Genomic DNA, 136,615 nt, shown 5'->3' on the forward strand with positions numbered 1-136,615 from the left:
AGATGTTTACAGAAAACTTTGGTTGGGCGCACCAGTCTGGCAAGGAACCGCTGTGATTGTGAAATCTATATTGTTTTGCCTTTACGGTCCCCACTTCCCTCTTGTTTCTCTGTATGGTTTCTGGCTGGTTCTGTGACTGTTTCTAGCTGTTGTAGAACTCATTGGGGGAGATTGTTCCTGTCTCCTTTTGGAAGGTTTAGAGCCACTAGGTGGGTGGGGTGGGATTGGCTGAAGAATTGTTTCGCCATCTGTTAGGATTGGTCACAGAATTATTTTGGAACATTTTAGTAAAACGCTTGGTTATGGTCTAGCGAAGCAGGACTCAAGTTTAACAATAGAAACCAGGGGTCCAAAAGAAGTTCTTTGGAACCAACTCCAGGACCCAGCCCAGGATCCGAGCTGCCAGACCTCAACGCCCTGCCAATGACACCATGCAGAAGCTGGAGTCCCCAGACGAGCTGATTGTGACTGGCCACCGGGAAAAGTTCGTCTGCCTCGTTGGGAGTGGTGAGCAGTGTATCAGCAGTGGTGCCTTCTGGTTTGGTGATTGTTACTAAACAGAGGTGTGGTTTTCATCCAGGAAACACATGGGGTTGAATTTACCTGGGGTTTTAAACTCCTTGGAGTCGAGGCGCAGAACCTGCTGGAAAGGCAGCAGAGCGGAGACGGGGAGTAATTCGGAGTAGACGTACTACTGCTTGGGAGTGACTGCCTAGGACCAAACAAACTTCTGCTCCACGCTGTACTTAGCGAGCAAGGCGCAGCTGGGCCCGCTCCGGGACGGCAGCTGTGAGTGAGCGTAACGCCCGCTGGAAATGAGCTACAATGAGTAGCAAATAGCGAGCTGCAATTGGCAAGTATTGATTAACAATGACTGCTAATTACAAATAAAGCACATTGTAGGCATGTGGGAAATGAGTCAGTACGGACGGTTGAAAATCAATACACAATTAGCAATTAGCTTGTGTTCACAATTAATAAATGCACACACTACTAATTCAGCACATGGGGAATGAATAATTATGGATTGTTAAAAATCAGTAATTAATGATTAGCAATTAGCAAGTATGAATTAGTCATTAGCACTTAATCGACCCAGTTATTAACAGTTAGCAATGTATTGACAATGAAGGCCAGTAACGTCACGCGTCAGCAATGAATAGTAGCAGGTTAGGATTAGGACTAAATGAGTGTAAAGCTTTGTTAACAGCAGGCAATGAATATAGAATGGTACCAAGGAACACTAATTGAGAATAAATCTGAGCAAAGCCCATAGAACGTCACTCGCACTCGGTTCTCTTTGCCCACGGCAGGTCCAGAGGCCCCTGTGGGTCTAGCTCCAGTCGTCTGATCAGCCAGCGCACCGCTGGACGCGCTGGGGCCAGACCCTGCGCCGGTGTCAATCAGCCGTAGCTCCATGGGCGTGAGCGGGGCCAGACCCCCAAGCTGGTGCGCATAGCTCCACTGAAGCCATGGATGGGGCAGACCCTTGGCGGGTGTCCCACTGAACCAATGGAGCGAGGCTGATTTACACTCACGGAGGCTTTGGCCCCGGGATCTGCAGTGGCTGGAGTTGTACTGATCCCTCTGTTGCCCTGGCCAGCTGGCGGGAAGCCCCTGCTGCCGACGCACTCGGCCCTGCCGGACTAGTCGCCGCAGCTGCATGGCACCACCTGCCACCAGGAACGCCGGCCCGTACGCCGCACTCAGCCGCGGAGACGCAAGCGCCGGGGCAGGAACAGGGTGAGGGAGAGACCCTGAGCAGCGGGAGCATCTCCTCTGCCCAGGGGTTGGCTGGCCAGAGCAACGAGGCTGGGTTTGATGGCATCGAATCCAAACCCAGACCTGCAGTGTACCTCAGAGAGGAGCCCCAAACCTGAGCTGTAAACATATCTGATTGCAGCTCAGAATCCATCCATCCATTGTATCCTTCCATCCCCATACACAGCCATCTATCGACCCCATTCACACCCAGCCATCTGTCCCCATTCACACCCAGCTGTCGACCCCATTCACACCCATCACCCAGCCATCTGTCCCCATTCACATCCAGCTATCTACCCCCATTCACACCCATCATCCAGCCATCTGTCCCCATTTACACCCAGCTATCTACCCCATTCACACCCATCACCCAGCCATCTGTCCCCATTCACAGCCAGCTATCTACCCCATTCACACCCATCATCCAGCCATGTGTCCCCATTCACATCCAGCTATCTACCCCCATTCACACCCATCATCCAGCCATCTGTCCCCATTCACATCCAGCTATCTACCCCATTCACACCCATCACCCAGCCATCTGTCCCCATTCACATCCAGCTATCTACCCCCATTCACACCCATCATCCAGCTATCTGTCCCCATTCACATCCAGCTATCTACCCCATTCACACCCATCATCCAGCCATCTGTCCCCATTCACATCCAGCTATCTACCCCATTCACACCCATCATCCAGCCATCTGTCCCCATTCACATCCAGCTATCTACCCCATTCACACCCATCATCCAGCCATCTGTCCCCATTCACATCCAGCTATCTACCCCATTCACACCCATCATCCAGCCATCTGTCCCCATTCACATCCAGCTATCTACCCCATTCACACCCATCATCCAGCCATCTGTCCCCATTCACACCCAGCTATCTACCCCCATTCACACCCATCATCCAGCCATCTGTCCCCATTCACATCCAGCTATCTACCCCCATTCACACCCATCATCCAGCCATCTGTCCCCATTCACATCCAGCTATCTACCCCATTCACACCCATCATCCAGCCATCTGTCCCCATTCACATCCAGCTATCTACCCCATTCACACCCATCATCCAGCCATCTGTCCCCATTCACACCCATCATCCATCCATCCATCTATACAGAGCCAGCATCCATCCACCCATCCTCCTACACCCCCAGCCATCCCCACACACATCTCTCTCTCTCTCTCTCGCTCGGGAACAGCACCACTCTAGTGCAGTGTGTTCAGAGAATTAAGCTCTGTGGGTAGGGTGACCATATTTTCCCAAAGGGTAAACGGGATGCCACGTGGGGCTGGCCCAAGACCCCCTGCCACTCCTGAGCGGTTCTCCCAAGTCCTCCCTCTCACGCAGGACCAGCATTGCCGCTGGCCCCCTCTGCCCCCACCCCGCACGTCCCTCCGTGCCCTGCCCTGATCAGCACTTGGCAAGAGCGAGTGGGACAAATGCCCAGTTTTGCCCCAAAAATGGCTTAAAAGGACTTACGCAAAGGACTGTCCCAGCCCACCCACTATCTATGAAACTTGTTAATAAAAAGCCCCGTAGAGCCTGGCTCGGCTCTGTGGCTCCCTGCTCCGTGTGTTTGACTTTATGCCTGAGGCTACAGCCCAGGGACTGAAGTTAACGCCAAGCCTGTGCTGGGTGGAATAGGGGGAGGCTAGGCCCTGGCGGGACCAGGGCCTGGGCTGAGCTCCCAGCCAGCAGTGGGGGAGAAACCCTTTCCCTGTACTTTGTGGAGCGGTTTGGACCCGTTCCTAGCCTTCAGCTGCAGCAAATTCCCTATGGTGGGGAACGGAGCAGGGCTGGCTGGGCTGGTCCCACTCCGGTGCATTCCCCTCTGTGCAGACAAGATGAGCAGGCGGTAGATGCAGATGTCCAGGAAAACCCTCCTGGTCCCTAGCTCCCTTGTGGGGGTTCCTGTGCTAATCGGGGCTGCGCCAGGAATGCATGTGGCCCTGCAGGGTAAACAGGCACGGACGGGGTTTTAAACGCAACATGGCTGGTGCTCCCGTAACTCACGCCCTGCACCACCCACACGCACAACTCCCCCTCGCTGTGAGACGGGAACAACGGATCAGCCCGTCTCGCTCGCCTCCCGGGCTTACTGGAGGTTCTTCGGGGAGCCAGGTGCCGACGGGGCCCTCAGATGTGTCGTCTGGAATGTTTTCCAAAGGTCCGATCCAGGAAAGACCCCTATTTCAGAGCGCTGAACGGGTTGTTACAAGGAGGAGGGAGGTTGTTCTCATTAACCTCTGAGGATAGGACAAGGAGCAATGGACTTAAATTGCAGCGACCGCGGCTTAGCTTGGACATTAGGAAAAACTTCCTGACTGTCAGGGTGGTTAAGCACTGGAATAAATTGCCTAGGGAGGTTGTGGAATCTCCATTATTGGGATTTTTAAGCGCAGGTTGGACAAACCCCTGTCAGGGGTGGTCTAGATAATCCTGAGTCCTGCCTTGAGTGGAGGGGACTGGACTAGATGCCGCTCGAGGTCCCTGCCTGTCCTACGATTCTCTGATTCTCTGTGCTCAAGGGCTGTCCCGAGTAGCGATGGGTTCAAGCACATGCTTAAATGCTTTCCTGAATTGGGACCAAAGGCTTGTGACCTGCTCATGCCCCACATAAGCCTTTGACATGGAGTTTAACTGGTGCCCCCAGAACTGACCCCACTGCACAGAGTTAATTCTGCCCTTCTGATCACCTGCTGGTGGTGCCACATGGGATGAGGGTTAATGGTTGTTGAAGGTGCACAGATAAGAAAGACAATGGCCCTTGGGTCATTCCCCAGACCGAGATCAGGGCCCATCGGGCTGGACGCTGCCCAGATCCCAGCCAAGATCTGGGCCCCGTTGTGCCAGGAGCTGCCCAGACCCAAAGTGAGAGACAGTCCCTGTCCCAAAGAGCTCCCAATCAAACCAGACAAAGGATTCTCTTATGACATTTTCACTTTTTTCTTGGTTTGGAATTGCTCCTACTTGGTAATTCAGGTCACAGTCTGAGCCAATGGGCCTGTGTGACGATGCGGGACTGTTCTTAATGTTTCCTCTGAATATTGTGGGGGTGCCTCAGTTTCCCCTAGGCAGTTCTTAAGTCTCCAGGGGGTGGGGTAAGGGTATATAATCATTGCAGAGCCCTAGAGGGCAGGTGTGTGCAGGGGTCTGGACACAGAGAATGGCCGACACCCTGTTTCCTGGCAACTGATGGCCTGGGCCCTTCCCCCCTGCAAGGTGAGAGCTAAAGGGTTGGAGAACAAAGGAATCCGGTGACCTCCTGGCCCGGGAAAGGGACAAAGCCCAGAGGAGGAGGGACTGGAGAGAGTTTCAATTTGGGGCTGGCTGGAGACATGGAGTGAAGGGCAGACGTGGTTGTCTGGCTCACTGCCCCCCAAAATGGATCCAGCTGAGGGGTCCTGTTCTCTGCACCTGCAAGCTCTGTTTTAGACCATGTTCCTGTCGTCTAATAAACCTTCTGTTTTACTGGCTGGCTGAGAGTCACGTCTGTCTGCGGAGTTGTGGGGCAGGACCCTCTGGCTTCCCCAGGACCCCGCCTGAGCGGACTGGCTGTGGGAGGCACACGGAGGGGCAGAGGATGCTGAATACTCCGAGGTCAGACCCAGGAAGGTGGAAGCCGGGTGAACTTTTTGCTCCTGCCCCAGCTGCTGGGATGGGGTAAGTGTGAATGAGGCCATGGTCTTGAGGGGGTTTCATTGTGACACAGCAGCAGCAACACCGGACCTTTTGCCCTACGTCAGTGGTTTTCAACCTGTGGGCCGCAGCCCCCTGGGGGTCCGCAGCCTATGTCTGAGATTTGACAGGGTCCCCACCTCCCATCGAAATTTTTCAGGGGTCTGCAAATGAAAAAAGGTTAAAAACCCCTGGCCTAGGGCCATGCAAAAAGCACACGATTTCGGCATCACAAATCCTCATGTTTTCTGGGTCTCCGCTCGCTCATGTTGATCACACCAACTATCCGTCCAGGCTGGCCAAAGGCCGGGGCCGCCTGCTGCCAACCCGTGGCGGGAGAGTGGCCTGTCCCTGGGAGCTGGTTTCCGGGAATGTTCGTTGCCTCTCAACCGCTTGACCCTTTGCTAACGTGTCCATGGAGCAGTCAGAGGCCCCGGCTCAACGTGTGTTCCTTGCTTGTGACCCGATCCATGGGAGACTTTCTGGTGCTGATTTCCCCCGCTTTGTGCCTGTGGTCGGCTCGAGAGCTCAGGGATATTTTTGCAGCGAATAGTGAATTTGCCCCAGAAATGCAGAGTTGGGGGAAGCTAAACTGACCATGAACTTCGGTCAAATTCAGTAACTAGTTTGGTCTGGAAAAAAAATTGACCCCTCCCCTTTCCCCTCCTGCCCCCCCCCCCCCGACAAAACAGCTGTTGACCCTTTCAAAACAGAGTTTTGCCTTTTCATTCAGTTTGGCAGCTGAGCTCTAGATGTTTAAAGGAAGCTGACGAACCAAAAGGGTAAAAGCCGCCCAAAGTGGAACAGTGGAAAACGTTCATTTTGGATCAAAAGGCACCTCGAAAAAATAAATGACACCCCCCCCCCCGCCCATTTCATTTCTTTTTTTTTTTTTTCATTTTGGGTGGTTTTTTCCTTGGTTTTTCATTCTGGTGAAACAGGTTCACTTTCAGATTGAAACGAACTGATATTCCCCCCGGCCCTCAGCTCTCGGCACCAGGGACAAAGTGAGTGTGAAGCTTGACCCATCTGTAGCGTGTTACATTCCCCTTTCCACTGCTGAAAGTGACCACAGCCCCCGACCGGGATCAGGGCCCTCTTGTGCCGGGCTTGGGTGAGACAGGGTGAGAGCCTGTCCCTGCCCCAAAGAGCTCCTGGTCTGAAGAGAGACATGCACAAGGCCACTGAGCAGGTCGGTAGCAGAATCAGGATTAAAGCCCAGGTCTCTGGACACTCAAGACAGCGCTCTAGCCTCTAGGCCACACTGCCACCATTTCTAGATGGTGAATTTAAACAGACCTGGGGGGGAGGGATAGCTCCGTGGTTTGAGCATTGGCCTGCTAAACCCAGGGTTGTGAGTTCAATCCTTGAGGGGGGCCATTTAGGGATCTGGGGCAAAAATTGGGGATTGGTCCTGCTTTGAGCAGGGGGTTGGACTAGATACCTCCTGAGGTCCCTTCCAACCTTGAGATTCTATGATTCTATGAAAGAGCGATGCATGCGGGCTGAGCCCTCACAACTGAAGGCAATGAAGAGCGACATTGTGATGCAGTGAGCTGTAGCCCACGAAAGCTTATCCTCAAATAAATTTGAGAGTCTCTAAGGGGCCACAAGTCCTCCTGTTCTTTTCATGCAAAAGGTCTCTTGGAAGGTATCGTTACAAAGCTTATCATCTCCTGAGTGTGGGCATCCTATTTGTATAAATGTATCACTCTTGTGTCTGAAACTAGGAATATGAAACATAACTCTGAGGGCCTATTGTAATTACGCAAAGTGTGGGCCACTAATGGTGGTCTGGAATCTTGATGGCTCCCATTGACCAGGACAATTGACTGTAGATGGCTGTTTACTGCCCATTCCCCGCCCACCTGCTCTGGGGAGAGGCTCGTTGGCAATCAATAATCAAGGCTCGGCATAATTAGTGGGGGTCTGACCCACTCCAATTTATTAGCTAATTCAAAGAGTGCAGCTAAACCAGCTTCTGTGGGTGTTAGCATGGGAGTTACCTGAACAGTGACCAAACCTATGAAACCCTGAAACTGGGCCCTGCAGCCATGAGGTTCAGAGAACCTGCCTGCAGCCTGGCCCAGCTCCACCCCAGACTGCTGTGACCGATTTCCCACTGCACAGTCCGGGCTTTGCTGCTTATTCAGCATCTCCCGGTTGCATGTGGTTTGCACATGGCTTACTCCATCAAGAGAACAGCGCGCTGGCTTAAAAGACTGTCTCCTAGTGCGAGCAGCAAGCCATTATTAAGCATCGTGCTACTCTGGCTAACGGACTAGCTACGAGGCCTAGCAACAGACTGACCCATCAGTAAATAGACTCTTGGAGCAGCCATGGCCAAGTGCGGGAGAGGGGTGGGTGTGTGTGTGTGTGTGCAAAGCAAAGGTGTCAGGGAGCTGTGATTCCCTTGCCCAGTGGGGAAATACAAGCTATCCTCTACCCTAAGTGGGACTTTCACACAGCCAGATCCCCCACTGGCTCCTTTTTCGGATAGGGCCAGTTCTCCATCTAATGCAGGTCTGGTTCCTTTGTGTTTCTCCCTCCCCCAGGCTGCCCCGAGAAGTCCCGTCTGTTTCCGTGGGGCGGCTAGCGCGGGACCAGACAGATCTCGTAGCTGCAGGGCAGGGTGGCGAACCCGATCAGCTTCGGGGAGATGTCGATGTCTTTGGGCACGACGGGGGAGCGGAAGCGGAAGTTCTGCAGGATGCTGGTGAGGAAGAGGAAGAGTTCCATACGCGCCAGCATCTCCCCGAAACAATACCGTTTCCCTAGGAGAGAAGACAGAGGAGGCGTCATGGGCTGGCCAGAGCAGGGTTCCGGGGGCAGGTGAGAATCTGGGAGGGGGTCTCACCCCTTGTCCAAACTCTGCCCCAGCCTGGAGCAATGGGGATTGTTGGGGAGATTGGGCACCATTCGTTTGAAGATCTAAAGAGGGGAGGCCGCATTACTTTGCTGTGCTGGGAGGGGTTAATGAGGCAGATCTTTGAGCTATAGACAGTCACTGACTTCGGGAAAGCGGCCGGACGCTCTGAGCACTGCAGCTGGGCAAATAACAGGGGAGAAAAGTCCCCCTGCTCTGTTCAGTGATCCTGACCTGGGACGGACTGCGAGGACCCAGGAGGATGGAGAAATAGCACACTCGGGATGGAGATATTACCATCTGAATGGATCACTGTGATCATCTCGCCTAACCTCAGCAAAGCACATACAGGAGAATCTCATTCAGTTACTTCCGCTACTGAGCCCAGTAACCTGTGTTCAGCTAAAGCATCTCTTCCGGAAAGGCAGCCAGCCTGGATCTGCAGCATCCAAGCGATGGAGAACGGCCCCCCCGCCCGACTCCTGGGAAGCTGTTCCGGGGCTAATTCCCCCCAGTGTTAAAAATTTGCACTTTAATTCGAGTTGGAATTTACCACCAAGCTTCAGCTTTTGGTCTTTGGCTCCCATTCTGCCTTTGCTAGATTAGGGACCCCGCTGCTGTCAGAACCCAGTTCTCCTCCCAGGCGGTGCTGATAGACTGGGATCAAGCCACCCCTTAACCTCCTCTCCACTCAGCTCCTGGAGTCTTTCTGTTCAGCAGCTTTTCCAGACCTCCAATGCTGCCTGCTGCTCTCCTCTGAACCCTTTCCAGTTTGTCAGCACCTTGTGTGAGGCGTGGATACCAGAACTGGACACGGTGTCCCAGTCCCGGTCTCACCAATGCTGCATTCAGAGGTAACGTCACCGGTCTACTCCTGGGCCATGTTCCCCATGGCTCCCTGGGCAGGAACACGCCCGATCGCACCATTGGGAGACTTGTATTCACTGGTGTGAGGAGCAAACGATCGAGCCAAAACGAGAAAAAGAACCAAGCTACTCCTGTGGGGTGGCCCACAGATGATAATGACCCCAGGTGTGTCTGTCGGCCTCACCCGAGTTCAGGGCACCATTGTGCTAGGCTCTGGACAGACCCACAGGGAGAGACAGTCCCTGCCCCAAAGAGCTCACAAGGCCCTGCTTCCCCACGGGACTTCAGTGCACACTAACCCCTGCGTGTGAGTGAACAGCCCCCTTGACCGCAATGGAGTGACATTGATTTACACCAGCTGAGGATCTTGCCCCACTGACTCCAATGGAGTGGCACTGATTTACACCGCCTGAGGATCTGGCCTCACAATTCTCCGTACACAAATTCAGCTCAGCAGGTTGAGATCTAGCAGCCGGGGGGCTGAGCCAGGCCTAGATCTCGCTGCTTGGGACGCTCGGAACCGAGCTCTGCTAAGGGATTCGTACCTATTGAGAAGGGCACGAAGGCGTCGCTCTTCTTAAACTGGCCGTCCCCATCCAGGAAATGGCTGGGGTCGAAGGTGTCGGGGCTGCTGAATTGCGAGGGGTCATACAGCACGGATCCCAGCACCGGGTACACCTCCGTCCCCTGGGGAAAGAGACGGTGACAAACAGCAACGATTAAACGCCGATAACCCACAGCACTGGATGCTGGGGCACAATTCAGGGTCGTTCTAACCATGGGAGGAATTTGCAATACAAGCCGATATCAAAATTCAAGTGGCCAGGAGAGGCCAGCATCCAAGGTTCATATCTTGTGTCTCCAATGCCCTCTGCTCTGGGGACTGCACGCTGCTCCTCCCAGAGTGGGAATACCAACAGTAAGTACAAGACACACTGGGCCAGATCCCCAGCTGATGAACCGAAACTGATCAGCACTAGCTGCGCAGACCCCAACCGAGATCAGGGCCCGGTCGTGCCGGGTACTGCACCGACATAGTGAGAGACTCTCCTTGCCCCAAAGAGCTCCCAGTGTAAATAGACAAACAAAAGCTCATTAACTGCATGCAAGTTAATTTAACAGATGGGGGAAACTGAGGCACAGAGTGATGTCCAAGGTCACATAATGAGTCAGTGGCAGAGCTGGGAATTGGACGCAGACAATGAGTAGGAGGGAAAGTGAGTCGCCCGAGGTCCTGTAGCAGAGCTGGGAACAGACACCAGGTCTCATAAGCCCCAGTCCGGTGCCCAGCCAACTAGACCACACGACTTCCCAGAGGCTGGCAGAGAACCCAGGCATCCTGAGCTCCAGACCACCACGCTGCCTGATGTACCACCTTGCTTCTGTGCGGAAAGCAGACACTGGGGCAATGCTGAGCCCGACCCAGCCATGGGGCGGGGCGGGGGACAGACGCCCCAGGGGCCTACCTTGGGAAGAGTGTATCCCCGGAACTGGGTGTCCCGGGTCACCCGGCGCGCCAGGCCCATGGGGATGACGTCACAGAACCTCTGGAACTCGTGGATGACGGCGTCGGTGTAGGGCATCCGGCTCCGGTCCTCCATGCTCGGGGCGCGGTTCCGCCCGATCACCCGGTCGATCTCCTCGTGGATCCTCTCTGCAGAGACGGCAGCACGGCTCAAAGGGGGGCCCTGTGTGAATCCGGATTGACCCCTGGGGAACCGAGATCAGAATCTGGCCCTGCCCCCCCCTGCAGTCAGGGAGTGACTCTGGATTGATCCCATGGGAGCTGAGATCAGGATCGGGCCCTGACCCCATTGCAGTCAGGGAGTGACTCTGGATTGGCCCTGGGGGAACCGAGATCAGAATCTGGCCCTGCTCCCACTGCAGTCAGGGAGTGACTCTGGATTGATCCCATGGGAGCTGAGATCAGGATCTGGCCCTGCTCCCACTGCAGTCAGGAGATGACTCTGGATCAGCCCCAGAGGAACCGAGATCTGAATCCAGCCCCTGGAATTGGAATCGGAAATAGCCACAGTGACCCGGCGTTCCCTGACTGTCGGCTTCCTTTCAATCACGATGGAGTGACACACACAGGACCCTGCTCCCATGTCAAACTCGCTGCCGAGCTGTGACTGTCCGGCCCCATCCGGAGCTGGTGTAAATGGAGGAACCGCCGCTGCCCTCAGCAGAGCCCGGCCGATTTACACCGGCTGAGGATCTGGTCCTTTGTGTTTCCTTTGTCCCCCCTTTCCAGTTACCTTCGATCTCCGGGTGTTTCAGCAGCAGGAGGAATCCATAGCGCAGGGTGGTGCTGACGGTCTCTGTCCCAGCGAAGAAGACATTGAACACCGTCAGAACAATGTTCTTCAGGGAAAACTCAGAGGAAGGATTTTGCTTTTCCTTTGAAAGACCAAGAAAAAAAATGCCAGGATGCTTGTGAGACCTCTGGGCTGGGAACAGAATCTGGCCGGGACTCCCTTACACTGTATAGACGCCAGGTCAGCACCCATGAGTGCGAGGAGCTGCACGGATCCCAGCCGAAATCAGGGCCCCCGTTGGGGCGGGAGATAGAGTGAGGGACAATCCCTGCTCCAAGGAGCTTACAGTCTCAGAGGATGGCCCTCCATCCCCATTGTATAGATTGGGAAACCGAGGCACAATGCAATGCTGTGATTCGACTAAGGCCACATGGCGGTCAGTGACAGAGCCCCGATTTCCTGAGTTCCAGCCCAGTGCTTTCACCAAAGCCCGTTGTTCCTAGCCATTTATGGGGCTCGATTTCTCTGCCCCAGGGGGTTTGAGGCCTGAACCGACCCCGTTACAAATTGAACCCCTGGTTATAATCAGGCCGTTTGGTCTCTCAGGCCTGATGCTGACCCCACTGAGTCGTCCCCTCCGGCTACTGCCGGTACCTGCTGCATTTTGACCAGGAAGCAGTCGATGAAATCCCGAGGAGCGCTGGGGTCCAGGGTCTCCTGGTTCGCCTTCACCTTCCTCTCGATGAACTTTTCCAGCCCTGCCAGCTGCTTGAATGCTTCGCGCTGGGGGCCGGGCAGGTAGCGCATGGTGTCCGAGAACATCTCGTAGAGCTGGGGGGCACAGAGAGCAAAGACCCCACTGAACTCAGGGTGGGTTGAGACCTGATCTATCTCTCTATATCTATCCCCATCTCCATCCCCATTCCACCAACCTATCTATCTATCTATCCCCATCCACTCTATCTATCTATCTATCTATCTATCTATCTATCTATCTATCTATTCCCATCCACCCCATCTATCTATCTATCTATCTATCTATCTATCTATCTATCTATCTATCTATCTATCTATCTATCTATCTATCTATCTATCCCCATCCACCCCATCTATCTATCTATCTATCCCCAGACACCCCTGTATCTAATCTATCTATCTACCTCCATACCCCCACCTCTATCTAATCTATATCTATCTATCCCCAGACATCCCCTCTATCTATCCATCCCCAGACACCCCCATCTATCTATCTATCTATCTATCTATCTATCTATCTATCTATCTATCTATCTATCTATCTATCTATCTATCTTTAACACCATTATAAATGTTGGGGGCAAAGCGGGGTTTGGGGGAGAGGCTGGCAGCTCGCGACCCCCGCCCCCATGAAGTAACCTCACAACCCCCTGAGGGGTCCCGACCCCCAGTTTGAGAACCCCTGTTCTATCCTCACCCCACTCCTCAATCTATCTACCCATCCCCATACATGCCCCCTCCCTTTCCCCATTCACACTGTCCATCCCCCGACATTCCCCTTTATCTATTTCACACCCATCACTGCAGATCCCAGGTTTTCCTCTTCGCTGCCCCCCCAGCATTCTTGCATCCCCCTCCGCTCCCCTAGCTAACCGGCGCCTCCCCTGCTCCCCGCAGCCCGGGGCAGGCAGGTCTCGGAGCTGTGGGATGTGGCCTGGGGCGCTCTCCTCCCCACCCCCCCAGCGTACCTGCCCCCAGGCCGTGGCGGTGAAGCGGAAGCTCTCGGTGATCATGTAGAGCAGGGAGAGGAACTCCTTGTCCTCGTAGTCGAACCGGTCCCCGAAGACCACGGAGCTGATGACGTTGGAGACCGTGCGGCTCAGGAAGTAGGTGGGGTCAAAGGGCAAACCTAGCAGGGGTACAGCCAGCGTTGGGTGGGGCACAGGTGAGCCGGGGGGCTGTGCCACGGACCTATCTGCTGCTACAGCCCCCGTGGTCCCCAGGGACCCCCCTCTCCATGATCTCGCAGCCGCCACCTGCCATGCAGACACATGCCTGTAAGCTCCGCCCTGGGCAAAGGGGCCACGAAGCCTAGAGGTGAACACCGGACAAGTGCCCCGAGACAACAATGGCGTCGGTGCCCCACTCCGGTTCCCAGGACCGTGGCATCTCAGCACTGCACCATCTTCACCCGACTCCCGACCCCCATCTCAGCAGGACCGGGGGTCTGTCCTAAGTGAACAGAGATCTCCTGAACACCTTGCTCGAGCCCTGCTGGGATGACCTGTGCCTCAGTTTCCCCACCCACCTGATGGGATAATGCTCCCAACCTCCTTTGTAAGCCGCTTTGGGAGTGATGGACAAACCCTGCTCTGAGGTTAATTGGTGTGGGGTGGAGACACGGCTGATTAACTGCCGCTGGGGGGCCGGCCTCATTGACCCCAGTGGAGCTGCGGCCAGTTCACACCAGCTGGGGGTCTGGAGCCCCCCGACTCACGTGGCCCCGGCACCGGAGGAACAGGACACTGACAAACCTTTCGTGCCCCGCAAGGCTTCCAGCAGGAAACGAGTCTCCTCCAGGATCCGCTCCTCGATGCCTCGCTTCCCCACCCCGAAGTTCCTCAGTGTGGTGATGGAGAATCGGCGCAGCTGCTTCGCTCTCTCCCCGTTGCTGAAGGCCACTCCTGGGGCAGATGAAAGAGCAGAAGGAACCAAATGACTGGAGGGTACCTAGCATGACGCCAGTTTTTTAAAAGGGCTCCAGAGGTGATCCCGGCAATTACAGGCCTGTAAGCCTGACTTCAGTACCGGGCAAACTGAACAAAATCTTCAGACACAGAGATGAACATAAATTGTTGGGGAAAAGTCAACATGGTTTTAGTAAAGGGAAATCATGCCTCACCAATCTACTAGAATTCTTTGGGGGATCAACAAGCATGTGGACCAAGGAGATCCAGTGGAGATAATGTACTTAGATTTCCAGAAAGCCTTTGACAAGGTCCCTCACCAAAGGCTCTTAGGCAAAGTGAGCTGCCATGGGATAAGAGGGAAGGTGCTCTCATGGATCGGTAACTGGTTGGAAGATAGGAAACAAAGGGTAGGAATAAATGGTCATTTTTTAGAATGGAGAGAGGTAAATAGTGGTGTCCCCCAGGGGTCTGCCCTGGGCCCAGTCCTATTTAACATATTCAAAAATGATCTAGAAAAAGAGGTAAACCGAGAGGTGGCAAAATTTGCAGATGATACAAAACTACTCAAGATAGTTAAGTCCCAGGCAGGCTGTGAAGAGCTCCAAAAGGATCTCACAAAACTGGGGGACTGGGCAACAACATGGCAGATGAAATTCAGCGTTGATAAGTGCAAAGTAATGCACATTGGAAAGCATAATCCCAACTGTACATATACAAGGATGGGGTCTGAATTAGCTGTTACCACTCCAGAGAGATCTTGGAGTCACTGCGGAGAGTTCTCTGAAAACATCCACTCCACGGGCAGCGGCAGCCAAAAAAGCCAACAGGATGCTGGGAATAGTCGAAGAAAGTGACAGATAATAAGACAGAAAATATCACGTTGCCTCTATATCCATCCATGGGACGCCCACAGCTTGAATCCTGCGTGCGGATGTGTTCGCCCCATCTCGAAAAAGATAGATTGGAATTGGAAAAGGTTCAGAAAAGGGCAACAACAATGATTAGCAAAAAGAAAAGGAGGACTTGTGGCACCTTAGAGACTAACCAATTTATTTGAGCATGAGCTTTCGTGAGCTACAGCTCACTTCATCTGTAGCTCACGAAAGCTCATGCTCAAATAAATGGGTTAGTCTCTAAGGTGCCACAAGTCCTCCTTTTCTTTTTGCGAATACAGACTAACACGGCTGCTACTCTGAAACAATGATTAGGGGTATGGAACGGCTGCCGCATGAGGAGAGATTAAGAAGACGGGGACTTGTCAGCTTGGAAAAGAAACAACTCAGGGGGGGGATAAAATACGGGTCCATAAAATCATTAGGGGTGTGGAGAAAGTAGATAAGGACGTGTTGTTTACTCCTTCTCATAACACAAGAACTAGGGGTCAGCCAATGAAATGAATAGGCAGCAGGTTTAAAACGAACCAAAGGCAGTATTTTTTCACACAACGCACAGTCAACCTGTGGAACTCCTTGCCAGAGGATGTTGTGAAGGCCAAGACCATAACAGGGTTCAAAAAAGAACTAGAGCAGTTCATGGCGGATACGTCCATCAATGGCTATTAGCCAGGATGGGCAGGGATGGTGTCCCTAGCCTCTGTTTGCCAGGAGCTGGGAATGGACAACAGGATGGATCACTTAGTGATTCCCTGTTCTGTTCATTCCCTCTGGGGCACCTGGCACTGGCTACTGTCGGAAGACAGGACACTGGGCTGGATGGACCTTTGGTCTGACCCGGTCTGGCTGTTCTTGTGAGGACTCAAAAGTTGACCACCCCTGAGTTTTGAAAGTTTACTGAGGTTTTTTCCTTTGCGCGGTGGGGGTGGGTGGAGAGAGAAAGCAAGTGCAAAAGGCCAAATGAAATGGGGGGGGGGGGGATTTTTTAAAATGGTTTCCCCCCCCCCCCCCGAAATGAGAATCCCTCCCCACATTGCTTTTGGACCTGCTCCCCGGATCGACGCCTGAGCTGAGACGCTCCCTATCCGCAGCCTGGCGGAGCGGAGCGGTGGATCCGTCTCCCAGGAGCTAACGGGAGGGAGGCTGCTCCCTGCCTCGATCGGTGGTTGCATAAAGCCAGATACTGCCAGGATTTCTGGGAACAGCCCAGCCAGCCCCGCCTCCGCTCTGCCCCAAGCTATTGGGCACGTCCCCAGACGGAGCGGGTCGGGACTGAGCGACTCTGCCCCGGCCGGGAGCTGCCCCCTCTGCGCCCCCCGGCTGGCTCCCCTCCCGCGCACGCGACTGACCGTAGCCCTGGGCGATCCAGTCGAAGGTGGCTTGTTTCCCGCGCCCGCTGAAGTCCTCGGCCTGGTCCAGCAGGGCCTCCTTCACCGCCTGGTAGCCGCACAGCACCACCACCCGCCGGGGGCCCAGCTGGAGGGTGTAGACGGGGCCGTAGCACTCGCTCAGCTGAGACGGAGACGCCGTGTGGGACGGGGGCACGGAGCGTCGGGGACACCCAGACACGCGCCCTGCCCCCCCCGCACCCCCCACAGGCGCCTGCCTGTCCCCCACTCCCCGCCTCTCCCCTCCCTGCCACCCCCCCCATGATCCTCCGCCCCCCGGACACACCAATCCCTGCACCTCTGCTCTCACACAGCAAAGCCCCTCTGCCCCCCCTCCAGCCCTAGTGCCCCCGCCCCAACACACCAGCCCCAGAGATACCCGGGGTCGAGCTCCTCACAGAACTTAATAAAGCTCCTGCAGGCTGAGCAGGTCGGCGGCTCTGAGGGGGCATCGGTGGGCACTGGAGAGCCCCTCGTGGGGTCAGGCCACCCGGGACGTCCCGGGAAAAGCCCACCTACCTTCATGAGCGACTTGCGCATGTTGCTGAGGTCGACCTGCAGCAGGTTCCCGAGGAGGGGCAGCGGGGTGGGCCCCGGGGGCATTTCCCCCCGGCCCTGCAGTTGCCGCCAGGTGGAGAGGAGCAGGAGGCAGGAGAGGCAGATGACCAGGAACAGGCTGATGGCTCCCAGGGGATCCATGGCTGGCTGGGAGCCTCCCCCGCTCCGCTGCCCTTCTCCCGTGGTCCAGCGCTGCGGGCGGTTATATAGCCGGCCAGCAGGGACCCTGGCATCGGTGCCTCTCTTGCGTAAGCCACTTGTGCAACTGAGGCCTGGCTTCCCTCCAACCCCGGGGTAGGGCTGGTAGAATGAGGGATTCAGGATTCCCGGGGCACAGAGGCTGGAGCAAGGTCAGTTTGTTTGTCTGTCCTCCCACCGGGCCACCCCCATCTTGACCAAACACCAGTGCTCGGTCGGGGGGCAGATGAGGGCGGGGGGCGGGGGGTTTGATATTGGACACCCGAGTCTGGAAACGCTTCAGACAAAGACATTGGGCTGGAAGGAGCAACCAGTCCCCCCGGAGCCTTCCATTTTCCTGGGCTAAACTGGCCCAGCTCTTGGAGGCCTCTTCTGCACCAGGAGCTACGCGGGCTTTGCTTCGTGGCTGAGCTCTGGGCTGCGGGAGGCGTAGGGGAAGCCGGTGGAATTCGATCCAAGAAGGCAGAGGGCAGACAGGCAAGATAGACTGTGAAGTTATTCCCCAAGATAGACGGAGAGGGGGACGGAGGGATGGAGGGGGGGACGGATGGGGATGGGACGGACGGGGGGACAGGCGCAGATGGACGGGGGGACGGACGGGTGCAGGGGTGCGGAGATGGGGTGGGTGGATAGACGGAGAGGCGGACGGAGGGATGGAGGGGGGGGACGGATGGGGATGGGACGGACGGGGGGACAGGTGCAGATGGACGGGGGGACGGACGGGTGCAGGGGTGCGGAGATGGGGTGGGTGGATAGACGGAGAGGTGGACGGAGGGATGGAGGGGTGGACGGATGGGTGCAGGGGTGCGGAGATGGGGTGGGTGGATAGACGGAGAGGGGGACGGAGGGATGGAGGGGGGGACGGATGGGGATGGGACGGACGGGGGGACAGGCGCAGATGGACGGGGGGACGGACGGGTGCAGGGGTGCGGAGATGGGGTGGGTGGATAGACGGAGAGGGGGACGGAGGGATGGAGGGGGGGACGGATGGGGATGGGACGGACGGGGGGACAGGCGCAGATGGACGGGGGGATGGACGGGTGCAGGGGTGCGGAGATGGGGTGGGTGGATAGACGGAGAGGGGGACGGAGGGATGGACGGGGGGACGGACGGGCGCAGGGGTGCGGAGATGGGGTGGGTGGATAGACGGAGAGGGGGACGGAGGGATGGAGGGGGGGACGGATGGGGATGGGACGGACGGGGGGACAGGCGCAGATGGACGGGGGGACGGACGGGTGCAGGGGTGCGGAGATGGGGTGGGTGGATAGACGGAGAGGGGGACGGAGGGATGGAGGGGGGGACGGATGGGGATGGGACGGACGGGGGGACAGGCGCAGATGGACGGGGGGACGGACGGGTGCAGGGGTGCGGAGATGGGGTGGGTGGATAGACGGAGAGGGGGACGGAGGGATGGACGGGGGGACGGACGGGCGCAGGGGTGCGGAGATGGGGTGGGTGGATAGACGGAGAGGGGGACGGAGGGATGGAGGGATGGACGGATGGGGATGGGACGGACGGGGGGACAGGCGCAGATGGACGGAAGGACGGACGGGCGCAGGGGTGCGGAGATGGGGTGGGTGGATAGACGGAGAGGGGGACGGAGGGATGGAGGGGGGGACGGATGGGGATGGGATGGACGGGGGGACAGGTGCAGATGGACGGGGGGACGGACGGGTGCAGAGGTGCGGAGATGGGGTGGGTGGATAGACGGAGAGGGGGACGGAGGGATGGAGGGGGGGACGGATGGGGATGGGACGGACGGGGGGACAGGCGCAGATGGACGGGGGGACGGACGGGTGCAGGGGTGCGGAGATGGGGTGGGTGGATAGACGGAGAGGGGGACGGAGGGATGGACGGGGGGACGGACGGGCGCAGGGGTGCGGAGATGGGGTGGGTGGATAGACGGAGAGGGGGACGGAGGGATGGAGGGATGGACGGATGGGGATGGGACGGACGGGGGGACAGGCGCAGATGGACGGAAGGACGGACGGGCGCAGGGGTGCGGAGATGGGGTGGGTGGATAGACGGAGAGGGGGACGGAGGGATGGAGGGGGGGACGGATGGGGATGGGATGGACGGGGGGACAGGTGCAGATGGACGGGGGGACGGACGGGTGCAGGGGTGCGGAGATGGGGTGGGTGGATAGACGGAGAGGGGGACGGAGGGATGGAGGGGGGGACGGATGGGGATGGGACGGACGGGGGGACAGGCGCAGATGGACGGGGGGACGGACGGGTGCAGGGGTACGGAGATGGGGTGGGTGGATAGACGGAGAGGCGGACGGAGGGATGGAGGGGGGGATGGATGGGGATGGGACGGACGGGGGGACAGGCGCAGATGGACGGAAGGACGGATGGGCGCAGGGGTGCGGAGATGGGGTGGGTGGATAGACGGAGAGGGGGACGGAGGGATGGAGGGGGGGACGGATGGGGATGGGACGGACGGGGGGACAGGCGCAGATGGACGGAAGGACGGATGGGCGCAGGGGTGCGGAGATGGGGTGGGTGGATAGACGGAGAGGGGGACGGAGGGATGGAGGGGGGGACGGATGGGGATGGGACGGTGTGACGATGTGACGCAGCAGGGAGGGGGGAGTGTTGACCTGGGAATGTGCCCTGGGGATGGGAGACCTGAGAACCTGTCACCTGAGCCAGGAGGGGGAGGTGACACCTCGGCCAGGAATGTGAACAGGGGCTGCAGCAGGGAACCTGCTGGGTGGGTTTAGTTTCAGTTTGGGGCTGGACTGAACTGAGCGGGGTCACGCTGACCAGTGACCTGGGAAGTTCGGGGCCCCCTCTCCGGGACAGCGCATCCGCTATCAGGTTGGCCCTTCCCTTCACGTGGACCACGTCCATGTCGTAATCCTGCAGGAGCAGGCTCCATCTCAGGAGTTTGGCGTTGGCTCCTTTCATCTGGTGCAGCCAGGTCAGGGGAGAGTGGTTGGTGTAGACGGTGAAGTGTCGCCCGAAGAGATAGGGCTCTAGTTTCTTGAGGGCCCACACCATGGCCAGGCACTCCTTCTCGATGGCCGCGTAGTGTTGCTCCCGGGGTAGGAACTTCTTGCTCAGGTACACGATGGGGTGTCTCTCCCCCTTTTCATCCTCCTGCATTAACACCGCCCCCAGTCCCGTGTCGGAGGCGTTGGTGAACACCACAAAGGGCTTGTCAAAGTCTGGGTTTGCCAGAACTGGGCCACTGACCAGAGCCTTCTTCAGCGCCCGGAAAGCCACCTGGCACTGCTCGGTCCAGACCACCTTGTCTGGCTTCCCCTTCTTGCATAGCTCCGTGATGGGGGTGGCGATGGCGCTAAAGTGGGGCACAAATCTTCGGTAGTATCCTGCCATCCCAATAAAGGCTTGGACCTGCTTTTTGGTGTGGGGAGCGGGCCAGTCTCTGATCACCTCCACCTTGGCTGGTTCCGGCTTTAGGCGGCCGCTCCCCACCCGATGGCCCAGGTAAGATACTTCAGCCATCCCCACCTTGCACTTCTCCGCTTTTACAGTCAGCCCAGCCCCCTGGAGTCGGTCCAGCACTTGTCTAACCTGGGACACATGGTCCTCCCAGGTCTGGCTAAAGACACAGATGTCATCAATATACGCCACGGCAAAACTCTCCATCCCCCTCAGGAGCTGGTCCACTAGGCGCTGGAAGGTGGCCGGCGCTCCCTTGAGGCCGAAAGGCAGGGTCAGGAACTCATAGAGCCCCAGAGGGGTGATAAAGGCCGATTTCAGCCGGGCATCTGCATCTAGCGGCACTTGCCAGTAGCCCTTTGTAAGGTCCATGGTGGTAAGGTACCGAGCTCCTCCCAGCTTGTCTAGGAGCTCGTCCGGCCTGGGCATGGGGTAGGCATCAGATACAGTGATGGCATTGAGCTTCCGATAGTCCACACAGAACCGGACCGACCTGTCCTTTTTGGGGACCAGCACCACCGGCGAGGCCCAAGGGCTGGCAGATGGCTGGATCACCCCCAAAGCCAGCATATCCCTGACCTCTCTTTCCAGGTCCTGAGCAGTTTTCCCTGTGACTCGGAAGGGGGAGCATCTTATCGGCGGGTGCGACCCTGTCTGCACCCGGTGGACAGTCAGATTAGTGCGTCCAGGCTGGTTGGAAAACAGCTGTCGGTACGGATGCAGCACCTCCCTGACCTCAGCTTGCTGGGCAGGGGTTAGCTGATCCGAGAGGGGAATTGTTTCCAGGGGGAAACCAGCTCTGGTCCCAGGGAATAGATCTACTAAAGGGTCATCTCCCTGCTCTTCCCACTGTCCACACACGGCCAACACCACATTCCCCCTGGCATAATATGGCTTCATCATATTCACATGGTACACCCGGCGGTGGTGCGCCCGGTTTGACAGCTCCACCACATAGTTTACCTCATTGAGCTGCTTGACGACCTTGAAAGGGCCCTCCCAGGTGACCTGTAGTTTGTTCTTTCTCACTGGGATGAGAACCATCACCGGATCCCCGGTGGCGTAGGCACGGGCCCGTGCCGTGCGGTCATACCAGACCGTCTGCTTCTTCTGGGCTCTGGCCAGATTCTCCCTGGCCAGGCCCATGAGTTCAGCCAGTCTCTCTCGGAAGATCAGGACATACTCCACCACTGACTCTCCATCGGGAGTGGTCTTCCCCTCTCACTCGTCTCTCATCAGGTCCAGGGGGCCCCTCACCCTCCTTCCATATAACAGTTCGAAAGGCGAAAATCCGGTAGACTCCTGGGGCACCTCCCTGTATGCGAACAGCAGGTGAGGTAAGTACTTGTCCCAGTCCTGCGGGTGCTGGTTCATAAAGGTTTTCAGCATCATCTTTAGCGTCCCGTTAAACCTCTCCACCAGCCCGTTGGACTGGGGGTGATAAGCTGAGGCCCAGTCGTGCCGGACCCCACATTTCTCCCACAAGCACCGGAGCAGGGCCGACATGAAGTTGGAGCCTTGGTCTGTCAAGACTTCCTTGGGGAACCCCACTCGGCTGAAAATGGTCAGGAGCGCATCGGCCACGGTGTCTGCTTCAATGGAAGCTAAGGGCACTGCCTCGGGGTAGCGGGTGGCAAAATCTACCACCACCAGAATGTATTTCTTCCCCGACCGGGTCGTCTTGCTGAGAGGCCCCACGATGTCCATGGCCACCTTCTGGAAAGGCTCCTCTGTGATGGGCAAAGGTCTCAAAGCCGCTTTCCCCTTGTCCCGGGCCTTCCCCACCCTCTGACAGGGGTCGCAGGATCGGCAATACTGCCGGACCGTGGTAAAGACCCCGGGCCAGTAAAAGTTCTGTAGCAACCTCTGCCGGGTGCGCCGGATTCCCTGGTGCCCTGCGAGGGGGATGTCATGGGCCAGGTACAGGAGCCTGCAGCAATACTTCTGGGGGACGACCAGCTGCCTCCTGATCCCACAGGACTCTACTTCCCTTGTGGGAGCCCATTCTCGGTACAGGAACCCCTTCTCCCACAGGAACCTCTCCTGGCAGCCTCTCCTCATGGTCCGTCCCACACCAAGGTCGGCCAGGTCCCTGAGCTTCCGCAAGGAGGGATCTTTCCTCAACTCGGCCTGGAACTCAGCGGCTGGGGAAGGGATGGGGCCCGGTTCCCTCTCGCTGGCCAGGTCTGAGGCCTCCGCCTCTCTGAGCCGTGCCCCTCGGCCCTCCCTCCCCACCAGGGTAGGGTCCTGCGCCTCCGGTGTGATACCCTCCCCGAGGTCAGGGCGCAGGGCCCCTCGCCGGCTCTGGCTACGCGTCACAACCAGGGCGGCCTGGGGCTTGCTTGGCCAGTCCTCTAGGTCTCCCCCCATCAAAACTTCAGTGGGCAAATGGTGGTGTACCCCCACATCCTTGGGGCCCTCCTTGGCCCCCCATTTCAGGTGTACCCTTGCCACGGGCACCTTAAATGGGGTCCCGCCCACCCCTGTCAGGGTCAGATAGGTGTTGGGCACCACCCGATCTGGGGCCACCACCTCGGGCCGGGCCAGCGTCACCTCCGCGCCCGTATCCCAGTATCCATTGACCTTCCTCCCATCCACCTCCAGGGGAACAAGGCACTCTCCGGAGGGACAGCCCCGCGCCCACCCTGTAAACTGAGCACCCTGAGTCCAGAGCCTCCAGCCCTCTGGTGGAGCTGGCCTGGGGTACTCTTCCCTCCGGGGCAGGTGGTAAACTGGTAGGCCCCCTTTCCTGGGTCGTCTGCCCCTCGTCCAGCTGGGTCCCTACCCAGTTAACCCTGGGTAGGTTGGGTCTGCTCAGTTTGTCCCTGAGCCCTGGGCACTGGGACCGTACGTGGCCTCTCTGGCCACAGTGATAGCAGCTCAGGTCATGTTGGTCCCCTCGAGCGGGTCGGAGGGGCCCGACGCCAGGCGTTCCCCGTGGGAGGGGGTTCTCCCTATTTCCCCGCTGGGAGGCCCCCTGGTGACTCTCTCTCTGCATCGGGGGGGCCTGTTCTTTTGGGGCTCCTCCCGGCTACCCCCTGACCGACTGTTCACAAACTCGTCGGCCAGCTGCCCTGCGTGCTGGGGGTTCTCGAGCTTTTTGTCCACCAACCACAGCCTCAGGTCGGATGGGCACTGATCATACAGTTGCTCCAGTACGATTAGGTCAAGCAGGTCCTCTTTAGCTCGGGCCCCAGCTGTCCACTTGCGGGCATACCCCTGCATCCGGTTGGCCAGTTGTAGGTAGGTGACCTCAGGCGTTTTACGCTGACTCCGGAACCTTCTCCGGTACATCTCGGGGGTCAGCCCAAACTCACGGAGCAGGGCCTGCTTGAACAGTTCATAGTCCCCTGCCTCCGCCCCTGTCATTCGGCTGTACACCTCCACGGCTTTGGGGTCCAGTAAGGGGGTGAGGAACTGGAGCCTGTCTGCAGGGTCAACCCTGTGCAGCTCACAGGCATTCTCAAAGGCCGTCAGGAAGCTATCCATGTCCTTCCCCTCCTTACGCTGGGCCAGGAAGCACTTATCAAAGCTCCTTGCAGTCTTGGGTCCCCCCGCACTCACCGCAGTCGGGGCCCCACTGCTCCTCAGCCTGGCCAGCTCCAGTTCATGCTGTCTTTGTTTCTCCTTCTCCTGACGCTCCCTCTCCTTCTCCTGACGCTCCCTCTCCTTCTCCTCCTGCTCATGTTGACGTTGTTTCTCCTCATGTTGACGTTGTTTTTCATGATCCTCCAGCTCCCTCATTTTCATCTCCCTCTCCCATTCCAGCCGCCTCCGCTCCAGGGATGGGGAGCTCCGCCGGGAGGATCCCCTGCTGGGTGCCGGGGTCAGGGTGCCCTCGGTATTCGCCGGGCTTCCCCCAACCCCTCCCCCGGACATAGGTAGGAAGGGTCTCGGGATGTCCTCAGCAGCAGTCTGACCCCTCCCAGCCCGGTCAGGCCCCAGGGCCCACGCTGCGTCCCCCGGGCAGCTTCCCTCAGGGACAGGGATCGGGTCATCCAAGCGATCCCTCTCCTCCAGCTGGGCAATCAGCTGTTCCTTGGTGGACCTCCCGATGCGCAGCCCCCTCTGCCTGCACAGCTCCACCAGGTCGCTCTTAAGGCGTTTAGCGTACATCTCCCTGCTGGCCACTCGCAGGCCGGGCAGCTTCCCACGGTTTCCAGGAAAAGCCCCTCGTGTGCCGGTCCTTCTTGAGGTCACCGACTCTTTGCCAGGGTTGAGCTGCAGATTCCTCCGCCCCTGGGACCGCTCGCTGCAATCCCCCGGGGGACCCTGTTACTGCAAAAGTCTTTCTCTCTGGTCACACATTCCCAGGGGTTAACTGCCCCCCGAAACCGTCTCTCTCTGAATCTTCAGCACGCCTGGTCCCTGTCAATTCCCCTTCGTTTTACTGCTCCCCAGTCACTTACTGCAGGAAGCGCCGTTCACGGGGTGCAGTAGATCCCACCGCTGCCACCAGTTGTCACGGAGTGTGGGGGAGTCCAGGCCCTGCACCCCTCTTCCTGGGATCCACTGAGACTCTCAGCCAGCCAGTAAAACAGAAGGTTTATTGGACAACTGGAACACAGTCCAAAACAGAGCTTGTGGGTACAACCAGGACCCCTCAATCACGTCCTTCTGGGGGAGCAGGGAGCTTAGACCCCAGCCCTGGGGTTCCCTGTGTTCCTCTCCCCAGCCCCAAACTGAAACTAAACCCACCCAGCAGGTTCCCTGCTGCAGCCTCCGTCCACATTGCTGGGCAGAGGTGTCACCTCCCCCTCCCCCTCCTGGCTCAGGTGACAGGCTCTCAGGTCTCCCATCCCCAGGGCACATTCCCAGGTCAACACTCCCCCCTCCCTGCTGCGTCACATCGTCACACACAGACATAACGGAGAGCAGAATTTTCCCCAGGAGCATATTCCTCCAGGCTGTCAACAACGGCGGCTGTGAATACCGGGCAACAAAGGAGAAAGAGGGAGTTGCATTGCAGGCTTTATTTAAAAGGATGACCAGTGGAGGTTGCCCTGACAGTAACTGAGTGACGGGCGCACACTCCAGTGAGAGACAGCGGCATGGTCAGATTCATCCCAGTGCAGAGAGCAAGCCCAAGTCCTGTCACCCCCACGTGAATGATCGCCACCCCATCTGAAGTCATATGCCAGTCGGATGGTAAAGCTATGGGAAAAGGTTTCTGTTTAAAAGGGAAGCTGTCGAGTTTGGGGCCTAGCACAAACATTCACCTCCAAATTCACCATTAAAGCTGTGGGATTTCAACACAACTCATTTCCCCCACCCCTCCCGAAACAGCCTGAACTGATAAGCCCCAAAATTGGACTTTGGAAAGATACTGTGAATTTTGAAATTTGGCTGGCAACAGATTTGTCTGCCCTGAAATTCCACCTGTTTGTAAATCACTCCCCCCCCCACCCCGCAATCTTCACAAAATCGAAAGATCCCCAAAGTTTCACACAATCTGCAAGATGCTTGGAATGGAATTGTAATCACAAGAGAGTCATAGAATCATAGAATATCAGGGTTGGAAGGGACCTCAGGAGGTCATCTAGTCCAACCCCCTGCTCAAAGCAGGACCAATCCCCAACTAAACCATCCCAGCCAGGGCTTTGTCACGCCTGACCTTGAAAACTTCTAAGGATGGAGATTCCCCCGCCACCCTAGGGAACCCATTCCAGTGCTTCACCACCCTCCTCGTGAAATAGTTTTCCCTAATATCCTACCTAGACTCCCCCACTGCAACTTGAGACCATTACTCCTTGTCCTGTCATCTGCCACCACTGAGAACAGTCCAGATCCATCCTCTCTGGAACCCCCTTTCAGGCAGTTGAAAGCAGCTATCAAATCCCCCCTCATTCTTCTCTTCTGCAGAGTGTGTGTGTGTGTGTGAGAGACTGAGCCCTGGTCTACCCCACACCGTTAGGTCGACATAAGGCAGCTTATGTCGGTCTCGTTATGTCAGCGTCCACACTACAGCCTGGTCCCACAGATGTAAGTGCCCTCCTACGCCCACAGACACGGCATCCTTTACATCAGCTGTCTTGTCAAGTTCATGGCAGGAGCAGTGAAATTGACAAGAAGGTCCCTCCCCTCCAACCCCGCTCCTCTGCAGAGCTGGGTGGCTGGACACTGCTTCCAGCTGGGAGCCGGGGTGAGAAGCCCAAGCGGCCCCTGCGGGAGCCGGGCAGCCTTGTGAGCTGTGAAATGGACAAGGCTGCCTGGCTCCCGGCGGGGAGTGGGCTGGGGGAGGCCGAGAAGCCCCAGGAGGCTTGCTCCTGCTCCTGACGGGGAACGGGGAGCAGAGCAGGGGAACAGCCCGTCGGCAGCCTGAGGGGCAGCTGGGCTCCTGGCAGGGAGCTGCCAGCAGAGCAGACAGACCGGGCTCTCAGCCCCCCCAGCCACTGCCCCTCTTAGGCGGGGGGAAGCGCCCCTGGTGAGGGTCGGGTGGACATGACCATGGCTGTAAGTCGGCCTACTATAGGTTGAGTTAGGAGTGTCGTGTAGATGTACCCTCAGAGACAGTGTCTCATAGGGGAGATCTCATTCCCTTGTGCAGCTGGAAAACAGCAGCCAGATTCCCCCAGGAGATTCACCCTCTTGGCTCCTTCTCCTGATGGGCGCAGTTCTCAACATGATACATGGCCAGGTCTTTCCTTCCCCATCACCAGATTTGGCCCTTTCCCTCCCTCCCCCAGGCTGCCCCGAGAAGTCCCATCTGTTTCCGCGGGGCGGCTAGCGCGGGACCAGGCAGATCTCGTAGCTGCGGGGCAGGGCGGCGAACCCGATCAGCTTCGGGGAGATGTCGATGTCTTTGGGCTCGACGGGGGAGCGGAAGCGGAAGTTTTGCAGGATGCTGGTGAGGAAGAGGAAGAGTTCCATGATAGCCAGCATCTCCCCGAAACAATACCGTTTCCCTAGGAGAGAAGACAGAGGAGGCATCATGGCCCGGCCAGAGGGTTTTGGCTCGTTTCTTTCCGACACAAACAATTTAGCGACATCGTGGTCACATTTCGCCGATAAAGGTGCCAGTGAAGAATTACCCCTTCCACTCTGTTTAATGATACTGAGCTCAGATGGACTGCGAGGACCCAGGAGAACAGAGAAATAACACGCTCGGGTCCCAGATTCTCTGGCCAGAAGGGCCTATTGGGATCATCTAGCCTGATCTCTGCCCAGCACACGCCATTCAGTTTCACCCAGTTACTCATGCAGTTTGCCCAGCAACTTGTGTTTAATTAAAGCATCTCTTCCGGAAAGGCAGCGAGCCTGGATCTGCAGCGTCCAAGCGATGGAGAACGGCCCCCCCGACTCCTGGGAAGCTGTTCCAGGGCTAATTCCCCCAGTGTTAAAAATTTGCCCTTTATTTCGAGTTGGAATTTATCACCAAGCTTCAGCTTTCGGTCTTTGGCTCCCATTCTGCCTTTGCTAGATTAGGGACCCCGCTGCTGTCAGAACCCAGTTCTCCTCCCAGGCGGTGCTGATAGACCGGGATCAAACCACCCCTTAACCTCCTCTCCACTCAGCTCCTGGAGTCTTTCTGTTTGGCAGCTTTTCCAGACCTCCAATGCTGCCTGCTGCTCTCCTCTGAACCCTTTCCAGTTTGTCAGCACCTTGTGTGAGGCGTGGATACCAGAACTGGACACGGTGTCCCAGTCCCGGTCTCACCAATGCTGCATTCAGAGGTAACGTCACCGGTCTACTCCTGGGCCATGTTCCCCATGGCTCCCTGGGCAGGAACACGCCCAATCGCACCATTGGGAGACTTGTATTCACTGGTGTGAGGAGCAAACGATCGAGCCAAAACGAGAAAAAGAACCAAGCTACTCCTGTGGGGTGGCCCACAGATGATAATGACCCCAGGTGTGTCTGTCGGCCTCACCCGAGTTCAGGGCACCATTGTGCTAGGCTCTGGACAGACCCACAGGGAGAGACAGTCCCTGCCCCAAAGAGCTCACAAGGTCCTGCTTCCCCATGGGACTTCAGTGCACACTGACCCCTGCGTGTGAGTGAACAGCCCCCTTGACCGCAATGGAGTGACATTGATTTACACCAGCTGAGGATCTTGCCCCACTGACTCCAATGGAGTGGCACTGATTTACACCGCCTGAGGATCTGGCCTCACAATTCTCTGTACACAAATTCAGCTCAGCAGGGTGAGATCTAGCAGCCGGGGGGCTGAGCCAGGCCTAGATCTCGCTGCTTGGGACGCTCGGAACCGAGCTCTGCTAAGGGATTCGTACCTATTGAGAAGGGCACGAAGGCGTCGTTCTTCTTAAACTGGCCGTCCCCATCCAGGAAATGGCTGGGGTCGAAGGTGTCGGGGCTGCTGAATTGCGAGGGGTCATACAGCACGGATCCCAGCACCGGGTACACCTCCGTCCCCTGGGGAAAGAGACGGTGACAAACAGCAACGATTAAACGCCGATAACCCACAGCACTGGATGCTGGGGCACAATTCAGGGTCGGTTTTTAGCCATTGGAGGAATTTGCAGCAAACGCAAATATTAAATTGCAGGAGCCTGGTCAGGCAAAAATCCAAAGTTCACATCTTGGCACGTGTCTCCCAATGCCCTCTGCTCCTCCCGGAACGGGGAAGGGAACCCAGGAGTCCAGACTCCCCGTTCTCACCACTGAACCAGGCTGCTCCTGCAGATTAATACTTAAAATTTAAGCTCTGTGGGGTGGTGTCTTTTGTGGCTATTTGTACAGCACCGAGCGCGGGGGGTTGGGGGGGTCCTGGTCCGTGACTGGGGCTCCTCGGCATGATGGGAATACAAAATGTAAATGTGAATAATACTGGGCCAGGTCCTCAGAGGCTGTGCCTATGCTCATGTACACCAGCCGCGGCGCTGGCCTATACACTATACCCAGCGTGAACCTCCTGGCTTTCCGCACCCACAGTGTGGATTTTAAGGTGGCACTGGAAGTCAGGCTCAGAGTATTTACCCACATCTATGAATGTTATTATTAGGTGTATTACGGTACCGCCCCAGACTCCCCAGCTGCCATCAGAGCCCCGTCGTGCTGGGCACTGGACAAAGGGAGCGATATTCCCTCTACCAAAGAGCTTTGGTGTAAATAGAAAAACGGTGGGGAACCATTAACACCATTCGTTAATTTAACATGTGGGGGAAACTGAGGCAGAGGGCGATACCCTAGATCACACGCCGAGTTAGTAGTCGAGCAGCGAATAGAAACAAGGTCTCCGGTGCCGTGCCCACTAGATCACACGACTTCCCAGAGGCAGCATCGGGCCTGGTCCACCGCCTTGTCTGTGGCACTGTGCCGGAATCCAGAGAGAGCGACAATGCTGAGCCCGACCCAGCCATGGGGCGGGGCGGGGGACAGACGCCCCAGGGGCCTACCTTGGGAAGAGTGTATCCCCGGAACTGGGTGTCCCGGGTCACCCGGCGCGCCAGGCCCATGGGGATGACGTCACAGAACCTCTGGAACTCGTGGATGACGGCGTTGGTGTAGGGCATCCGGATCCGGTCCTCCATGCTCGGGGCGCGGTTCCGCCCGATCACCCGGTCGATCTCCTCGTGGATCCTCTCTGCAGAGACGGCAGCACGGCTCAAAGGGGGGCCCTGTGCGAATCCGGATTGACCCCCGGGGAGCTGAGATCAGGATCCGGCCCTGCCCCCCCTGCAGGCAGGGAGTGACTCTGGATTGATGCCGGGTGAACAGAGCTCAGAATACAATCCCGGGCATTTCAGTTTGCCATAGCCACACTGACCCGGCATTCCCTGACCGTCGGCTTCCTTTCATTCACACAGGACCCTGCTCCCATGTCAAACTCGCTGCCGAGCTGTGACTGTCCGGCCCTATCCAGAGCTGGTGTAAATGGAGGAACCGCCGCTGCCCTCAGCAGAGCCTGGCTGATTTACACCGGCTGAGGATCTGGCCCTTTGTGTTTCCTTTGTCCCCCGTTTCCAGTTACCTTCGATCTCTGGGTGTTTCAGCAGCAGGAGGAATCCATAGCGCAGGGTGGTGCTGATGGTCTCCGTCCCAGCGAAGAACAAGGTGAGCGCCGTCAGAACAATGTTCTTCAGGGAAAACTCAGAGGAAGGATTTTGCTTTTCCTTTGAAAGACCAAAGGGGAAGAAAGGGACTTTTGAGAGAACTCTGGGGATGTGACTGAGGGCGCAGTACAAAAATGGAGCAAAAGACAATCCCTGCTCCTAGGCGCTTACAGTCTCAGAGGAGGGCTCTCCATCCCCATGTACAGGTGGGGAAAGTGATTTGACTAAGGCCACATGGTGGGTCAGAGCCCAGATCTCCTGAGTTCCAGCCTGGTTCCTTCTCCCAAGCCTGTTGTTCCTAGCTATCTATGGGGCTCCATTTCTCTGCCCCAGAGGGTTTGAGGCCTGAACCGACCCCATTACAAGTTGAACCCCTGGTTATAATCAGGCCGTTTGGTCTCTCAGGCCTGATGCTGACCCCACTAGGCCATCCCTTCCGGCTACTGCCGGTACCTGCTGCATTTTGACCAGGAAGCAGTCGATGAAATCCCGAGGAGCGCTGGGGTCCAGGGTCTCCTGGTTCGCCTTCACCTTCCTCTTGATGAACTTTTCCAGCCCTGCCAGCTCCTTGAACGCTTTGTGCTGGGGGCCGGGCAGGTAGCGCATGGTGTCCGAGAACATCTCGTAGAGCTGGGGGGCACAGAGAGCAAAGACCCCACTGAATATGGGGTGGGTTGAGAGCTGATCTGTCCATCCCCGGACACACCCCTCTGTCTGTTCAACTCTGCCCATTCCCACTGTCCATCCCCCGACATTCCCCTTTATCTATTTCACACCCATCACTGCAGATCCCAGGTTTTCCTCTTCGCTGCCCCCCCAGCATTCTCGCATCTCCCTCCGCTCCCCTAGCTAACCAGCACGCCCCCCCCCGCTCCCCGGGGCAGGCAGGTCTCGGTGCCGTGGGACGTGGCCTGGGCCCCCCCTCCTGCCTCCTGTACCTGCCCCCAGGCCGTGGCGGTGAAGCGGAAGCTCTCGGTGATCATGTAGAGCAGGGAGAGGAACTCCTTGTCCTCGTAGTCGAACCGGTCCCCGAAGACCACGGAGCTGATGATGTTGGAGACCGTGCGGCTCAGGAAGTAGGTGGGGTCAAAGGGCAAACCTAGGGGGGTACAGCCAGCGTTGGGTGGGGCACAGGTGAGCCGGGGGGCTGTGCCACGGACCGTCTCCCCTCCACGGATCCCACAGCCTGCCGAGTCACTCCCGTCCCGCCGCCTGCCGTCTTCACACGTGTCAGTGGGGGAACGGTCCTGCTATGGTGGGGAACTTTTCTGGCACACGTGCTGCCCCGGGGGAATGGGCTGGCCACAGGATCCGGGTTCCCGCTCCCACTTCTTTCACCCTCCCACGCAGCAGAGTCCTCGTAACCCCGACAGGGCTGGGCCCCGGATTCTGGGGGGGCTGCACCCTGACTCTGATCGTGGTCACTTCGGAGAGGGGCCAGGGTGTCCCCACTGCGGGGTCCTCGCTCCGCACCAGCCGCTTCCCCGACCCACGGAGCCGTGCATTACGTTCAAACCAAATACAAACCGAATTCAACACCTGGAAAGAGCTCACGCGCCGGCCGGCTGTGGGATGTGAGACCCGTTCACCGCCTTTTCCTCTCCTATCCCGGCCCTGGCCCCGTGGCTCCCCCTCGGCATGGCTGCTCCAGCTCCCCAGCTCTGCCTTTCCCCTTAGCTCTGCCCTCCTCTGGTTCAGACAGCTCCCGCTCACACGGAGGATGGACTCCTGGGCTCTTGACTCCCTCATTGGCTGGCCTGCCCCGTCAATCAGGCTGACCTTGAGCAGTGGCCTCTCCCCACTGGCCCGGGGGACTGTCAGTCTCAGGATCTTGATTTCTCATTGGACCTACCCCTTTATTTTTGTACCAGGAGAGAGCCACCAAAAAATGCACTGCGTGCCAGTGGGGGGGGCCGATGGTGCCCCGGCACCTGGCTGAAGGGTACCTGGAGGCCCAGCCCCACGGCACCGTGCAGAGGCAGCGAGGTGGCGTGGGGGAGAATGAGCCCAGCCCCTCACCCGCTTCCCCGTCACCCAGAACACAGCGGATCCCAGAGCAACCCCAAGCCGCGTGCGGTTTACGGGAGTGTCCACGAGAGATCAGCCCACCGATGTGCAAGCCTTAAACACGCAGTTACAAAGTTCTTCATTCGATAGCCACAAACACTTTTTCTGCCTCGCACTGAGATTCGTTTGCTGGCCCAGTTGTTTACCTGGGTGTTCCCCTTCCCTGCCAGACACGCAGGCAGCTTTACACATGTCCTGACACCTCAAATACACCGTCTATGTAATACATCCTATAGTGGGGTCCTGCGAATCGGGGCAGAGCAGGGAGTTGAGCCCATGCCTCCTAGGCGAGAACCCCACTCGCTGGCCTGCGGGGTGAGCACTTCCCCGCTCTGTGACTCAGTTTCCCCACCTGCACAATGGGCGTTATGACACTGACCATCTTTACAAAGGTCCACAGGTAAGAACCTCGGCTGGTGTAAACTGGTGTCAAGGTCAACGGAGTGATGACAATTCACAGCAGCTGGGGGTTTGGCCCCACTGACTGTCACGGAGCTATGGGCAGTTCGCACCAGCTGGGGGTCTGGCCCCATTGACTGTCACGGAGCTATGGGGGGTTCGCACCAGCTGGGGGTCTGGCCCCCGACTCACGTGGCCCCGGCACCGGAGGAACAGGACACTGACCAACCTTTCGTGCCCCGCAAGGCTTCCAGCAGGAAACGAGTCTCCTCCAGGATCCGCTCCTCGATGCCTCGCTTCCCCACCCCGAAGTTCCTCAGCGTGGTGATGGAGAATCGGCGCAGCTGCTTCGCTCTCTCCCCGTTGCTGAAGGCCACTCCTGGGGGGAAGGAAGCAGACCATGGTGCAGGGGGCCCAGGCGGGGTACTGCCAACGGCGGCACAATGCAATCAACCACGAGGGGACGCTAACGAGAACCCGTTCCCCAGGCCGGTCCTGCCCCGAGTTGGCCTGCGGATTTATTTTATTCGCTGTATCGTGGGGGCAGCTGGCGGCCGGGACCCCACGGCATTAGGTGCTGAACAAACATAGAACACCAAGAGCCAGTTCGCGCCCTGGGGGGGGATGGTGCAGAATTTCCTGGAAACCCCGTGTCCCTTGCTCCCCCCGTCCCCCTCCCCCACCGCACTTTCATATGTCTCTGCGGTCTCCACTTTTTCATTTTTTATCCCCTCGTTCCTTAACTTCCAGGCGGGTTTCTCTGGAAACAAATGGAAACAACACCAAATGAAATAGAGAAGGGGAGGGAATTTTATTGATTTCCCCCCCAAAGGAGAGCTTTTGCCCCTAAAAAATTGCCTTTGGACCCGCTCTACAGTTGGGCAACTGAGCTGAGACGCTTCCCTTGCGCGGCCTGGCGAAGCGGAGCGGTGGATCCGTCTCCCAGGACGTAACAGGAGGGAGGCTGCTCCCTGCATCGATCGGTGGTTGCATAAAGCCAGGAACTATTTCCGGGATTGCGGGGAACGGCCCAGCCAGCCCCCTGCTCTGCCCTGCCCCAGGTTTTGGGCACGTCCCCCGATGGAGCAGGTCGGGACGAAGTGACTCTGCCCCGGCCAGGAGCTGCCCTCTCTGTGCCCCCCAGCTGGCTCCCCTCCCACGGACCGTAGCCACGGAAGATCCAGTCGAAGGTGGCTTGTTTCCCGCGCCCGCCGAAGTCCTCGGCCTGGTCCAGCAGGGCCTCCTTCAACGCCTGGTAGCCGCACAGCACCACCACCCGCCGGGGGCCCAGGTGGAGGGTGTAGACGGGGCCGTAGCGCTCGCTGATCTGCCAAGGACACGGAGATGCCATGAGACGCGGGGACAGAGCGTTGGGGACACGCAGAGAAGCTCCCTGCCCCTCCTCGCCCCCCACAGAGCAACCCCAAGCCCCAGGCTTCACCTCTCCCCCCTCCTATACACCAACCCCTCCCCATCCACCCACCATCCCCTCCCCTTCTACAACCCCGTCCCATCCCATCACCTTTCCCTTCCCACGCCCCCCCACCCCATGATCCCCCTCTCCTCACACCCCTAACCCTTGCCCCTCCCCCCCACAGCCTGCCCTTCCTCCCTGCCCCACCTCTGCCCCCCCCCACTATCCCCTGCGCTTCCCCCCTGCACAGGTCCCCCTCTCCATGCAGCGATACCCGGGGTCAAGCTTGTCACCGAGAATTAATAAAAGTTCCTAAAGACTGAGCAGGTCGGAGGCTCTGAGGTAGGGTTGCCAATTTTGGTTGGACGCATTCCTACAGATTTCATCACATGGCATAATCTTTAATGAAAGATTAATCTTTAATTCCTGGAGACTCTGGGCCAATCCTGGGGGGTTGGCCACATTATCTGTGGCGCTGTTGAGGGCTCAGGCCGCCCGGGTGCCCCGGGGACGTCCCGGGAAAAGCCCACCTACCTTCATGAGCGACTTGCGCATGTTGCTGAGGTCGACCTGCAGCAGGTTCCCGAGGAGGGGCAGCGGGGTGGGCCCCGGGGGCATTTCCCCCCGGCCCTGCAGTTGCCGCCAGGTGGAGAGGAGCAGGAGGCAGGAGAGGCAGATGACCAGGAACAGGCTGATGGCTCCCAGGGGATCCATGGCTGGCTGGGAGCCTCCCCCGCTCCGCTGCCCTTCTCCCGTGGTCCAGCGCTGCGGGCGGTTATATAGCCGGCCAGCAGGGACCCTGGCATCGGTGCCTCTCTTGCGTAAGCCACTTGTGCAACTGAGGCCTGGCTTCCCTCCAACCCCGGGGTAGGGCTGGTAGAATGAGGGATTCAGGATTCCCGGGGCACAGAGGCTGGAGCAAGGTCAGTTTGTTTGTCTGTCCTCCCACCGGGCCACCCCCAGTTTACAGCAGGGAAGTTTTTCCAGTGGTTACCAGATGTGCCCGTTCCTTTGGGGTACGCTGTGGGGGGGAGGTTCTGTAATTCTGTTAACATACTGCTTGTGTCACTTGTGTGTTCCTATGGAGCGCCCCTCCGTCCTTCTGCAAGTCCCCTCCCAATGGAGCTATCCTGCAGGACCTCGGTTCCCCCGGACCGCGTCAATCAGCCCTCTCAAGCTGACCCCCTTCTATGTCCCTGTACTCAATGGGCTGGATCAAGCACCGCTTTTAGCTGATCCCCTCCCTTATATGCCGCAGGTTTAACACGTCCCTGTCCTCACTTTCACGTCACAATTGTACTGGCCGTAACCCACCTGATGAGCAAACCCACAGGATTTTTGGCACTACAGGGATCTTCAGCTTCGGTACAAGGAGCGCTGCTGCAGAGTAAATGGGGGAAGCTAAAAACCCAAAAAAGTAAAGTTCAGAGAGAGAGAGGGAAGCAACCAGCTTAACCATAAAAGTTATTCATTGAATAATAGTGATAACTACACAAGGAGGGCTAAACCAACATAACAGTTACATTATGAAAGGTTAATACCTGAGGTAGAAAAGAAAACAGAGAAAGAGAAGAGAGAGGGGGATCTCACCCACTCCATGGAGCTTGAACAGGTCGGGGTTCCCAGTTGATGGAGGTAGCTCAGGGTCCTGAGTGCTGGAGACAGGCAGAGCCCCCACCACGATCACTCAGGAGATGGAATCCCAGTGCAGCTGAGACAGAGTTTGGGTCCATGCGTCAGAACGCTTACAGGAACATGGGTCGGGGTTTTTGTAGAGAAACAACAATGGTTCAAGGGAGAACACTAGATAAGTTTATAGGTAAACAGATGACTCAAGGGTTTTCTTTAGGCTAGACAATAGGAGCTGATCACTCTTGGCTCTGGGTGGTGTTTTCTTGCAGGGAGCTCACAATGCAACTGGGCTGCTTCAGTATTTTGGATACCAATAAAGGATTTATTACTCGAATTGGTCTGATAACTGCTGAGCTGGGTGTGTGCAGGTGTGGGTTCATTAACATCTGGAGCAGAGATCCCCCAGGATGCAGTGCTTTCCAGCTTTTCTGGTCCCAGAGTTCAGTGCAGTTCTCTGCTCTCCATTCTGTATGCAAATTGAGATGTCTCCTTGTCCCATCTTTCAGATGAGGCATGGGGAGTTGTCTCTGTTTTCCGTTCAGTATGCTAATGGAGATCTCTTAATCTTGTCACCCTTGTCAGGAGGGGTCAAGGTGTGTCTCCCATCTGCCCTTCATTGCTCTCTGCAAGTTTTTTCTCTGATGGGTTTTGGTTTAAGGAGAGGCTGGGGGGGGGGGGTGTCTTTCATGAGTCAGACAGGCTGGATACTGCACCCTGGTTCCCCAAGAACACAGAGCTGACTGGTATCATAGTTGACTAAACATCGGTGCGGGGGGGGGGGTTATTGGATACCTGAGGCTGGAAAAGTTTCAGCCGAAGACATTGGACTGGAAGGAGCCTCCTGACCCAGTCCCTGGTGTAAGGGGTTAAGAAGCTCAAGTAACCTGGTTGGCACCTGACCAAAGGAACCAATGGAGACAAAAGATACTTTCAAATCTTGCGGGGGAGAGGCTTTATTTGGGTTCTTTGTTTGTGTGTTTGTTTGCTCTTGGGACTAAGAGGGACTGGAAATGAATCCATGTTCTCCAAATCTTTCTAAACAAGTCTCTCATGTTTCAAACTTGTAAGTAACAGCCAGGCAAGGTGGATTAGTTTATCTTTGTTTTCTCACCTTGTGAATTTTCCCTTTGCTAGAGGGAGGTTTATCCCTGTTTTGTTGTAACTTTGAGACTAAAGTGAGAGGGGGTTCCCCTGGGCTCTTTGAATTTTCTGCCACTCTGTAAGATTAACTACCAGGCCAAGTTTACAGAGGGGATTCTTTTACCTTTTTCTCTTTAAATAAAATCCTTCTTTTTAGGAACTGGAGTGATTTTTCCATTGTTCCAAGACCCAGGGGGTTGGGTCTGATCATTTTGTAACCAGTTGGTTAGGGTATTCTTCTAAGCCTCCCCAGGAAAGGGGGTGGAAGGGCTTGGGGAAATATTTTGGGGGAATAGGACTCCAAGTGGTCCTTTCCCTGAGTGTTGGTTAAATCACTTGGTGGTGGCAGCGATCCCAAGGCAAGAAAGGAATCTGTGCCTTGGGGATGTTTTAACCTAAGTTGGTAAGAATAAGCTCAGGGGGTCTTTCATGCGGGTCCCCACATCTGTACCCCAGAGTTCAGAGTGGGGGCGGAACCCTAACAGGCCCTAAATCACAAACAACAATTTAAACCTTGAAAATTACTTTTTAAAGACCCATTTTTAACCCCCCCGCCACATTTAAAAGCCAATTGCAGAAAGTTCCCTTCCACCACAGGGTAAAGGGAGGCTGGCACAGGGTTATTCTCTCTTCCCCCCACGTGTATTTGGGCCTTTGGGTTAAAGAACAAGCAGCAGTTTAGTTAATATTATTCCCTCAGTACATCAAGCCCCTGTACAAGCTGGGTAAGACCAGGGTTTTCTTGCTGCTGTTGTTTCCTAAACATATTAAGCAACACGATACTTAACATGGGGTTTTACCTGCCTGGGGGGAAATAGCCAGGCTAAACAGACCACACAGCAATAAAGACATCTCTCATTATTTGCAAGAAGGGCACGGACAAAGAGTGACATTATCGAATATACATTTTCAGAGTTCAAAAAGCAAGAAACCCAGCTCGTCTTGCAGTCCTGCAGCAGCCATTCTGGTCAAGATAGTTTCTGTTATAAGGAGACAGTCTCCCCCTCCCAAAAAAACCCTCTGGTTTTCATACCATCCTAACTCTTTGTTTCAAACCAGCGTAACGTCCAAGTCTGTAGCCAGCAGGCTGAGCTGATCACTACAACTCGGCACTAATAGTGACATGAGGAATTTACGCAGCCTCTCCCCAAACCTTCCCTTTTGTGATCTGCGGGTGAAAATTAAATTGTCTGCACAACTGGGATGCTTTGGGCTAACTTTCAGTGAAAAGACATTTCCTTCTTTCCAGTGACAAAGCAGAGCACTGCAGGGCCTTCTCACAGGATGAAATCACCACTCACAGCGCTCCTTGGTGTCCGTGTTCCCTCTCCGGCCGGGGGGCCTTGCAGGTGTCAGGGAACCAACGACTTAGGGTGTTTTTTTCATTTTAAACATGTTTCTTTCCTGCTCAAAGTTCAGGTCTTGTTTTTAAATAAAAATGGAGCTGGTGCAACCATGGTAACCACCTTACGAATCCTCATCACTCACCAATGTCTGAGCATTCGTGCCGCACGTTCTGATTTGATACAAGGATGGGTGAACCCTGCAGCCTGACCCTTGACTGGTTTTGAAGCTATCTTATTTTTAAACTTTTAAGGACTTTGAGTTACTAGGAAGCCTGAACCCTAGCGGTTTATTTCATTTAATACAATAATCAGAGCTCACCATCCCCCCCCCCCCCCGTTGCTGCGGGTCAACGCCCAGCAAACCTCATCACTGATAACTAATGTCATCAACCTTGGTGGACATAATGACATCTAGACTGAGGTCTATGGACTCAGTGAAGGCAATAGTCACCAGGCTATTTCAGAAGGAGGTGCTTAAATCAAATCAGCTCAAAAGGGTTGAGTAAGCTCCATTGTATTTAAACACACGTCTCAAACATCCTGGATTCATACTGAATCTAGGAGTCCTTTTTCCCCTTTATTTTAAACATGTTTTGTGTCCTGAACCCCCTGCCCCAGGATTCCACTACCCACATTTCAGCTCTTTGCTGTAAATCGCTCTCTTTTCTCCAAGGCCCAACCAGTGTTTTCCCCAGGAATTGAAATTAGGGGGGGGTGTTGGAATATTCGGGGGGGTGGGGTGAGGGCTGATGAGAGTTGAGACTGTGAGGGCGAACGTGGGATGTGTGGCACCATAGTAAAAACTGAAAAATGTTTCACGACCATTTTCTTAGATTTCACTCATGTTTTAAAACCATCACAAAAATTAAAGCTGGCTACTTAAGCCTACTATGAAGCACGACATCTACATCCCTCTTGGTTTCGTGTTGCAATTTTGCACTCTTTGGTGTCTTCTTGTGTGTCTGGTACTTCCAGTCCTTCATGACATGCTCCTGACCAGGCCAGAGGTGACTTCTTTCAGAACACAAAATTCTATTCAATGAGGGAAAAATATGCTCAGCTGTAGCCGTTGTGACTGGGAGAAGCAAGAGATGAAATTCCGACTTTCATCCCAGGAAACAGGGCGTAAAGATCGGATCGAGCCACTAGTGATGATAAAGAAGCTGAAGTTAAATCTTCATTCGATCATCCTATGATATTCCACTCTGTGTTCAAATTCTCTATTCTGCCCTGAGCACATGGCAGCCCCATGGCTGGTCGTGCCTCACTCCATGCACCTGTCGGTGTTTTATAAGACAGGCATCTGTAAAAGCTACATGGAGGTTGAATAGAACCCAGAAATCTCTATTGTAGATTTGTAAGAATCAAGTCTTTGTACTTTTTCAGCTGGCTTAACAAACACTTCTTGTCCTCTTCGCTTATGGAGTCAATATAAGTACCTTCATTAGTCAGCTTCTGGACTGAAGTCTTTGCTTCTTCCAGCACTTTTCCAATGGATAGCTCTCGGATTGATCCAAGGGTAGCTTCTATTTCTGGACAAAGATCGACTCCTGTTGTAGCAGATGCCTGGATGACATTGTTTAATGATCCAAGTGGTTTCAACAGTAGACTTACAAGAGAGAGGAAGGCGACAGTCTTCTCTGAACTTGGTAACAAAAGGAGTCCACCAGCCTCACTACTTAGATCTGTCCTATCTCAGTGGATACTTTCTAAAGCCAGTAATAACGGTTGCAGTAATTTTAAGACAACTGCCAAGAATCACTCATGAGAAAGCCAGCGGGCTTTCCCAGATTGGACTCATTTGACCCTCAGTCCCAGTGTATCTTCTATTTGTTTCCAAAATGTTCAGTCCTTTTGGACTCTTGCTGAATAAAAAGAGTATAACAACGCCATTCAGTTTGTGGCTTTTTAAATGTCTTTTGAAGACTCTGCAGCTGGTACTAGTGCTAGCTGGAGTGGGTGGCCTCTGCAGGGTGCATGGGAGAGACCAGGGTTACACTTTTCTCTGAGCAAAGCTTGTGCTCCACTGTGTCTTCCAGAGAGGTTTGTAGCTCCACCAAACGCACAAGCAGCCGTCTCTTCGGGGTCCCACTGACAAGCATTTAACTCTTCTAAGATGTCACAGATGCAGCTGATGTGTCTTCTCGTACCTGAACACCTAGAGTGCATCTACTGGCCGACCACGGACAGCAAGATAACGTACGCAACGACTTAATACTTGATGCCTATTCGCATTGGTGCATTTGTCGGCCATGTATGCTCATAGTTTGAATATAGTGAGAGAATTCTTCTCTTTTTCAACTCCCGAGTCTTTCACTGTTGCACCACGTTTCAAGAGAGTCAGCTGAGTTTTTTGCAGAAAGACAGTGAGCATTTGCCGGTCTTGTTTGGAACCAGTGTCCCACTTCAGGATGAACAAGTGACCATGCACTTAACATTGGCCTCCAGTTTGCAGTGTGTGGTATCTCTTGCTTAAATAGAAAGTAGGATGCCACAGCCATGTTGGTTCACAGAAACCGAGTTGTGTCTCCAGCATTCTTAACAGCCTCATTAAGTTCTTCTAAAATTGGCTTTGACGGTGACTGGCGAGTAGGTCTGGTCACACCATCTCAAAAAGGATAGACTGGAATCGAAAAAGGTACAGAGAAGAGCAACAAAAATCATTAGGGGTCTGGAACAGATTCCGTATGCGGAGAGAAGACTGGGCCTTTTCAGCTTGGAAAAGAGACGACTAAGAGTGGATATGAAAGAGTCTTATCAAATCTCCCCACTGCAGTCAGGGAGTGACTCTGGATTGATCCCATGGGAGCTGAGATCAGGATCCGGCCCTGCCCCCCCCTGCAGGCAGGGAGTGACTCTGGATTGATCCCATGGGAGCTGAGATCAGGATCCGGCCCTGCCCCCCCTGCAGGCAGGGAGTGACTCTGGATTGACGCCGGGTGAACAGAACTCAGAATACAATCCCGGGCATTTGAGTTTGCCATAGCCACACTGACCCGGCATTCCCTGACCGTCGGCTTCCTTTGAATCACGATGGAGCGACACACACAGGACCCTGCTCCCATGTCAAACTCGCTGCCGAGCTGTGACTGAGTGTACCCCACAAGCTTTATTTTGGGCTGTGTCCCTGTTGTCCAATAAACCTTCTGTTTTACTGGCTGGCTGAGAGTCTCCGTGAATGCCTGGACCGGGGGTGCAGGGCCTGGACTCCCCCACACTCCGCGACACATGGAGAGCAGGGAGGGGAACTCCTTGTCCTCGTAGTCAAACCGGTCCCCGAAGACCACGGAGCTGATGACGTTGGAGACCGTGCGGCTCAGGAAGTAGGTGGGGTCAAAGGGCAAACCTAGGGGGGTACAACCAGAGTTGGGTGGTGTGACGAAGCGGGACTGTTCTTAATGTTTCCTCTGAATAGTGTGGGGGTGCCTCAGTTTCCCCTAGGCAGTTCTTAAGTATCTAGGTGGTGGGATAAGGGTGTATGATGGTTGCAGAGTCCTAGAGGGCAGGTGCGTGCAGGGGTCTGGACACAGAGAATGGCCGACACCCTGTTTCCTGGCCACTGAGGGCCTGGCCCTTCCCACCTGCAAGGTGAGAGCTAAAGGGTTGGAGAACAAAGGAATCAGGTGAGAAGTTTTCAGTTTGGGGCTGGCTGGGGACGTGGAGTGAAGGGCAGACGTGGTTGTCTGGCTCACTGCCCCCCCAAGATGGACCCGGCTGAGGGATCCTGTTCTCTGCACCTGCAAGCTCTGTGTTAGACCATGTTCCTGTCGTTTAATAAACCTCTGTTTTACTGGCTGGCTGAGAGTCACGTCTGACTGCGGAGTTGGGGGGCAGGACCCTCTGGCTTCCCCAGGACCCTGCCTGGGTGGACTCGCTGTGGGAAGCGCACGGAGGGGCAGAGGATGCTGAATGCTCCGAGGTCAGACCCAGGAAGGTGGAAGCCGGGTGAGCTGTGTGTCCTGCAGACAGGCTGCTCCCAGAGAGGAGACTCCCCAGAGTCCTGACTGGCTTCACGGGGAGCAGTTCCAGAGCATCGCCCAGGGACTCCGTGACAGGTGGGGCACATGTGAGCTGGGGGGCTGTGCCACGGACCGTCTCCCCTCCATGGATCCCATAGCCCCCCGAGTCACTCCTGTCCTGATCCTGCAGCTGCTACCTGCCGTGTTCACACCTGGCTACATTGCACCTGGAGACTCAGCGTCGTGCAGTGGGAGCAGGGGGGTAGAACTGTCCCCGCCCTCGTGAGCCGCCAGCTCTGTTCCTGGCTCTGCTGCGGTCTGTCCCCCTGGCTGCCGCAGCACCTCCCCTCCCAGCCACCCAGACTAAGACAGGCAATCTTCGGGGGAGCAGGGAATTGAGCCCACATCTTAAGTCCTAGGCTAGAACCCCACTCACTGGCCTTGGGTAGGGTCCCTCCCCGCTCTGTGACTCAGTTTCCCCATTGGCGCAGTGGATGTTATGACACTGACCATCTTTGCAAAGGTCCACAGGTAAGAACCTCTGTGTGTAACTGGTGTCGAGGTCAATGGAACGGTGACAATTCGCACCAGCTGGGGGTCTGGCCCCATTGACTGTCACGGAGCTATGGGCGGTTCGCACCAGCTGGGGGTCTGGCCCCCGACTCACGTGGCCCCGGCACCGGAGGAACAGGACACTGACCAACCTTTCATGCCCCGCAAGGCTTCCAGCAGGAAACGAGTCTCCTCCAGGATCCGCTCCTCGATGCCTCGCTTCCCCACCCCGAAGTTCCTCAGCGTGGTGATGGAGAATCGGCGCAGCTGCTTCGCTCTCTCCCCGTCGCGGAAGGATGCTCCTGGGGGGGAGGGCGCAAGGCATGTTTCCTACCCAGAACATGATGCAGGCGAGGGGGTGGGTTAGCAGAGACAGAACGCAATCAGCCAGAAGGGGCTGCTAATGAGAACCTTTTCCCCGGGTGGATTCTGCCCAGAGCTGGGCTGGGACTTTATGTATTAACTGGTTTCAGAGCAGCAGCCGTGTTAGTCTGTATTCGCAAAAAGAAAAGGAGGACTCGTGGCACCTTAGAGACTAACCAATTTAGTTGAGCATGAGCTTTCGTGAGCTACAGCCCACTTCATCGGATGCTCATGCTCAAATAAATTGGTTAGTCTCTGAGGTGCCCCAAGTCCTCCTGTTCTTTTTATGTATTAACTGTACCGTGGGAGCAGCTAGAAGCCAGGATCCCATTACGCTGGGTGCTGTAGAAGCATATCACCTTAACAAACAATTCGTGCCCCCCCAAATGTGGGGGGGGGGCGTGCGTGCACCTGGGCACACACACACACGTGCGTGGTGGGGAATTGTGGAGCAATATCCCCGGTCATATTGCCACTATTTTTCCCCCTCCAACTTTCCATGAGTTCCCCAGCTCTGAGAATCAAGCAGGTAGGAGGCTGCTCCCTGCTTCGATCGGCGGCTGCATGAAGACAGCAAATAATTTCGCAGATGCTGGGAACGGCCCAGCCAGACACCCCCCCCCACCCGACCTTGCGACGCGGGCAAAGCAGATGCCAGCTCATGCCAAGGACCCCAGGCCTCGGTGGATCCCTGACAACTGCCTGGCTGGAACCAGGCTGGCTCAGCTGTGGGCGAGTATTGTTAAAATAGGGATTAGAATCCAAAAAATGGGTTTGGTGATTCGACTTTATTCCACCCAGGGGTGAAAGTAACTTAAAGGACTGACCAGTACGCCGGAGTCCTGCGCAGGGGGTGGGGCCTCAACCGGAAGAGGCGGGGCCATAAATCCCCGGGCCCTTTAAATCATCACTGGAGCTACCAGCTGCTGCCCCAGGGCTCTGGTGGAGATTTAAAAGGCCCAGGGCTTGCAGTGGCCACGAGCCCCTGGCCCTTTAAATCACCACGGGAGCCCCATTGCCGCTACCCCAGGGGTCCTGCAGCGGGGCTCTGGTGGGAATTTAAAGGGCCGAGGGCTCCGCTTGCTGCCCGGAGCCCCTGGCCCTTTGAATCCCTGGCCTGGGGAAGCCGGTCCGGTCCGGCATGGCGCACCGGCTCTGTTCCGGTTCAGGGACTGTTCCGGCTTACTTTCCCCTCTGATTCCACAGCTGTAGACTGCTGGCTGCATTCGTCTCACCTGGAACGTGTGTGTCCCATGGTGTACGGCCCTATTTAAGCATTTGTATTGTGAGCCGCTGTGACGGTGTAGCTCTCCAGACAGGAGAGAGACAGTAACCACAGTGCCGATCTCCCGCAGAAGGTCTGTCATGTCCTGCCCTGCCTGCAAGGCCCATCTACAAAAAGACAAACTTGGGCAGAACATCAAAGAGGACCAGAGACTTTCCCCACTCCACGCCGCCGATGAGTCAAGCAGGGGAATTCCTTCCGCCACCTGAGTTTGCAGCTCCCAGTGCAGAGGGGGAAAGGAATAAAAAGCCCTAACCAGGAAGAGCTGGCTCTTTATGCTGGTTGAATTCAGAGGGGCAAGGATCACGCGGCATAAACAAACGATCCCCACTGCTTAGTCTGGGTTAGCCTTAAAGGACGGAGAGATTTTGCTTCCAGTGGCTCTCGACCTTTCCAAACGACTGTCCCCCTTTCAGGAGCCTGGTCTGTCTTGCATACCCCAAGTTTCAGCTCCTTTAAAAACGACTTGCTGACAAAATCAGACACAGAAATACAAAAAAGGGTCCCAGCCGCACTGTTACTGACAAGTGGCCGACTTTCTCGTTTTTATTATGTAATTATGGAATAAATCAGTTGGAATATAAATATGGCACTGAAGTCTCAGTGGATAGTCCATAGAGCAATATAAACCGGCCGTCTGACATTTTAGTTTGTATGGACCTCGCGAGCGCTTTTTATGTAGCCCGTTGTAAAACGAGGCCAGGCTCTAGAAGACAGACCCCTGGCAGAGCTGGGGTACCTCTGTGTCCCCCGGGCTGAGGACCCCTAGACATTGCTGTTACTCTTTGAAACTTATGATTGGAACGCACTTGTGTGTCTCTGCATTTACCTGCTTTAACCTTGTAAGCGTCTCTCTCGTTTCCTTTCCCTAGTTAATAACTCTTCCGACCTGGCTACAAGCGTCAGCCCTGGGGAGAGACCTAATGTGAAACAGGCAAGGGGTGCGGGATGGTCCCTTGGGAGTAACCTGAGCAGTGCTGTGATTCTTGGCGTAAGGGACCATCTGTCACACAGGCGGGCTCACCTGGGCGGCGAGACAGCGGAGTAGGGCAGCCCATTGTGGTTGGACGTATTCCTGGAGGTTTCGGCATGTGGCTCGTTAAAGACAGTCCTGGAGGGGTTGCAGCCCTAGATCGGAGGAGCCCAGGGGACTGCCTGTGACCCCACATTAAGGCTGCGTGGTGCGAGAGGACGATCCGGGGTGAACGCTAAGCAGAGAGCTCCGTCTGCCCTGCGGCGGGACTCGCACTCCTGAGCTGTGGCAGGACGGCTTGGCACCCCCCAGCTGGAGCAGCTCAGCACCGAGCCCACGCAGCCCCGGCCGGGAGCTGCCCCCTCTGCGCCCCCACCCCCGGCTCACTCCCCTCCCGCGCACGCGACTGACCGTAGCCCTCGAAGAGCCAGCTGAAGGCGGCTTGTTCCCCGCGTCCGCTGAACTCCTCGGCCTGGTCCGGCAGGGCCTCCTTCACCGCCTGGTAGCCGCACAGCACCCCCCCCCCGGGGGCCCAGGTGGAGGGTGTGGACGGGGCCGTAGCACTCGCTGATCTGAGACGGGGACGGAGCGTCGGGGAGGCAGACGTCTGCCCTCTCCTCACTCCCATCTACCAGCCCCGGCCTCTTCCCCACCCCAGCCCCCCAAACACAGGGCACCTGCTGTCCCTCCCCCTCCTCATGCATCCCCGTCCCCTTCCCCTAATTCAGCAGCCTCCCCCACATACTCCCCCGCGGGCCACGCCTGTGGTTTTCCAGCTGGGAGGCTGCAAGCTGCATTTTTGGCCTTTGCCGGTCTCTTCTGGCCCCTTTTGTGTGGGTTTGTCTTGTGTTGTTTCCTAGAAAACAGCATCAGAGTCCAACAATGGCAGCACCGGCTGCAGTCAGAGTCAAAGCCCCTCTCGTTCGCAGAGTCACAGACAAAGGAGACCCTGTTACCCCCCATAAAACTACCAAAGACCAAGGGTCAGGGTTTAAACAGGTTAATTCAACCCTTTACACTCCAGAGGCTTTCGCTGGGTTTTTTTTTCTTTTCTTTCTTTCCTGCAGCGTTAATAGAAGTTTAAAGGCTTGTTAATGACATTTGCCGGGGGGCTAGGCAGGCTGAGGTCCCTGCGTCTCAAACCCCAAACCTGGGTTAATGGACGTTGACAGTGTCAGGGTCATCTTAGCACCTTTGACCCTTGAGGCTGCTTTATTCCAGCTGAACAAATGCAAGTCACCCTCGTGTCTGTCTGTCCATCCCTCAAGCCCCTCTCTCACTCACACACTCTCTCTTTCCCCTGGCACCCCGTCCACGCGGGACACCTCCCGCTAGCTAACCAGGCCCTCCCTTCCTCGCTCGGGCAGTGGGACCGCCCTCGCTCTGCAGCCGCCTCCATCCCCCTGGGACTCAGCAGAAGGGTTCTGTTCCCGCGGTGGCCAAGTGAACGGCTGGTGCAGCCCGGCGAAAGGAAGCCGTGGCCGTCCTTGTTCCCCAGCCAAGCCCGGGAAATGTCCCCGCCAGAGTCCTGCCGATGCATCGCAAATGGCGCAGAGTGCTGTGGCTAGCAGAGAGCCAGGGGCTGCCCAGAACAGCCTGCACACGGATGTTGGTGATTGTCTGGCCCCCTGGCACCCTGTCATGGGCTCTGAATGCAGCCAGACGGGACCCTCTGGTCGTGTGACACCCCTCGGGGCATCTGTCACCAGGGCAAGCCTCCCTGGCTTCAGTGCCTCCTGGGTCTGCCCTCAACGCATTCAGCACCCCCCGCTCCACGCCCTGAACTCCCCGCAGGGAGGCCACCTGGATGGGCCACTTGGGGAAGCTTCCACCCCCTCCCCCCAGAGGAGCCCTGCACCCCAACTCCACGGTCAGCAGTGACTCTCAGCCAGCGTGTAAAACAGGTTTATGAGTTCCCCTCCTCCTTCCTTTGCCTCTTTCCAGGCCAAACCGGTCGCCTGGCCTCCACCTCTCTCTTTGTTCTCCGACGGATGGGCCCCGGCCATCAGTTCCCAGACTCCGGAGTGTCCGGCCATTGTCTGGGTCCAGAGAGCCAGCCGGCAGTCACACGCACCTGCCCTCCAGGGCTTTCTGCAATGCTCACATGCCCTTGTCCTGCCACCTGTACTTGTGCCACACATAGGGGAAACTGAGGCACACACACTCGTCCTAGAGAACATTCAGGAAATTTCCACTTCTTCACAACCACTGACAGACATGCCGTCACGCACCAGTGAGGACCCACCCACCCGCTAGTATATTATGTGATTTATGGACAGCCGCAAACACCTGACCCCTTCTTTAATCATGATCAACAAGTGGGATTGGTCTCTGGGCTGGAGGGACTCCAGAGACACCCAAGTGTGACCTATGCTGGCCTCAAACCCCCGGGGTTTTGGCTCAGTTCACAAAACTCAAAGCTCTTTCAAAGTCTTTGCTGGAAATCCAATCCCTGATTAAATCCGCCTCCTTCCCCCTTGTCTCCAGGATCTAATATGGCTTTTTGAACGTGGAAATTGCATGTCAAATCTCCCTTGACTGACAGCTCCATGTAGTGGATAACAACTTACTACTGCTACTGGTTGATGGGAGTTGCTCCTGGGACTCCAATCTACGCTGGGATGCTGAGAGGTAAACCCTGCTGGCCAACGATGGCTGGCACTTTAATAAAAGAAGATCATTTGTACCACAGCTTCTCCTAGACCCAAGCTCAGGGTCGCCATTGGGCCGGGGAGCGAGAACAGCTTTGGACCCGGCTTTGTTCGCACTCCTGAATTAAACAAAGTGTCTGAGCAGGAATCCCCTGCTGCCTCAGAAAGGGAAGGGGTCCTGCCGTGAAGAAACAATGACCAGCCCTCACAGCCGTCCTGTGCCTTGTCGGACCTTGGTCGCACTGTGTGCTCAGTGCAGGTCATTTCACATCGAGCTGCTGGCTGGCCCATTTGTTCAGCCCGTCTTCCACCCCGCCGGTCCCGGAGCTGCTGAGACCTGGGCCCAGCAACGGCCAGGTCGGAGCCGCTTGTTCTGCAGGGGAAGCGCAGGCCTCCTCTCCCCAGGGGTTTCAAACTGGATCAAACTGAGTTAATCGGGGTGAAAATGCTTGTGTACACGCGGTGTAACCCATCCCTGCGCACTCGTTCCGCGCCCTTGCAACGTGGATGCGGTTTGCTTCGGATTGGAATCGCTGGGGCTTGGAAGTAACTTGAGCAAAAATTGTTTCAGAGGGTAAATTCTGCTGCCTGGTAAATAGGTGTAAAGCAGGAGCAGCGGTACTGAAGTCAGTGCCCATGTAAACCTGGTGCAAACCAGTTCAGGATCAGGCCCAGTGGAGTTACGCTGGGATAAATCACAGGCAGAATCCAGCTCAGTGCTATGAGACAGTGTCAGTTACTGTTAAGGCATGACTACACATCGCTGCCCCGCTCCGCTTTCAAAGAGCCCCGCAGAACCCCCCAGTATGGAGCCCGGGTTGCTCTCGGAGCCGGTACCCTGCCACCTCATCTAGAAAATATGGCCTGAGCCTTCTAAAGACGAGAGTGAAGTAAACGCTCTTTGGCATATAAGGCAGTGTTTCAAGCAGAATGCAAGTCTCCTGTTTAATCACGCAGGGGCTCGTTTATTTAAATTAATTGCAAAATTAAGCTCCCTAAATGTCCCAGATAAAGAATAACCAGACCGGGATGGGAGTCTGCCACGGGCAGTCAGAGGCGATGGAAAGAAGAAACTGGACTCTCCTTTGCACCAGGGCAGGTCAAAGCTGTACTGAAAATGATCCCTTTTTGAATTATGTTGGTAAACTTCTACCTAAAATATCCTTTGTCATTTTTGCCTTCTGTCTTTGTGCCCCTTCCCTCCCGTCATTTGACTTTTTTTCAGGTGAAGAAAAGGAGGGAAAAGATCAAAGACTGACAGAGAAGCCAATGAAAAAAAAGAAAGTGAAAAATGTTGGCAAAAAATATTTAAATGTCTCTAATAATTTTAGGGTTGGGGGGGGAGAACAATGGTCTGTTTCCAACCTTGAAAAATTGAAATGGCTCCAAAATTTCCAGCAAAATTGTGTCCCCGTACTTTGGCCGGCTCCAGTCTACACTAGAGAAATTGCACCCCTGAATGGCTAACATGAATCAAGTTAATATCCTGTGGATCTGAGTCTCCTGCTGCATTCACACCTTAGAGGGTCTTGCTTTTAGGCCCACAGACCCTGCCTTCAAACCCCATGGAATAACCCACCCACGGGACCATCCAGTCACGTCAGGTCAGCCCCCAAGGTGGTAGCTGGGGACTCCAGCGGGACAAAAATGGCAAGCAGGGTATCATCAAACCCGGCTTCCCATCAGCCTACCCCACCCGGTCGATTCTTCACGGCTTGGAGACTTTACTTTGCAATTGGGTGTTTCTTCCTGCGCTCTAGCTAAACCACAAGATATGGGCTGGGTGCGGGAACCATGCGGGGAGATTCTCTAGCTTTCCTACCTAGGAATCTAGTCTCAGTGGAACCCTCTGAAGAGCACCCCAGTTTTTGTGCTGTGAAGAAATGCCCTTCGAAGCCCCCCTACCCCTAGATGGCTGCTAAGCTGAATTGCTCTGAGCTTCTGACAGATCTGCCCAGGACTGAAGATTAAGTAATGCAGGGTGTGACGATCTTCCCTCTAGTTCCTACAAGGCTCAGCAACTGCTTGCTATCCTCCCCCGCGGCCTCCCCACTTGATCGCTCAGGTTCTTCAGCGAGGGACCAGGCACATCTCGTACGTGGGGGGCACGTTCCCGAACCCACTCACTTTCCGGCTGACGTCGATGTCCTCTGGGGGCAGGAGGGGTTTCAGCGAGAAGCTCTGCAGGATCGTGGTGAAGTACAGGAAGAGCTCCATGCGGGCCATGGCCTCGCCCAGGCACACCCGCTTCCCTGGGAATACACAGACATGGGGGGGCTGGATGGATAGTGTGCTTCACCCCCACATGCCAAGGTGGGGAAACTGAGGCATGGAGCAGGGAAGGGGATTTGCCCAAGGGCGGTGGCACAGCTGGAAATGGAACCCATGAATCCTGACTCCTGGCCCTCCCCACCCTGCTCTAACTACCAGGCCCCACTCCCCTCCCAGAGCCGGGGAGAGAAACCGGGAGTCCTGGCTCCCAGCCCTCCCTGCCTGAACAACTAAACCCCACTCCCCTCCCAGAGCCGGGGAGAGAAACCGGGAGTCCTGGCTCCCAGTCCTCCCTGCTCGAACAACTAAACCCCACTCCCCTCCCAGAGCCGGGGAGAGAACCCAGGAGTCCTGGCTCCCAGTCCTCCCTGCTCGAACAACTAAACCCCACTCCCCTCCCAGAGCCGGGGAGAGAAACCGGGAGTCCTGGCTCTCAGCCCTCCCTGCTCGAACAACTAAACCCCACTCCCCTCCCAGAGCCGGGGAGAGAACCCAGGAGTCCTGGCTCCCAGCCCTCCCTGCTCGAACAACTAAACCCCACTCCCCTCCCAGAGCCGGGGAGAGAACCCAGGAGTCCTGGTTCCCAGTCTAACCAATAGACCTCACACCTTGAAGAATCAGGAATAGAACCTAGGTCTCCTGAATGTTATTCCAGTCCTTATGGGTGGGTCCACACAGCTACGTGTGGACCATAGACCGGAGTCACTAGGTCAGACTTTGTGGTGGAACTGCTGCTTTGCTAGGGCTGGTCAGAGAGAGAGGGCCTGCGGCTCCCCTCTGGTAAGGAAGCCCACGGGATGCTCCTTAGCCCAGCCCCAGGGCGACAAGCTCCAGAGAGCATCCGATGCAGCGAGCTGTAGCTCACGAAAGCTCATGCTCAAATAAATGGGTTAGTCTCTAAGGTGCCCCAAGTCCTCCTGTTCTTTTTGTGAATACAGACTAACACGGCTGCTACTCTGAAAAGAGAGCAACGGGTGAGCATTAAAGGCCAGGAGGCAGGTTTCGTACCTGAGGAGAACGGCACGAAAGCCTTGTTCTTCTTAAAACGGCCATTCTCATCCAGGAAATGCCCCGGGTTGAATTCTTCTGGGTTGCTGAAGTATTTCGCGTCCCGTAGGACAGAGCCCAGTAAGGGGAACACGTCAGTGCCCTGGGGAAATGGAGAAGAGGGGGCAAGAATTAAATACACCTGTACCTCTTCTGACCTCAACCTTCCACTCACCCACAGGAGATATCCCTAGAGTGCCCAGAAGAGCCGCTATTCCGGGGATCACGACGGGGCAGATCATTTTATCTCTGTCAATGGGAAATAAAGACAGTCTGGGATTCCCCTGACCCTGGTGTCCTGCGTCTCTGTAATCGTCACAGTGGTGTGAGCGGTGGGATACATACCCACACCTCCTTTGGCAAGACTGGGGGGTTCTGTAAAATCTTGACCCACGGCTGACGGTTGGGGCAGTTGGCCCCTTCCTCCGTAGGGCTGTTTATTCTCGGTTTGGGCGGATCATTTATTCCTGTCATGCCGTTCTTGGAGGAAGTTTATGTTGCCAGAAAGGGGGACGGATGTTTGCACCCACTGAAACTTTCTATCCCCTACGAACATCTGGGGTGGTTTGGACAAATGGGGCTCAGCCCCAAACCACCTTTCCCTTTGCAAAAGCAACCCCTAAACCCGGGAGGTTTCGCTATTTCAAATCTGCCCGTTTGCCCCCCGGCCCCGCACCTTGGGGAGGGTGTACCCCCGGAACTGGGTGTCCCGGATCACGGTGTGCGGCACCCCCATGGGCACGATATCCGTCACCCTCTGGATCTCGTGGATCACCGCGTCCGTGTAGGGCATCTTCATCCGGTCCTCGCTGGCGGGAACGCGGTCCCGGCCGATGACCTGGTCTATTTCCTGGTGCACCTTTTCTGCGGAGAGGCGGGCAGAGCTCTGTGGGAGCCGCGGGAGCACCACGGCCCCCAGGCCACGTGGGAGAGCGGCAGGGGCTCACGGCACTAGAGCCCCACCAACCCCGCTGTGCGGGGGGGCTGACCTGTGGGGCTGGCCGCTGAAGCAATTAACAGTTTCGAGTAAGAGCCGAGCGCCGGGGAGGGAGCCGGGGAGGGAGTTGCCACCAGTGGAAATTCTGGGGCAGCACAGAGCAGCGGTTGCCGATTTCGGTGGGGCTAGCTGGGTGCGGGTCAGGGGGGTGTATTTGGGGCGGCAGCAGCCGACCCTGGCTGACGGAGCCCCGACCTGCGGGCTTATCGGCCATGTCCACGGGTCGGGCGCTGGCAGTCACTGGAATCCCATTGCAAAGGGCTCAGGAATCCCAACGCCGGCTGGAACGGGGGCCTGCGAGTTTGCATGTGACCCACACCAACCCATCGAGTGGCTGGTCCTTTAGCAGAGGCAGCTTTCAGAGAGGAGGTCTAGGGTTCAGTTCTACACGGAGAGAACCCACCAAGGGCCTCATTAGACGCACGTTAGGGGGTCTAAACGCCGCTGCCCTCAGAAGGGTGGGAATGAACTGCCTAACTATGTGCCAGAGCCCCTACACTGCAGTTAATGGAGATTCTCTTTATCAAGTGAGAGGGCCCTGGGCAGAAGCATCTGGGATCCATCCCTGCTGCTGTCGCGGCTGGTGCAGCCAATCACAAAAGCTCTAGGTAGCCCCCAATTTCTTACCATGGAAGCTCGCATCCCACTCACTAAACCATCCAGCCTTGTCCTTCCTTTACCTTCGACGCCCGGGTGTTTCATGAGGAGCAGGAACCCGTATCTCAGGGTGGAGCTGACGGTCTCCGTGCCAGCGAAGAACAAGTTGAGCGTGGTCAGCACCAAGTTCTTGGTGTTGAATTCGCTGTTGGGGTTTTGCTTTTCCTGGGGGAGCCGGACACAGGAAGGGGCGGTGGATAACCGTCCCTGCAGGGGTCTGTCGGACACCTGTGCGCTGCCTCCTGACACGGACACTGCGGCAGCCCACCAGAGACGCGTCATGACAAGGAGCCGGGGCGGGCCGGCGGGTCTGTGGAACGCTTCCCGGGGGTCGGCAGAGAGCGGGCTGGGGCATCGGGTCACCACAGAGTCAGCCTGCTACTGAACGAGCCTTTTTGAGTGTTATGGAATAACCAGAGCTCGCTTTTAGAGCTCTCCGAGGGCTTTACGAAGGCGGTAGGCGTCATCAGCCCCATTTTACAAACGGGGAAACTGAGGCACGGACTTACCCACGGGAGAGCCGGGACTTGAACCTAGGTATCCTGCGTGCTATCTGCTAGGGAACACTGCCTGGCATCTATGCTCTGCTGTTATGGTACCAGAGAAGCACCTCTGGCAGGGCCCCATAGCACAGGGCCCTGCACAGACACAGCACGAGAGAGGCTCCCTGCCCCCCAGAGCTCAGTCTGACTAGCCAGAGGAAGGAGCAGGAGCCCCAGACGACAGCTGGGTCTGCTGAGGCCCACAGAGAGGCAGGGACTCACCCAGGCTCACGCAGGGAGCCTGTGGCTGAGCTGGGATTTGAACCCATCTCCTGAGTCCCTGCCCAGGGCCACAAGCTCCCTGTGTTATTGGCAGTATTTATTATTATCTGCTTGACTGCAGCACCAAGGAACCCCAGTCACGGAAAAGGCCCCCTTGGTGCCAGGTGCTGTATGTTTTACTGCTATTAGGTGTATTACAGTAGCACCGCCCCAGTCCCAGACCAGGACATCATGGTGTCAGGTGCTGTACGTCCTTATTGCTATTAGGTGGATTACAGTAGCACCGCCCCAGTCCCAGACCAGGACGTCATGGTGTCAGGTGCTGTACGTCCTTACTGCTATGAGGTGGATTACAGTAGCACCGCCCCAGTCCCAGACCAGGACGTCATGGTGTCAGGTGCTGTACGTCCTTACTGCTATGAGGTGGATTACAGTAGCACCGCCCCAGTCCCAGACCAGGACGTCATGGTGTCAGGTGCTGTACGTCCTTACTGCTATGAGGTGGATTACAGTAGCACCGCCCCAGTCCCAGACCAGGACGTCATGGTGTCAGGTGCTGTACGTCCTTACTGCTATGAGGTGGATTACGGCAGCACTGCCCCAGTCCCAGACAGGTTGCCAGGTGCGGTACAAACACAGACCAAAGAGAAAGCCCCTGCCCCTCCCAAGCCAGACGGTTTACAAGCCCCCCGAGCCAGTACCTTTTCCATCTGGATGAGGAAGCAGTCAATGAAGTCCCGCGGGGCGCTGGGGTCTAGCGAGGCCTGGTTGATCGTCACCCGCTGGGCGACGAAGGCCTTGAGGTCCTCGATGAGGTGGTAGATGCGGTGGTGGGGCCCAGGCAGGTACTGCATGACGCAGGAGTACATGTCGTAGAGCTGCACGGGGGCGGAAGCCGGGTTCACCGATCGCCCGCAGCGCTGGCTGCAGCCAGGCCCCCCCTCAGCAGAACCAGGTCGGGGGGGGCGGGGAAGTAACCAGCCCCACCCAGACCAGCCCCTGCCTTGCCTCAACTTCCCAACACAGATCATGTCTGCAGCCGGGCCTCCCCCCACCGAACAGGGCTGGCTGCTCCCACGCCCCCGTGGCCTTGCAAGGGGACAGTGCATCCTCTGCGGCTTTCCAACAGCTGCTCTGCGGTTTCAGGGATCAGACGGGCGCATCGTCTGACTTCCTGCATAACTGAGACCAACCCCCCCACACCAACCCCCCCGGAGCCCGGCCCCTGGTCCATGACTTCTGTGTCTTTTTGAAAGGCCGCCAGCCTGGGTGCCATGAGTGCTCCCATCCATCGGTACGTCCTTGGCCGCGGGGGGGAGTTCTTTGCCCAGACCCGTCGCCGGCGGTACCTGGGCCCAGGGCGTGCTCATCTCTATGAAGCTTTCGTTGATCATGCGCAGCAGGGAGAGAAACGTCTCGTCCTCGTAGTCGAAGCGGCTCCCGAAGACGACGGCGCTGATGACGTTGGAGACCGTGCGGCTCAGGAAGAAGATCGGGTCAAAGGGCAAACCTGCCCCGGACAAAAGACTTTCCCTCACCACGGTCGTCTACTGCGATTGACCCCCCCACACTTCCTGTGACCCCACCCCTTCTTGGGGTGGAGGCAGCAAGGGTTAGGGGGCAACTCACACCTCTTGGAGCAATCGTTTCAGGCTCTCTGCAGACTCAGGCAGAAATCACAGCATTGTTTATAGCTGGGTCACATTTTCAAGCTTCTAGAAACTTTAATATTACACCCACACACTGAGATGCTGATTCCACGGGGCACCCAGCGCTGCGGGCGTGGGATGCCCCTTGAATTCTAGCAAAAGCATTGTGCCAGTTGATTAGCGAGTCTTCCCACCCTCAGAGAAGTTGAGGCACAAAGCAGGGGAGGGAGCGACACAGCAGCAAGGGCCAGAGGCGGGAGTAGAAGCCTTGTATTCCAGGCTCCCAGACCCATGTCCAGGCCACTAGGCAGCACTGCCCCTTGGCTACCTGCTGATTTGCTGGTAGTTCGTAAAGTACAGCCAATTTGCACTGCAGCCCAGCTGCAAAGGAGCGAGTCCCGTTTGCTCACGGGGCCTCACAAAGGGGGGGTCTCGTGGGACAGGCGCGGGCTGGGGGAATGAGGGGAGCTGGGGTCTAGCCCCAGCTATTTCGCAATCCAAAGGTATTTGTATGGGCCTCCGTCTTATCCTGGCATCTGATCACCTCACGCTATTCAATCTGCAACGGTCACAACCCCACCCACTCCAAGGCAGAGCTCTGTGTCCGCAGAAGCTGGGTCAATAAAAGATGGCACCTCCCCCATCTTGTCTCCCTAACCTTCCCCCCCCCCCACTGCCCCCAAGACAAGGTACTGCTCTCAAACCCATTTTACAGCGGGGGAAACTGAGGCACAGCACCTCATCCAAGGTCACCTGGGAAGGCTGCTCCCTCTGCCACTCCTGTGCGACCGGATGAGTCCCTTCCTCTCGCTCTGTGCCTCGGTTTCCCCTTCTGCAAAATGGGGAGAATCGTCCTGCCCGCGGGAGGGTGAGTACCCGGGAGGTGCTTGGTTGCCATGGCGACATCAGCCCTACAAATACCGAGACCAGGAGAAAGGGTGGCTGATAAGGCGGGTGTAAAGCCGCTCCCCGGCCCTGGCCTCGGGTGCTACGAACCCGCAGACCTCTGGTTTTCCGGAACTCCTCCAGCAGGAACTGGGCCTCCTCCTGGATCCGCTCCTCGATGGACCGCTTCCCCATGCCGAAGTCCCTCAGGATGGCGAGGGAGAACCGGCGCAGCTGCCGCCACCGTTGCCCGTTGGCCAAAGCCACCCCTGGGGACGGCGGGAGAGAGCCATGGGAGTCAGCCCCGAGAACGCCCCCTGCTGAGACCCCCCTCCCGCTCCCTGCCCCACAGCGCCCCCTAGCGCCCCCATGGGGCCGGCCCTGCCTGCCGGGGGGAGCGCCCCCTGCTGAGCCCCCCCTCCCGCTCCCTGCCCCACAGCGCCCCCTAGCGCCCCCAGGGGGCCGGCCCTGCCTGCCGGGGGGCAGCGCCCCCTGCTGAGCCCCCCAACCGGCTCCCCGCGGCACAGCGCCCCCTAGTGCCCCCAGGGGGCCAGCCCTGCCTGCCGGGGGGGAGCACCCCCTGCTGAGCCCCCCTCCCGCTCCCTGCCCCACAGCGCCCCCTAGCGCCCCCAGGGGGCCGGCCCTGCCTGCCAGGGGGGCAGCGCCCCCTGCTGATTGACCCCCACAGCGCCCTGCAGCGCGTGTAACGTCTCCCAGCCGACCGCCGAGCCCGGTAGCAGCAGCCCCCCGCCGCCCACGGCACAAAGGCGCAGAGCCCGGCTCCGCGGCTCACCGAAACCATGGAAATTCCGGTCGATGGACGCCAGCGCCCCTCTGCCGCTGAACTCCTCGGCCTGGTCCACCAGGGCCTCCTTCACCGCCTCGTGCCCGCACAGCACCACCACCCGCCGCGGGCCCAGGTGCACCGTGAACACCGGGCCGTACTTGTCCCGCAGCTGCACAGAAAGCAGAGCGGAGCGGCCGTGAGAGCGCGTGGGCTGGTGCCCTCTCAGGGCGGCAGAGGCGAGGGGCCGGATCCTGAACCGGTGTAACCGCCGCGCTCCACTGGAGTCAAGAGAGTGAGGCTGGGTCATTGCATTCAGTGGCACGGCTCCGGATTTGCACCTGTTTAGACTGGGGGGGCTGGATAGATTAGTGGGTGCCCCTTTGCCTATCCCCCGCGGTGACCGAGGTCAGCCCCACACCCTATCCCGCCAGAGCCCTACGCCGAGGCTCCGTGGGGCACGACTTACCGCCATGAACGACTTGAAGGTCCCGTTGGTCTTCAGCTGCAGCAAGTTGCCGAGGAAGGGCAGAGGGGTCGGCCCCGGGGGCAGCTTCCCCCCCTGGTGCATTTTCTTCCAGGCCGAAAGGAGAACCAGACAGGAGAGGCAAATAGCCAGGAATATGGTCACGGCTCCGCCGAGCTCCATGGCCAGCGCAGCTGGTGAATGGCAAAGAGACAGCGCCAACTTGGCTGTTATATGCAGGCTGCTCGGTAAGGGGAGACGGTGCCATTCTTGGCATCCTGAAACTCTACCAGGTAAACAGGGTTTGGTTTCAGAAGTGCCAAGGCACTAATCGGCTTGGGTGGAGGCTGTTAGGATTGCGTGAGAATCTCTCTTGTGCTTTTAACACGCTCGGCTGCAATGCACTCGGCAGAGTATCAAAAGGATGGCAGGGTCTGTGTTTGTACAGCACCAGGCACGGGCGGGGCGGCGGGGAGGCTGCGTGGACTAGTGGCCAGCCCGCGGCCTGCTCTGGGGTCTGTTCTGGGCTCTGTGGCCTGGCATGTTGCAGTCACGTAGCCCTGGCTTTTGCATGGCTGTGAATGACTCCAGGCCCGGTGGCGTTACACCAGACGACGCCCGCCGAGGATCTGGCAGAGGAGGGGCTGAATACATTGGCCCAACCGGAAGCCGATGTGCAAATAATCGGACTCTCACGGCATCTTTATTTACTGCTCTATTCGCTTCCGCCTTGGTAAGTCCCACATCAGCCCTCAGCCCGGGTCCCGCCTGGCCCCGTTTTCCCAGGATCGCCCCTTTTTGGAGGTAGCTGCCCCGGGGAAGGTGTCCAGGTGTCCAGCATGAGGGGCTCAGGATCAGCCCGGATGCCCTGGGGTTTTGCACCTGGGAGGTGGCAGCATGCGATGGTCTCAGGGCTGTGGCAGAAGCAAGGTGGCAGGCAGGCCTGGCTCTGGCCTCTGCCCAGGGTGTGAATTTCCCCCCATGGGATTATGTAAAAGGGAATTGAGTTCAGGACTTGCATAACTGTGAACGTCCCAATTCTCTCTTTGCCCTTGCGGTGAGCTCCACTTTTAACCCCTGGCTGTTTACTCATTAAACACTCGCTGCAGAAGCGTGAACCTCTGTGAACCAGAACCGGGCACCGGCTGCCAAGAGCTTGGCTGGACTTGCCCGGGGAGCCAGTTTTCAGACTGGCTGAAGGAAGCCTGGGCTGCTGACATCCCCCCTGCCCAGCGTTTGCATTCCCCTCCCGAGTGTGGGGCACCGCAGGCCTTTGGCAAGATCTCGTAAACACGCTCTTCAGAAACACTCCCGAATTCTTTGCATGGCTGCTCCCCGACCCCGCACTCGAGAGGGTTCAATAACAATCACCGTAGCCCCACAGGGAGACAGTGAGAGACCTAGGCACTGCTAGGCCTTACAGACCCTTTTGTAAGGGTGTTATAGTCCCACAAGAAATATTATCCCCGCCGAGATCGGACCCTGTCATGATGGTCGCTGCCTACACCCCGACTGGGATCAGGGGCCCGTCACGCCAGCTGCTGCCCAGACCCCAACCCAAATCAGGGCCCCGTCGCGCCAGGTGCTGGCCAGACCCCGACCGAGATCAGGGCCCCGTCGCGCCAGGTGCTGGCCAGACCCCGACCGAGATCAGGGCCCCGTCGTGCCAGGTGCTGGCCAGACCCTGACCGAGATCAGGGCCCCGTCGTGCCAGGTGCTGGCCAGACCCCGACCGAGATCAGGGCCCCGTCGTGCCAGGTGCTGGCCAGACCCCAACCGAGATCAGGGCCCCCCTGTGCCGGGGGCTGCCCAGACACAGTGAGAGGCAGCCCTTGCCCCCAAGAGGTCACCCTCTAAACACACAAGACGGAATCATCCTGATTTTACAGCTGGGGTTCCTGGGGCCCGGAAAGACAAACTAACTCTCTCAAGGTCACCCAGGGAGTCCGTGGCAGAGTCTGGGAATTGCTCATCCCAGCCCAGCACCTGATTCGTTCACGCCCATGCAGTGGGTCAGTGGCAGAGCCTGAGAACCCAGGCGTCCGGGCTGCCACTCCGCTAGATCCCACTCTGCAGAGCAGCCACCGGTAACAGCCCACTCTGCGAGGAGGCTCATTTGGCCGTTTAAATCTGCTTCCCACCCAGAAAGGCTGGAAAATTCCACCTGCCGGATCCCACCGTGACCCCGCACTGAGATGGAGGAAGGAAGAGCCCAGTTGCATAACGAGTCTCGAGACTGGTGTTTACCTAGCACAGGGCAGGGAGGTTTGCCAGAGCATCTGTGTGGCACCAGCCAAGCCCCTGGCCCCAGAACAGAAAAGTAGGAAACCCGAGAAAAGATAAAGAAGAAAAGCCACTGAAGACTCGGATTAGCTTTGTGTAAACGCACCCGAGGCAGGTAAGGCTAAACCCTTGGAGGGGATGAGGCTAAGGAAAAGACAAATATCGCAGGTGATTAAATAAACGCGGACAAAGGGCCAGATTTTGAAGGTATTTGGGCTTTGCTGCACTCCTAAATCCCCTTTGAAAAGGAGACTCAGAGTCTCTTACCTGCTAGATGTTGCCACGCCTGTAAAGCTTTAAAACCCTGGGCCTTCGCCAGGTCTTGTTTGGTAGCTACCAACAATCTGCAAACACGCACCAGCCAGACCCAGCGAGAGAGACGGGCGTGTGGGGGGGGTGGGGGGAGATGCGGGGTATGGGGACGGACAGACAGCTCGATGCATCCACCCATCCATCCCCATATCTACCTGTCGACCAACCGATCTACCGACTGATAGATGACAAACTGTGACTGTGAGAGAGAAAGCAAGCTAAGCCACGAACGAAGCGTTCTACAAAGTCTCTTCTGCAGTCACCTCATGGTTTTCTGATCTTTAATAAGCTCGATGCTGAAATAGTTACAAGCGGTAGGATGGGGGGAAATGAATGAACACAAAATAAGGAAGCGTAAAGGCAGCTTTCCTCCCCGGGGAACGTAGGGAGGGTCGCCAGCACATTGCCAGGAGAACGCCCAGTAACAGCGGAGAGCCTCATCGCGGGAACGTCTCATTGAGTCCAGCCAGGAGCGTCTGCCTAAGCAAGCGTCAAGCGTTCAAAGCTCAGGCCGGGGGGCATACGACGGGGCTCCCTGCTTTCCAGCAGGGAAAACACAGCGATGAGCGGGGGTCTCCTGTTGGCAGATTTCATCCCCCTCCCCGAGAGGTGTCACTGGGTCGAGGGAAGAATTCGTCCCCCCACTTCATGTTGTCTGCACCGGGGCTGGGATCGCTATGCTGCTCCTGCGTGTGGATTGGAGCGACGCAGGCCCCCCCCCCCCCCCCGGCTGTGTTCACACATGATCTCTGCTCCTGGGGCTGAAGGCGATCCCAGCCCTGGCTTTTGTTCTCACTCACGCTGGTGTAAACAAGGATGAACTCCAAGCAATGCAGTTACGTCAGTGCCAGGCAGGCCCCTGAAGACCTCCCCCGCACACACATTGCACAGGGGCCTTCTCAGTCGGTGTGGAACTGGTGTAAGGGCCCTTATCCCACCACACTGCTTCCAGCCCCGGGTGGAGAGGGCAGATCAAGGGCGTGGCTGGAGCGCACTGAGCTGGGGCTGTTCTCTGCCCCCCAGGGCCCATAGGGGGCGGATCGGGGGCCCGGTCAGACCACACTGCACTGTAGCTGATCTGTGTCCCCCAGGGCCCATAGCATGAGATAGAGCAGCCCCGAGGCTGCTCTAACTGACACCAGGGTTGAACAGAGTCCATCATAGGTAACAGGAGTCTAAAGCTACTTTAAACCAAGCTCAGGGAGGGGGTAACTGAGAATCAGGCCTGATATGTTGCTGGTGCCCCTGTCAGACTGTGGTTTCTCAGCCAGATGGGGGCCCCTGCCGAGGCCTCGTCTCCTTTGGTCTCCGTCAGCGAGGGACCATGCAGAGCTGGTAGAAGGGCGGGATTTTGGCAAAGCCGCTTTCCAGGGGCTTGGTGTCGATGTCCTCCGGGGCCACCAGGGGCTTCAGCGTGAAGCTCTGCAGGATGGTGGTGAAGAAGAGGAAGAGCTCCATGCGGGCCAGGCCCTCGCCCAGGCAGATCCTCTTACCTACGAGGGACAAGAGGGAGGGAGCCAGGGTGGGGAATGAGCCACACGCCTGCCACATGGATGCATCTGGACGGGTGGGCGGGAAGGGGTCGGCTTTTGCTGGGAGCAACAGTACAGATCTTCAGCCGCCCAGTGCACATGTGGATGGGATTCCTAGCGCTAGAAAGGAAGTGGGGTTTGGGAGGGAAAATCAAGCTTTGCAATCATTATTCAGATTCCACAGCATTTGGTGGATGGGGATAGATAGATAGATAGATAGATAGATAGATAGATAGATAGATAGAGGGGGTGCATGGGGATAGACAGACAGACAGAGCAGCCCGGATAGGGGCACTGCGGTGCATCTGCGGACAGACGGACAGACAGACCGAGGAGTACGGATTAGGGGTGCTGCAGTCAGGGCTGGCCCACAACATTTTGGTAACTGAGGCGGGGAGCTCAAACAACGCCTCCATGCCTCCTCGCTTGGGCCAAAACTTTGAAACTCCAGGTCCTAGTGGCGCCCCCCACAATCTGGCACCTGTTCGCCTCATGGTAGGGTCAGCCCTGGGGACGGTGGGGTGGACGGACAGACCCAGGAGTGCGGATTAGGCAGCTCACCTGAGGAAAAGGGCACGAAGGCGTCATTTTTCCGGAAGCACCCCGTCTCCTCCAGGAAATTCCTGGGGTTGAAGCTTTCGGGGTTTTTGAACTTGCTGGGGTCACGCAGGACGGTGCTGAGTACGGGGTAGATCTCGGTGCCCTGGGAGCAGAGCACAAGGCGGTCAGAATGAGACGAGCTGGCTGGGTGCTGTCCCCCCCCTCCCCCGGGCATGCCCCCCTCTCTCTGCCCCGCACGCTGGGATTACGCGGGAACAGAGCCACTCATCGGGCGGGTCTCGGGTAACTGCCAATGGGGCCGGATCCCCAGCTGCTGGAGCCCATTTACATCTGCTGAGAATTGGACCCTGACTCCCCCCGCCTGCTCGCCCCCACCTGGGGGATGGTGTAGCCTCTGAACTGGGTGTCCCGGGTCACGATGTGGGGCACGTCCATGGGGATCAGGTCGCTGACCCGCTGGATCTCATGGATCACGGCGTCAGTGTAGGGCATCTGGCTCCGGTCCTCGATGGCCGGGACGCGGTTCTGGCCAATCACCCGGTCGATCTCCTCATGCATCTTCCCTGCCAGCAACAGTGACAGATCTTACCCCACGGCCCGGCGGATCCTGGGAGCCACTCACGAGTGGAGAGGGCGGGGACGTGCTGGCTAGGGTGAAATTCACCATCGTGGCCTAGAGGGCAGAGCACCGGACTAGACATGGAAGACCCAGACTCTCTTTCAGGCTCTGCCACTGACCTCAGGTCCTGTGCCTCAGTTTCCCCATAATGATACTGACCTCCTTTGCAGCTGGAGCCCACCTGCAAATCAGTCTGACTTGGGTCAGCAAACGCTCAGGACCTGGGTCATCGGACCCTGCTGAGGGGTGAGTCAGAGCCCCAGGCTCTCTGTAACTCGGGAACAAGCCCTGTCTTTGTGCAGTGTGGACGCAGCCCAAAGCCACAGACCCGCGTCAGGAGATCTGTGTGGTGCAGTACGGACAGGTTAGCACGGCTGGGAGACCTGCGTCCAGCAAACCTAGGCAGACACTCAAACATGGGCTTGGAAACACCAAGCCCACAAGCCAAAGTCCCAGAGATCTGGGCTTAGTGCTCAGTGGAGACATACCCTAAATACGGTGCATGGCTTCTTAGCTGGCTCTCTGCACAGGGGCAAATTTCACCCTGTTTTTGACCCGTGGAATTCAGTGAACGTTTATGAACTTTCCTTAGTTACCTAGGACCTCCGGGTGTTTCATCAGGAGCAGGAACCCATATCTCAGGGTGGAGCTGACGGTCTCCGTGCCAGCGAAGAACAAGTTGAGCGTGGTCAGCTCCAAGTTCTTGGTGTTAAATTCGCTGGAAGGGTTTTGCTTTTCCTTGGGGAAAATCAACATACACTGAAACATCAACATGGGAATTTCCACAGCCACAGGCGAGCTGGTCTTAAAAGTACAGATTTGGGAAACGATTCCTGTCTGAACTCTGCAAAATCACTTTGCTGCTATTTTGGGAGGGGGGATCCTGGTATTTGTTATGGGTGAAAATTGCATGACTCATGGGGCCCCTAGCACTGTGTTTGCTCGAAGATCATCCAAGCCGTTCACTCAGCTCCTGGAGCCCAGGGCACCGTACCTTTTCCATTTGGATCAGGAAGCAGTCGATAAAATCCCGGGGGGAATTGACATCCAGCGTTGCTTGGTTCTGCTTCACTCTCCTCTCAATAAATTTCCTCATGTCTTCCAGTATGTAGTAGATTTTCATGTGAGGGCCAGGAAAGTATTTGAGGAAATTCGCATACATGTCATAGAACTGGAAAGAAAAGGGACACGCAGAGAACGGCTTTTGGTGCATCTCCAGAGCCAGACTGTCAGTCATGCCGGTGTGAATCTGGAGTACCTTCACTGAAGTCTATAGAATTACTCTGCATTTGCTCTGGTGGCCCAGAACAGAGCTATCTGCAGTAACCCACATGCAATGAAAAGACCGACCGTTTCATTTCGAGCAGGACATACCTGTGACCACGGGGTGCTGATCTCCCTAAAGCTTTCGTTCATCATCTGCAGCAAGGACAGGAATTCTTTGTCCTCATAGTCAAAGCGGTCACCAAAGACGATGGAGCAGATGACGTTGGAGACGGCCCGGCTCAAGAAGAAGGTCGGGTCAAAAGGTTCCCCTGGTGTAGCGGGGAGAGAAGGGAAGAGGGGTCGTGGGGTCATTGGGGGAAGAGGAGCAGCCAACATGAAGGGAGTTTAGGAGCAGACTCGGATGCTTCAGAACCGTTCAAACAGGACTTGTTCTGGGGGACTTCTTGGGCCGGTTATGCCTGAGGTCAGACTAGATCTTCGGAGCGGTTCCTCCTCCCCCTGGAATCTGAGACTCCACATGGAGAAGCGATGGGTGGTGCAGAGGTGTCCTGTATGCTACACAATCCAGATCTATCTGCCTGAGTCGTTCCAGCCCGACATTGCTACCATGCTGTGGGGCAAGCAATCTCGAGAGGTCACCTAGTCCCGCCCCCCGCGCCGAGGCACCAACTAATTTAGCCCAGCCCTGACAGGGGTTTGTCCCACGTGTTCTTAAAAACCTGCAGTGACGGGGATTCCCACAACCTCCTTAGCTCCCCTGTGCCAGGGCTTCACTCCCCTGCGAGTCAGAAAGTTTTCCCCAATATCTAATCTAGATCTCCCTGGCTGCAGATTAAGCCCAAGATGTCTTCTCCTCCCTTCAGTGGACACAAGAACAGCTGATCCCCACCCTCTATCTAACAGCCCTGAACAGATCTGAGACTGTTCTTGGGTCCCCCCTGGCCCCACTCCGTCGTCTTTTCTCAAGACTGAACATGCCCAGTGGGTGTTTTTTTGACATCTCTCTGCGCATGGATGAAACTCAAAGCGGCTGACGTTCATCCCACAGACCAGCCACCGGGTAAGGCCTCAAACCAGGGCTTGAGGGGGACTTGGGGGATGCCCGGCCCGGAGCCAGTCCCCGGGGGACGGGGTGAGCGCCACTCCGCTGAGGCACCTTCTGTGTTTCGAAAGGTCTCCAGCAGGAACTGGGCCTCCTCCTGGGTCCGCTCCTCGATGGACCGCTTCCCCATGCCGAAGTTCCTCAGGATGGTGAGGGAGAACCGGCGCAGCTGCTGCCATCGTTGCCCATTGGCAAAAACCACCCCTGGGGGGAGAGGATGGTTTCAACCCAGGAAGACAAACAGCCGTTGAAATGAGCATGGCGCGGTGGCTCAGCCCAAGAGGAGGGTGGGAAAGGGACAAAGCAGGTACGGGTTCAGGTCCCAGGTCCCGTCCAGGGATGCAAAATGCACCAACCCAGCTCTTCTGGAGGGTTCAGCTGGGCTGCGGGTGGGTTTGCATTGGCTGGCTGGCGCAAAGTGTGTGGCGAATCTGGACGCACAATGGCGTGATAGGACCACGCGTCTTTAAAAGGGAACCCCTCCCTCCCTGTGAAACATGCAGAGCTTCACACTCGGGGAGTGGGAACGCTTTAGTATTGGGGGGGCCTGTGTTCCCCTGATCCCCCAAGAAGTCCTGGGGGATCATCTCAGCAAACGCGGAAAGTGGGCCCGATCCGGAGCTGGCGTCGTATCTCGATTTAGACCAGCCGGGGATCTGGCCCTTTAAGTCTGAGGAGGTTTATTGCACGTCGCCAGCTGCTCACCAAAGCCATTAAAGTTCTTCTCGACAGTCGGCATGGCGGCTCTGCCGCTGAACTCCTCCGCCTGGTCCACCAGCGCTTCCTTCACCGCCTCATGCCCGCACAGCACCACGATGGGCTTGGACCCGAAATAGACCGTGAACACCGGGCCGTACGTCTCACTCAGCTGTACGGGAAAGGTGATCAGAGGGGGGCGGTTCCAAGGAAAATGGCGACTTTTTGTCAAAAAAACAACAAACAAACTTTTTTTGGTTTTGGCAACCAAAAATTCCACCTCCCCACCCCAAAAAACCCTGCCAAAACCAGAAACAATTTAGGCTGGAAACAGAATGATTTTGGGGTTGAAATGGAATATTTTTTGGCTGAAACCTGAAAAAAGTTTGCCCTGAAAACTGCTGAAATGGAAACATTCTTGGCTGAAAACTGACAAACTAAAAAAAAAAAAAATTACCTCTGTATCTATATATTGGGCCAAAACCTTCTGGAAACCAAAACATTTTAAATTTTCAGCTGAAAATATTCCCAGAAAGCCGACCTTTCCACAAACCATTTTATTTGGTTGAAAACGCGACTTTCTGTTGGAAAAATCTTGCCACAAAAATCTTTTTATTCCCCCACCCCCATGATTACCCTTTATGATCTGTATTGCAGTAGCATCTAAGACCCTGTCTCCTGGATCAGGACCCCACCGCGCCAGGCGCTGTACAAACACACACGGTGATATTCTTAGCAGTGAAAGGCAACGTCCATCAGGACCTACCGTGTGGTTGATTTTGTGGCTGCTGAAGCCTCGGAAACAAACTGAGTTGTCAAGCGGGTAACACGGCAATTGATCAGCAGAGATCTACAGTCTTCCCCGGCCTCCCGGCGGGCCAGGTGCTCTTTCCGAAATGGAACCGTGGAGACGAGCATCTCCGTTTCGTTCAGACCATGTGGGGACTGAACCCCTTGAGGGGCCAAGGTACAACGGATCTGAATACAGAGTGCATTCACATTCCAGAGACAGACAGATACAGACAGAGCTGTGGGGATTTAGATAGAAAGACACAGAGACAGCGCATGGTACCTATGGTGACTGGTATGTAACTAGACAGATAGAGGGCCAGGGGAGTGGTTAGCTAGCTAACGAGCTAGAAGGGCGTGTCTGGGGATAGACACACAGACAGACAGACAGACATGGGGGTGGACAGAGTTAGATGGCAGGTTGTTTGGGGGTGGGTAGACAGTGAGATGGGGTGCCTGGGGGTGGGTAGACAGTGAGATGGGGTGTCTGGGGGTGGGTAGACAGCGAGATGGGGTGTCTGGGGGTGGGTAGACAGTGAGATGGGGTGCCTGGGGGTGGGTAGACAGCGAGATGGGATGTCTGGGGGTGGGTAGACAGCGAGATGGGGTGCCTGGGCGTGGGTAGACAGCGAGATGGGGTGCCTGGGGGTGGGTTGAGTGCTGGCTAGAGAGATATCTACAGGGATAGACAGACCGACTGACTTTCAAATGAAATAGCCTCTCCAAGAGCTGGCTCCAGACCCATTCTCCAGCTCTCGGTGACTCACCTTCTCCAGTGATTTTAGGGTTCCTCCCACCTTCATCTGCAGGAAGTTCCCGATCAGCGGGAGGGGAGTGGGCCCGGGGGGCATGTTCTTGTAGAGCGACCTCTTTCTCCAGGCGGAGACGAGGAGGAGGCAGGACACGTAGATGCCCAGGAAGATGGTGATGGCCCCAGCCAGCTCCATGGTGCGTGCAGTCACCTCCCCGGTGTGGCGAGCCAGCCTGGAATGCCCTGGTATATAGTTACCCCAAGCCGGGTTTGGCCCTGCCTCCTGCATTGCACAAGAGCCCTGGGCAAACACCTCTCTAATCCATCAGTCACGTGCCCACTAATGATCTCCTTGTTTGTCAACATGACGAAAGGCTCAGGTGCCGGGGAGCTGCCTGCTGGCAGAATCCCCCGACTCCACCAGCACCCGCCACGCTGCACTGGTGCAACGCGCCCAAAACGACGCCCACCTTGACCCTGGCGTGTCCTGCTCCACCCCGCACGAAAAGCACGCAGGGGCAGGGCTCAGAGCCGGGGGGTCTGGAGCAGGCCAGGGTGTTTGCTCAGCCAGCGAGCTGAACAATCTGTGCCCTGTCCGCCACCCGCTCCAAACTCCCGAAAGTCCAGCTCGCCTTGGTCCACAGAATCGTCTGACAACGGCCAGGGAAGGCGGCGCACAGCGGGGCTGGTGCCAGGCGGGACGCTGAGGGGCAAAGTGCAGAGTGAGGGGGAGTCCCGGGCTGCTGGGGCCAGGGGTCGAGAGAGGGCAGAACGGGGACAAAAGCCACTGAAGTGTCTCGGGATCACTGTTCCTGCCAAGCTGTGCACGTGTGCCCACACAGACCCAGAGCCCCCCGCACGCGGCAAAACACCGCGCCCAACAATTTGCACAGAAGACATTTTTTGCACACGTGGCCTGTCAACAATTAAGAGGGAACATTGCTTGGGATTGGTTAGTGCGAGGAGCGGGATGAAGCTGCTCCCACCCCAGACACGGCGTGTCCGCGGGTCACTCGCCGGGAGCAGCGGGGAGAGAAGCGTGGCCAGCTGGGGGTGTTAATTTAGACTCAGGCACTGCCCACTAATAAGCAGCGGGTTTGATATCCGGAGATCTCAGCCGGGTTAGTACCAGGGCCCACACCCTGGGCAAACTCTTGTATTAAATATACATGGCGGGGGTGGGGTGGGGGCGGGGGGGTGGCGTTATTGACATAATCTGGGACCGTATAGATCATTGTGGCAACCAAGGTCCTGTCGTGGCACCAAGTCTTGTATAAAGGGGGTCAAATGAGGTGTCTCAGACAAGGTGATGGTTGGCGGGTTAGGACGATGCTGTCTGTATGTGGGTATCATTTTTACAGTTGAAGTTATGAATCTTGGCTCTGTCCTGTCTGTAGTTCAAACTTGTGCTCTGCTTCTGGGGGACACGTTGGGGTCAGCTCTGCCTAGCCGGCTGGACGGCCCATGAAGGACCATCAGCGACACAAGTGACCCACTGAGAGAAGGCAGACGCACCTGGGGACTCAGCCAGGTGTGCAGGGACCTGCCTAGGGACAGAACTCAGAGGTGTTTCCAGGCCAGGGGATGGGCAGCTTGTCTTTGGGACAAAGAAAGAGAGACCACAGGGCAAGAGACTGTAAAGAGCTACTGCAGCTCCTCCATCCTGTCTTCAGTCCTGCTTCTGGCCTCTGGAGGGACTTGGCTACACTGAAGCTTTGAACCAAGGACTGAAGGACCCACCCCAGCTGGGGATGTTCTCCAGAGACTTGATTTGAACCTGCCGTTTATTCCATCCCTGCTACAAGCCTGAACCAAGAACTTGGCCATGACTGTGTGTCATTGATTCCATTTCACCCATTCTAGCTCTCGTCTCTATCTTTTTCCTTTTATGTATAAACCTTTAGATTTTAGATTCTATGTATAAAGGTTTTATGTATAAACCTTTAGATTTTAGAGAAAGCAAAGGATCGCTGCTGAGGAGAGGGTTCACCAGCTGCGACAAGAAACTGCCAGAATTCAGCTGGAAGTCAAAAAAGCAATCAAGAAACTGTATCCTCTTGAAATTTCAGTTTGTAACAATGTTGGTGTGTTATATTGCTCTGACCAGGGGAGGGGGACTCTAACCTGATGGGAAATAGCTGTTTGTCTGTGCAAAAAAGCAGTTTGTCTGTGAATGAAGTTTCTGAATGTCTGTCTAATGTCTTAGAAGTGAACCTGGAATTAGATCAAGAACAGAAAGAACTCATTGGTCAGGAGCAGATTAAAGTGGATGGTCAGGTTAAAGCCCTAACTGAGGAAGGAAAGGGTAGATTTTTGATGGATGATGGATTGTTGGCTAGTACAGCTTGTAAAAGTGAACCTGGAAAAGGTAACTGTGATTTGCTGGATACCTCCGGGTAGTGAGAAGAGCAGCAGTTTATCTGTGGGGAGTGGCAAGGTGCTGGGTAAGGAAAATTTGGATGAGCCTAGGCAGCCTTGTGAGCTGATGGCTGTGTCTAGTCAGCAGGGCGGGAAGGAGAGGAGAGTGGAAGATGAGTGTCCCTGGACCTTACCTGGGTGGAGAATTGTGACAGGGAAGGAAACGTCTCTGTGTCTGTCAGGGGTATTGACTTGCCTGTGGAGGGAGCTACCCTGGTCTCCAAGCAGTTGTCTGTGACCAGCCTTGTGTGCTGGGACCAGGGGAATGAGATCCCAAGCGGTGTGCCTAGGAAAGGAGAAAGTGTGTCTGGCTCTTCTTTTTCTGTGGAGCAGACAGAAGGGGCCTTTCAGCCTGTGACGGTTGAGGGTCGTGCAGTTGTCTCAGAGTTGGTTCTGGATTCAGCTAAAGCCCAGGAAGGGAAGAGTCCTAAGTTTGTGTCTGCTCGGGAGAATGGCCCTGTAACTAGGTCGCATCCAGTTAGTGTCCTAGCAAAATCCCAGAGACCAGACAATTCTGGTGCTTGTATTTTGCCTGTTGCTACTGTGTGGCTGGGAAAGGGTGTCGCAACTCTGTCTAATCAGGGTGAGATCCTAGCCAGGGCACAAGGAGAGTGTGAAGGTGATTTGATTGTGTTACCTACTGAGGGTGTGGAAACCTGTAGCAAGAAGGAAAAGATTCCTGAACTTGTGTGTGGCAAAGGGAAGGAGAAGGCTTCTGACCTTTCATCTAGGAAGTCTGTGAGTTTGCCTGAAAGGGGATTGTGTAGGAATGGACGAGAGGTAATTCTGGATGTAAGTGAGACCCAGAAAGCGTCTGTTGTTGCTCAGGAAAGTGTTCCTCTAGAGCAAGCCCTAGGTAAAGAGGGTAAGAGCAGAATTTCTGTGAGGGGTGAATTGTTGCATAGAAAAGCCCTAGGGAAAGGAATCCTCATGGAGTCTTTGCAAGCAGTTTACTGCCACTGAAGGGTGTGAAAGTGATTTAATCAAGAAAGTTTCAGTTCCTAAAACAGCCAGAAATTTTCTGTGATGAATAGAAAAGAAGTACTTGTGGCACCTTAGAGACTAACCAATTTATTTGGTGAATAAAGCCACTGACTTCCCTGTTGAAAGATCCAGTGTGGAGAGCTTTGAGAAGGTCTCAGATGGAGTGAAAGCTGTTAAGAAAGTTGAACAGGCCTATAACCAAGTGGCTGTGTTTGGCCAGCTTGTTGGGGAGACAAGGTTGTTGAGAGAGGAATGTCTCCAAGCTAGTTCTGTAAGTGAACAGTCGGTCTCAGGTTCGGAGGGAAGACTGGGGAGCTGAGTCTGCAGAGCAGAACAGCTGTGTAGTTAATCTCTCGAGAATGCAGGGGATGGCAGGTCTACTCTCATCTCTAGACACTTTGGATCTGACTTGTAGTCTCTCAGTGAACTTAGTATCTGATTCCAGGTGGAAGCAGAGGTTGGTAAGGGAAGGACCACAGAACTTTGAGTCTGGCTTGGTAGTAAAAATGGATGCTTTCTCTTTAAGATAGAGTCCAGCCTTGGAATCGGTAGCAGTGAAGGATCTGAACTCTGGTGAACTGGCTCCTGTCTGTGGTAATGCAAATTACTTGGCTGGCAGGGAGAAGACGGACTTGCTAATAGCTGTTAGCACAGAGAGCACGCCCAATCAGCCAGTGAATTCTGTTAAGCAAGAGAAATCAGGGTTTGATCCATCAGGACAAGGAGAAAAAAGAAACCTTAATTTTGCAAAGGGAAGCCACAGGCTGACCCTAAAAGGCCCAAACCTCACTGGTATTGAGCCAAAGGGGTGGCATGACAGAAACGATTGTAAATGGACACTTGCAAAGCACTTGTAACCAATATGTTGCTATTACCAAAAACTGTAAAAGTGGCCAGTGTGCCCAATCTTTTGGAAAATCCCTTGACCATGTTAAAAGTGATACATAAGATCACACGTTGTGTTAAAAGGCCTGGTTATACTGTACGCCAGCTGGGGGTCTGGCCCCATTGCGTCCAGTGGAACCATAGCCCATTCACACCAGCCGGGGGTCTGGCCCCACAATTCGTTATCAGTTTAGCTCCTCGATTTGTGATGAAATCAGCTGGGTGCTGGCACAGGTTTGCTGCTCATATGTTTGTAGCTCGTAAGCATCCGGGCGGGATGAAAGGTTTGTAGCCCGTCCGTTCTTCACAACGCTCTGCTCTTTCGGATTTCATTCCTAGCAGTGCGTGGTCCGTTCGCTAAATCCCACGGCTCTGGTCCCTAAGTTACACAACACCAGGCCCCATTAAAGGGAGACTAGCGAGTTGTGAAAATGCACCCATCTACAGAACGCAGCCCAAGGCTTGAAAAGGTTTTCACTAGTCGCCAGTAACTGTCCACTTGCCGCTGGGGTAACCGTCGCGTTCAGTCTGAACAGGGCTGCACTCGTCGATAGTTGTTACTTGTTAGTAGTACGGCAGTGTCTGGGCACAGGACAGTCAGGGAGTGAGAGACTGCCCCTCCCTGAAGAGCCCACAGCCGACCTGTATACAAAGGGTGTGAGGGGAAACTGAGGCACAGAGAGGGGGGGAAAGAAAAGGAGGACTTGTGGTACTTTAGAGACTAACCAATTTATTTGAGCATAAGCTTTCGTGAGCTACAGCTCACTTCATCGGATGCATCCTGTGGAAAATACAGAAGATGTTTTTATACACACAAACCATGAAAAAATGGGTGTTTATCACTACAAAAGGTTTTCTCTCCCCCCACCCAGAGTAACAGAGTGTTACGGCTGTTACTCTGAAACCGGTCATTATGCAAGAGAGGGGAAATTAACACATACTGTACCACCAACTGCCTCTTCCCCCTGCCTTTTCCTGCATGCCCCAAGAATCAGATCCGGTTAGGGAGGCAGAATTGCCTGAAAACATGTTGCATCACCTGCAAAACCATTCGGCGTTACGTATCTCCACTGCTATGACAATCAATGGCCCCCAAAACCCACCTTTCAAGAGCCATGGGTCTTACACGTGTAGATCACAACCGGGGGGTACCTCATCCACTGCATGGCATGCCCCCAACACACCCCTGCGGGGGAAAGGACGCCCTCCCCGCACGCCCGAATGAACTCCCGCAGGAAAACGAGAACAGACAGAAACTCCCCAGATCTGACCTCTCAGGCCTCGTCCTCCCAGGAAACCTGCCCGACACCTTCACGAGATGAGCCCAGGAGCGTCGGTTCAGAACTGAGCTCGGCCCCAGAGAATTGACACCCTGGATTGATGGTTCTCTGCCGCACTCCGTAACCCACCAACCCCGCTTCGGCCTGTCCACCGCCCACTTCACCCCATCCCGAGTGACGTGTTCGCTCCGGATCTGTCCTGCTCTCATGTAGGCCTTGCTGGATTCCTGGGCATAACCAAAGGCTGGGCATCAGAGCAGGGTTTGGCAGAAGGGCAATGCATTCCAGCGAGCCAAGGAAGCCGGCTGGGTGCACAACCCCCCCCCCAGATCTCTCCAGTGACTGTAAACAGATTCTTAGGAGATTGTACCAGCACTGCCTGGCACAGACATGCACAGCACCAGGCGCGGCTTTGGCCCAAAGGATCCAGCCTGGCCGGTTCGGGGTGACAAATCGCGGAGGTTTAAAGACCGGGGGAAATGAATGGTGACCCCCATTGTAGGAGGAAGGGGCACCAGGGCTGAATGCAGCAGGCCCTGCTTGCAGCAGGGGGGTCATCCTGCAATGCACCTCACTTGCTACGTGGGGGGCTGGAATGCCAAAGGGGTGGGGGTGGGGTGCTTCTACCTGGGGGTGCAAGCTAGGCGTAAAAAGCCCTAGGCACCATTGGACCCGCTCCTCGCCAGCAGTGCAGGACAGAGCTGATGAGTCTTCATGGAGAGTCCCTCTTTCTGGCTGGGGGTCCTAGAGCGGTGGACGGGCCTGGGGGCAAAGCCTTAGTCCTTGGACGGGGGACACCCCAGAGATTGCCCTGGCTGCACAGTCCCGCCCACCCGCTGAATCCCCAAGAGCTGGGTTAAGCGGCAGGACAGCGGGACGGGTGGTCCCACGAGCAGCGGTGGCTCGTGGTGACCGATGGTGGCCAGCAGTGGGGGGAAGCCAGTTGCATTGATCGATCCCCCGTGAACGCACCTCTGAACTCTGGGTCTTCACTAACCGACTGACTGGGGTGCCGGGGAGAGGGCGGGGGTGGCGTGTTAAAGGGAAAGTCCTTCCTTTCCCCTTTCTTTGCTGCACAGATGCCGTGCTCGTGAGAGGGGGAGTCCTGCCTCCTAGAACAGCCTAGGGGGGGCAGGAGGTTTTCCCAGGCTACTGGGAGGGGGCTCGAGCTGGTCCTGTTTGCTCTTGTTAAGAGCAAACCCTAGGGCCTGACCCTGGCCTTGGCTCCCGGCTCTGCCTGGCAGAAGGGTCTCACGAGTCAGAATGAAATGGATGCAATCCCCTGAGCTTGTGTGTACAATGGAGAGCCCCCCCCCCTGCACACAGGGTGCTCCCCCGCGGGAGAAGCAGAGACAAAAAGAACCGCAGCAGACAGATGTCAGGCACGTGGTGTAACGCACAGCTGGAGACGAGCATGCCTGGCTTCATACGCTTAGTATTACAGGTATTACGGCTGCATCTTGAGGCCCTGACCGAGATCGGGGCCCCGTCGGGCCGGGCGCTGCCCAGACCCCGACCAAGATCAGGGCCCCGTCGTGCCGGGCACTGCCCAGACCCTGACCGAGACCAGGGCCCTGTCGTGCTGGGCGCAGCCGAGACCCTGACTGAGATCAGGGTCCCCGCTGGGCTGGGCGCTGCCCAGACCGTGACTGAGATCAGGGTCCCCGCTGCGCCGGGTGCTGCCCAGACCCTGACTGAGATCAGGGTCCCCGCTGGGCCGGGCGCTGCCCAGACCGTGACTGAGATCAGGGTCCCCGCTGCGCCGGGTGCTGCCCAGACCCTGAATGAGATCGGGGTCCCCGCTGGGCCGAGCGCTGCCCAGACCCTGACTGAGATCAGGGTCCTCGCTGGGCCGGGCGCTGCCCAGACAAAGAGCATGAGACAGTCCCTGCTTCCAGAGAACTCACAGTCTAAACAGAGAAAGGGAAGGGAATTATAGTCTCTCCACAAATGGGGAAACTGAGGCACAGAGAGGCAGGTGCTTGCCCAAGGTCTCACAGGGACTCTGTGGCACAGAAGAATTGAAGCGAGATCCCCCGAGTCTCAGCTCGGGGCTTTTACCACAAGGCCTTCCTCTCAGCCCCCTTACAGGTGGACTGGGCGACCCAAAGCCATATTCTGGCTGGATTGCCCAGTGCCTGAGTGCTCGAAGCACCAGCCGTCGCTTTGGTCTGATCCAAACCTGCTCTCGGCTGCGCCCATGTTTAAACAACGCCGGCAGCCCCAGATAAGAACCGTATCCACCCAGCGCAGGTTACAACCCCCCCGGGGAAATACAGCCCAGCCGGCCTGAAACCAGCCAGCATAAAGCCTGGGATCCCCATAGAGCTTTCGGCCAGAGCGGGATTGTTTTGTCGGAGTTCCCGCAGACCCTCTCCCGGCTGACGTCCGAGAGACGCCTCCACAGGACCCGATGGGGTGCGGAGATGCAACGACTCTTCTGCTGCTGGTCTGTATTTCAGGCCTGATCTACCTCCTCGTGCGCAGGCCGAGCTCCCGAAGAAGCCACTTGCCCCCCGGCCCCGCTCCCCTGCCTTTCCTGGGCAACGTGCTGCAGCTGAAAGCTGAGGGGATGGTGAATTCGCTCAGGAAGGTAGGTCATGTCCGCCTGCGTCCCGCGTTTGCTCTTCCCAGGGGGAGGTTAGGAGCCTGCTACTGCAGCTATGAAAGAAACCCTGGCATCCTCCCCCGCCACCGGGAACCATTCCCGCACGAGGAGAAGTGTTTGCAGCAGTATCCCCGGCTCACGCTCTCTCCCTGGCGCTGCGGGGCGGCACGGCATCTGGGTGTATTTCCCCCCTTATTACGTAGGCCCGGGAACCCCAAACAAAGCTCAGGACCCCGGTGCGCTAGGCGCTGTACGTCCAGATCGCGCGGAACACCGGGCACCGATGCATTCTGCCCCGGAGGGCCCCGCATCTCAGCGGTGCTTCTGGGCATGGGCTGGAAGGTGCGACAAGCCCGCCTCAGAATCAGCCCATTAACGATTGCTAAGGAAAGCGGTGGTGCAGCCGAGCGCCGTGAGCAGTCTAGTCGGCCTCGCCGTGCGAGCACCCCGCTATAGTTCGCGCCGGAAGAGCCAGAGCTGCTGATTGCCCAGAGGAACGGAGCTACAGGGGAGAGAAAGGAATCGGGATTCTCTGCCACCGTCCCCCTTCCAGGCCTTAGGCACCCTGACGTCTCGCCAGCTTTGCGTGCTGTGCACAGGCTGGGGTGGATATTTGGGGCAAGGAGAGCTTTAGGGGTTGGGTGGGGTGAGCGGGCGCGGGGGAGGACACGGGGCGGTTGCTTCTGTACATAAATAACCGTGAAAGGATTTTTGCACGGTTCCCCAGCCCAGCTGGGCGGCGGCCGCACGAACAGGGTGCCAGTGAGAAAGCCGATTGATCCGCTCAGCGACTGCAAACCAGGGGTGTCACTTCAGAAAAATGCGGGGGGCGGGAATTTGTGTCGGCCTGTAGAACTTGTCATGGGATCAGATTGTAGCCTGCAAAGTCTGGCGGGGGAAGAGGGCAAAACACGGCACGCGCAGGCCTATGAAAAGCTGGGCATGCGTGCAAAGAAAGGTCTGGGGAGGAGGGAGGGGGGCAACTGCCTCCACCCCCATCCCCTAGCAAATCACACCCCTGCAACAGACTAGCGCATGGGGACGGATTCTGCTCTCAGTTCTGTCCCCGCCCTGATTTCTACCGCAGCTCAGGGACAAGTATGGCCCGGTCTTCACGGTTCATCTGGGCCCCCGGCGGGTTGTGGTCCTGTGGGGGTACGAGGCTGTGAAGGAGGCCCTGGAGGATCAAGCCGACGAGTTCAGCGGGAGAGGGAAGCTTGCGGCCTTCGAAGAGATTGTCCAGGGGTTTGGTGAGTTCTGCAGGCCACATATGAGGCATGTGGTCTGATGGCTGGGAGCCAGGACTCCTGGGTTCTATCCCCAGCCCTGGGAAGGGAGAGGAGTCTGGGGTTACAGCAGGTGGGGGCTGGGTTCCAGTCCCAGCTCTGGGAAGGGAGTGGGATCTAGTGGTTAGAGCAGGTAGGGGCTGGGAGCCAGGACTCCTGGGTTCCATTCCCACCTCTGGGAGCAGAGTGGGGTCTGGTGGTTAGAGCCTCCGGGAGCCAGGACTCCTGGGTTCTGTCCCTGGTTCCGCCACTGACTCAGTGAGCCAGCTGGGGCAAGTCCACCTGGGTCTCCTTTCCCCCAGCTACAGACTCACCGGGGGGGCTGTGAGGTCACTGAACGCCTGTTGCTCATGTGCACAGAGCACCCTGGCGTGCCAGCAACGCGTGGTGTTCTCACCAGCGCTCTGGACAGCCAGCACGCCCCTGCCCACGCCCCTCCCGACGGGCCAGTCCCCGCTCCCGGTTCCCCGGCCTGTGCCCTTGGCGGGACGCTTTGCACAACCCTCCGACCCCCAGGGCTGCTCTTCTCCAACGGGGAGCGGTGGCGGCAGCTGCACCGGTTCTCCCTCGCCGCGCTGCAGGACTTCGGCACGGGGAAGCGGAGCGCCGAGGAGCGGATCCAGGAGGAGGCCCAGCGCCTGGTGGAGGAGTTCAGGAAAACCAAGGGTTCGTCTATTTCTGGGTTCCTCTGCATGGTCGGGTCAGGGTCTGGGGAGCAGCTGCGGGGGTTCCCCGTTCATGCCCTGCGCCCCTCCCTGCTAGAAGCTGTCAGACATTCTGGTACCAAAGCCGCAGGACCGGGGGAATGTCCCATCCCCTCTTCTCCTTCCAGGTTCGCCCTTCGACCCCACGTTCCTCCTGAGCCGCTCGGCCGCCAGCGTCATCTGCTCCATCGTCTTCGGCCAGCACTGCGATTATGCGGACGAGAGCTTCCTCGACTTGCTGGCCAAGACCAACCAGGTCTTCGTGCGGCTGAGCTCCACCTGGGGACAGGTGAGCAGCCCAGGGAGCCAGGGATAGGACCCAGAGCTCCCAGACACCCCCCTGGAGGAGGATCCCCAGGGGGCCACCCCTGCCCCCTTTATCCTGCAGGAGTGGGACAGAGACACCTGAGAATCAGCCCCACAGACTCATAGATGTGGGGCTGCAAGGGACCTCAAGAGGTCACCAAGTCCAGGCCCCTGCGTTCGGGCAGCACCAAATCAACCTAGGTTGACCCCGACGGGTGTCTCTCCAACTCGTTGTTAAAACCCTCCAGGGTCGGGGATTCCACAACCCCTTACGTCACCTGTTCTTAACTCCCCTGAGAGCTGGAAAGCTTTTCCTAATCTCTAACCGAAAAGTCCCTTGTCACCGATCAAGCCCTTTCCTTCTTGTCCTACCCGCAGTGTATCCCCAGCCTCTTTCATAGAGTCATAGGGTTAGAAGGGACGGCAAGCAGGGGCGCCGGGGCGCCATGGCCCCACCACTTTTAAATAAGGGCGAGCGATGGGGGGGAGGGGCAGAGAGGAGCGGGGAGGGGCAGAGAGGAGCGAGCAGGGGCGGGGGCGGTGGGGGGGGAAAAGGCAGCCTGGGAGAACTGCAGGAAACAGGAAATATACAAGGAGATCAGACTCGAGAGTAATCTTCTGGCCTTGAAACCTCTGAAACGCTGGGGCTCGAGAGAAAAGCTGAGCAGGGAATGTCACACATGTGCCCCCCTGGTTTTCTCTGCCCTATGTATTATGCTCACAACATGCCAACAGAGAGGTGGGATAAAACCATCAGGCTCTCGCGGGGAAGGTTGCAATGTAACCCCGTGGAGGAGGCTTCGGAACGATAACACACAAGAACCTGGACACACAGAGAGACAAAACAGGCGGCTCTTCCAGCACCGAGGCACAGCTCCCCCCTGCCTGCGCCCGGCTGCCTGTGACCAGACACGTCCCTGTAGGGCCACAGGCCTCCCAGCAGGACGGGGAAACCCCAGAGCATTTCAACACGGTTTTCCATACCTCACCCTGCAGCTCTACGAGATGTTTTCCTGGTTCATGCACTTCCTTCCGGGAGCCCACAAACAGATCTTCCGAGACCTGGAGGACATCAACAGCTTCATCCTGGAGAGGATCAAAGCCAACCAGGCATCTCTGGACCGTGATAACCCGCGGGATTTCATCGACTGCTTCCTCCTCCAGATGGAAAAGGTCTGGAAAGAGAGAAGCTGAGACGGACAGACGAGGCCCCAGTGTCCTTTGTTTCACACGTATGGTTCAGGCATCGCCATGTACTTCAGGGAATCAAAGCAAGTTTTTAAACTCCCCTTTGTCCTGATGCCCACAAAACACCTGACCACCATTCGGCGGCTTGTGTGCTGGAACCATGGCCTATCAGGCTGGCCCACATGGCCCAGTGATCCCTTGTGTTCCCTTGATTCCCTTGTGTGCTCTCTTGCCTTATACCGAGCTCTGAAGCTCTTTGGGGCAGCGTGTTTTAGCCTGACCCACAACTGGGGCTGGCTCGTGCTGTGGTAACACAAGTGACTAATGAATTAGTAAATATCTGAGTCCATCCAGGATACCTCCACTGTCTCTTAGTACCTCCAGGGAAACCTGGAGCCTCCATGGTCTGGTAGAGCTGACGTGGGTACTGTAACCCGCTCGGGCTCGGACACCCGGATTTAGGGATGCAAACCTTGATTTGAACCAAAACCATTTATTGTGGTTAACAACTACTATTAAAGCAGAAAACAGGCAAAATAAACCAATAAATATAATGATCCGTTACCTTCTCCTGGGGCGTAGGCAGGGTCGGGATGGATTGTTCCTCCGATGCTCCAAATACCCCTTTATACTTCAGCACCTACGTACACAGCTGCCTGACGTATTCATGACCCTTCTCCCGGTCGCCATGATGCATTATATAGCTTCCAATCAGCATCGAACCCGGCGACACCCTCACTGCATACATCACACCCATCTACGAGATTAACCGTTTCGTTGGTTAATTGTCATCACGCCTACCCCACCCAGAGAGAGCGACCGCGGAACGGAGGGCTGCTTGGTGCAGGGTTATTTTTCCCTTCTCTACTTTCCTGTTCTTGTCCTTCATGGCACTTTCTTGTTTATCTCAACTTCTTCTTCTGGCCACGGGCCTCGGGGGCGGGGGGGTGGGGGGACGGATCTCATAAACACACCAGCATCAGTTATTTACCAAGCAACTCACCCAGCTTTACCTCGGGTTCCTCCTGTGGTTTTAACAGACACTGATTTCCCCTCCGAGCCCGTAGACAAGTCCCTGTGGAAATCCTCACCAAACCTTAAGACACATGGGGACTTCCCACAGGCTTAGGTCTGACCATTATCGTTCCAACATAACCCATACATTTCAGCTCTCCAACAGGGCCTCCATAGTAACCTAGACTCTCCTTGGTCCCTTACGGCCTCCATGGTAGCCTGGTGCCTCCATGGTAACCTGGCAACACCATGGCAACCTGACAACATCATGGCAACCTGGCACCTTGTGGCATCCGAGGGGCTGGGGGCATCAGCTCAGTCTCTCACCCCGTCCGCTCCAGATGGGCTGTCAAATGACTGTTTCAAAGGGGCAGCGGCCTGCCGGGTTGGGGACAGATCCAAAGGCCATTGAACTCCATGGGGCTATGCTGACTTGCCCCAGATGAGGATCTGTCCCTGTCCCCGTGATAACTCACATGTCCGCCTGTGCTTTCCAAGGAAATTCTCAACCCCGCCACGGAATTCCACCTCCGAAACTTGGTGATGACCGCGTTCAACCTGTTCTTCGTTGGGACCGAGACCGTCAGCTCCACCCTGCGCTACGGACTCCTGATCCTGCTGAAACACCCGGAGGTAGAAGGTAACTGAGTCGGCAGGAAGCTGGTAATTAGGTTACAAGCTTGGAATAAATGGGCCAGATCCCCAGGTAGCGTCAACGGGCCTCGCTCCCTTGACTCTGGCGGAGCTGAGGATCCAGACTGAATGGGTAGTAACTTTTGGCCCCCATCTGGAGTATTCAGACGTGCAATGAATTTGATGGTTCTCAGCCCCGTTCCTAGCACCCCTTACCCGTATGTTAGCATCTGCCACCCTTCTCAAGGGTCCCTCGGAGTCATACCTTGGTAGGGAGCTAGAGAGGCAGAAAGAACCGCAGGGTCTGTCTGCGTCCAGCAGCCTGAGTAGAGAATCCCCCGTGTAGTCACCCCAGCAGAGTTCTCACTCTTCTCCGCGGTGAGGGACCCAATGGGTGTCACTGGCTGGCTGACACCAGGGAACCCCCGGAGGGACACACTGGACTGAAGCTGCCTGGCCAATGGGCCAACCCTAGAGACCACCCCGCAGGCCCCCAGCCATGCTGCAAAGTAGGCTCTCAGACCGGCCAAGAACAAAAAAGAGCCCTTCCATTCCCCGGCCCACGATGGGGCGTCCTGATGTCTCCAGCCCTGCCGTGTTCTGTGTCCTGCTCACCTCTCTCTAGAGAAGATGACCCAGGAGATCGACCAGGTGGTAGGGCGCAGCCGCGTGCCGGCCGTGGCGGACCGGAGCCGGATGCCCTACGCCGATGCCGTGATCCATGAGATTCAGAGGTTCAGCGATGTTATTCCCATGAACCTCCCGCACGCCCTGACCCGGGACACCCACTTCAGGGGATACGCCATTCCCAAGGTAACAGCTCACAGTGTCCGTACGGGGACAGATTCCTTTCCCCCCTCCTCCCCGAATGTCAACCCGCAGTAACTGCACGGGAGCCAGCGTTACACCAACGGCAATCCAGGGTAACCAAGCGAAATTGTCGCCAAAGCAAGAGTGGGATCGTTAGACCCATTTTGCAGAGAGGGAGACTGAGTCAGGGGCCGCTCCAGGAATAGAACCCAGGACTCCTGAGTTCCCATCCCTGCACTCTGCCCATTGTCTCTCCGCCTCTCTGCTGCCCAGGGCACGGAGGTGTTCCCGGTGCTGAGCTCTGTGCTGCGGGACCCCAGTCGCTTCAGGGACCCCGAGAGATTCGACCCCGGGCGCTTCCTGGACGAGCAGGGTCACTTCAAGGCGAACGAGGCCTTCATGCCATTCTCCACAGGTACGGAGTTGGGAGGGTGAGGGGACATCACAGGAGCCCGGCTGCCCCCCAGAGGTGGCTTCTGAGACACGGGGAAGGCGCCCCTAGTGGGTAGAGATAGGATGACATGCCCGACAGAGACATTCCTTCTAACTCAGGGGTTCTCAAACTGGGGGTCGGGACCCCTCAGAGGGTGGCAAGGTTATTGCATGGGGGGTCGCGAGCTGCCAGCCTCCACCCCAAACCCTGCTTTGCCTCCAGCATTTATAATGGTGTTAAATATGTAAAAAAGTTTTTAATTTAAAAGGGGGGGGGGGTTGCACAGAGGCTTGCAATGTGAAAGGGGTCACCAGTACAAAAGTTTGAGAACCACTGATCTAGCCCATTTCAGTTACAGGTTAGCTGATGCAGGAAGGTTCGTATTCAGCTTCCATGGCAGTAAGAAAATGGGATCCTTGTCACATCAGGCGCTGCCCAGACTCCGACCGAGATCAGGCCCCCGTCGGGCCGAGTGCTGCCCAGACCCAGCCAAGATCGGGGCCCTGTCACGCCAGGCGCTGCCCAGACCCCAGCCGAGATCAGGGCCCCGTCGGGCCGGGCACTGCCCAGACCCCAGCCGAGATCAGGGCCCCGTCGGGCCAGGCGCTGCCCAGACCCCGGCCGAGATCGGGGCCCCGTCGGGCCGAGTGCTGCCCAGACCCAGCCAAGATCGGGGCCCTGTCACGCCAGGCGCTGCCCAGACCCCAGCCGAGATCAGGGCCCCGTCGGGCCGGGCACTGCCCAGACCCCAGCCGAGATCAGGGCCCCGTCGGGCCAGGCGCTGCCCAGACCCCGACCGAGATCAGGGCCCTGTCGGGCCGGGCGCTGCCCAGACCCCGACCGAGATCAGGGCCCTGTCGGGCCGGGCGCTGCCCAGACCCCGGCCGAGACTGGGGCCCCGTCGGGCCGGGCGCTGCCAGGCTCTGCCCAATCACAGAGTGAGAGACGATCCCTGCCCCACAGAGTTCAAAGTCTAACTTGGGTTAAAAGAGGCGTGAGCAGGCAGCAGCTTGGATTGGCAGCTACGGTCTCTCAGGTTACCTAGGGGCTTTAAGGAGCTGCCGTGTCTTTCCTGTGGTTTTATCCTGGGGCTCATCTACACAGTTCTCCCACCGGCACAGGAAATCCGCCTCCCCGGCAGGTGGGAGCTGCTGACGGAAGAATTTGTCCCTCGACCTAGTGCTGTTTGAAGCAGGGCCGTGGGCCGGCTTAGCTGTGTCACTCAGGGGGGTGGATTTTTCACACCCCTGAGCGCCGGAGCTAGGTCAGTCTTATAGCGCAGACCAGCCCGAAGTTACAAACATATCTTATTTTTTGTCTGAGGCCATGCAGCAAAGCCAGGAAGAAAAACCCGTGCTCCTGAAAGCTCCCTGCCCACTAGCCCAGCCTGCCTCTCCCTTAGCTTACCCTGCTAGCTCTGAGCCTCTTCCCTACCATGCTCCTCTCCCAGCCCACAACGTGGGAGGGAGGGGTGGTAGCGATTTACGGTATTATAAAGATAATCAGGGCGGGGCGTGGTTAATTTCACCCCTTGTTTTCCTCCCTAGGGAAGCGGATCTGCCTGGGCCAGGAGCTGGCCAGAATGGAGCTGTTCATCTTCCTGACGGCCATCCTGCAGAACTTCACCCTCAAGTCCCCCGTGCCCCCCCGGGACATCGAGCTCAAGCCGCCAGCCAGCGGCTTTGCCCACGTACCTCCCTGCTACCAGCTCTGCGTGGTGCCGCGCAGCGGAGGGAGCCAGGCGAAGGAGGAGCGGCCCAAAGATCGTCCGCAGGGGACAGCGGGGGCTCCGCCGAATCACACACCCCCAGCAGCCAGCCCAAATGCAGGGCCTGGGGCGCTATTCCCGTGAGGAGGAGCAATGGAAGAGAGGAATCCGGTGTTTCTTCGATGCTCTGTTTATTTGCAAATGTATCAAGCCCCGTCTCCCCAACCACAGAAGGAATCAAATAACAGGAGGGGGTTTCTTTGCTCAGAGCTCCACTCCTCTTCGCAGACAGCTCTCGGCCCCAAAAACTCTCCCTTTTTCTCCGGGCCACACTCCTAGGGCTTCCCCTGGCTGTCTCCTCGCCTTTTTGCTCCTGCTCTGTGCCTATTTCTTGCTGCTTCGCTCTCACACAGAGCCACAGATGGATAGGAGTGTGCGTGTGGGGACAGAGAGATGCATGGTCTAGTTATTACGTCATCCTGCCTTGAGTGCAGGGGACTGGACTAGATGGCCTCTCGGGGTCCCTTCCAGTCCTACACTTCTATGATTCGATGCATATGGGGGGTGGACGGGTGCACGTCATGATGAACAGTCATAGAAATGTGGGGCCGAGGTCACTGAGTCCAGCCCCCTGTGCTGAGGTAGAACCAAGTAACCCGAGACCAGCCCTGACAGGGGTCTGCCCAAACTGTTCTTAAAACCCTCCAGTGACAGGGATCCCACAGCCTCCCTCGGACGCCTGTCCTGGAGTGTCACTCCCCCGAGAGTTCGAAAGTTTGTCCTCGTATCGAACTGAAATCTCCCTCGCTGCAGATGAAGCCCCTGACTTGTCCTGTCCTCAGTGGACACGGAGAGCCATTGGTCACCGTCCTCTTTATACCACATGCTCAGGTCCCCGCTGGGCGCAGTCTGCTCTGCTCAAGAGGAAACAGACGCTTTTGTCAACCTTTCCTCCCAGCTCAGGTTTTCTAAACCTTTTCCCCTTTGTCCTGCCCTCCTCTGGACTCCAATTTGTCCCCATCTCTCCTAAAGGGCAGCCCCCAGACCTGGACACAGGGCTCCAACCGGAGCCGAGCACAGGGGGACAGCGACCTCCCGCCTCTGACATCCGACATGCCGGTCAATACACCCCACAATGAGATCGGCCATTTTCATAACTGCATTGCGTCGTGGGCTGATTCATTCGAACCCCCGGCGGCTTTCCAGCAGTTCGGCCACCCAGCTGGTTCCCCCCCAGGCTGGAATTTTTCCTCCCTACGTGCGGTACTCTGCACTTAGAATCATAGAATCATAGAATATCAGGGTTGGAAGGGACCCCAGAAGGTCATCTAGTCCAACCCCCTGCTCAAAGCAGGACCAATTCCCAGTTAAATCATCCCAGCCAGGGCTTTGTCAAGCCTGACCTTAAAAACCTCTAAGGAAGGAGATTCTACCACCTCCCTAGGTAACGCATTCCAGTGTTTCACCACCCTCTTAGTGAAAAAGTTTTTCCTAATATCCAATCTAAACCTCCCCCACTGCAACTTGAGACCATTACTCCTCGTTCTGTCATCTGCTACCATTGAGAACAGTCTAGAGCCATCCTCTTTGGAACCCCCTTTCAGGTAGTTGAAAGCAGCTATCAAATCCCCCCTCATTCTTCTCTTCTGCAGGCTAAACAATCCCAGCTCCCTCAGCCTCTCCTCATAACTCATGTGTTCCAGTCCCCTAATCATTTTTGTTGCCCTTCGCTGGACTCTCTCCAATTTATCCACATCCTTCTTGAAGTGTGGGGCCCAAAACTGGACACAGTACTCCAGATGAGGCCTCACCAATGTCGAATAGAGGGGAATGATCACGTCCCTCGATCTGCTCGCTATGCCCCTACTTATACATCCCAAAATGCCATTGGCCTTCTTGGCAACAAGGGCACACTGCTGACTCATATCCAGCTTCTCGTCCACTGTCACCCCTAGGTCCTTTTCTGCAGAACTGCTGCCTAGCCATTCGGTCCCTAGTCTGTAGCTGTGCATTGGGTTCTTCCGTCCTAAGTGCAGGACCCTGCACTTATCCTTATTGAACCTCATCACATTCCTTTTGGCCCAATCTTCCAATTGGTCTAGGTCCTTCTGTATCCTATCCCTCCCCTCCAGCGTATCTACCACTCCTCCCAGTTTAGTATCATCCGCAAATTTGCTGAGAGTGCAATCCACACCATCCTCCAGATCATTTATGAAGATATTGAATAAAACCGGCCCCAGGACCGACCCTTGGGGCACTCCACTTGATACCGGCTGCCAACTAGACATGGAGCCATTGATCACTACCCGTTGAGCCCGACAATTTAGCCAGCTTTCTACCCACCTTATAGTCCATTCATCCAGCCCATACTTCCTTAACTTGCTGACAAGAATACTATGGGAGACCGTGTCAAAAGCTTTGCTAAAGTCAAGAAACAATACATCCACTGCTTTCCCTTCATCCACAGAACCAGTAATCTCATCATAAAAGGCGATTAGATTAGTCAGGCATGACCTTCCCTTGGTGAATCCATGCTGGCTGTTCCTGATCACTTTCCTCTCATGCAAGTGCTTCAGGATTGATTCTTTGAGGACCTGCTCCATGATTTTTCCAGGGACTGAGGTGAGGCTGACTGGCCTGTAGTTCCCAGGATCTTCCTTCTTCCCTTTTTTAAAGATTGGCACTACATTAGCCTTTTTCCAGTCATCCGGGACTTCCCCGGTTCGCCACGAGTTTTCAAAGATAATGGCCAGTGGCTCTGCAATCACAGCCGCCAATTCCTTCAGCACTCTCGGATGCAACTCGTCCGGCCCCAGGGACTTGTGCACGTCCAGCTTTTCTAAATAGTCCCTAACCGCCTCTATCTCCACAGAGGGCTGGCCATCTCTTCCGCATTTTGTGATGCCCAGCGCATCACAATACTTGTCTGTATTGAATTTCATCTGGTTGATTTCAGACCAATTCTCTCATTTGTCGCGGTCGTTTTGAATTCTCATCCTGCCCCCAAAGTGCCTGCAACCCCACCTGCCTGGGTGCCACCTGCAAATTCTACACCAAGCCCGGGCCTGCCGTCTCCAAGTCATTAACGAACGGTGGAATGGCACCAGCCCCAGGACCACCGCCGGGAGGGCTCGACGAGATCCACCCTCCCCGTCTGACAGCCAAGCCTCAATCATTTCTGGCTGCGAGTGATCTTTGAATCAGATGGGCACCCGCCTCCTAGTAACTTCATCCAGGCGGCGTTTCCCTAGTTTGCTCATGAGAATGTCAAAAGCCAAGATCTCTCCCGTCTCCTGTTTCACCCAGATGCGGAGTAAGGTTTCCTGGGGCCCTGGCAAGTGGGAGGCCCCTCCCCGCCCTTTCCATCAGTGGTCCCGCCCCCATTCTGCCCCCTCCCCATGTGACCCCGCCCATGGCCCCACCCCTTTCTGCCCCTTCCCTGGAGTCCCGCCCCTGTTCCACCCAGGGTCCCCCCCATTCCACACCCCCCAAGACTGGAGAAGCTCTGTCTCCCCGCCACAGCCCCAGGCCACAGTGGGGAGTGAGAGCTCCCCCAGCCCTGGAGCCGTGGCAGGTAGCGAGAGGACCTCCAGTCCTGGGGCTGCAGCGGGGGCTTCCCCTGCTGCCCCCAGCTTCTGCCTGGGACAGAGTCGGGGGTCCGCTTCCTGCACTGCCATGCCTGCCCCGCCCCCCCGGCGCTGCTGCTGGGGAGCAGGGTCAGGGCATGGGGGCTTTCCCTGCCCCGCCAGGGCTCTGGGGCCTCTCAGTTGGCCGGAGTCCCCGGGCACGGGCGCCAGAGGCTGATCTGCTTCCCCCCATCCACTAAGCCAACAACCCTACCAAAGACAGAAATTAGACAGAGGTTAATGGAGTTACAACCCCTCCTACCTGCAATGCAGCCCATTTTGCTTAGCACCCAGCTGGGCTCTTTCCCACTTCGGCTCGAAACGCCAGCTGATCCTTCGACACGCCCCAGCCTGAGCCACCACGGGGGAGAGAATCTGCTCACCCAATGACCGTGCAACGCTCAGCCATGATCCAGCCATGATCCCGTCGGCTGCCGATGGCCCCAGTGACTGAGCGAGGGTGGAACCGTACGCCAGGAAGACGGGCAGCCGTTGCTGGCAGAACAGTTTGCTCACAGGGTTGCCGAGTGGCTAGAGAGCTGGGATTCGGGAGACCTGGCTCTGCCCCCGGCCTTGTTCAGGAAAAGTTAGCACATGTACTCCATTTTGGTTTGGGGCCCACCATTGTCTAAAAGCAAACAGATCATGCACCAGGAGGAGTGTTCCCACGATACTGCATTCCTGTGAAAACCCCCCCCGCCCTTGTCTCCAGCCTGCCTTGACTCCCGGTATCTGTTCTTTCTCTGTCCCTAACTCCCTGTCTCCTGGCCTTTGATGTGAGGCCTCCCATCCTGATACTAGAAGTTACTGATGCATGGCTTTAGGACCATGCAGTGTAATTAACATACTAGTTTAGCACGAGGAATGCACCGAGCAGGGAGAGGTGGTAGATAAAAAAAGGGTTTGTTTATTGGCTAAGGTTTCCGATGCACGAGGGCAACATGCTTTGCTAAAAGGTATATAACCTTTGTATAATCTGTATTCGGGGTCCCCTCCTGGCTAGCAGGGGGGCACCACGCTCGAGAGTAATAAACTTAGTGTTTTTTGGGAACTCGGCAGTTGTGGACTTGGTTCATGTGCCTCAGCCTAGATTCAAACTGTGTGTGTCCTATCAGGTATAATTCGCAGCAGTTTTGTCCGTGTCCTATCAGGTATAATTCGCAGCAGCCTGCTGGGTAACCTTGGGCAAATGACTGCCCCGCTCCATGCCTCAGTTTCCCCACCTGTAAAATGAGGCTAATCATTCTGAACTGCTTTGAAATCTACTGCTGGAAAGTGCTGGGGAAGAGCTTGGCATTACTGTTTCATCCTCTTCTGTGAAATCAATTAAAAAAAACATTCTGAAATGGTGCCTTTTCAAATAACTCGTGTATTGCGGGCTGTCAGCCTCGGGGGCGATGGACGTGGAGTAGGGCCTGGCCTGGAACCGGAAGCAGCAGCTCGCCGTGTGTATCCTCTAGATTCACAGAGGGACACCCGTGATCCCCCAGTGATCCGTGCTCAGCACAGCTAACAGGGAAAGGTTGTCTGGCCCCGGACACAGACGCACTGGCCCAGGAACCAATCCTCGTGCTAGCGATTAAGTAGCGCGGGGAGGGGGACGACTATTTTCCATGAACTGCCCCCCCTCCCCGGTCAGAAAATGCTGATTCGTCAAAATGAAACTGGTCCACGGAAATGTCTCTGTTCCTGTGACACTTTCCTCAGGGCCAGGCTGGTCCGAACCAGGGCCAGAAGCTGAGCCCCTAAAACAGCCCCGAAGCCAGGACCCGCAGGTAAGAGACCCAGGTTCAAGACCCTGAATCAGACCGAACTGTGATTTCCACCTGGGTCTCCTAGGTCCAACCCTGGGGGTAGCCAGAGGGTGCTCTCCCCTGTGATTTTTCGTGAACAGTTTCCAAAAGCCTGGTTTCCAATCCGCCGCGGCGTGAAGGCAACTGTCGAACCTCGCCCTCTCTCACGCGGTGAAATTCTCGCTTTCTGGCCAGCCCGGTCCCGCAGCGACAGTCACTCGTTCACTGGCCCCGGCGGGGGCCAGAACGGGCCGATTGCAGGGAGCGATTCTCAGCAGGGCCCCTCCGGGAACCGCCTGGTCTGGTTCCCCGTTAGCGCCGCTCTTTTTTAACTCTTTCCGTTACCAGGCACCCGGGATTTCTATCCAGGACTGACCGTGGAGGGTCTCTTTGCACGGCTGGTACTGCTGTCTGAATCCCCTCTCCCCCGGTTGGAAAATTACAATGAAAATGAAACAAAAATTCTTGACATTTTCAGTGGGAAAATTCAACTTTCAGTCAACAAATATTTCCCCCCAATTTGGGGGGGCGTGTCTGAAAAAACAAGCTGTTGTCGGGGGACGCAGATGCTTGGTGCAGTCAGGTCTGTTCAGTGCACAAGCCGGTTTTCCTGTCAGGGGCAGAAGCTGTGGGAAAGTTCCCAGTTTGGGAGGCCTGGGTGAGGCTCCAGGCCCGAGGGGCTGGGAATCCACCTCTGTCTCTGGGCTGTTCAGTTCCTGCTCCTTGCTACGTCTCCACCCGGGGAGGTGTCTACATTTCACTTCCTCTTCCTCGTTCCCGGGCACCCTCCCCATCCCCAGGGTGTCACCCTGTCTGACCATGGATCTCTGGCCGGGCTTCACCGTCCCGCTGATCCTGCTCACGGCCTTCTTGCTTCTTCTGCTGTGGAGGGGGCACGTGGCCAGGCAGAGGAACCTCCCTCCGGGCCCACGCCCGCTGCCCCTCCTGGGCAATTTGCTGCAGTTGTGGGGACCGTCGTTGTTACAATCTCTGCTGGAGGTGAGTTCAGGTCCTGAACTGATTTCTCCCCCTTCGCCCCAAGGAGCAGGAGCCGGCGGGCTGGAGACTTGCACAGCTCCGGGCTGATTCTCGTGAGCTTACACTTGGAGGCAGAGGGAGACACAACCCTGCCTACAGAGACACTCTCAGGCTTTCCGCCTGGCGCATCAGGGGCCGGCGGAGCCCCAGAGGGGAGGCTGCACCCGGCTCTTCCTAGAACAAACCCCACCTGGGGGCAGGAGCTTCTCCTGAATGTGGCCTAACAGGCAAAGGGCCAAGCCACCCTGTCCTGCCGCCCCCCTGCACCCGCATGGGCAGAGAGGCAGGAGGAGAGTCCTACAGGCCAGATGTTTGATTAGGCTCCCGGGCATGTGCAGATCTGTAGCTGGAGTAAATAGAGCTGTGCTGATTTACACCAGCTTAGGATCTGGCCCCAGGTGTGTCCTTTCTGGGGCTGCAATGGGACAGAAGCCCAAATGATTTTGGCTACAGAGCAGCCCTTACGGCTAATAGCTCGTCTGCTTGGCCATATTTAATATGCAGCCGTGAACGAGCTGCTTCCCTCACTGGGTGTTATGTTGAGCTGGGTGGGGATATTTTCACGGGCAGTGTAGTCCCGTCGAGGCTCGGCACGGCCAGGCTGAATTAATCCCACAGCACAGTATGATGGTGGGAAGTTACCCCAGGCCGGGGTGGGTCGGCGGGACAGGCGCTGGGCTGGCGAGCAAAAGTTCTAACCCAGAGCGGATCCGAAACACGTTTCTCGGTTGGGTTGGGTTTTTCCAGCTTGTGGAAAATTTTGAGTTTTTGTCAAAAAGTGAAAAGCTCTGGGGCGTTGGCAATTGAAAACCATACCCAGCCCCACCCATCCAGGCTTCACAAATCTGCACATTTGTGTTTGGTCGAAAACAATCGGGGAAAATAACATTTCAATGGACGAAAACAATCGGGGAAAATAACATTTCAATGGACGTTTTTCGACCAGCCCAGTGCGTGGCTGTGGATGTACCAGTTTGCTTTGGTGCCTCAGTTTCCCTGTCTCTAGAACAGGGTCGGGGATAATACTCACCAGCCCGCTGCCACCCGGGGTTAATTAGCTAAACGTCGGGCCAGCGTACGCATGTGTAGGAGAGCCGTATATCCGAAAGTAACGGACGCTTCTCCGCTGCAGCTCAGAGACAAGTACGGGCCCGTGTTCACCATCTACTTGGGGCCTCAGCGGGTCGTCGTGCTGTGGGGCTACGAGGCAGTGAAGGAAGCCCTGGTGGACCAAGCGGAGGAGTTTGGTGGCCGAGAGGGGTTAGCTCTTGTGGAGAGGACCAGCAAGGGCAATGGTAAGGAACAGTCTGGTTCACGGCATCATGGCAGCTCAGGTTGGGATTCAGCATCCTTGGACGCTGACGGAAAATCCAAAATGCACCCAGCTCTGGACCAAAGCACCCTGAGGTGAAATTCACACCTTTGAAAAATCCAGATTATACCCCTGGCCCCACCAGAGGTTTCACCCCACAAAGGAGCCTCGACACAGGGCCTGGAGTCCACTGGGGGCTTTGCTCCTGCTATCGATTTCCCCGGGGGGGCGCTCAGACACTGTCCTCGTGGTTGTCGGGGACGGAGAGACAGACAGAAAACCTGTGATTCTCCCCAACTGAGTCTGGGCCAGCCCCAAGCATTCAAACATTCATAAGCCAGCTGCCAAAAAAACCCTGAGGTTTTTTTTAAAGCCAAATCACCAGCTATTTAAAAAATAATGAATTTCAGGTCCTTTTCTTTCACCTCATGTTTTCTGAGTCTCTAGGGGTCAGCTTTTCAAGCTTTCCCCCCCCCACACACCCATTAAGGGTAGGAACTTCTTTAAATACAAGCTGAGGTTCTCAGCTAGTCACGGGACTCCAGGAGCTGGGGCTTTAAGGACAAACTCCCAAAGCCGCGAGAAACGGCAGCACGGCGTTTTACCCACGATCTCTTGCAGAAGAACTTTTCTCTGCAGCGATCAGCTGGGGAGCTCACTGCTGGGGCGGGGCTGAGACTCGAGCCCCGTTCACTGGGAGGCGCGTGCCCACAGAGTGCCTTTCTGTGCCCAGGGCTTTTCTTCAGCAATGGGGAGACGTGGCGCCAGCTGCGCCGATTTTCACTCACCACCCTGAGGAATTTCGGGATGGGGAAGAGGAGCATCGAGGAGCGGATCCAGGAGGAAATCCAGTTCCTGCTGGAGGAATTCAGGAAGACGGAAGGTATCCTGGCTTTGGTATTTCAAAGAACTGGGGTTGGTCCAACGTGAATTGTCTCCCACTGTCCCCCGCATTCCTCGTCCCATGACTCCAGACTCCCGGGAATTCCCACCTCCTTTTCCCTGTGTTATGACTCCAGCTGGGGGGTTGCCCAGGGAAATTTTTGACCATAAAATATCCATTCAAAATGATGCTGCAGGGCCTCATGGGAATTGTAGTTCGGGTACCTCATGTTCCCATTCTCCTATACAGCCTGGGCAATCTGGCCAGACTACGTCTCCCATGATGCATCACTTTCTCCCCTCTTGGTGAGGGTCATGTGTCAAAGCTGTGGTGCATCATGGGAGATGTAGTCCAGTCAGAGGGCCAGGCCAAGAGACAAGAAGCATGAGGCACATGGGGCGGAAGCAGGAGGCTCCACGGCACCAAAATATCAGCATCAGCCGTGGGGGATCTGGGCAGCCCACCCCCAGCCCTGTGCCCCGCTCTCTGCGAAAGCGGAGAGGTCAGGAGCTCGGGGAGCGGCAGGCGATGGGAACGGAGAGAGAGGCTGGCGACGAGGTTGGATTTCAGCTGGAAGGAGCATGGGAACCAAGGCTTCAGGAGTGGTGGGGCACCGCCCAAGCAGAGGAGACTCAGGGGGCCTGGTGCTGACGCAAGCCATGTGCGCCTCCCCCGCTGCAGCAGCCCTGGGGCTGCTCTAAGTTACCGCCCCTACTGCCACGGTCATGCCACTGGGCAGGGTGGGATCTCTGGAGTGCAGACCCGCTCCAGCCATGCCCCTGGCATTTGAGGCTGGTGTGGAGGAGGTGCAGAGTCATCCGCATGCCCAGGCTCTCTGTGCTGGGTAGGGGGGCTTCCTTTGCCCCTCCAGCCCCATTGCGCCAGTGGGACCGAGCCCCACGACTAAGCGGCTCTCGGCCCTTGCTGCCAGGGACACCCTTGGACCCCACCTTCGTGCTGCGGCGCTCCGTCTCCAACGTCATCTGCTCCGTGGTCTTTGGGGCTCGGTTCAGCTACGAGGATGAGGAGTTCCAGACGCTGCTCAGCCTGATCCAGGCGAACCTCCGGCGCGTGGACACTGTCTGGGTGAAGGTAAGAGCCCCTGTGGGGTGGGTTAGCGAGGCCCGGCCGAGTTGGTCCTTTGTATCCCACCTGTAACCTCCCCCCAGGTGGGTCGTCAGCGGGGACTGGATCGGAGCGCTCCAGCCCCAAAGCGCAGGCCACGCTGCCGGTTGAACTAAAGGAGCAGCTCCCTCAGCTGGTAGCGGTAGTAGCTCATATCCACTCTGTGGACCAGCTGATAGAGGGGGAAAAGGACACATTTGATCAGCACATACATTGTCGTGGCTCCCCAGACCTGGCCAAGATCAGGGCCCCGTCGCGCCGGGCTCCGTCCAGACCCCAGCCGAGATCAGGGCCCTGTTGTGCCGGGCGCTGCCCAGACCCCAGTCGAGATCTAATCCCGTCCTCCAACATGCCGGCGACTCCTGCCAGCTGGGTGTCACTGCCGATTTTCCAAGCACGCCCTCGGCTGCATTATCCCGGTCGTTAACGACTCGTCCAGCATCAAACAGGGAGTCCCCACTCGCCTGACCACGCCCCAACCCTGCCCCGCCCCCGCCCCCGCCCCCCCGCCTCGTCTTCCTGCCCTGGAGCCATGGGCAAACACCCAGATACGCAGGCCCTGGCTTGAGCCATCCCAACTCTCTCCGCTTGCTTTGGAGTTTAGGGGTCCCCTCCCCCCTAGCTAGACGCTGCTTGGTGCCCCCCCACGTGGCTTAGGTGCTCTTTAACCACTTCCCCCAGGCCCCACTTAATGCTCCCCAGGCCTAGGCATGGCTGAAGGGGGACCTCTGTGGTGCCCCAGGCCTCATACGGAGACCCCTGCTCCGGGGGGCTGGGGGATCTCGCCCCATGTGCGAGGAAATCACTTGGCACCCACTGCGACCCCTTCGTTATGCCCGGCAGCTCTACAATCTCTTCCCCACTGTCATGGACCACCTGCCCGGCCCGCACAACCGACTCTTCGAGAACTTTGAAGAGCAGAAGCGCTACGTGGCCGGCGTCGTCCAGAAGCACAGAGAGACCCTGGACCCGTCCTCCCCACAGGACTACACCGACGCCTTCCTCATCCGGATGCAGCAGGTCAGGGCCGTTAGCAGCAGGGACGGCAGGGCTGGTACTCCTAGGTTCACTGATTGCAAGGCCAGAGGGTCCCAGTGTGATCATCTAGTCTGACCTCCTGTGTAAACCAGGCCTGGTTTGGTTAAACCAGATTAGCTGAACTGGGGCAAAGCCCCCGGTTAGACACACTGATTCTGGTTTAGCCTCCACCTGTTCCTATCTAGAGCTGGTTGGGAATTCAGCGAGAAAAACATTTTATCGTTGAGAAATGCCAATTCGGCAAAACCGAACCATTCCACAGGAAAGGGTCGGTTTCAAGGGATTTCTTGATTAGAAAAAATTTTGAAGGTTCAAAATTGTCCATAGACCCCGTTTCCAAATGAAAATTTTCAGTTTTCCAGCTGAATGTGACTTTTTTGTTTTGAAATGTGAGCTGCGTACAAAGTATTTATTAGATTTTTTTTTTTAAAAAAACGCTCACAATTGAAACAAAACGACCTGGTTGAGTCACTTTTCAATTCATGAAAATGTTCCAAATTTTGACATTCGGGACAGAAAACAAAATGTCCAAAATCTCGAACATTTTCACAAGACAGGGAAACTGCTACCCAGCACGATCTAGACCCGCTCGGGTGACGCTAACCCAAAGAGAGCCTGGTTGAAACCAACATCCGAACACGATCTACCTCTGAATTTATCCCGCGTTATCAGAATATCCACCTTGATAGTCCATCCTCCCAGAGCTTGAAATCAGAGCACTCGATAAAGCCGCAGTTCTGCCCTGCAAGGGACTCATGACCTCTCCTCTGCAACCCTTGTCTCTAGGAGGAAAACGATCCGGACACCAAATTCCACCATGAAAATTTGATTGTCTCGGCACTCGATTTATTTTTTGGGGGCACGGAAACGACCAGCACCACGCTGAGATACGGGCTGTTGATTCTGCTGAAGTACCCTCATGTCACAGGTCGTTACTGGGTCTGTCTAGGGGCTCCGGCTGACCACGTCACAAACAACCCCAGATCAAGCCCCCACCCAGCAACCTGGGGGAAACTAAATAGCCTTCCTTGGGAACCCTGCATAGGCAGTATTTTCCCCATCCAGGCATTGTATCCGGGGGGTTAAAACAAAGAAAACTTTATTCCTGGGTTCCAAGGCCAGAAGGGACCCCTATGGCCATGGGACGTCCCAGAGAGAATCCCTCTTTCAACTGGAGCCGAGCTTTTAGAGAAACAACCAACCTTGGTTTGAAAATGGCCAGTGAAGGAGAACTCCCCAGGCTTTGGGATGTGGCCCTGGCTTAAAAAGTTGCACCTAATTTCCAGTCTGATTTTGTTGAGCTTCAGCTGGTGGGAGGAGTGTGGGGGAGGGTGGACAGAATAAAATTTAGGAAAGCCAGCAATTAATAAATCAACAGCACCTGTTAGGTAAGATGCCCCCCCAGGTAACTGGACCCCCATCTTCCCCCCACAGCTGTGAGTAGAGAATGAGGCAGGAATATGCTCTAGAACTAACTGTATCCCTCCTCTGCTGCGCCCCACTCACCGTTTGTTATCCAAGGCTGTCAGGGTGCAGAATTCAAGGAGTCCAGACCACAGGCAGGTCCATCTCTGGCCCCTATAGGAAGGGCTACTTTGGGGGCACAGTGAATTCAGCACTGGTATCAGCTAAGCGGCTGCTCTGCACAGCTGCAGCCCGAGCGGGCTCCGTGTTTCACTCACATTGGTGCCTATCCTGAAGGTACCTCAGCTCTGTAGTGAGCATTCACATTGAAACCAAGGGTGTATCAGACCCTCCACAAAGCCACACACAAGACACTTTTCCTAACCCTCCTCTTTCGCCCCTTCATGTTTTGTCCAGAGTCTACTTACCCAACCACAGCAGACTGCTATTTGGTTATGGTGACCCCTCACCTTAGCCACATTCGCTGCAGTTCTCTTATTCTTTCGTTTCCCAGGTGGGATAAACATGTTTGATTATCTCCCGACTTAAAACTTAACTGATTTTTGACCAACTTGCCCCAAACTGTCACATGAGTGAAATGCAAATGAGGCATGGCCCATTTGTCCCCATGTTGACCAGCAGATGGCAGCAGAGAGCTCCCACTTTATGGAGCCTCTGTCCACCCGGTGTTCCCAGGCAGTTCCGGGCCGCTCCGCTCCCTGTTCACCAACAAGTGTCAGGGCACCCCAAGGGAGAGGAGGACCCCAGTGCTGCCCAGATGCTGCCCCCCCCAAAGAACTTCCAGTCTATATAGCTAAAGGAAGGAAGCCCAGGCCTGGAGTTTTGTCACAGCTCACCCAGGAATTGAACCTACCACTCCTGACTCCAATTTGGCTCTCTTAAGCACAGTCCTTGAAGGACTTCCTTACCCTGTCTCTGTGACTGTGTGTTATGGCAGGCTAGCTGGGAATTGAACCTAGCTCATCTGAGCATTCACCCGTTGCCGTCACCATAAGACGAGCCTTGAATACCGTCGATGGGCTGGCACTTGAGAAATACCAGCACACCAGGATAAGGGAATGGCAGAAAAAGTGACCTTCGGCCCGGCTCAGCTCTTAACTGTTTGGTTTGTACAGAGAGAATTCAGGAGGAGATTGAGCGAGTGATCGGCCAGGACCGCACCCCCTGCATGGAGGACAGGCCCAAGATGCCCTACACAGATGCTGTGATCCACGAGATTCAGCGGTTCGTCGATATCTTTCCTCTGGGCGCTCCCCACTCGGTGACACGGGACACCAAGTTCAGGGGATACGCCATCCCTCAGGTGAACCCCGTCACGTAAACCTTCGTCCCACACCCGAGCTGGGCGTCTTCTAGGTAGAATGGGGCGGAGCGGGGATGTTTCCATTCTTGGGTCTTTTCAAAAAAGCCGGGGGAAAAAATTATTTCAGGCTGGACCGAAAATGAACAATTATTGAATTTTTGCAGAGAATTGAAACGTAAAAAAAGAGAAAAAAAATGGTTTCCTGGTGAATGAAAGGGTTTGTCTCAATCTTGCCCGTTTTTAGAGATTTACATTTTTTTTTGTAGTAAAAGGAAATTTTGAAATGAAAAGTGGACTCAGACTGAAAAACAACACCACATTTCACTTCAGAAATATCCAAATGAAACAGATTCCCCCCCTCCCGCCCCGAAGTGACCAATCTGGCACAATGGCCATGGATTCCTGAAACATTTCCGCCTCGCTGTAGCTGCGTTTTTCACCGAACGAAGGGTCGGCCAGCTGCCGTTCTGTCCTCGTGGGGCCCCACTCCCCAGCTCCCTGCGCAAGGGGGCTGTTGGATGGGAATGATGAGTGTGGGGCACCAGCCTCGAACGGGTAGAAACGACGACACAAGGCCCTCGTGTAACTTTCTGGCAAAGCTGCCCTCTAGTGGCTGGTCCCCTCAAGAATAGCTGTAGTTTGAGAATGAGGCTGAAAGTCACGGGTTCAACCCCTGCTAATGACTGGTGTAGGGGGTTGTTACCGTGAAACTGTCATGGTTTAATGAGAGGGGGGTTATTTATAGCACAGCCAAGCTCTGGAACATGGGGCTAACGAACCTTCCTTTGTGTAGTTTGTAGCTCGCTGGGGCAGGGACCGTCTCTCGCTCTGGGTCTGTGCAGCGCCCGGCACAAGGGGGGGCTGTAGGAAGGGCCCATGAGAAGGCATCAAGCCCAGCCCCAAGCAGGACCCAATACCTCTGGGGAGGCAGACGCTGGTCCATCTCTCGGGAAGGTCCATAAGCATCCGCGCTCTTGGATCTGGAGCCGTTTCCACTAAGCCAGGTCCGAACTCTCCCCTCCAGGGCACGGCTGTGTTTCCCATCTTGCATTCTGTCCTGCACGACCCCATGCATTTCGACGACCCGGAGACCTTCGACCCCGGGCATTTCCTGGACAAGGCGGGTAGATTTCAGAAGAACGTGGCGTTCATGGCCTTCTCTGCAGGTCGGTTCTGGGCTCCTGGAGAGCGCCTCCTTTAGCAGCTGCATTCGCGGGGTGCCGGGGGGCAGAAGCAGAGATCCATCTCCATGCCATGCGCGCCGGAAACGAGGCTCTTTGCAAGTCCGCCAGCATAGATCCTGCCCCTGTGCACAGGCCTAGGCACCCAGAACACGTAGGGCTTACGTCACCTGGGCTGGGTGAACATCAGCAGATGAGTGAGGGCTTGGGTGCATGTGTGAGAGGTGGGGGGACAGTGTGGGAGTTTTGAAGGACGGGGTCTCCTTGTCTCCCCAGCCCCCTCCAGACGCCAAGCCAGGGAGATGTTCCCTCAGGTTCTTCACACAAAACCCGCTGTCCCGGCTCCCAGCTCCCACACTCCTCAGAAGCACCCAATGATTTCATAGCGGGACTCCTTGCACTGCTGTCAGAGCACCTCCTCTGTTCAGTAGCTGGGCAAATTGGAGTCCCCAGGGTCCTCCCTGGAGTCCTTGGCTTGTGTGCGGGAAGCAGAACCCAGGTGTGGTCAGGACGGGGCATTAAACCCAGCTGCCCAGTCCGGGGTGTCACTTACAGCAGCCTCAGGGCTGCTCTAATTCATGATCCGCCCCCTATGGGCCCTACAGGGCAGGGAATAGCCACAGTGCAGCGCACCCTGGCCACACTCCCGATCCGCCCCCTATGGGCCCTGGGGGGCAGAGAACAGCCCCAGTGCAGTGCCCTCCAGCCAAGCCCGGATCTGCCCCTTATGCTGGCGGCTGTGCAGGGTAGGTGCAGGGCCCTTACACCAGCCCCACGCCGGGCAGGGAGGCAGGGATTCGGAGGGAGCCGTTCCTACCCAGAGGGGCCTGAGCATGACTGAGAATCGGGCCCTGGGGATGTTCATCCTCAGTCTTCTTTACAGGGGGTTACACAAAGGCCCCCAAGCAAATAACGCCCGTGGCTCTTTGCAGGGAAGCGGGTGTGTCCCGGCGAGGGCCTGGCCCGCATGGAGCTCTTCCTCTTCTTCACCTCCATCCTGCAGAGCTTCGCCCTCAGCTCGCCTGCCCGCCCGCAGGACCTTGACATCACGCCGGAGTACCACGGCTTCAGCAAGGTGCCACGCAGGTACCAGCTGCGGCTCGTCCCCCGGTGAGCGCCGCAGTCATGCCGCGGCGGCCAGGCCCGGTTCCCCGGCGGCCTGCACCTTACACCGCGTGTTACACTGGTGCGAAACACTACCAGGGAGAGGCAGGAGCATTGTGCACACGAGAAAACCGGCAGCATGGCTGTGGAGGGTCACGCGTGGGCGGGTGTCCCTGCCCTGGGGGCCAAGCCCTGCATATGTGTCTGTCTGTCTGTCTGTGCGTGTGTGCTGCCCCCTGCTGGAAGGCCTGAGCCCTGCTCTGCATGCGTGTGTCCGGGTCCCCCTGGCGGGGGTGGTGGCTCAGCCCTGCGTCCGTGTGCGTCTGTCTCTGCCTGGGTGTGTGTGCAAAAGGTGCACTAGACGCAGTGGCCATGCCCCTGGTCTGGCTGAAGCCGACTCCCGTTCGGCAAGAGGAGCAGGTGAAATACAATCCAGTTTCGCTGTGGTCCGAGTGTCTTTTTCGTCTTGTCCCTTGAGGGAGGAAGGAGGCCGGGGGCAGACGGAAGCTGGAACGGGCAAGAGCTGAGGAGAGGAGCAAAGACTTCTGGGATGTTGCGCCACACCCCGGGGGGGACCTGCCCCCTGAGAATCCCTCCCAGGGTTTGCAAACAACGCTCTGCAGCAAGGGGCAGGACTTTGCCCCCCCAGTGCCAAGGGCCAGAACCACCTCTGGGCCAGGGCACCGCTGCAGTCCCACTGGCTGCGACTCCCCCACAATACAGACGCAGTCGGTGAGCGGGCCAGGGTGGAGCCGGCAGTGGGCCGGAACTCAGGAGAGCTGGACTCTGTTCCAGTCCTGGGCAGGTTACTGCCTCTCGTTGTGCCTCAGTTTCCCCCATACCCACACGCACCCTTTGTGTGGCTGGGGCGTGAGCTCTGTGGGTGTGTAGAACGTCAAGCGAAGTGGGGGATCCTGATCTCCGCCAGGGGGCCCCAGGCACTGCTGGTGGGGGAATAATAATTACGTACCCGCCGGGTAGGAAGCCAGAGGCCTGGCTCGGGTGGGGTGAAGTCCAACTCCCTGGGAGTGGGGACGGAGGAACCTGAAACCTTGCTACCTGCCCAGCACATAGCAGAAGCTGGCCCCATTGACCCCAATGGAGCTACAGCCCATTCACCCCAGCTGGGGCCTGGCCCCATTAACCCCAATGCAGCTACGGCCCATTCACCCCAGCGAGGGGCTGGCCCCATTGACCCCAATGGAGCTACGGCCCATTCACCCCAGCTGGGGCCTGGCCCCATTGACCCCAATGCAGCTACGGCCCATTCACCCCAGCGAGGGGCTGGCCCCATTGACCCCAATGGAGCTACGGCCCATTCACCCCAGCTGGGGCCTGGCCCATTAACCCCAATGCAGCTACGGCCCATTCACCCCAGCGAGGGGCTGGCCCCATTGACCCCAGGGATGTTTCTTGTTTCAAATGAGCGGGGTCTCTACACACTCGTCAATAGGACACTCTGTGCACACGTCCGCATCCCATTGACACAGCCGAGAGCCGAGGGGGCAGGTGCGGCCGGGCGTCTCCCCCGTGCTGGGAGAGGGACCAGTCACTGCGTCCCCGGGGGGGTTACACTCCTGGGGCCTACGTTTCCTCTAAGCTGCAGCCGCACGGCAGTCTGCCAGCTCTGCACAGGCGCTCGGTGCTGCAGCGGTGAGAGATGCCTCCCCCCCAGCCCCAGCCCTGCCGCGGCGGGGAGAGGGGCCCCAGCCCAGCCCCGACCTGCCCTGGCCAGGGGAGAGCCACCATCCTGCGGCACCAGCCCAGCCCAGGTGCTGCTGTGGGGCGAGCTGGGGGGTTCCTCTCTCCCTGGGGCAGCCTGCACCCCAAATCCCTCATCCCCGGCCCCACCCAGCAGGAGCCATTACCCCCCACACCCCAACCCTGTGCCCCAGCCCTGAGCCCCTCATCTGCAGCCCCACCCCAGAGCCTGCACTCAGCCGGAGGCCTCACCCCCCCACACTCCAACCCTCTGCCCCAGCCCTGAGCCCCTCATCCCCACCCCCACCCAGCAGGAGCCATCACCCCCCTGTGACGAAGCGGGACTGTTCTTAATGTTTCCTCTGAATAGTGTGGGGGTGCCTCAGTTTCCCCTAGGCAGTTTTTAAGTCTCTAGGGGGTGGGGTAAGGGTGTTTGATCGTTGCAGAGCCCTAGAGGGCAGGTGTGTGCAGGGGTCTGGGCACAGAGAATGGCCGACACCCTGTTTCCTGGCCACTGACGGCCTGGGCCCTTCCCCCCTGCAAGGTGAGAGCTAAAGGGTTGGAGAACAAAGGAATCAGGTGCCCTCCTGGCCCGGGAAAGCAACAAAGCGCAGAGGAGGAGGGGGTGGAGAGAGTTTCAGTTTGGGGCTGGCTGGAGACATGGAGTGAAGGGCAGACGTGGTTGTCTGGCTCCCTGCCCCCCAAAATGGACCCAGCTGAGGGGTCCGGTTCTCTTCACCTGCAAGCTCTGTGTTAGACCATGTTCCTGTCGTTTAATAAACCTCTGTTTTACTGGCTGGCTGAGAGTCCCGTCTGACTGCGGAGTTGGGGGGCAGGACCCTCTGGCTTCCCCAGGACCCTGCCTAGGCGGACGCACTGGGGGAAGCGCACGGAGGGGCAGAGGAAGCTGAATGCTCGGAGGTCAGACCCAGGAAGGTGGAAGCCGGGGGAGCTGTGTGTCCTGCAGACAGGCTGCTCCCCAAGAGGAGACTCCCCCAGAGTCCTGCCTGGCTTCGTAGGGAGCAGTTCCAGAGCATCGCCCCAGGACTCCGTGACACCCCCGCACCCCAACCCTGTGCCCCAGACCTGAGCCCCTCATCCGCGGCCCCACCCCAGAGCCTGCACCCAGCTGGAGGCCTCACCCCCCCACACACTCCAATCCTCTGCCCCAGTCCTACGCCCCTCCTCCCCGGCCCCACCCAGCAGGAGCCATCACCCCCCGCAACCCAACCCTGTGCCCCAGCCCTGAGCCCCTCATCCCTGGCCCCACTGCAGAGCCCGCACCCAGCCGGAGCACCCACAGGGAAAATGGTGGGTGCTGGTCACCCAGTGGCAGCCCCCCATCAGAACTTCCTCCTCCTGCCATCGCCTCCTGCCCCCCAGGGCCGTACTGATCAGCACCTCCCCAAGGGTGTGGGAACCAGCCTCCAGCCCCCTGGCCAAGTCATGTCGAATTGCCTGTCTCCAGGGGGACAGCCTCCACCGGAGAGAGTGAAACAGAACACCCTGTAGCCCGGGGTCTCGGGGGAGAAGGTTCCAACTTCACCTTCCAGCCCCAGGCCAGGCAGAGTGGGGAGGAGAGCTGCCCACATCCTGGCAGAGGGCTGGAGCGGCTGGGCTCCAGGCAGCGAGGGGAGTGCCTCCTCCTCGGCCCTTTGATGTGGGTTTAGGTGGGCTCGGAGCACGCCTACCACATCCGTCCCTGCAGGTAAGCGAGGCGGGAACGCCCAGCCAGAGGATGTGTGGCTGCGTACTCCTAGAAACTTCGGCGCTTGTTTGGGGACTGCAGGCAGCAGGCGAGCAGGGGGGTTGGAGGATCTCTGGGGTGCCTAGATGTCTGTGCCCGTGTCCTTTTCTGGAGCTGCGTCCTTCCTCGGGCAGGGCCCAGCTTTCTCGCTTTTAGCACCGGCTGCCACATGCAGAGACTCACCTCCACGTGTTAGTGCGGAGGCAGCGTGCGGGAGATCGCCGTTCGGCTCCGTGTCCCACACACGGAAATATCTGTGTGCGTTCTTCGCAGGTCACTGCCCTTCCCCAGCTATCTTGCACGGGTGTTTCTTGGAAGATCATTGCTCTGCTGCCTTGATCATAAGACTTGGCCACATGGCCTGGGCTTAAACAAGCAAACAGAACAGCCTCAAGGACCTGGATCCCAGAACGGCTTTGACACGGGATGTTTTACAAACCCCTCGTGATTCCAAAGGCATTCAAAAGGCCAGCACCCCAGTGACTGGTGGCAAAGTCACCCACGGACTGTCAATTTCTGAGTTGCGCCCAGCTCTGGGGAATACCTACACACCCAAACACCAGGTGACCTGGATCATCCGTCCCAGGTACCACGAGATTCAGCTCCTGGAACCCACATCTGAGCCTCCAGCTGCTCCTGGCCACCGGCTCCCCGCGCAATGGAGCTCGGGGGATCAGCCACTCTTGTCCTGGCTGCTGGCATTTTGTGCCTGGCTTTGCTCTGGGAGTGGAAACGGCAGCAGCAAAGCAGAAAATTTCCCCCTGGACCGATTCCTCTGCCGCTTCTGGGCAACGCGCTGCAGCTGAGCCGGGGGGATCTGTTCACATCACTGATGGCGGTAAGTCAGCAGCATGTGAAAATCAACCCTTTGGAGATTCCCAGGGAAAAGCCAAGCGGAGCTAAGGTTGAGGGTCCTCACCTGTACCTTAGGGTAAAATATATGAGAGGGCTGTAATAATTTTCCTACAACCGAACATTGTAAACCCGATTGAGGTTACACTTAAAAGAAATTCAAACATGTTAAATAACCTTAACTTTGTCCTTTGACACCCCTAATACACGTGCGATTAAGTTCAGTGTTTGTGAGCTCAGCAAAGATGAAGCCGATTTTTACAGGCACATTAGAAATGTTTCCCACTTATTTTGTCACAAGACAGAGTTAACTTTAACTCAGAATTTCCTGGGTTTATAATGAGCTGTTATGGGCTAGTTACAATTCCCCTATATCGTGTACTTTACTGTACGTTATTGAGATGTATTCTCAACCGTACCTCCATCTTGATGGACTCGTTGTCTGGGAATTTCCACGTGTGTGTGTTTCAGTTAATAATTCCATACATCGACAGTAAACAAGAAACTGAACGTGAACGTTACCATGTGATATTTCGGAAGACATCAATGATCAGCCTTCAATCTTGTAATGAAGTTTAAGGGTTGGATCTGCTGGCATGCACTCTCTGCTCTCACCTGCTCCGGAGCCAGAGAAATGCAAAGTAGCCAGAGGGAGTGCATATCAGATTTCCCCTCTGCCTCCTGGCCTTCAGTTACCCACACCTGCCCAGCCACCTGAGAAGATCTGGTGCTACAAGTAGCTTTTTTGGGGGGGAATACGATTAATAGACACTTTTTGCTGTTTTTCATAACTGAACGGCGATTTGTCAACCGAGGCTGATGCGTCAGAGCGTCAGAAAAACGCGCACAGAATGGCCCTCTCTCCAAAGGGCCCATTGTTCTCCACGAGTGCGCAGCCGGGAGTCTGCCCTGATTCCAAGTCTCCCGGTCCTTTCTCAGCCCAAGGCGAGCTCAGCTATTGTCTAACAGCCATCGATTTTTTAGCCCCCCCTGAGCAAGTGCCATTCCCTCGTTAAAAGGTTTTTCTACGTATATTCTTCTTTGGAGAATGAAGCAACAAACATAATTCCAGTTCCCACCTGAATGCCCGGTGAGTAATTGGCGTCTCGGTGGTGTGATACATTTGATAAATGCTCAGACAATATCATATTGTTTTGTAATCTAGGCAGGTTTTCGCACCACACCCAGCCCCATGATAAGTGGGCCGGGGTACCTCACAGCTGAAATGCAAATGAAACGAGAAGAGAATGATGCAGGGTCGCTGAGTCACCCCTGTGGAAAAATGTAGGGGCCAAATCCTCAGACGTCACTTTCGCTGATTCCCAAAGGGCCTCCCTGGGCTTGGACGGGGAGAAGTTCTCACAAGGGATACTGGCCAACAGCTGATCCTTTCTCTAGGCCCGTATTCCTCCCTCGTCAGTGCAGCATCTGGTCTTTCCTTCTTCCCATTGACGCTCCTTCCCCTTGCAGCTGCGGGACGAGTACGGCCCGGTGTTCACGGTGCTCCTGGGCCCGCGGCGGGTGGTGGTGCTGTGCGGGCACGAGGCGGTGAAGGAGGCCCTGGTGGACCACGCGGAGGAGTTCAGTGGCAGAGGAGGCATGCCCTCGCTGGACAGGATCTTCCATGGTTATGGTGAGCAGGAGGGCACAACTGGCTTGCAACCTGGGCAGCCACCGCGTTCCTCCTTGTGGCCGGCTGCCGGCCGCCGGACCTTGCCGGAGCATCGCCCCGCCCTCTACCCAGCTCACCAACCGGTCGGGAGAAGGGCCCTTGTCTGGGTTCACCCCGCTGCTCCAAATCAGGCAGAGCAGGGATGAGAAGCTGGTTCTGGCACACCCCGGGGGGAGCGCCCCACCCCCCCGTTGGGTATTCGGGGGTCACGGCCACTCGCTCACTCACGTTTCTTTTTGTCTGGCTGGCGGGTTTTTTGGTGACTGGTTTCCAAAAGGCTCGGAACAAAGACAGATTTCAAAACTAGGCTGGCCAGTTTTCTAACTGCACAAAACCGAACACCCCTGCCCTGCGCCCTGCCCCGCCCCTTCCCCAAGGTCCCGCCCCTGCCCCGCCCCTTCTCCGAGGCCCTCCCTGCTTGCTCCATCCCCCCTCCCTCCATCGCTCACTCTCCCCCCACCCACACTCACTTTCACCAGGCTGGGGCAGGAGGTTGGGGTGCGGGAGGGGGTTGGGTGCGGGCTCCAGGAAGGAGTTTGGGTGTGGGAGGGGACTCCGGGTTGGGGCAGGGGGTTGGGGTGCGGGAGGACGTTTGGGGTGTGGGGTCCCTGCAGCCCCTAGAGCAGGGGTTCTCAAACTTCATTGCTCCACAACCCCCTTCTGACAACAAAAATTACTTCACGACCCCAGGAGGGGGACCAAGGCCCAAGGGCTTCAGCCCCAGGTCCAGGACCTGTAACCTGAGCCCTGCCACCTGGGGCTGAAGCCCTCTGGCTTCAGCTCAGTGCTGGGTGATGGGGCTCTGGCTTTGGCTTCATCCCCAGCAAGTCTAAGCCGGCCCTGGTGACCCCATTAAAACAGGGTCACGACCCACAGTTTGAGAACCGCTGCCCTAGGCGCAGGGTGGCCAGGGAGGCTCTGTCTGCTGCCCTTGCGCCCACAGGCACCGCCCCTGCAGCTCCCATTGGTTGCGGTTCCCAGCCAATGAGAGCAGCGGAGCCGGCACTAGGGGCGGGGGCATCGCGCGGAGCCTCCCTGGCAGCCCATGAGCCTAGAGGCCACAAGGACCTGGCAGCCGCTTCCGCGCAGAGCTGGAGCAGGCAGGGAGCCTGCCTTAGCCCCGGTCCCCTGCTGCGCTGCCGACCAGACTTTTAACAGAGCCACCAGCGTCCCTTTTCAACCGGGCGTTCTGGCAACCCTACGCCACAAGCACTGAGATTTTGGGCTCACGTGGAATTCACTTCTGGATCTCTTTGACGTTGGCCCGTCCTCCCTTATTGGACTGAGCGGTCGCAGGGCTGGGGGGATAATGAATTCCCGAGGTCCCCTAGGGAACTATTCAACTTCCCCCTGAGAGCGACCCAGAATCAGGGGCCAACGCCTTCACAAGGAGCCATTGATACTGGGGGGGCTTGGTTTTCTGGGGCTCAGAGGTGCAGTACCCACAACTTCAACTGGGGGCAATGGAAGCTCCCGGTGCTCAGCACCTCTTTAAATTCAGACCCCAGGGGTCTCACACTGGGCAACCAAAATCAGTGGCCATGGAGTCCCATCCAGTTCATCCTCTGTTGTTTCCTAAAATGCATTCACCTGTGATTGGCTAATAAAGTGTCCCACAATTTCTGCCCCGCGCTCCTCGTTAGAACCCTTGGGCTTCACACTCGATAGCTGCTCGTCACCCTTCTGATCGCTGTCGTCTTCCCTGAGTCACACCACCTAGGTTAGTCTCTGGAAGGCCTCGCTCGGCCCCCCTCCCTAGAGTAGCTGAGCTTCTCAGAGAGCTGATCCCCGGTGCGCCCCGGGAGGTGGGCGTGTAGCTGGATTTGCACTTTACACATGAGAAACCGAAGTGTTTATGTGTGAGTCACTTCCCCTGTAAGTACTTCAGTCACTTGTCTGGAAAATGGGAATTATACCACAGACGGGGAGCCAGTGGCAAAGTCGGGACCCAAAGCCAGCCCTCTTGAGTACCAGGCTGGCACCATAACTACAAGACCAGTCTTCCTATAGCTCCTTTAACCTTTCCCCTGTGTCGGGGTCTGCCATACCCTGATCACTTCTCGAAACACCCCCCAGCTCAGGAATAACTCCTTCCACACAGTTAGCATGTCCCAGCCTGGACCCACCGTGTCTAGACTAGCTGTGTCTCCTAACACCGGAGGTCAACATTCAGGAGCGGGCAGATACAAAGGTAGAGTCCAACTGCTTGATGAGAACTTATCCTGGGGGTTAAAAGAACATGTTTGATGCCAGGAAAGCCAGCAAGATGCCCTGAGGGATTCCTAAGCAACGTTCAACCGGTTTCACCGGATGCAGCGTTTAGCAGAACTGGGCCTGTCTTGCAACAGCAGCATTTGAGAATAATGACTTTGACGGGACTTTGACTTTGAGCGATGGATTTCTCCAGGCAAGACAGCCAACCCAGTTTAACGATCCCACTGATCCACTTCATTTTCTGTTCACAAGCATGTTCTTGCAGACACCCCTCCATTCTCTCCCTGGCTGGTTGTCATTTGTCCCTCAGCCCCGTCTGTTTCCCTCTCTCGTCCTCAGGGGTCATCTTAGCGAACGGCGAGCGGTGGAGACAGCTCCGCCAGTTCTCGGTCACCACCCTGAGGAATCTGGGGATGGGGAAAAGGACCCTGGAAGAGAGGATCGCGGAGGAAGCTCGGTGTCTGGTGGAGGAGATCAGGAAAACCAAAGGTTTGTGTCTGTCACGTCGGGGCTGCGGGGCCTGGGTGGAGGGTCTAGGTTCTCCACACGCGGAGGAGGGGCAGGGGATCTCTGTTGCTCTCGCTGGAGGCTCCCTGTGTTGAGCTCTTCTGAAAACCTGGCCCGTAGAGCCAGGCCTGCTGGGCCCTGTTCCTCTCCCGGCCTCTCCCTCACTTCGTGCCTTGGGCAGTGGGCATCAGCTGCCCAGCCATCGGCTTCCTCAGCTCCAGAGCAGAGAGGGTCACACTGAGGAGCGGAAAGGGGGGCAAGTCCATGCATCGAGAGATTTCAGTTTCTATCTCCCAAGAGTTGGAAAAGGATGAAAAATCCCCCTGGTCCCAGCTTGGCGAGGAGGAGGGGGCGCTGCCCATCCCCACGCGTCATTGCCCCTCGCAGTGAACCATTAACCCCAGGCGGCTTTGATGGGCGAGGGATATTCCCCCTCTTGCTGCTCCTGGCATCTCCCGGCAGCTGAGCACAGTCTGTTCTGCCACCCCAGGTTCTCCCTTCGACCCCAGCCTTCCCGTCAGCCACACCGTGGCCAATGTGATCTCCTCCATTGCCTTCGGGGACCGCTTCGACTACCAGGACCAGACGTTCCTGAGCTTACTCGACGTCATCCAGAGCCTCTTCCTGGAGCTGACCAGCCCCTGGACGCAGGTGGGTGATGCTTGCCGGGGTCATGGCGGGTCTGTGCAGCCCAGGTCAGGTCCTGGAGTGGCAGCGAGCGAACGGATCCTTGGAAGGAGAGCAGGGAGGGAGCTAGGAATCCAGGCTGGATTTTACAAGGTATTTAGGTGCCCAAAGATGCACCTAAGTACGCTAGGCACCCAACCCCCAAGTGTGACTTGGGAGCCTGTCTGCATCTTTGTAGATCTGGCCCTTCATCCCTGACCGCTCCCCATCCTGCTGCAGTTGGATGGAGAGCCATCACCGGGGGCTCGGTCCTGAAAAGATCCCAAGGCCTTATCCCTCCTACTGGCCCCAGTGCGCCACCAGACACCTGTTACAGAGGGCAGCTAACTTCACAGCTGCTGGTGTCTCCCACTGAGCTCATCCCTCGTCCCTTGTGCCTTCCCTGGGCCCAGTCTGATGCCCACCGAAGTCAGTGGGACCCTGGGTGTGGATGGCAAAGCAGCAGGCGTGGCCCAGCACACCTGATTGCTACAGCACTTCATACCTATGCCTTTGGGGTGCGGAGCAGCCAGTCTGTTGGATCTGGGGCACACACATGTGAGTAGCTCTATCCAGGCATGGCACAGAAATTGGGCCCGGCCCAGAAAACCGGGCTCAGCAGCTCACAAAATGAGACTGTGGAATCCCAGCTGAGGAGGCGGGACATCTTGGGAGGGGCAGAAGTGGGGTTCCTCCCAGCCCAGAACCAAAGACGCAGGCGGGGATTCCAGGGCTGGCCCCCGCTGGAGATTTTATCACCAGCCTCCGGGGTTCTGGTGTCTTTTCTAAAAGCCCCAGCTCCTGGAGTCATGGGCTCTGGGTCAGACTCTTAGCCCGCCTCTTTTTTCTAATGCAAGTTTGCCCTCGTGTGTGCAGAGAGGAGCCTGAAAGCACAACGCCGAGCAGCTGGCCCATGGACGGCTCTCCAAAGCCATCGTTAGTCTTCTTTTAAAATCTCAGGATTTTTAAGCCACTCTTGCGATTTTGAGGGCCAGACTCATGATTTTGAAACGCCTGGGGATGGCCTTGCCACTTGCGGCTGCTCCTGGGCTGCTCTGAGCCAGCCGGGGGAGCAGTGAGACGGAGGTCGTCGGGCTGCCTGAGCAGCCAGTTCCCGCTTGACGTCCAGTCGGGGCGGGCTCACGAGTGGCCGCCCCCTCCTTCTCCACGCTGCTAAAGGAGCTTTCCATGTCTCTCCCGCCTTCCCCCCGCAGCTCTACGAGATGTTTCCAGGCATCATGCGCTTCTTACCCGGCCCCCACAACCGGATTCTTAAGCACGTTGACGTGCTGCACAACTTCGTCACCGAGCGGGTGCAGAGGAACCAGAAGACCTTGGATCCTGGCTGCCCTCGGGATTACATTGATGCCTTCCTCATCAAGATGGAAGAGGTACAGAGCTGTGGGGGCCAGGGTGGTATTTTAGGGGGGTTCTCCAGTGGACTCTGGGATATTCCTTCGCACAGGCTGGGAACCACAGAGCCAGAGAGCATCACCACATCTGTCCGTGACCAACGGCCTGTAGAAAGAATCCCCTTTATCTTCATCCCGGCCACGCCCTGGCTTTCCTTTCCCTTGATGAACACCACAAGTGACGGGTGGTCCATAATTCCCTTGTGTCGCTTTCCTGGGGCAAGAGTTCGATGCACTGGGCCTGATTCTCCACTGCCCTGCACTCAGCGCAGTTATTTACCCCAGTGCAAAGTGGGCGTGAGTAGCGTCTTAGGCCCGCTCGACTTGTTCCGGGGCAAACAACCCCACCAGGTCAGGCCCATGGTTACCAAACCACCTTTCCCATGCAAATAATCCACGTGCTCAAGCAACGGCATTGGAACCCCTTCACGCTCACAAGATAGCGCCTGAGAGAGTTGTGCATACCCAGGCAATGCCGTGTGCCTCCAAGCAGCCCCCTCCTCTGACCTATGGTATTTTGTGAGAGAAATAGGAGTGTTTTGATCTGAGGCTTTAATGCTGCCTGTTGATTCAAAATACTGCGTTAGAAATATTGAACGATCAAATTAACGTCCTCATTAGTTTTTCAGGTTAACTCACAAGTGTATTGGTCTGGCCGTGAAACCAGAGACGTCAGCCATGAATTCTGGAGCTGCAAATATTTCTCTCCTCTGTTTGTCACCCTGCTGTTTGGGCATCATTAGCTATGAGTTTTTTGGGGTTTTTTTATTTCCTCTTTCAAGGAAAAGCAAAATCCGCTGAGTGAATTCCACACTAAGAACCTGGTGCTGAGCGTAGTCCACTTGTTTTTCGGTGGGACAGAGATGGTGAGCTCCACCTTGAGATACGGGTTCCTGCTCCTGATGAAATACCCAGAGGTACAAGGTAATTAGTAGGGCTGGTTTAAAGGTTTCCGACAGAATGGGTTTCTTCCCCTCTATTTCAACAACATTGCGTTTAGAAAAGATCAGAAGGAAGTGTTCAGAAAACAGCCATGTCCCAGTTCGACAGTTTTGGAGCAAAACATTCCAATTATTCATCTTGATTTTTCTTAACTTTATATTATTGCAACTCGAAAGAAATGAAAATGTTCAGAATCGAAACCAAAGGGCTTTGACCCAAAATGATTTTTTTAAACATTATTTTTGGCAGGAAATTCTTAAATTCTTTTGTGGCTGTGATGGTTCCATTTTGGAATCGAAACGAATTTTGAAATCACCAAATTGCCCACAAAATGGATATTCTGGTTCGCACTGTTTTGTTACCAGCTGTTACTCCAGCTGTGCCAATCAGGATGGAGACTATCGGTAACTGAGCCAACCGCGTGGACCAGAGAGCGAATCCAGAGCCCTTGTCTGGCCTCTTTCCGTGTCTTTAGCCTCTGTTATGGAAGCACTGGCTTCTAAGAAACTCTTCTACTGTATATAAGGGTGGAGCTGGGGCTGGTGCCGGGTTGGAGAATCTGGACTCCACCCCCCACCCCCACCCCAGCTCTAACGGATGAGGTGGACTGTGTGGTTAATTCACTAGACTGGAGGTCAGCTGCTGACCCCTTGTGTGAACTGCTGTCGATCACTAACTCCATACTGGTTAGTTCTCCGCCTGTCAAACAGGGGTAGTACTCCTTTGTATCTTGTCTACTGAGATGTTAAGCTCTTTCAGGCAGCGACGGTCTTACCACGGGTACGTACAATGGGACCCTTGTCTCAGACAGGGCCTCTCGGTGCTACCGAAATACTAATAAGAACAGTTCAGGCAGCAGCGGGGCAGATCCCATGACCTGCCCCTAGACCACAACTTGGCTGGGGTGTTTCATGCCACATGCTCCCTGTGTCCATAACATGCCTTCCACTGGGGTCTCGACAGAAAGGGTGCATCAGGAAATCGATGGTGTCGTCGGCCGAAACCGCAGCCCAGCTGCTGAGGACCGAAGCCGCATGCCCTACACCCACGCCGTGCTGCACGAGATCCAGCGATTCAGCAACATCATCCCTCTGGGGATTCCGCATGCAGTGATCCGAGACACCCAGTTCCAGGGCTACATGCTGCCCAAGGTGCTGAGTCCAGAGCTTAGTGCGAACGCCCCGTTTACGTTTTAAAATACAACACACACACCCCCGGCGGCCACCCTTCCTGGGAGCCTGCCCTAGTGTCTGTGAACATTTCTGTTTCCCTCTCTTCGCGTTGTGCTCTGCTTAGCTATCGCTCTGCACCCCAGAGACAGCTGCATTTGAGATGTGGCTTTGAACAGACACCAGGATAAGATGATCGTCACCTGAGCTTGCTCAGGACCAGAGGAAATATGTGCATGCGCACACATGTCGAATACAGTTACGGGGTGCTCTCAGGCGTTGGCAGGCCTGGCTCTCCGTCGGCCTCTGTTTTATTCTCTAAAAAGATCACTACAAATCTCTGTTTCCATGGGTGGGACAATCAGGCTGGGGTGTTGGGATTTCCCCAGCCACGAAGTGGTGCTAGGTTTCAGAGTAACAGCCGTGTTAGTCTGTATTCGCAAAAAGAACAGGAGGACTTGTGGCACCTTAGAGACTAACCAACTTATTTGAGCATGAGCTTTCATGAGCTACAGCTCACTGCATAGGATGCATACTGTGGAAAGTGGTGCTATTTCTCCATCATTCACAGCTGCAGTTTGGCTCAGAGGAGAGGGCCCAGGACTAGGCATGGGGAGACCCAGGGGTGCAATTCCTGACCGGCTGGGTGTGGCAGGCAGTGCACCGAGGCGAAGGAGAGCTCCGACTTCAAACCAAGCCCCTCACGCCTGGCTAGCCGGTTTGCACAAGCCGTGCCAGCATCCCACATGCTCTATGGGGCTGTGCTGCTGACTCTGGCTCCTGGGGAGAAGGCAAAGCAGGTTTGCTTTGTGGAAGGGTGTGAGAGCCTAGCAGTTACAGCGAGGGACTAGATGTCAGGACTCCTGGGTTCTTTCCCTGCCTCTGTTGTATACATGGGTCCCAATTCTGCAAACACTCACACGTGCCCTGGCTAAAATAGATTGAAACTAATGAGGAAGCTCTCCCTGTGATAGTTAGAGCTGGCCAAACAACCAGAACCACCTCTCTTACTAGGGGACAGATGTTTTCTGCGTGCTGGGCTCTGCCCTCCGGGACCCCAGACACTTCAGCGACCCAGAACGCTTCAACCCTGGGAATTTCTTGGATGAGAACGGCGGCTTTAAGAAGAACCATGCTTTTGTGGCTTTTTCCTCAGGTACCAGCATTTCTCCCTCTTCCCCAGCCCCCCATAGATCAGGCCTCATTCCTAACAAATGAACTCCTTCAAGGCTAAGTTGCGGGAGCATGGGTGTGACTGCGGAGTGTTGAGCTCTGTGCATGGAAGGGACGGGGTGTCTTGTTCACTCTCTGGGACAGTCAGCCAGGATTCCTTTATTTGCCTTTGTTCCCCTAGGGAAGCGGGTGTGTCTGGGCGAGGGTCTGGCCCGCATGGAGCTCTTCCTGGTCTTTACTTCCGTCCTGCAGCACTTCACTTTGCAGTCACCCGTCGACCCCCAGGAAATTGACCTTGCCCCAAAAGCGAGTGGATTTTGGAACATACCTCCCGAGTACAGGGTCTGTGCCCTCCCCCGCTGAGGAGTCGTCAGCAGACATGCCAGGAGCGCAGTCACTGATTGTGAAACAAACAGGGTAAGCGTATGATGGCCCCAAGGTAGCAAGGCTGGACCTGTGTAAAGGAGGAAGTTTTTCCATGCTACAATCTCATTTGTAGGTCTTGACGCTGCATATTCCTGGACAAGTTACTGCTGGCGGTCACTCACGTTTTTTCTTTTTAATGCCAAGATATCTCCAAAGTCGTGCACAGTTCTGGAATGGAGAGAGCCCTCAGATGGGGAATGCTCATGGTTTTGTGGTTGATGCACAGGATGCCTGGGTTCTATTCCTGGCTTAAGTGGTGGAGCTTGGGAGTGTGGCTTATTAGAGGAGAGGATGAGGAAGTTGTGCTCATGAGTGTCTGTAGGATTGGGATCCAAGTATATGGCAGAGTCCGGAAAAGAACCCAAGAGTCCTGTTTCCTAGTCCCCTGCTCTAACCACTAGACCCCCCCACACACACTTTCCTAGAGCTAGAAATCCTCAGAATTGCTAGCTCTGGGAAGGGAGTGAGGGTCTAGCACAGCGGTGTCCAATAGAAATTTGATGCTAGCTATGATGCTAGCCACACTTGTGGTTTTGAATTTTTCTTATTCACCACATTATAAAAAAGCCACGTGCATTAGCCACAATTCAATAGCCTATTCATCACATGTGGCTAGCGGTGAACGTATTGGACACTGCTGGTCTAGCAGTTACAGCAGGGGAGTAGGTGTCAGGACTCCCGGGTTCTTTCCCTCTCTCTGCCATATACGTGGGTCCCAATCCTGCAATCACTCACGCATGTGATGGCTGAACTAGATTGAAACTGATGCAGGAGCTCTCACCATGATAGCTACAGCTGGCCACAACAAACAGACATGTCCTTTGAGAAAAAATGAAAATATATATTTTTATTTCAGAAAGCTGTGAGTCGGGGAGGGGGAATAAAAGAGGGAGAGAGTGGGGCTCACCAAGATGGTGTGAAATGTTTTGACATATTTTGCTGTAAAATAAAAACTTTGGACTAAATTTGTATCTTGGTCAAAGACATTTTTTTGTCAGAAAAATATCTCGCCGTGGGAACAGCAGATTGAAGCCGAAAGGGGTGACACCCAGAGGGGAAGGGAAACCCTGCTTCTTCAGGTTGGGAAGAACAGGGTAACCCCCTGGCTTCACTGATTAGTGCTTGCAATGTGCTTTGAGATCCGCACATGCAAGGGACTAGAGACTAACAAAATATGAGCGTCCGCTTGGATTAAGAAAAGCACGAGCTGAGGCCTGGGGAGGGAGCGTGGTCTAATGGTGAAAAGGGCTGACAGGGAAGCAGGACAGCCGGATTCTGTTCCTGGCTCACGTACTGTGTGTGGGACCTTGGACAGGTTGTTTTTGCTCCGTGAGCCCCACCAGTTATTTCCCTTGTTTTTGTACACACATGGATAGCTGGGGCTTTTGGGGTTGACTCTGTCTATTGTATTTCCTGCTCCAAACGCGGTGCCTGCATATCAGTAAACTCTGTTCTGGTACCTGTCCAGAGAACCCCTGTTTTGCTTCTTATCCGAGACAACCAAAGCCCCCCCGCCCCTCTCTCTGCTGTTCACAGGCCAACACTAAGGAAATAGCCAGGTGGCTCCTAGGTTTGATACTTAACCAGCACTTTTCAGTATCAGCGGGTATCTAATGGTCCCCTGCGCACACCCACGTCCATTTAGCAAGGCAGACTGTGGAGTTCTGGTCTCAAGGCTGGAACAGAACAGGAGGCTACGGGTCAGGGTTGTGGGGCGTCAGCAGGACTTTGTGTGGGGGGAGCCCTAGGACTGGAACGGCCGGGGGGTGCCGTGGGGCAGGGCTGGAGCTGCACTGGCAAAGCTCTGTGGAAGGGGCTCCCCAGAAGAGGAATAGAAAGGGGTGCTGCAGATTACAGCTGAGAGGCATTGACGAAGCTGGGTGAGTGGCACACGTAAGAGTGAAGGTGCATTGGCAGAGGGGTGGAGTCTAGAACTGGAACTGCCTGGCCAGCCAGATAAACCAACCCCCAGCCCATTAACCTCCCTTTACACCCACAGCCCAGAGGGTGAGCAGACCCAGCTACCGGGAAATCTCTAGTCCTGCGAGACAGCAAGGAATGCTACCAGGGTGCACCCAGAACATCCAGGCTTCACCTGCAGAAAAGGGCATGAAAGCCTCATTCTTCTTGACACTCGAGGAAAGGGTCGGGATTAAGTAGCTCCAGGTGGTGCCAGCAGCTTGGATCGCTCAGCACCAAGGATAAGGCAGGAAACTCAGAGGTACCCTAAGAACGCAGGATGGGAGAGATGTTTCCTTCCACCCGCTTACAGGCAAACAAGGCGGGGAAGAGACGTGCATTTGGGGATATTGACCTGCCTTACCCTGCCGCCCGGAGCAGAGATGCGGGGTGCCCAGCAAGGGAATTCGGTGCCGTTCGCGATGGGCTTGGACGAGCAGGGAGCTTGTGCTGTGGGGCAGTGCCCGCTGATCTGGAGCCTGCTCTGGCACAGGACACTCCGGACCCCAGGCTTGCTGAGTAGAGATGCAGGAGTTTGGGAGTTGGGACACTTGGGGGGCTAGGCCCAGTGTGGGAAGAGAGTGTGATGGAGCGGTTAGAGCAGGATGTTGAGACTCAGGATACCTGAGATCTATTCCTGGTTCTGTCATTGTGCCACCGGAGGCAAGCAGGTGCCCCCCGAGTCCCCTGAACCCTGGGGATGAGGCCAAAGTGCCCCAAGGGCAAGGGATGAAGAGGGGCTGGGTGTTCAGTCTCTGCTGTGCCAGGGCTCAACGGTCAGCAAAGCCCCTTCGCCCCTCACCTGGGGCAGGGCGTGCCCACAGAAAGCTGTGTCCCTAGTCACCATGTGCGGTGCGTTGGTCTGTGAAGCACTGGGTTTTGTGGATCGCAGAGTTGGTGCATGGCAACTGGAGCCGATCCTCTGTCCGCGGAGCCTGGTTCCTTCCGACCACCTGCTCGAGCTCCTGGTGCCTTTTATCTGAAAATAGCCTGTGATGGACATGGGAACCCTGAGACTGTGAGCACGGGTCAGACTAACAGCCAAGGGAGGAAGTGGGATCTAGTGGTTAGAGTGGGTGGCCTAGTAGCCAGGACTCCTGGGTTCTTTTGGAGGTGGGATCCCCGCTTTTTATTCCACTCTTTGTCCCCCCATTTTTTCCAGTGGAATAAAGCAAGGAAAGGGGAGTACAATAGAGAAAAGGTAAGAGGGGGAAAATATCTTGGGGTTATTTTTGGGACAAACAAAAGGAGGATTTCAACTGGAAACACGACGAACAGCTTTGTTTCCAACTTTCGGGGCCAAAATAAATGAATTAATTTAAAAATGGAAATTTCCCCCTAGTGACAAAATTGGGATTTGTTTTCCAACCAGCTCCAGCGCTGGTAGCGTGGAGAAGCGCCTTGAACAAAGCAGGCCTCACCGAACCCTGTTGTTATCGCCTGGATTCAGCGGCGTCTCCCCTCTGCCACTGAACTCTTCCCCTCAGTCCACCAGCGCTTCCTTCACAGCCTCAAATCCACAAAGCACCACTGTGCATAACCAGGGGCACACAACGGCACAGCTGTTTCAGTAACCGCCCCCTCCAACCACCGTCCTTTTATCAGAACGAAACTGTGTGTTGACTCTGGCTAAAGTTAAACACGGGCAGAAGTGTTGGCAGGATCCACGGCCTAGTTCCCTAGTTCCCAAAACGATCCAGCAAGCAGCGTGGGGCCAGAAGGTGCCTTGGCCTGTCCCCAGGAATTCAAATCCCTCCTGACCCCTCCGGTGGGTCAAAATGAAAGCTGGTTGGAATTATTCAATCAAAACAGGCAAATCGGACTAAACTTTCTCAACTGGGAAGTTCAAAATGAATAGTTGTTGTTCCAAATTGGCTTTTTCATTTCTGATATCTGAACGGTTTGGGATTTTAGGGGAGGCCTCCCCCCCCCCATTTCTCTCTCTTTTCAAACATCTTCCTTTTTGTTCCCAGTGGAAACGGTGGCAAAAGCAAAAAAAGTGTTGGGGGGGGATTTTTTTAAAAACAAACTTCCCCTGCCCCAGTCTTACTCCTTTGTCTACTTTATTTTATCTTTTCCAGTGGGAAAAACTGAGGGAAAGGAGGGGAACCCCCAAACTATCAAAAACTGACACAAAAATGTTCATTTTGCTTCAAACTTTCCTGACAAACCATCAAAATTTCCCAGCGAATGTTTGCCAGTGAAAATATCTTGCTCGATATCTTTCCTGGGCGGCAGGGGAGGAAGATTTTTCACCCTATGATGGGGAGCGCTGGAGTCCTGGGGGGAGCTGACCAGCCCCTTTGCCTCCCTAGCCCAAGAAGGATACAGGCTCTGAGGCACAGAGCCAGCCCCAGAGTAGCCCACACCTCCATCTCTGACTTCTCGCCACTGAAAGAGGAACTGCTTGTCAAGTTGCAGTGAGACGCGCTGGTGCATTCTGGGTGTCCGAAAAGCCAGACCTAGTCTGGACTAATGTGTTTGGGCTAAAGGGAAAGGGAGAGCTCAATCTGTTCCTTCTGCTCTTCAGTTCAGCGCAATCGGGACAGTTAAAGACTCCATCAATATGGAAACAAGGGGGTCTACATTTAAAGAGATAGTCGGGGTGGGGGTCTTCCCTCAGCTTCCCTTCTCCCAGCAAAGCCATCGTACAGCTGCCGTTCAGAGCCGCTGTAAAGCCCAGGCAGTTGCTCTCATTAATGACCCCCCCACCCCAACACGATGTGCAAGAGCTGGGGGGGGGGAGGATGTTTACCCCACTGCCCTGGCTGCCTCTCAACTCGCATCATTCCACTGCACCTCTGTAAATCCCCTGCTGCAGTTTTATCCGCACATCATAATCTCCTTCTCTTCAGCCCCTGTCCTGAGGAGGCCCATAATTCTTCCTGCACAGTCGCCTGGGAACACAGTCTCCAGCTGCTTTCGGGCTTGAACAGTTTTAGCAGCCGATTAACCCCCTGTTCGGAAGCTCCTGTTCTCAGGGTCTCCTGTCCGACTGGACGCAGCCTTTTGCAAAGTTTCCGGGGGGGCTTTCATTGCAAGTTCCTTGGCTAACTTTGCAAGATGTTCTTCCTTCTCAGCCGCTGTACGTCTTTACAGAAATGTCCCTTCGGAAGATTCCTGGTCTCTGTCCACATTCTCTGCCGATTTAATATACTAATTTAATCATCTGGGTAATCATTAATCCAATAATAATAATAATATAAATAATATTTAATAATAACTAGCTCTTATAAAACAGTTTTCTTTCACAGACCTCAAAGAGCTTTACAAAGGAGATCAGTGTCTTTACCCTCTATTTACAGATGGAGAAACTGAGGCACAGGGAAGTGAAGTGAGATGTCTATGGCCGTCCAGCAAACCAGAGGTCGAACTGGACCCAAGGAGAATTGCTACAGTTAAAAAAGGCAGGAAACCCGCAGTGCTGAGAGGATTTTAATACATCAAATATCAATGTTAGATCATTACAAAAATGCCAAAATCTCTTTGATATAAAGAGTGCGAGGCAAAATCTGATGGCTTTGACCAATGTTTGATAACAAGAGAGCGAAAAAGCCAATATCTGGGGGATTCCCCATAATAGTCAAGACTTACACAGAATGGGCAAAATCTGAGGCGAAAATGAAAATGTTTATATCTTTGATCCCTGGCGGGTAAAACCCCCTGGGATTAGATATTTATATTAACATGCTGCGTCTTGTCACACAGCGCAGCTCACACTTGGACGCTGGCAGCTGGAAAGACATGGGACCTGAGGGCAGCTATTTCCCCCTCAGATTAAAAAGGGAGCCAGAAAGGGGCTCCGATCTGAGGGGATTTTAGATCTGTTCAGTCATTAGAGAAAGGGGCTCTTTGTTCTCCCCGACTTCGACACGGGCATCGGGGGGGTGGGACCCTGCTTTCCCCGGGGAAGGGCAGGGAGGATGCAGCCGGACAGCTCTGGGGCAGTTGGGGGCAATGAGGGAAGGGTGGAGGCTGGGCAGTTGGCAGATGGGGCCGGAAGGTTCCGGGCAGTTGGCAGGGGGCAGCCATGAGGGAAGGGCAGTTGTTGGGTTGGGAGATGGGGCCGGAAGCTGCTGCAGTGTAAAAGGGAGAGAGGAAAAAAGAGATGAAATAGGGCAGGACAGCAGAACACTGTTTGATAAATAATTAGAAAAGGGATGGTCCCCCCTCCAGGCCAGCCACCCACACTAGTGCCCTATAGTCTCTCAATGTAGGGTAATGACTCAGGGCATCAGTTCTCCCCCCAGAGGGGGATCTTATCTCCTTCATTCATTAGAGAGGAACAGGGGTGACCTGTGAGGAGACTCTCTGTCATTGTTTGATAATCAGCGAGGCAAATTCGGGAGGATTTTCGAGTCAGTGTTTCACCATGGGGACAAGCCCAGAAAATGCAGAGGATCCGAGTTGTCTTTTGTTAATTTACTTAGTGGCAGGGTCTTTCCAATTCAGTCCAGGGAACGGGCCCCAGGAAGAGCGAGGGCTCATTGAGGGCTGTAGGGTCGCAACAGCCAACCTATCTGAGAGGGTTTTCACAGGAACGGGGGAGAACACAATCAACCCTAACCCAGAGACAAATTCTCCGGTCCTGGGCAGAGCAAAGTTTCCTCTCTCCGTGCCCACTGTCCACCAAGGGGGAGGGGAGATCCAGAGAGATGCAGTCACTTGGCCAAGAGACACTGGGGCTGAGCTATCTCCAAAGGGCTTTCGATAAGGGTGTAGGGAGCAGTGGGGCAAGGAGTTCCACAGGTTGACTGTGTGTTGTGTGAAGAAATACTTTTATTTGTTTTAAACCTGCTGCCTATTAATGTCATTTGGTGACCTCTAGTTCTTCTGTTATGAGAAGTAGTAAACAACACTTCCTTATCTACTTTCTCCCCACCACTCATGATTTTATAGACCTCAATCATATTTCCCCTTAGCCATCTCTTTTCCAAGCTGAAAAGTCCCAGTCTTCTTTATCTCTCCTCATACGGAAGCTGTTCTATACCCCTAGTCATTTTTGTTGACCTTTTCTGAACTTTTTCCAATTCCAATACATCTTTTTTGAGATGGGGCGACCACATCCACACACAGGATTCAAGCTGTGTGCGTACCATGGATTTATATAGAGGCAATATGATATTTTCTGTCCTATTATCTGTCCCTTTCTTAATGATTCCCAGCATTCTGTTCACTTTTTTGACGGCCGCTGCACATTGAGTGGATGTTTTCAGAGAACTATCCACAATGACTCCAAGATCCTTTTCTTGTGTGGTAACAGCTAATTTAGACCCCATCATTTTATATCTATAGTTGGGATTATGCTTTCCAATGTGCATTACTTTGCATTTATCAACATTCAATTTCATCTGCCATTTTGTTGCTCAGTCACCCAGTTTTGAGAGATCCTTTTGTAGCTCTTCTCAGTCTGCCTGGGTCTTAACTATCTTGAGTAATTTTGTATCATCTGCAAATTTTGCCATCTCATTGTTTACCCCTTTTTCCAGATCATTTATGAATACATTGAACAGCACTGGTCCCAGAACAGACCCCTGGGGGACACCACTATTTACCTCTCTCCATTCTGAAAACTAATCATTTATTCTTACCCTTTATTTCTTATTTTTAACCAGCTACCAATCCATGAGAGCACCTTCCCTCTTATCCCATGGCAGCTTACTTTGCATAAGAGCCTTTGGTGAGGGACCTTGTCAAAGGCTTTCTGAAAATCTAAGTACATTATCTCCACTGGATCCCCTTGGTCCAAATGCTTGTTGACCCCCTCAAAGAATTCTAGTAGATGGGTGAGGCATGATTTCCCTTTACTAAAACCATGTTGACTCTTCCTCAACAAATTATGTTCATCTATGTGTCTGACAATATTATTCTTTATTATAGCTTTGACCAGTTTGCCTGGTACCGAAGTCAGGCTTACAGGCCTGTAATTGCCGGGATCACCTCTGGAGCCCTTTTTAAAAATTGGTGTCACATTAGCTACCCTCCATTCATCAGGTACTGAACCTGATTTAAATGATAGGTTACAGACTACAGTTAGGAGTTCTGCAATTGGACATCTGAGTTCCTTCAGAACTCTTGGGTGAATATCATCTGGTCCTGGTGACTTATTGCTGTTTAATTTATCAATTTGTTCCAAAACCTCCTCTAATGATACCTCAATCTGGGACAGTTCCTCAGATCTGTCACCTAAAAGGAATGGCTCAGGTTTGGGAATCTCCCTCACATCCTCAGCCATGAAGACCGATGCAAAGAATTAATTTCGTTTCTCCGCAATGGCCTTATCGTCTTTGAGTGCTTCTTTAGCACCTCCATCGTCCAGTGGCCCCACTGGTTGTTTAGCAGGCTTCATGCTTCGGATGTACTTAAAAAGAAATTTGCTATTACTTTCTGAGTCTTTGGCTAACTGCTCCTCAAATTCTTTTTTGGCCTTCCTAATTATAATTTTACACTTCATTTGCTAGAGTTTATGCTCCTTTCTATTTTCCTCACGAGGATTTAACTTGCACTTTTTAAAGGATGCCTTTTTGCCTCTCACTGCTTCTTTTACTTTGTTGTTTCGCCATGGTGGCTCTTTTTTGGTTCTCTTACTATATTTTTTAATTTGGGGTATACATTTAAGTTGAGCCTCTATTATGGTGTCTTTAAAAAGTTTCCACGCAGCTTGCAGAGATTTCACTTTTGGCACTGTACCCTTTAATTTCTGTTCAACTAACTTCTTCATTTCTGTGTAGTTCCCCTTTCTGAAATTAAATGCTACAGTGATGGTCCGCTGTGGTGTTTTTCCTGCCACAGGGATATTAAATTATTAAAATATTATTAAATTATTAAAATATTAAGTATAGCGGTCCAACTATATTCACCTCTTGGACTAGATCCTGTGCTCCACTTAGGACTAAATCAAGAATTGCCTCTCCTCTGGTGGGTTCCAGGACCAGCTGCTCCAAGAAACAGTCATTTAAGGTGTCAAGAAACTTTATAAAAAGAAAAGGAGGACTTGTGGCACCTTAGAGACTAACCAATTTATTTGAGCATGAGCTTTCGTGAGCTACAGCTCACTGCATCGGATGCATAAATGATGATAAAAGAAACTTTATCTCTGCATCCCGTCCTGAGGTGATATGTACCCAGTCAAAATGTGGATAATTGAAATCCCCCATTATTATTATTGAGTTTTTTATTTTCATAGCCTCTCTAATCTCCCTGAGCATTTCACAGTCACTATCCCCATCCCGGTCAGGTGGTCGGTAATATATCCCTACTCCTATGTTCTTATTATTAGAGCATGGAATTTCTATCCATAGAGATTCTATGGTACAGTTTAATTCATTTGATTCTATGCTTTCTTTCACATATAGAGCCACTCCCCCACCAGCACGACCTGTTCTGTCCTTCCAATATGTTTTGTACCCTCGTATTACTTTATCCCATTGATTATCCTCATTCCACCAAGTTTCTGTGATGCCCATTATATCAATATCCTTATTTAATACGAGGCAGTCTAGTTCACCCATTTTATTATTTGGACTTCTAGCACTGGTATATAAGCACTTCAAAAACTTGTCTCCTTTTAGCTGTCTGCCATTACACGATGTAATTGAATGGGACTCTTCTTTATTTGATTGGTTCTGATCAGAGCCTTCCTGTATTTTATCATTTTCCATCCTCTCATGTGATGGTGCTGCCTGTGGGAGCCAGCTGAAGTCACTCAATCAGGGTGAACTGCAAAGAAAACGGGGCAGACAAACCCCAAACGCTGGCAGATATTCCAATACTTAGATTTGCCCAGCCAGCCCAAAACAGCTTCTGTATCACCTCCCTGGTCACTCAGATGTCCAAATAATGCAGTTCCCTTAAAGTGCCCAGCCACAGGCCTCCATCCAGACACACCTGTCAAACATATGATGATAAATTCTGAAAATCTGATTTCATCATATAAAAGAAAGGGTTCTTCCAATCCCAAAGGATCGGACACGCACTCAGGTCCAATGATAACTTAGATCTTACCCAAAATACACACTTACAGTCAATTCTTATTAACTAAACTAAAATTTATTAAAAAAGAAAAGAGAGAGAATGTTGGTTAAAAGATCAATGTACAGACAGACTTGAATTCAATTCTTGAGGTTCAGATACATGGCAGAGCAGAGCTTGTAGTTGCCAAAAGTCCTTTAGAAATAGTCCATAGGTTATAGTCCAATGTCCATATTCAGGGTGACTCCAGTCAGTGACTGGGGATCTCAGTCCTTATGGCTTAAGGTTTCCCCCTCTTGAAACCCAAAGCAGATCTGAGATGAAGAAGGATTGTGTCCCAAGGTTTTTATACATTTCCAGCAGCCTTTTGGCCTGAGAAAACAATAGGCTTAACTTTCCTTCTCCCAAACATCATGGCAATTAGCACAAGGTAATTTATCCATTAAGCAGTTCAGATACAGGTTACCACAACCTTCAAAGAGACATATAGACAATAATACTATGTCACTCAAGTGTCTTCCTAAATGTTAACATTCCCTTTTTGATCTTTGAATCCAAGCTATAGCCGTAGACAAGACTTGTTTGCTGACATCACAAGACCTGAACAGACATCTACTCTTCTATCTCTAACAATGCAGGCTTGCATTTCAAAGCTCTATTCATTTCCATCTCTTCCTAACCAGTCTTTAAAGTTCGGCCATGGGTCAGGTCAGTCTGTGAGTTAATTAACTCTTTCTGGCCCTGCCACCTTCCAATGAGATATTATATTATACTCATAATGTCACACTAGCACATAGAGAATCTCCATTAATAGATCCTCCCCAAGGGATGTCCGAACCACGTGCTCCTCCGCACCTGTTGGCTTTCCCCTAGCCCTTAGTTTAAAAACGGCTCTATGAACTTTTTAATGTTAAGTGCCAGCAATCTGGTTCCATTTTGGTTTAGATGGAGCCCATCCTTCCTGTATAGGCTCTCCCTTTCCCAAAAGTCTCCCCAGTTCTGAATAAATCTAAACCCCTCCTCCCTACACCATCATCTCATCCACGCATTGATACTCTGCAGCTCTGCCTGTCTAACTGGCCCTGCACGCGGAACTGGGGGCATCTCAGAGAATGCTACTATGGTGGTGGGGGTTGTTTGCTAGGAGAAAACCCAGCTGTAAAGGGTTTAACTTCCCATTGCTGGTGTGTCTCCACCTCCCTTATTGAGGCACAGGTGTTTACACTGCTCTGGCCTTTGCTCACACACCCAGAACACTTCAACAACCCGGTGACGTTGTCTGATTAAAATGTGACCATATAGATAATTTTGCAACCACTGTTATATATTTGCAGCAAATACTGTATTATATAAAGGTTGTCAAGTAAGATGTCTATGAAAAGGTTATGATTTGCTAGTTAAGTGATACTATCTGTGTGCATGTATCATTTTTGCATTTAAAGTTATTAGTATTGGCTCTATACCTGGATTTCAAATGTTTGCTCCTGGGGTAACTCCCACAAAGCAATCAGCCAGATATGATATCTGCAAAAATGTCATAATTTGCCAGATATGATAGTCCTGTTGATATGTTTGTATCTCCTTTGATTATGAATTATAGAAATGTATGTACGTCTGTATTTCAAACTTGTGCCATGCTTCTGGGTGACACCCGTGGACAGTTTGGCATCAGCACGTCCTAGCCTGCTTGATGGCCCATTAAGAACCATCAGCTATACAATACAATTGACCCACTGAGAGAAGGCAGTTACACCTTATGACTTAGGAAGGCATGCAGGGACATGCCTACGGACAGAACTCCAAGGCTTCCAAGCCGTGTGCTGGGCAGTTTGTGTTGGAAACAAAGGAAGCACAGGCTGCATGGCAAGAGACTATAAAAGGCAGCTGCATCTCCTCCATTTTGTCTTCAATCCTGCTTCTTCCCTCTGGAGGAGCTTTGCTACAAACTGAAGCTCTGAACAATGGACTGAATGACCCCTCCCAGCTGTGGATGTACCCCAGAGACTTGACTTAAACCAGCCATTTATTCCATCACTGCTGCAAGCCTGAACCAAGAACATTGCCATTCCTGTTTGTCATTGATTCCATTTCACCAATTTTAACTATCACTTTTCTTTCTTTCTTTCTTTCTTTCTTTCTTTCTTTCTTTCTTTCTTTCTTTCTTTCTTTCTTTCTTTCTTTCTTTCTTTCTTTCTTTCTTTAAATAAACCTTTAGATTGTAGTTAATAAGAATTGCCTGTAGCGTGTATTTGGGTAAGATCTGAAACATTCATTAACCTGGGAGGTGATGTGTCCGATCCTTTGGGATTGGTAGAACCTGTTCTTTTATATGATGAAATAAGATTTACAGAGATTTTCATCATATTTGACGTGGGTACCAGGAGGGAGGCCTGAGACTGGATCACTTTAAGGAAACTGTGTTGTTTGGACTTCTGAGTAACCAGTAAGGTAATAAAGAAGCTGTTTTATGCTGGCTTGGTAAATCACCAGCTTTTGGGGGATTGTCTGCCCCATTCTTAGCAGTTCACCCTACTTGAGTGACCACAGCTGGTTCCCCACTAGGACCCCGCTCATAACCCCACAAAGCTTCAACCCTCGTAATTTCTTGGATGAGAAAACGGCTGTAAGGAGGACAATGCCTTTTGCAATTTTCCTCAGGTATGAGAACCTGTACCTGTGTGGATCAGAAAGCCTCAGGTCCAGTATCGACCCATTCAGGCCTCAGTGAACACAGCATCAGTGTTGCTGCATTTATCATATTACTAACTGTGTATCTGGGTTTTCACCCAGCATGGACCCTGAGGTCCTTGTCTGCTTCTCTGAAATCCAGATCTTCCAGATTGGGATCCTGAAATCCCTCAGGATTGGGATCCTGCCTCTAGCCATGCACACCATCTGGTTTTCCGGGCGGGAAGGAAGGCTCAGACAAATGTAACCAGCAAAACTGGTTCCTAAAGCCTAGTAGTCTACATGGGAGAACTTTTAAGGTGTAATGAAGGGGTGGAGTTAAACCGATATGGTTATTCAGTTATAAGAGTGCCTGGTTTTGGTTTAGTTTATGTTGCCTGGGGAGGTGTTTAAGCCAACCCATAAAAAACGCTACTCTGATACTGGAATAAGAGTGTCCACACAGGCCCGTATACAGGTATAGCTAGACCTGGATCACTATATTGGCATCACAGGTAACCCTTCCCTGTGCAGACACTGTTTGGTCACCGAGTGTGTGCGGTCCCTACACATGAATGCAAGATTAGACAGATGGGTATGGATTTAAATGGCTTCATAAATGGGTATGTATAGAGGGGCGGGGGGGGGGGGTTGGTAGCCTTGTTATGTGTGGGCAGGGAAGTAGGGATAGATTCTGTCCGTCCATTCCTCCATTCCCAGACATACCCATCTATCTGTTCATCCATCCCATCTCTTCCAAGCAATCCTTCTTCCCGGAACAACATCCCATGGTCGAAGAATCCAAAGCCCTGTCTCCGACATCGCCTGTGTAACCATGCATTTACCTCTACAGTTCGATAAAGGACAACAATAAAGTTGTCCTTTGTTAATTTACTTAGTGGCAGGATCTTCGCAATTCAGGCCAGGGCACGGGCCCCAGGTAGAGCGAGGGCTCATTGCGGGCTGCAGGGTCGCAACAGCCAACCTATCTGTCAAGGCTGATTCCCCACTCTGGCACTCTGAGTGCAGAAGGTGGGGCCTGCAGGGATTCTAAAAATGAATACAGGCCACTCCAGCCTTGTATTAAACTCCCAAGGTTACAGCTTCTCTCCGAACTTGGATGGGTAGATGCTGCCACCACCCAAATGCAAAAAAACCCTTTGAACCCAGGAAGGCACACTTAGGAATTGCTCCCTGTGGAGCACCCTTTCACCGAAGAGCTGAGAAAGAAAACAAAGGAAATCAGCTGTTGCCACCAGCTACTTAAAGAACACGGGCACAGACCTCTTAGGACACCAAAAATCGAATCCTGTTCTTAAAAAAGGTAAATTTTGTTAAAAACAAAAAAGAAGAAAATACATTTGGAACTTAGGCTTTTTGCTAGATTTAAATAGAGCCACTTATCAGGATTAAGCAACAAAATAACTTTCTGCAGGTCCAGCTTAAAGGTTACAAGCAAAACAAAAGCATTTGGGGTTATCATAGAGGAGTCCACAAGCCAATAAGAAAGAAACAGAGATAAACCTAATTGCATCTTTCCAGACATTTTCTGAACAACTTACATATCTGGGGTTTCAAAGGAGTAGTTTTTAGGTATGATCTGATGATTTCCATACCTGACAAAAAGCTTTTTACAGCATAGTCCCAGCTCTGTCCCCTCTCTCTGGAGAACAACAATAGACAGATAAAGGGAAATTTTTCCCAATTTGAAAAAGTTCTAGCTCTGCCATTTTGGTCAGGTGCCCACTCCTTTTCTTTACCTGTGGACTTTTTTAACCCTTTACATGTAAAGCAAGTAGAGAACAGCTCCTAACAGGGATTTTATAGCTAACTGGCAGGCTGGGTGTCCTTCCTCACCCCTTTCATTTATCACACTATCTGAGAGGGTTTTTGCAGGAACAGGGGAGAACACAATCAGCCCTACCCCACAGACAAATTCTCCGGTCCTGGGCAGAGCAAAGTTTCCTCTCTTCGTGCCCACTGTCCACCAAGTGGGAGGGGAGACCCAGAGAGATGCAGTCACTTGGCCAAGAGACACTGGGGCTGAGCTATCTCCAAAGGGCTTTGGATAAGGGTGTAGGGAGCTGTGGGGCATCAGAGGAGGTGAACACTCATGGTATTCCTTCCCATAAAGTCATTTGAAATCATTTCAATTAGTGGGAGAATTAGGTTCATGCCGGGCTGGGCTGTTGGCATTCCCCTGGCCACTAAGTGGCGTGATTTCTCCATAATTCACAGCAGCCGTAGGGTTTGTCTGCTAGGAGAAAACCCAGCTGTAAAGCGTTTAACTCTCCCATTACTGGTGGGTCCCCACCTCCCGTATCCAGGGCACAGTTGTTTACACTGCTCTGGGCTCTGCTCACTAGGCCCAGAAAACGTCAACAAGCCACAAAGCTTCAAACCTGCTAATTTCTTGGATGAGAAAACAGCTGTAAGAAGGACGATGCCTTTTGCAATTTTCCTCAGGTACGAGAACCCGTACCTGTGTGGATAAGAAAGCCTCAGGTCCAGTATTGACCCCTTCAGGGCTCAGTGGACAGAACGTCAACGTTGCTGCATTTAAGAACATAAGAACGGCCATACTGGGTCAGACCAAAGGTCCATCAAGCCCAGTATCCTGTCTTCCAACAGTGACCAATGGCAGGTGCCGCAAAGGGAAAGAACAGAGAGGTTATCATCAAGTGATCCATGCCCTGTCACCAATCCCAGCTTCTGGCAAACTGAGGCTAGGGAAACTATTCCTGCCCATCAGGGCTAATAGCCACTGATGGACCTATCCTCCATGAATCTATCTAGCTCCCTTTTGAACCCCGTTATAGTATTGGCCTTCACAACACCCTCTGGCAAGGAGTTCCAGAGGTTGATAGTGCTTTGCGTGAAAAAATACTTTCTTTTGTTTGTTTTAAACCTGCTACCTATTAATTTCATTTGGTGGCCCCTTGTTCTTGTATTATGAGAAGGAGTAAATAACACTTCCTTATTTACTTTCTCCACACCAGTCATGATTTTATAGACCTCAATCATATCCTCCCTTAGTCGCCTCTTTTCAAACTGAAAAGTCCCAGTCTTATTAATCTCTCCTCATACGGAAGCCATTCCCTACCCCTAATAATTTTTGTTGAACTTTTCTGAACCTTTTCCAACTCCAATCTATATTTTTTGAGATGGGGTGACCACATCTGTACGCAGTATTCAAGATGTGGGCGTACCATGGATTTATATAGAGGCAACATGATATTTTCGGTCTTCTTATCTATCCCTTTCTTGATGATTCCCAACATCCTGTTCGCTTTTTTGACTGCCGCTGGACACTGAGGGGATGATTTCAGAGAACTAGCCACAATAACTCCAAGAACGAGGAGTACTTGTGACACCTTAGAGACTCACAAATATCAACAACCTATCCTGAAAGACAATCCCTCACTCTCACAGATCTTGGGAGACAGGCCAGTCCTTGCTCACAGACAGCCCCCCAACCTGAAGCAAATACTCACCAGCCACCACACACACCATACAACAAAAACACTAACTCAGGAACCTATCCTTGTAACAAAGCCCGTTGCCAACTCTGTCCACATATCTATTCAGGGGACACCATCATAGGACCTAATCACATCAGCCACACTATCAGAGGCTCATTCACCTGCACATCGACCAATGTGATATATGCCATCATGTGCCAGCAATGCCCCTCTGCCATGTACATTGGTCAAACTGGACAGTCTCTACACAAAAGATTAAATAGACACAAATCAGACGTCAAGAATTATAACATTCAAAAACCAGTCGGAGAACACTTCAACCTCCCTGGACACTCTATCTCAGACCTAAAAGTTGCAATTATTCAACAAAAAAACTTCAAAAACAGACTCCAACAAGAAACAGCAGAACTGGAATTAATCTGCAAACTGGACACCATTAAATTAGGCTTGACTAAAGACTGGGAGTGGATGAGTCATTACACTAACTAAAATCTATTTCCCCGTGCTAATTTTTCCCCCTACTGTTACTCACACCTTCTTGTCAACTGTTTGAAATGGGCCATCCTGATTATCACTACAAAAGATTTTTTTTTCTCCTGCTGATGATAGCTCACCTTAATTGATTGGTCTCATTAAGAGTTGGTATGGCAACCCCCATATTTTCATGTTCTCTGTATATATATATATATATATCTTCTGACTGTATTTTCCACTGCATGCATCTGATGAAGTGGGCTTTAGCCCACGAAAGATTATGCTCAGATAATTTTGTTAGTCTCTAAGGTGCCTCAAGTACTTCTCATTCTTTCTGCTGATACAGACTAACACGGCTACCACTCTGAAATAACTCCAAGATCTCTTTCTGGAGTGGTAACAGCTAATTTAGACCCCATCATTTTATATGTATAGTTAGGATTATGTTTTCCAATGGGCATTACTTTTCATTTATCAGCATTAAATTTCATCTGCCATTTTGTTGCCCAGTCCCCCAGTTTTGTGAGATCCTTTTGTAGCTGTTCACAGCCTGCCTGGGACTTAACTATCTTAAGTAGTTGTGTATCATCTGCAAATTTTGCCACCTCACTGTTTACCCGTTCTTCCAGATTGTTTATGAATATGTTAAATAAGACTGGGCGCAGGACAGATCCCTGGGGAACACCACTATTTACCTCTCTCCATTCTGAAAACTGACCATTTATTCCTACCCTTTGTTTCCTATCTTTTAACCAGGTACCAATACATGACAGCACCTTCCCTCTTATCCCATGACTGCTTATTTTGCTTAAGAGCCTTTGGTGAGGGACCTTGTTAAAGGCGTTCTGAAAATCTAAGTACGCTATATCTGAGGAAGTGAGCGGTAGCTCACGAAAGCTTATGCTCAAATACATTTGTGAGTCTTTAAGGTGCCACAAGTACTCCTTTCCTTTTTATATCCACTGCATCTCCTTTGTCCACATGCTTGTCCACATGCTCAAATTTATCATATTACTAACAGTGTATCTGGGTTTTCACCCAGCATGGACCCTGAGGTCCTTGTCTGCTCCTCTGAAATCCAGATTCTCACCTATAGCACCAGACCAAGTGGATCAGAGCAGGCAGTCATCTATCCCAGTAGCCCATCTCCAACAGTGGCCAGTGGTAGACGTTTCAGAGGAAAGTACAAGAGATCCCTTAAGGGACAGTTATGGAATAACCTGCCCACAGGGTAGTTTCTTCCTACCCCCCAGAGATTGGTTTATGCCTTCAAATAGAAGAGGTGTCTAGCCCTTCCAATTCTTGAGATGCTTTTTTCCCCCGTCCTTGCCCAGGTAAGTCAGGATGTGTGCTTGTAGTTAGAAGAGGAGGCCTTAGGAGTGAGGATTCCTGGGTTCTAGTCCCATCCTGGGAGTGGAGTGGGATCTACTGGTTAAAGCAGGTGGTGCTAGGACTCCTGGGTTTATCTGAGTTAACCATATCATGGTTCTTTAGATCTCAGTTGGCTTGGTTAAAGTTCAGACTTGAGACTCTTTTAAGTTCATCAGTTTTATTAACTGAGATCTTGTGGTCAGTTTGGAAGCTACAGAATGGAAAATAAAAGCTGTCAAGTAACAATGTTCATCGCTTTTCAAAGAAAGAACATAAAATCCGACAAAACTTTATCAAGGATCAATAAATTAACATCCTATCACAGTACAATTTGTTACATGCTGGTAATTTATTCTAACCTATTCTAGAAAGTTAAGTTTAATATTAATGAAAACTATGGATATTTAATTCAGATTAACTAAAGTTGTCAGTCAAGCTTGATATGCTAGCAACAAGCTATGGCACTTGGTTTTGAATCTATCAGATAATGCCTGCATGGAATTGGGTCATACTGGTTAGAAAATGGAATTTCTGTCCCATGTGAAATTCTGATATTTTGATATTTGTTTTTGTCCTGAAATGTGATGACATGATGAAATACTGAAAATATTTGCAGAATGAAAAATGTTTCAAAATTGATTTTGAAGCGTTGAAACAAAACCTTTTGCTTTGAAATGTCTATTTGAAATGAAAAATTGTATTTGGTTTGACATTTCCCATTTCATTTCTAAGTGAAAATCTTCATTCTGAATCAACACTTGGAAAGGAAAAGTTGGGTTTTGATTTTTCCAAAATTGACATTTTCTCATGGAAAATTTATATTTTGACAAAACTACATTTTCCCTTGTGAAAACTTTTTGGACAAATAATTTCAACCAGCTGTAGGAGTTAGTCACTTCCTGAAAACACCAGCTTAAGTCAAAACTGCCAGGCAATTCAGATTCATTGGCAAGGTTTCTGCTCACATATTAAACCCCCGATATGCAGATAATGACCCCAAACTATCTTTGCTATAAATAAGCAGAGATTCACGTACTTTCTTGGGATTCTCATTCCCAATGTTAATAGTTGTATTTGAATAGCACGACGATATATAGCAGTGTTGTGACCAATGCTGAAATACTGTGTCCAGTTCTGGTCACACACTACAAAAAGGATGTTGAAAAATTGAGACATGTTCAGAGAAAGCTGAAGAAATGATTTGTGGTCGGAAAAACCTGCCTTTGAAGGAGCTCTGGGTAAAATATTCAAATCAAAATTTAAAAATCCTCAGGTCAAACTAGATACTTTCTGACTTTTTAATCTCTGAATCTGTCAGGAGCCTAAGTGACTTTAGGACCTATGTCCCATTGACTTTCAAATCACTTTTAAAAATCTGGGCCTTAGGCACGCTTAAAAATGTTACCCTCAGACGATTTAGTTTATCATGGAGAAGGTTACAAGATGACTTGATCACAGTCTCTGATTACCTACACAGAGAGAAGATAATCTAATACTAGAGGGTTCTTTAATCTACCAGACCAAGCCAGAACAAGAGACAAAGGCTGGAAGTTGAAGTTGGCCAAGTTTCAGATTGGAAATAAGGTAAAAAAATGTAACGGTGAGGGTAAATAAGCATTGAAACCACTTACCAAGGAATGTGTTGGATTCTCAGTCTCTTGGCATCTTGCTATTGAGGCTGGATGTCTCTTTTTAGAAGATACCCTCTAGCTCAGTTTTCTCAACCTTCTTGATACCAGGAACCGGCTTGCTGCCTTCCTAAACTGTATCAGGGAGATCTCAGCGCTGGTCCACGGACCAGTCATTGGGAAACACTAGCTCACCCATAAACGATTGTGCTCAATGGAAGAATCCCTGGGTGAAGTTCTCTGGCCAGGGTTAGACAGGAATCAGACTAGGTGATCTAATGCTCCCTTCTGAAACTCAGCATCTATCCACCACTTGGATCATTGGCAGACAGCTTTCAGAAAATAGAATCAAGGGGCATTCTGGGATGAGGTCAGTGTCCACCAGTCGCTGCCCAAAGTGAGGAGCAAGAACAAATTAGCTTTGCTGGCACAGCAGAGAGATGGCAGCTGTAACAATATCTAGCTTCGTGCATCAGGAGCTTTACAAAGGATGGTCTGACGAAGCGGAACTGTTCTTAATGTTGCCTCTGAATAATGTGGGGGTGCCTCAGTTTCCCCTAGGCAGTTCTTAAGTAGCTAGGGGGTGGGGTAAGGGTGTATGATCCTTACAGAGCCCTAGAGGCAGGTGTGTGCAGGGGTCTGGACACAAAGAATGGCCGACACCCTGTTTCTTGGCAACTGATGGCCTGGCCCTTCCCCCCTGCAAGGTGAGAGCTAAAGGGTTGGAGAACAAAGGAATCAGGTGCCCTCCTGGCCCGGGAAAGGGACAAAGCCCAGAGGAGGAGGGGCTGGAGGGAGTTTCAGTTGGGGGCTGGCTGGGGACATGGAGTGAAGGGCAGACGTGGTTGTCTGGCTCACTGCCCCCAAAATGGACCCAGCTGAGGGGTCCTGTTCTCTGCACCTACAAGCTCTGGTTTACACCATGTTCCTGTCGTCTAATAAACCTCTGTTTTACTGGCTGGCTGAGAATCCCATCTGACTGTGGAGTTGGGGGGCAGGACCCTCTGGCTTCCCCAGGACCCCGGCTGGGTGGACTCACTGTGGGAAGCGCACGGAGGGGCAGAGGATGTTGAATGCTCCGAGGTCAGACCCAGGAAGGTGGAAGCCGGGTGAGCTGTGTGTCCTGCAGACAGGCTGCTCACAGAGAGGAGACTTCCTCAGAGTCCTGCCTGTCTTTGTAGGGAGCCGTTCCAGAGCATCGCCTGGGGACTCCGTGACAACTGGTGGCAGAAGTGGGATGTACTGCACCCCACGGATGGTGCTTCCTGCAGTAAGTGACTGGGGAGCAGTAAAACGAAGGGGGATTGATGAGGACCAGGCGTGCTGAAGGCTGAGAGAAGAGCGGTTTCGGGGGGCGGTTAACCCCTGGGAGTGAGTGACCAGCGAGAAGGACTGTGCAGTAATGGGGTCCCCCTGGGGACTGCGGTGAGCATTCTCAGGGGCGGAGGAATCTGCAGCTTGACCCTGGCAGAGAGGTGGTGACCTCGAGAAGGGCTGGCACACTAGGGGTTCTCCCTGGAAACCGTGGGGAGCTGAGAGCACACAGGCCTGTGAGTCCACAACTTGGGAGGAGCGGAGTGATGGCCTGTCACCGTCTCCTTCAGAAGGACATTGTAACCCTGTGCAGGAAGGAAGGGTTGAGCATTGGAAAGTTCACCAAAGCACAGTTAATCATGCAGCTGGAGGAGGATGACCGCTCTAAGGAACAGATTCCTGACCCCCAATGGGGCTATAGCAGGATCTGGGAGCAACTGGAGTGGGAGCCAGACATCCCCAAGACTCCTGTCCCCGACCAGATGGGGGTCTTCACGATCGGGTTCCCCATCCGGGGATCGGAGACGGACGGGATTGGAGCTGAGTCCGAGAGAGCCAGAGGACCGTGAGAGACAGCGAGAGCCCGAGAAAGAGCTGCAGAAGCAGCAGCAGCATGAACTGGCAGTGGTGGGGTGGAGAGGCTTAGGGGACCTCCCCGGGGTGAGTGGGGATAGACCCCGGGGGGCCAGCTCTGCAGGGAACCTCGAGACTAAATTGCTGCCCCTGGTTAAGGAGGGGCGGGGGGATGTGGATGCCCACCTCACTGCCTTTGAGCAGGCTGGAGATTTGAACCAGGGGGACCCTGAGGAAAAGCCCAGGTGTCTAGCTCCCTTGCTGGGTCCCGAGGCCATAGACTCCGTCAGCCAGATGGGTGGGGAGGTGGACAGGCTCCCACTCCTGACCCCAACCTGTATGTCTGTGTGGAGTTTCCTGGGGTCAGGCCCCTTGGACCCCCAGTGGGAGCGGAAGGTGATGGTCAATGGGGAGACATTCCTGGGGTGGCGAGATCCTGGGACTGTTGTCAGGCCCTGGGTGGTGCAGCCTCAGATGCTGAGGGACTGTGTGAGGGTCCCAGGGACGAAGCCCCTTGCCCTGCCTATGGCCCAGATCCCTGTGCAGACCCAGGAGGGGTACGGCTGGCTGGCCATTGGGGTTCTCCAGGATACCAGCTGCGAGACCCTGTTGTGGGGTGACTGTGTCTCTTTGGGACAGGATCCAGGCCCTGCTCCTGTAATGTCCAAGGGTTTGAATTTGAATCCAGGGAACCGATCGGTGGAGAGGGAAATGGTCAGTGAAAATGCAGATGACCTGGCTAGCAGCGGGGAGGAGCTGTAGGCTCAGGCTACCTGCCTGCCTGTAACCAGACCCCTGGGGCTGGGTGGGACAGAGAGATGCTTCCCCCCCCCCCCCCTTGCACACCAGAGAGAGGGCTCAGGCTGG

The 136,615-nt window shown here is 54.9% G+C and overlaps 8 protein-coding genes and 1 long non-coding RNA gene across 20 annotated transcripts; 3 read left to right on the forward strand and 6 right to left on the reverse strand.

Moving 5' to 3' along the window:
• Positions 1-7,366: 7,366 nt before the first annotated feature.
• On the reverse strand, positions 7,367-17,213 carry LOC140901975 (cytochrome P450 2A13). 2 transcript variants are annotated; one of them, XM_073321488.2, is made up of 9 exons: positions 16,911-17,213; positions 16,353-16,479; positions 13,955-14,104; positions 13,169-13,329; positions 12,099-12,275; positions 11,445-11,586; positions 10,653-10,840; positions 9,732-9,873; positions 7,367-8,227 (listed from the first exon to the last, which is right to left on the reverse strand). In XM_073321488.2, exons 1-9 carry the CDS (start codon positions 17,088-17,090, stop codon positions 8,046-8,048), a joined length of 1,449 nt encoding a protein of 482 aa, XP_073177589.1. In that variant the 5' UTR covers positions 17,091-17,213; the 3' UTR covers positions 7,367-8,045. The 2 variants fall into 2 exon arrangements, with proteins under 2 accessions (XP_073177589.1, XP_073177588.1); XM_073321487.2 differs by having other exon boundaries at positions 16,353-16,515; positions 16,911-17,151.
• Positions 17,214-25,515: 8,302 nt separating this feature from the next.
• On the reverse strand, positions 25,516-35,278 carry LOC140901969 (cytochrome P450 2A13). Its single transcript, XM_073321479.2, has 9 exons — positions 34,985-35,278; positions 34,201-34,363; positions 33,266-33,415; positions 31,509-31,669; positions 31,024-31,200; positions 30,489-30,630; positions 29,914-30,101; positions 28,789-28,930; positions 25,516-27,462 (listed from the first exon to the last, which is right to left on the reverse strand). Exons 1-9 carry the CDS (start codon positions 35,162-35,164, stop codon positions 27,281-27,283), a joined length of 1,485 nt encoding a protein of 494 aa, XP_073177580.1. The 5' UTR covers positions 35,165-35,278; the 3' UTR covers positions 25,516-27,280.
• A 5,889-nt stretch (positions 35,279-41,167) lies between these two features.
• On the reverse strand, positions 41,168-46,328 carry LOC140902367 (cytochrome P450 2A13). The gene is made up of 4 exons (XM_073322385.2): positions 46,112-46,328; positions 43,232-43,381; positions 41,565-41,914; positions 41,168-41,191 (listed from the first exon to the last, which is right to left on the reverse strand). The coding sequence occupies exons 1-4, from the start codon at positions 46,326-46,328 to the stop codon at positions 41,168-41,170; spliced, it is 741 nt and encodes a 246-aa protein (XP_073178486.2).
• A 2,967-nt stretch (positions 46,329-49,295) lies between these two features.
• Positions 49,296-60,640, reverse strand: LOC140902150 (cytochrome P450 2G1). Of its 5 annotated transcripts, none has more exons than XM_073321900.1 (10): positions 60,422-60,640; positions 57,875-58,065; positions 57,415-57,577; positions 56,741-56,890; positions 55,437-55,597; positions 54,789-54,965; positions 53,347-53,488; positions 52,346-52,533; positions 51,631-51,772; positions 49,296-50,603 (listed from the first exon to the last, which is right to left on the reverse strand). In XM_073321900.1, the coding sequence occupies exons 1-10, from the start codon at positions 60,603-60,605 to the stop codon at positions 50,422-50,424; spliced, it is 1,680 nt and encodes a 559-aa protein (XP_073178001.1). In that variant the 5' UTR covers positions 60,606-60,640; the 3' UTR covers positions 49,296-50,421. The 5 variants fall into 5 exon arrangements, with proteins under 5 accessions (XP_073178001.1, XP_073177997.1, XP_073178000.1 ...); XM_073321896.1 differs by adding an exon at positions 56,490-56,647 and having other exon boundaries at positions 53,347-53,701; positions 57,875-60,488; XM_073321899.1 differs by adding an exon at positions 56,490-56,647 and having other exon boundaries at positions 57,875-60,487.
• A 93-nt stretch (positions 60,641-60,733) lies between these two features.
• Positions 60,734-68,370, reverse strand: LOC140902151 (cytochrome P450 2G1). Of its 6 annotated transcripts, XM_073321906.2 has the most exons (11): positions 68,214-68,363; positions 67,760-67,976; positions 66,970-67,181; positions 66,213-66,424; positions 65,562-65,711; positions 64,553-64,713; positions 64,173-64,349; positions 63,775-63,916; positions 62,935-63,122; positions 62,560-62,701; positions 60,734-61,959 (listed from the first exon to the last, which is right to left on the reverse strand). In XM_073321906.2, exons 2-11 carry the CDS (start codon positions 67,937-67,939, stop codon positions 61,778-61,780), a joined length of 1,746 nt encoding a protein of 581 aa, XP_073178007.1. In that variant the 5' UTR covers positions 67,940-67,976; positions 68,214-68,363; the 3' UTR covers positions 60,734-61,777. The 6 variants fall into 6 exon arrangements, with proteins under 6 accessions (XP_073178007.1, XP_073178006.1, XP_073178009.1 ...); XM_073321905.2 differs by having other exon boundaries at positions 67,760-68,363; XM_073321908.1 differs by lacking the exon at positions 68,214-68,363 and having other exon boundaries at positions 66,970-67,231; positions 67,760-67,843.
• Positions 68,371-75,626: 7,256 nt separating this feature from the next.
• Positions 75,627-85,270, forward strand: LOC140902152 (cytochrome P450 2G1). The gene is made up of 9 exons (XM_073321912.1): positions 75,627-75,903; positions 77,006-77,168; positions 77,721-77,870; positions 78,037-78,197; positions 79,211-79,387; positions 80,915-81,056; positions 81,675-81,862; positions 82,133-82,274; positions 83,840-85,270. Exons 1-9 carry the CDS (start codon positions 75,724-75,726, stop codon positions 84,142-84,144), a joined length of 1,608 nt encoding a protein of 535 aa, XP_073178013.1. The 5' UTR covers positions 75,627-75,723; the 3' UTR covers positions 84,145-85,270.
• LOC140902155 (uncharacterized) lies at positions 79,205-87,998 on the reverse strand. Its single transcript, XR_012156018.1, has 3 exons — positions 87,889-87,998; positions 80,893-81,034; positions 79,205-80,159 (listed from the first exon to the last, which is right to left on the reverse strand). It is a non-coding gene; the product is annotated as an uncharacterized LOC140902155 (long non-coding RNA).
• A 1,254-nt stretch (positions 87,999-89,252) lies between these two features.
• LOC140902153 (cytochrome P450 2B4) lies at positions 89,253-100,346 on the forward strand. 2 transcript variants are annotated; one of them, XM_073321914.1, is made up of 9 exons: positions 89,253-89,401; positions 91,590-91,752; positions 92,503-92,652; positions 93,584-93,744; positions 94,621-94,797; positions 95,602-95,743; positions 97,356-97,543; positions 98,568-98,709; positions 99,657-100,346. In XM_073321914.1, the coding sequence occupies exons 1-9, from the start codon at positions 89,285-89,287 to the stop codon at positions 99,836-99,838; spliced, it is 1,422 nt and encodes a 473-aa protein (XP_073178015.1). In that variant the 5' UTR covers positions 89,253-89,284; the 3' UTR covers positions 99,839-100,346. The 2 variants fall into 2 exon arrangements, with proteins under 2 accessions (XP_073178015.1, XP_073178014.1); XM_073321913.1 differs by lacking the exon at positions 89,253-89,401 and adding an exon at positions 90,115-90,418.
• Positions 100,347-103,302: 2,956 nt separating this feature from the next.
• Positions 103,303-115,259, forward strand: LOC140902154 (cytochrome P450 2G1). The gene is made up of 9 exons (XM_073321915.1): positions 103,303-104,114; positions 105,599-105,761; positions 108,354-108,503; positions 109,012-109,172; positions 110,402-110,578; positions 111,382-111,523; positions 112,505-112,692; positions 113,725-113,866; positions 114,065-115,259. Exons 1-9 carry the CDS (start codon positions 103,935-103,937, stop codon positions 114,244-114,246), a joined length of 1,485 nt encoding a protein of 494 aa, XP_073178016.1. The 5' UTR covers positions 103,303-103,934; the 3' UTR covers positions 114,247-115,259.
• Positions 115,260-136,615: the final 21,356 nt, after the last annotated feature.

Source organism: Lepidochelys kempii, chromosome 23 (assembly GCF_965140285.1).
Source record: "Lepidochelys kempii isolate rLepKem1 chromosome 23, rLepKem1.hap1, whole genome shotgun sequence".
Classification (NCBI taxonomy): domain Eukaryota; kingdom Metazoa; phylum Chordata; order Testudines; family Cheloniidae; genus Lepidochelys; species Lepidochelys kempii.

Coding starts and splice junctions, on each gene's coding strand:
- LOC140902154 (XM_073321915.1), top strand. CDS start 103,935: ATGGAGCTCGGGGGATCAGCCACTCTTGTCCTGGCTGCTGGCATTTTG. Junction 109,173..110,401: donor TGACCAGCCCCTGGACGCAG/GTGGGTGATGCT, acceptor TTCCCCCCGCAG/CTCTACGAGATGTTTCCAGG. Junction 113,867..114,064: donor TTTTGTGGCTTTTTCCTCAG/GTACCAGCATTT, acceptor TTGTTCCCCTAG/GGAAGCGGGTGTGTCTGGGC.
- LOC140902153 (XM_073321913.1), top strand. CDS start 90,239: ATGGATCTCTGGCCGGGCTTCACCGTCCCGCTGATCCTGCTCACGGCC. Junction 92,653..93,583: donor GGAATTCAGGAAGACGGAAG/GTATCCTGGCTT, acceptor CCTTGCTGCCAG/GGACACCCTTGGACCCCACC. Junction 98,710..99,656: donor GTTCATGGCCTTCTCTGCAG/GTCGGTTCTGGG, acceptor GGCTCTTTGCAG/GGAAGCGGGTGTGTCCCGGC.
- LOC140901969 (XM_073321479.2), bottom strand. CDS start 35,164: ATGGATCCCCTGGGAGCCATCAGCCTGTTCCTGGTCATCTGCCTCTCC. Junction 31,201..31,508: donor CCGCCACGGCCTGGGGGCAG/GTACAGGAGGCA, acceptor TGTGCCCCCCAG/CTCTACGAGATGTTCTCGGA. Junction 30,631..31,023: donor TCCTGGTCAAAATGCAGCAG/GTACCGGCAGTA, acceptor GGTCTTTCAAAG/GAAAAGCAAAATCCTTCCTC.
- LOC140901975 (XM_073321487.2), bottom strand. CDS start 17,090: ATGGATCCCCTGGGAGCCATCAGCCTGTTCCTGGTCATCTGCCTCTCC. Junction 14,105..16,352: donor CTGGATCGCCCAGGGCTACG/GTCAGTCGCGTG, acceptor CATCTGCCCCAG/GAGTGGCCTTCAGCAACGGG. Junction 8,228..9,731: donor CTTCGTGCCCTTCTCAATAG/GTACGAATCCCT, acceptor CTTCTCTCCTAG/GGAAACGGTATTGTTTCGGG.
- LOC140902367 (XM_073322385.2), bottom strand. CDS start 46,328: ATGGGAGTGAGGAGAGGGCAGACGTCTGCCTCCCCGACGCTCCGTCCC. Junction 41,915..43,231: donor AGCCTTGCGGGGCATGAAAG/GTTGGTCAGTGT, acceptor GTACCCCCCTAG/GTTTGCCCTTTGACCCCACC. Junction 41,192..41,564: donor CGACGGTCAGGGAATGCCGG/GTCAGTGTGGCT, acceptor TTTCGATTCCAG/TCTATCCTTTTTGAGATGGT.
- LOC140902151 (XM_073321905.2), bottom strand. CDS start 68,032: ATGCAGGAGGCAGGGCCAAACCCGGCTTGGGGTAACTATATACCAGGG. Junction 64,714..65,561: donor GACCTTTCGAAACACAGAAG/GTGCCTCAGCGG, acceptor CCGCTACACCAG/GGGAACCTTTTGACCCGACC. Junction 63,123..63,774: donor GAAACACCCGGAGGTCCTAG/GTAACTAAGGAA, acceptor TGTTGCTGGCAG/GGAAGATGCATGAGGAGATC.
- LOC140902150 (XM_073321896.1), bottom strand. CDS start 58,148: ATGCCAAGAATGGCACCGTCTCCCCTTACCGAGCAGCCTGCATATAAC. Junction 53,702..54,788: donor TCCTCATCCAGATGGAAAAG/GTACTGGCTCGG, acceptor CTCGTTCAGTAG/CAGGCTGACTCTGTGGTGAC. Junction 50,604..51,630: donor TTTCGTGCCGTTCTCCTCAG/GTACGAAACCTG, acceptor GTGTATTCCCAG/GGAAGCGGGTGTGCCTGGGC.
- LOC140902152 (XM_073321912.1), top strand. CDS start 75,724: ATGGGGTGCGGAGATGCAACGACTCTTCTGCTGCTGGTCTGTATTTCA. Junction 77,169..77,720: donor AGAGATTGTCCAGGGGTTTG/GTGAGTTCTGCA, acceptor TCCGACCCCCAG/GGCTGCTCTTCTCCAACGGG. Junction 81,863..82,132: donor GGGGATACGCCATTCCCAAG/GTAACAGCTCAC, acceptor TCTGCTGCCCAG/GGCACGGAGGTGTTCCCGGT.